The sequence below is a fragment of the Amaranthus tricolor genome, chromosome 9 (genome assembly GCF_026212465.1).
Source record: "Amaranthus tricolor cultivar Red isolate AtriRed21 chromosome 9, ASM2621246v1, whole genome shotgun sequence".
NCBI classification, from domain to species: domain Eukaryota; kingdom Viridiplantae; phylum Streptophyta; class Magnoliopsida; order Caryophyllales; family Amaranthaceae; genus Amaranthus; species Amaranthus tricolor.
Window position 1 is genome coordinate 22777281 of NC_080055.1, and position 144179 is coordinate 22921459.

Below are 144179 nucleotides of genomic sequence, written 5' to 3' on the forward strand. Positions count from 1 at the left end.
ATACTATCACTTTATAAAAACATCACATGATCTTCAACAATTAAAGCACAATTTACTTATTTGCAAAACATCTTGCTAACAAACGCTCTGTGGCGTTCATTAATAATGATTATGCCAACTAACTTAAAAAAAGTTAGCATATATAATTTATGTACTCTATCACGTCTACTTACGCGAGAACACTTTGGTTTGAGTGTGAAAGCAGTACATGCTCTGCACACATATAATGTTAAATAATCTATTTGGCCTGTGACTATACATAACTTCTAAAACTATGTGAAAAAACCAACTCAATCAAAAGTGTGTATATGTATATATATATATATATATATATATATATATATATATATATATATATATATATATATATATATATACACACAAGAAGGATCCAGCTCGCAGGCATGTTATTTTAAACCCAAATCAAGATTCATCAAGGTTAAAAGTTATGAAATAAAAAGGCTATAAGCTATTTTTGTGAGAGATCATCTCCTAGTGAACGTCCTTAAAACAAGAAAATCATATTCTCATAATACAAGTAATTGGGCTGTGTGATTTCTAATGAAATCGCTTCATACAATAATTTATGAATAAATCTTTTTTATTGGTTTTACTAGAACAATTTTAGAATTTCTGTACATATGTGATTATAATTGAAAACGATGATATATTAGAGTTCACACAACGTATTTCACACTCCAATATCACCAAAATTGAGGATATCGGGTTTTGTGATGAAGAAATTATACTTTCAATGAACTAATGTCTGTAAGACGAAATAATGCAATAAAAATAACTCAACCAGAATCTGCTACTATGCTCATTCGAGCTATGTATGTGCTCGTTTGAACATAAGTCTTCAGAGCCTTCTGTTGCCTACTAACTTGGATGCTCGTTCAAGGCAAGACTTGTTCTTTGAGTGCCTTGTTTAAGGCACCTCGTGAAGAATCTTTTCTGGGCTTTTAAAACTCCTCATTAATTATCATTCATCAGGCCTTATTATCATCTATGTTTAAATCTTGCTTCAATACCTTCATTACTTCATGAATTGAACACCATCTTAAAAACCCTAAAAATTTTCCTCTTAATGTGCATACTCAATGCGCACACTTTAACACATATTAATCCTCCCATGAGATTCCATCTCTATGCTCACATAATGCATAAAATTTATGTGATGCACTCAAATCATAATTACACTAACAATAATGGATTTATTAATTGAGTCTTTTGAAAATATGCAAGGAAAGCAATCAAAGAGGAAGATGCAGAAGCCATGACGCAGCCATGGAAAAGGGAAAAGAAGAGAACAAAGAAGAAGAGGAAGGATCCAGAGAAGAGAGAGAAAAGCTCTTTTACTTTCTTTTGTATTATGAAATCGAAAAATACCAAAATTACAAAGCAAGATATATATATATATATATATAATATACAATATTCAACACCCCCCCTCAAGCTGGAGGTGGAATCATTCCCAGCTTGAATAAAAGAGACTTGAAATGTGCTGGAGGCAAAATCTTGGTGAGCACATTAGCCAATTGGTTTTGAGTAGGTAAGTAAGTCAATTGAATAAGCCCTTCCATTAGCTTTTCTCTTGTGAAATGGCAATCGATCTCAATGTGCTTTGTCCGTTCATGATAGACTGGATTTTTGGCTATTTGAATTGCAGATTGATTATCACAGTGAAGGGTAACTGGCTTTAAAGTAGTGACATTGAGTTCTTCAAGCAAGTTGACAAGCCAGGTGATTTCTGATGTAGCCTGCTGCATTGCTCTATATTCTGCTTCAGAAGATGATTTGGATATAGAAGAGTTTTGGGTAGAAGAAGATGGGTAAGAAAAGAAAGTATTGAAATCAGATATAGAAGAAGGAAGAACAGATTGAGTGTTTGAAGAAGAAATATGATGAAAAGGAAAAATATGCTCATGAAAATGAATGTTTCTAGTAAGAAGAACCTTGTTAGAGTGAAGATCGAGAATTTTGTAGCCTTTCTGTGTCGGAGAGAAACCCAAGAAGATGGAAGGATGTGATCTGGGAGCAAATTTATCTTATGTTTCTTTTGCTTGTTGCTACAAAACAGAGACTTCCAAAACATTTTAAGGCATCATAATCGGGTAATTTGTTGTAAAGTAATTCATAAGGTGTTTTGTAATGTAAAACAGATAAGGGAAGTCTGTTAATAAGAAAAGTGGCATGTAAAATGCATTCACCCTAATATTTGAGAGGAATTTTGGATTGAAAAAACAGAGATCTTGCTATTTCCAATAAATGTCTATGTTTTCGTTCAACTCTCCCATTTTGTTGGGGTGTAGCAACAAGGCTGGTCTGATGAATAATGCCCATGTCTTTATAAAATTGAATGGCATTTGCATCACAAAACTCCATGCCATTATCAGATCTAACAATTTGAACAGATGTGTGAAATTGTGTCTGGAGTAATTTTATGTGATTTGCTAAGATTGGAAAAGCATTAGATTTAGTGCTCAAAAGGTAAGTCCAAGTAGCTCTAGAGAAATCATCAACAATGGTAAGAAAATATTTGTGCCCATTATATGTGGGAGTAGCATATGGACCCCATAAGTCTACATGAAGCAATTCAAAAAGTTTATTTGCTCTGCTGTTGCTAAGAGGAAAAGAATTATAGTTTTGTCGAGCTTGGGGACATATATGACAAATGCAATCAACTAAATGAAAAGAATTACAAAAAGGAATTTGAAGATGTTTCATTTGCATAAAAGGAAAATGGCCAAGTCTGCAGTGCCATAGTTGATAGAGAGTGTTGCTGGAATTTGAAGATGTCAAGCATTCTTTTGATGAAGCAGAAGTAGGAGAGGAAAATTGATTGTATGTGAGAAAATTGTTAACATGGTACAGACTGGTGTGAGCATTACCAAGGACCTGAGCATGCTTCATCAAATGGTCCTGAGAAAGAGAGGTAAATGGAATGAGTAAGCAATTTGTTGGTGTGAATAGAACATATTTATGAAACTGAGTGATTAATTTATGGATTGAAATGAGATTGAATTGAAAAACAGGAACATGAAGCACATTATCAAGAATTAAATCTTCTGATATTTGGACAGAGCCTATGTTCATGACTTTGGCTTGTTGACCATTTGGTTGAGTGATGAAATATGGCTTATGAAGAGGTTCATAGTGTAGAAAAAGATCCAAAGAAGGAGAAATGTGGTCAGTAGCACCACTGTCAAGAATCCAAGAAGAATTCTTTGTAGATGATAAAAAACAAAAATTGTTACCTGCTAGAAGAGTGGATTTGGATGGAGGAGAAGTATCAGAGTCTTTATTTGGAGCAAATTGTTGTGCCAGCATGTTGACAAATTGTTGATATATTTCAGGTGTGATAGAAATGTCTGGCTTGATTGTTGAATTGTTATCAAAATCTGGGGATGGAAGCTGTCTTTCAGAGAACATAGTAACTCTTCTTGGCTAGTTCCTCAATTCAGGATGAAGTTTGAAGCATCTATCTATACTGTGACCTTGCATTTTACAATGGTCACAATAATAATTGCTTCGATGTGTCTTGTTAGAAGCAGAACTATTATTGGATGTAGATTGATATGGAATAGACCCAGATCTCCCTTTATTCTGATAATTATTCAGATGTTGAAAGGAATTCCTGTTTCCATTGGAATTGAATTGATATCTATTTACAGCAAAAGCAGAGTGTTCGTTTACAGAAGACAAATTATCAGAAAACTCCCTCTGGGTTTCATCTTGAATTAAGATACTGTAGGCAGTGTTTACATCTGGTAAAGGTTTGATCATGAGAATATTGCCTCTAACATTTTTATATGCTCCATTCAAACCCATTAAGAACTTATATAATCTTTGATTCTTAATCAACTCAACAATCGATCCATTAACGTCACAAGTACAAAAACCACAAGAACATTTGGGGATTTCACAAGACTGTCATATGCATCCCATAAACTCTTTAATTTGGTAAAGTATTCAGCAATAGACAAATTTCCTTGTTCAAAGGAATTTAATTCTTTATCAATTTGTAAAATTTTAGGTCCATTTGATTGAGAGAACCTATTCTTTAATTCATTCCATATATCAGCAGCGGAATTGCAGTAAAGAACACTTGAACTAATGTTTTCTTCACAAGAATGTAGAAGCCAAGAAATTACCATTTTATCGCATCTTTCCCATTGCTTTGCCATTGTAGGATCTGTCGGTTTTCTGCAAGAACCATCAGCAAAGCCCATTTTATTCTTCGCCACTAAAGAGATCTGGACGGAGCGTTCCCATTGTTCAAAGTTCAAATCATTCAAAGGTTTGGTAGAGAGAGAATGGTTGGTATTATCACCATGACCTAGAAATAATTCGTGATTGTAATCTGGGATGAAAGTTGGGGAATATCCAGATTCCATGTTTATCAAGAGAAAAAAAAAAAAATCAGTTATCGATCTTAGAGAAATCGTGGCTCTGATACCATGAAAATATGCAAGGAAAGCAATCAAAGAGGAAGATGCAGAAGCCATGACGCAGCCATGGAAAAGGGAAAAGAAGAGAACAAAGAAGAAGAGGAAGGATCCAGAGAAGAGAGAGAAAAGCTCATTTACTTTCTTTTGTATTATGAAATCGAAAAATACCAAAATTACAAAGCAAGATATATATATATAATATACAATATTCAACATCTTTAATGGTCTAAAATCTCTAAATGCGTACAAATTTGACTAAAATAAGTTTTAAATGGAGTATCGGGTTTAATGTTCGAATAAAGATTGGAATTGATCTGGATTTAGAAACATTGGACCATAACTTAAGACTTATTGGGTTTAAACTTTAAATACAACTCAAATTCATCGAATTTCAAAAAATAAGATTGGGTCTAAAGGTGGAATCAACAAAATCTTATACCCATAACTTCATGCCATTCATATCGTAATAATATTTGAGAATCGAGTATTTTTTTCAATTAAAATATGCATATAACTTTCTCAAGGTAAAGTTTTAGATTTGATTCTCGCTACTTGATATCCTATAATAAAAAAAGTTTTATAATTACAAAAGAAAACAGAATACTCGTAAAAATGAGAAGGAAAAGGCTAAAGTGAAATAATCAATTTTATTAATCTCTTCTTCACTTTATATTACTATTTCAAATTTTAAATATATTGATTAATTTTAACTTTTCCTGATGAACAGCAAAAGAAAACATTCTGTTTAATATGAATTTTATTTTTCTTTTTTGATGTGATGAAAAGGCCAATAGGCCCGGCCTAAGCATATTACATCAATAAGGTTCCTACAACTAATACTCAAGATTGCCATTTTGTTATAGTTGTGTATTACATTTTGTACAACCCTTGTTGTATAATAAGGTTCCTAGAACTAATACACTTGAGTCAAGCCCGGCCCATACCAGGAACACTATGAACAATGATTTAGATTTTTTATGAGCCCAATTTATAGAAAAATAAATTAATGTCACAAATTTTACGTTTTTGCCCAATTTATAGAAAAATAAATTAATGTCACAAATTTTTAGATAATACTCTTAACTATTGCTTATTGACTCAAAACACCCCAATTATTATTTAATCCTGTATACCCTCAAGTAATATTTAATCTTGTATACCCCAACTATTGCTCATTGATTCAAAATGCTCAAAAAATAACTAGTTGAAAATAATGTGCATAGTGTTAAAGTTATGTTTCCAATACTTGACGTATATAAAGTTAACTAATAATTGAGAATATTGTGAGTCAATTAGCAATATTTGAGAATGTTATTTTCAAATTTTCATATCTATATATACAATATACTAAAACAAAACACACCTGACATAAACAACTCAAAAAATTGATGAGTTTCTCATGAGATTTTTTCCCTCCTTTAAGCAATGATGATGTCATTGAATAAGGATAACTATAGGAATTTTAAATGTTAACGATGATTATAAGATGATTAATTTAACCATTATTAAAAATTTTAGTTGTAACTATAACATTTACTATTAAAATTTGAAAAACAATGTAATAAATAGTAGTTTGTAATAAAGATGCACAAATTATTATCTTTGATATTTAATTTACAAAGCACCATTGATCTATATTAATTTAAAAAAAAATCATTCATTTATATTATTTTTAAATGTACTTTAAAAAAAAATCACTAAAATGCAAATTATATTATAGATAAAATTTACAATGGCCCACTGCTTTATCATTATTATAATGATAACTATAAAAAAGTTTTAATTTTATTTTTCATGAATGTAATAAAATGTGTATTAAGAAATAATTTATATTAATGTAATATTATGTTGGACTTATTCAATTTATTTGTTTTTTAGATCAAAATAAAAAAAAACGTGAATCACTTAGGGATTATCTAGTATTAAATTAAATTTACTTCCCAATTCCCGCTAAATTAAATTTACTTCCTTTAAAAACTTAGTACAGTCCATTTATAAGACTACAAAACCCAACCCTATTAAGCGGATGACAAGCTTTTACCCACAAGCATGTCTCGTATGAGACCATTTCATTATGAGATGAGTTTATATAATTAACTTATTTTTTCAATTGATTACTTTAAGATTGTACGACTATAAAAAGTGATCTTTTTAAAACCGTGTAAGTGATCATTTATAGTGATCATTTAATACAATTTTAGGTGTATATTAGGTCAGCTCAATAGTTAGAGATGGTCTGAGACCATCTCATTTGAAAATCTGTGTTTACCCTAACACTCAAAAAGGGAAATAATCACTACTCTTAAATAGATCTATCAAACTTTAACTTCATCCATTTCGAAATTGACTCAAAATTCGATCGATATTGATGATGAGTGAATCATATACTAAAACTTTAGACCAATAACTTGAAAATAACCCGTTTTTGAATTGAAAAAGTACGCCAAATTTGACCCTAACTCAAACCCGAGTTTTCTGACATGTTTTTTCCAATTTTGTAATCTATTTTTCTAATCCACATCATCCTCCATTAGTCGGAATCTACTATATTTATAGTAAATATTTGTATTTTAAATCAATATTTTCTACTTGAAGCTTTAAAATGCAGTGTATAAATCCACTTTTTGTATGGAAATATTTTGAACAAAAAATTGTATTATCTTCTTCAAAAACCATTTATTGATTTCAATTTTCAAGATATCTAATAATTTTTTATATGTTCGGTAATAATTTGAAAATAATCAGATTTAAAAAAAATCGATTGAATACGGCCTAAAATCTACGCAAGAGCAATTATTTTTACAAATCTACTCTTCATGATGAAAGATTTGGATATCAGATCTTATTATAGGTTAATTTAAAAGTTAACAAAACTATCCAATATTTTTATTTTTAACTAAAAAATCAACAATTAACTGCTATTTACCTAACGACCTAAGAGTCATTTTCTATCATATTTTGATATTATGGTCAATGGTTGAGGAAGACTAGAAGATATCCAAATGTTTAAGCCGTATCTAGAAAAAAGAAAGTAATTTGCGTGAGAAAATGAGCATCAAACTGACCGAGTAACGATATAATAACATGGCAGCATGTTATGCCAATAGCGTGGACCGACCCAAAACGATGAGTATCATTCACTGAGAATTAGGCTTGCTGGCAAATATACCAAATATTCACAATTTTAGATTAATTATTTGTTCAACTTGAATCGCCTTATCAAGAGACGAGTATATATTATTTCTCTAAGTGATTAATTTAAAATAATAAATAATTATTTTAGGGTTATAAGTAATAATTTTAAAACTTGTTTCGGTGATGAAACGAGGAGGTGCAAAAGACACTTAAAATACCTGGAGATAGGTGGAAGTGTGACCAAGAGGAGCGATTCGTGGGAGGAAGCGACTTGAATTCCTGCAAAACAACACGTTAGCCTTGTCCGGGGGGTGATCTCCTGGAAAACCCCTCCGGCGCTCTAGTTAGAACGTAGATATGAGAATAAGGAGCAAGTGATTGGAAACTGAAGGCAAGAAGATGTGGTGGTGGATATTATTGGAATTATTGGTAGGCTAAAGAGGTAAGGTATGAGTAAGGATACTTGAGAGAATTATTTTTTTGATGCCCCCTCCTCTCTTGATGGTAGCCCCTATTTATAATGGTGAGGAAAGGAAGTTACATCAGAGAGTGGGAGTTGAAGATCATGGGAGACATGGGCAGTCAATTCCCATGGAGGTAGGATTACCATACAATTAAGGGGAAGTGGGAAGTTACCAAGCAAGGAGAACCATGCATTATGGGAGAGTGGGGAGGTGAGTCAACTTGATGGTCATTCCCTTATGGGAAGTTAGGGTTTTTAAAGATAATTGGCACATGGGCCATTCAAGGAAGATGGGGAATCCAGAAAAAGCCCGTTGACCAAAAGTCAAAGTCAACCCGAAAGGTCAAGGGGTATTTAAGTAATATAACATGAATAATTCAAATAAATAAATAAATAATACCATGAAATTTAGCCCCATGCATGAAGGAGGATGTGAGGAATAGCCCCAGCGATCAGAAACATCTTCCTTTATGCGGAAAAATACGCGTCCGTCGGACTTGGTTTAATGAAGAAACATGATCGTAGAGAATACTCAAAAGCTCATAAGGAGTAATACGGCCACAATCTGGCAGACCTTCTGATGGATTAGGAAAATTTGGCTCGTAAGCTTCGAATCGACAGTTCACATGTCAAATTCCGAGTTATAATGGAGAAGTTATCGACTTTTCAAAATAACCGCAAGAGATGCTTCAAAGTAAAGAAAAATGATTAACACCATCAAAGCCGCGGCTTCCAGCATGCCGCGGAATATCTTTGGCTATCCTTTTTATTCATCCTCGGAGGAATAGATGTGGGAGTCGGACCCCGATATGTGCCCCACTGATGTCGCGGAAGTCTCAGTACTTAAAATATTTTTGAGTAAGGCAACCCCCAAGGGGGGTCCGACTTATCAACCGCACGGATTTCCACGGACCTGGGTATCTTCCTTTTCATCAAGGCTTCGAGCCAGAGAGTAGGAGGAAAACATGATACCGCGGCATAGTTAAGCTGACTCCCTAGTTAAACGAGCCACATGTATGAAAGACACGGCTTGAACATATACTTTGATTTTTATTCTTCACTGAGGTACCTAGGGGGGTCCGACTTATCGATGTGGCGGGGAATTTTTAAAACTTGAAGTCGTTTTGAATTTCCTCGTTCTGACATGCCCCCCTTCTACCTTTAAAGACGTGGAAAGATTTTGTAATTCCATGTCACGGATGACACTAAAGGTACGGAAGCATTTCTCCCATACTTAGAATTTTTACCTTAACTGGGACCATTTGGGGGTCCGACTTGTCGACCATGCGGACACCCCAACACGGAATAATTCGTATTCGTTCTGGAGGGTAACTCAGGGTCCGACTTATCGACCTTTCGGAATATTATCAATACTAAACCACAAAACATATCCATAACTTTTCTATGACGCGGAAGGGGCATTTAGGTCCGTGTCTTCGATCATACGAATAAAGGTAGATTATACCATACTTAGTTTTTTACAACATGACAGTGTTCCAAGGAGTCCGACTTATCAATCATACGGACTCTCTGAAATATTTCACCTCATACATACGACGGTTTAGAGCAAAAGTAATGCGGCATGACATTCGCCGTATCCATAAGTCGGACAGCTGAGTATGTAACATTTCATACTTAAAATAATTTTCGTTCTTGGAGGTGCAGTTTAGGGTCCGACTTGTCGACTTCCCGGACGTACTCAAATGTTGGAAGACTTAGAACAAATTCCCACACTCTCCCTCTCCTTGGGGGTCCGACTTATCGACCCGACGGTTGCCTGAAAGTTGGTTAACTGGATACTTGGAGAAATTTGATGTTCCCCTCACATTGGGGATCCGACTTATCAATCTCCCGGCTATAGTTAAGAACTGACACTTCAAAGATTTTTCAATATTTCCTTTCTATTGAGGGTCCGACTTGTAGATCTTACGGAACGTGTTGAACACTTAGAAAAATTCCCAACGATTCCCCCTCATGGGGAGTTCGACTTATCTTTTTCACGACTCTCGTTTGGGATTCTCCTTTCCATATATTGTACTCAAGTCCCAAAGGCATTTATTGCTGTTATAAATAGGGTGGTTGTAACAGTTCCCTCTCACTTAATTCTCATTACTTCCTTCAAATTTTTACATTGCTGGAAAGAGAAAGTAGAGAGAGACGCTCTGACAATCTTCATCCTTCCTTCAAACTTCTGACAAATTCTTGAAGATCTTCAAGATATCTGACAGATCTTCATCAAGTTTCTGACAAATCTCCAACTTTCTTCAAAGGTATTCAAACTTTTTCCCAGATCTTCGAATTTCTTCAAGTTAATCTTCAAACTGTTCTTAAATTTCTTCGATTAGTTCTTGAATTTCTTCAAATTATTCTTGAATGTTAGCCTAGGACATTGAATTCGTTTTATGAATTTAGTCTCTATTCTTTACAAGTTTCGCCTACTAATTTATGATTCTTGTTAACATGGATGTCGCGGCTACTCAAGAGACCATAGCTAACTCAGACATCAACCCTACTAACTTGCCGGAAACTCCTTTGATAGTACGTAGACGTCTTAATAAAAAGGGGTTATTAATGAAAGATTCGGACGAAAGTAGTTCGGTGAGAATTACCCCACATTACGAACCAGTAAAGGCCGGGGAAGAGTCATCCGTGTCCCCTGTATACCCCCCAGAGATAATGAAAACTGCTCCTTGGGAAGTGAGCATTACTTTCTTCCCTAATTACTTGCCGTGAATAAATCCTGACTTGGAAGGGTTGTTGTATGTAGATATGGAAAACATCGAAGGATCCTCCGAGTCCTCCGGAAGGGAAAGCGCGGCGCCAGTCCCTCCTCCATTCTATATTCCAGACGGCGGGCCCCTAAACTACTTCATTGATTTACAGACCAAGAGAGATTTGGATAATCAACGGGAAGCCATCTCCCGGAAATGGGGTTTGCCGGAGAACATTAATATTATTACACCGGGGAATTACGACACCGTTAGGTTCCCCCCTTATTGTATAGCTGCTTACTTCCCTTCTTTCCAACTAGGACTTAGATTCCCTCTTCACCCATTTTTTAGAGAGGTGTTAGAGTTGTTAAACGTTTCGGTGCCCGAGCTATATCCTAACGCTTGGGGGTGTATGGTGGCCTTTTTGATTTTATGCAAAGTTTTGGCCGTGCCACCAACATTGACTGCCTTTAGATACATTTTTAGAGCCCGCCTATGTAATTCACAATCATACGGCTGCGGCTGGATTACTTTTACGCATCGTCGTGGGCTGAAGATAGTCCAAGACCTCCCCGATAACCAGAAGGGGTATAGGACGAAATTTGCGTATTTATATAACTCAGGGGGATGAAATATCAAGACCTCCTTCGACATTAAACCCAATCTTTCGGGTTTTAATAACGGAATCCCGCAATGTTCTTTTGATGACGCGGTGATTATCGAGTATGCAAAGATGGACGTTCAACTGGGGAGGAAACCCATGAACGTCCAGCTAAATTGGATTCCGGGTCGTTCCGAGTTGGAGAATGAGAATCTCCTCTCGGCATTCGGCATCAGCTTGGCTGTTGATCGGAGTAAGATTGATTGACTTCTCCCTCCCTATCTTACCGGATTTAGTTTGTTTCTTACTCTTTGTTTTTCAGGGATAGCCAAGCAAAACTTAAGGGCGAAAAATCCGGAGCTGATGAAGAAATTCAGCGTTATGCGATTCGCCCAAGGGGCCGCCCAAAGAGCCGCGGAAAAGCCGTTGCCAACTCCCCCTAAGGTAAGGACTTGGTATTTTTTTTTATTTTTTAAACTGATTTGCTTATCGACCTCTTCTTTTTGGTAGGACTAGACGACTGTGGAGAAGGGCCTGGATGACGTGCCCTCGGAACAGGAGGCTCTCCGCCTTCTCGAGGAGAGGAAACAAGTCCACATCCCCGATGAATCTAAGAGGGTGATTCCTCCGCAGACGAGGGGGGTGACAAAAAAGAGTGGGAAGAAGAAGAGTGTAGAAATACTAATGGATGATCGAATGCAACAAGAGGGGGGGTGAATTGTTGTGTAGTAGGTTTAAGATTTTTGCCTCTAATTTTTTTTTTTTTTGCGGAATTATATTAAGTAAAGGACAAAAACTTAAACTTAAAAACGAAAAGAAAAATAATAAAGGAGACAAGGATTTTTACGTGGAAACCTTCTTGGCCTAATAAGAAGGAAAAACCACGACCCCCCGGGATTTCAAAATTCTCACTATGTTTAGGCAATTAGTTACAATTACACAAAACAATGTTTGCTTCACTTGAAGCTTCTCAATTCTCTAAACGCTTTACTCAAAGCTTCTCTACTTAGGCCTACTTCTCTTCTCTTCTCTTCTCTTCTCTTCTCTTCTCTTCTCTTCTCTCCTTCTCTTTCTCTTCTCTCGATTCTATTCTCTATTCCCTTAGACTTCCCATAAGTCTAATTACAACAAAACACTCAATTACCCTTTACAAGGCCAATTCTCATTAAGATCAAAATGAAATTGTTGCTTAAGAAAAATATTATAAATTAATTGGCATTTAAAACTTAGAATATTTTTCTCAATTAATTCTCCCTTAGATGGACTCTCTCAATGCAACATTTATTCATTTATCCATCCATGCATACTGAACCGTAATTTCCCTCTTTTATAAGGAGGAACAGCAGACAGTGCACTCAGCCCATGTTCTCCACGAAATGCACATATCCCACGACTTCCACAAACTTACTTGCTCCCAAAGAAAACGGGAAGTTAGTTGAAGTTTAGAAGTGGAATGTAACTGCTGCTTGCACATGCACGGTTAAGAACATCATGGTTTAAGGAAGATCCTAAATTGTAGGAGACAAATTCAAAGTGTAGAATAAGTCCCTTTGATATCCGAGTTTATAGGAGATAAACAAGGAATTGATCTTCTCCATGTTTTTAGGCGAATTAAAAAATATTTTGCCAATTAATAAATAAATTTAATTAAGCAACTAATTAAATTTTAACCTTTTACATTAACCAAAAACAGAAAATATAATTTTCGTAATCTTCCAGTCAATGTCTTCTTCGGACCTGTATCGTGAGGAACAGCACACTGTCTCCATCTACAACATTCGTCAGAACTTCAACTCTAGGAACAGTAAACTGTCTTCAAGAGCAATTTCCCAACTTCTTGGATATTTGAGACATGTACTTCTTCCACGAATCAAGTCATAGGCTTCATCAACGATTCACATTAAATCGGATATATACCTACAAAACAATCTCTAAAATATGTTTGTTTATTTAAAAGTAAAGTCATCATCAAAACCTTAAGAGGCCAACAAATTCCCCCTTTTTGATGATGGCAAACTTTATAAACAAACTTAAGTGAAATAGAGTAAAACAAAATTCATAGAGCATACTAGAGATTAAAGTAACTCTAATTAACTTAGCAAATCAACTTGTTAGAATATAATTTACCAAGCATTCATAAACGAACAGTTTACTCTAAAATATCAAATATTTTTCAAAAGTTTTCAAAATTAATTAACTTAAAACTTAAATGAAATAAACTAAGTTAAACTAAAATAAATAAAAACTAACATAACATAATAACCTAATATAATAAAACTACATAATTAATTAAACAAAACTAATATAAAACATAAAAAAACATAAAACACACTTTGTTAGATAATTTCAACAGAAAGATCATCTTGAGAAACAAAATATAAGTATAAACACAGCAGCACACAGCACACATAGCATTCATAAGAATCAATATAAAACACAGCAGCACACAGCACACATAGCATTCATAAGAATCAATATAAATCAACAAGATATGTAACTGTGTATTCACTGCCCTTGTTAAGTTTGTGCATAATCTTCCCCCTTTTGTCATCAATCAAAAAGAATTGGGAGTTATCAAATCTCAGCACAAACCATATAGATTTGTTAGTGATGAAAGCAACAAACAACAATAATAAAAGCAAGTGCTATGAACAATAATTAAACCTGCATAGAGTTAATTGTCACAGACCATGAAAAAAAAAAAAACAAAGAAAAGTAGCAATTGTTCAAAGTTACAACAACCATGTACCCCAGATGGTACAAGGCAAAAAAATGAAATTGTTTGTTAAGTCATACAGCCAACAAATCATTAAATTTTTGAGCAGAGGGATCAAGGGTCAGTCTCTTCTTCATCAATGTATTCAGTCTGCACCTCCACTGTGTCCAGCTTGGCACCAAGGCGTTGTTCCATTTGGTTTAGCTGATCCACAATAGAAGCCAGTGAGACACGAATTTCAGCTTGAAAAGCAATGAAATGAGACTGTAGATCAAGGAGCTTGGAGAGTATGGAATGTAAGGAAACTGCAGGAACAGAGTCAAAGTTAGTACAGCCAATATTGGGTGAAGTGTGTGATTGTGGTGGTGGTGTACACGGGATAGGTGATGGTGGTGGTGATGGAATTTGATGTGGTGGTGAATTGGCTGGCTTGGGAGAGGTAGGTTCATCAGGTGTGGGCTCAGGGATGGTGTCAGATGGTGTTTCATCAACCAAAGTAGCCTTGCGTTTCGAAGCCAACCTCCTACTCTTCCTTTGCATTGACTTAGCCTTTTTCCTCATAGCCAACACAATCTCTTCATCGCTGGAATCACTACATAGATTGTGAGGGACATTTTCATCCAAGGCTTCCTTTTTCTTTTCCTTTTCCCCCTTACTTACAGCTCCATCCTGTTCCTCTTTCTCAGATTTTTCAATATTTTCAGAGGGAACAGGATCTTGTTCCTTTTCTTCCTCATTCTCTTTTACCTCCTTTTTCTCCTCTGCCTCCTTTTCTTCTTCAACCTCTTCAGCCCCTTCATCTTCAGATTCAACTTCTACAACCCCCTCATGCATCAATACTCCCTCATCATTCAATTTCAAATGCAAATTTTGTAAACATTTAGCACCAATTTTCATATTGGGACCCATTGGGAACTCCAACCCTTCCAATGGGACCTCAAACTTCCTAAAAATCCATGTTAACAACCCTCCATAACCAATGAAACTTTTCTTTTCAATGCAGTCTGATAAATGAGAGATCATCAACGAAGGAAAATTTATTTTAATATGTTTTTCCATGCAGTAAATCAAAGTGGCATCACGCAAACTCACTTGACTACGTTTTGAGTTTCGTGGTAAGATAAATCTGCGAGCAACATTGTACAACAATTTATGCATAGGGGACAGAACATTGTGACTGATCTTCCCCTTTTGATCAACTCCTAAAAATTTTAAAATTGTGCGTTCATTAATGCCAGAAAATGCAATCTTTGACCCAATATGATATGTATCAAAACCAACATTGGGAACATTAAACCATTCCTCTAATAATGCGCTGTTAAATTCAATTTTAACAGTTTTAACAACACTAGTACACATACCGCCATCATTAGAGAAATTTACAATAAATTCTCTCATTAGGTTTGGAAAAATTGAATTGCAACTGAAATTTGACATTAACAATTCCCATTCTTGATACTGTAAAATCTCATGCAATCTAGGAAAGTTCGTAGAATCATACCAATATTTGTCCAACCCGAACCCTACAGTCATCTCCTTTGAAACTTCTTCTGCGCTATTTGGATCAACATGCTTCGATCGCTTAACTACTCTAGAAGATGAACCACCTGTTGACATTTTTCTTTTGGTACTGGTGGGTTCAGTGGAGTGTTTCTGTGATTCTTGTGTAGTTTCAGTTGGTGTTGGTGGTGCGTCCTGCAGTAATGGAGGTGGAAGTACTACCCTTAGTGGTTTTGGTTGATCGGGCATACAGGATTTTGGAGTTTTCTTGCCTGATTTAGAGGATTTGGGGGTTTTCATTTTTGAATTTTTGAAGGTTTTGAGAAAGAAGGAAGGACGGTTTCTTGAGGGAGAAGGATGGTGTGAGTGATTTGATGTCGTACAGGGATTTTAAAGAAGAATGACGGTTACACACGTCCCTTCTCATCAATGCTTTTCATCATTTCTTTGGATATGGAAGGATTGTGTTGTTTGGTGATCAATAACCGTTTCCCTTTAGTTTTAATTTTAGGTTGGCCGTACTAATTTACAAACAATGTGATGATATCATATGAAATCAAAGTAAAATAAAATAATTTTTCGAGAACAAAATGAATTATTATATTATGAAATATGATGGAGAAAATAAGGAACAAATTGCTTTGGTCTGTTTGAATTAACAACATGCAATCGAAAAAATATTCATAGTACAAGATTTATTACGTGTTTACCTGATCCATGCAATAATTGATTTTCAATCAAGATTTTGAGATTGATTCCTGACCTCTTCATTCTCATGATGCTTCAATGGGAAATATATGCAACTAACTTTAGTGGAGCTTGATCATACCAAGTTCCAATCTCATCTTTTCATATTGTTCCCTAGGAAGTGGTTTGGTCAGAATATCTGCAACTTGTTCATTTGTGTTAACATGCTTCAGTACAATATTTTTGTGTTCTACGTTATCCTTAAGAAAATGATGTCTAATATGTATATGTTTAGCACGTGAATGATGCACTGGATCTTTGGATATACATATGGCACTGGTATTATCACAATAAATAGGAATGCATTCAACTTTAATACCAAAATCTCTAAGTTGCTGTTTTATCCAAAGCATTTGGGAACAGCAGGCTGCTGCTGCTACGTATTCAGCTTCTGCAGTGGATAATGCAACTGTGTTTTGTTTCTTGGAGCTCCATGAAACTAAACATGAGCCAAGATATTGTACCATACCTGATGTACTTTTTCTATTAACAAGATCACCTGCATAATCTGCATCACTAAAACCTTTTAAATCATAAACATCACTTTTAGGATAAAATAGGGACAAGTCGTCTGTTCCCTTCAAATATCTCAAAATTCTCTTTACTGCCGTGAGATGTGATTCTTTAGGACTTGATTGAAATCTAGCACATAAACCAACACTAAAAGAAATATCAGGTCTACTTGCAGTTAGATACAATAAAGAACCTATCATGCCTCTATACATGGTTTGATCTACGTTAGTTCCATTTAGGTCTTCATCTAGTCTAACATTGGTAGCCATAGGTGTATGATTGGTTTTTGCATTATTTAGTCCATATTTCTTAAGAAGTTCTTTAATGTATTTTTGTTGATGAATAAGAATACCATTTTCAGTTTGTTTAATTTGCAAACCAAGAAAGAAATTTAATTCTCCCATCATGCTCATTTCAAATTCTGTGCCCATAAGGTTAGCAAATTCTTTACATAACAGATCATTAGTAGCACCAAAAATAATATCATCAACATAAATTTGAACAACTAAAATATTAGAACCTTTATTCTTAAAGAACAAGGTTTTGTCGATTTTTCCTCTTACAAAGTTATTTTGAATCAAAAACTTTGAAAGTCTTTCGTACCATTGTCTAGGAGCTTGCTTCAAGCCATATAGGGCTTTGTCAAGCTTGTAGACATGATTAGGACAAGAGGTATTCTCAAAACCTGGAGGTTGTTCCACAAAAACTTCTTCATCAAGATAACCATTTAAGAAAGCACATTTCACATCCATTTGATATAGTTTAAAATTCATAAATGCAGCAAAAGAAATTAAGATTCTAATAGCCTCTAACCTTGCAACTGGAGCAAAAGTCTCAGTGTAATCAATACCTTCTTGTTGATTATAACCTTTAACCACGAGTCTTGCTTTATTTCTAACAATTATTCCATGTTCATCAAGCTTGTTCCGAAAAACCCATTTCAAACCAATAACTTTCTTGTTTTTCGGTTTGGGTTCCAAGTGCCACACTTTATTTCTTTCAAACTCATTTAATTCATCTTGCATGGCAACTATCCAATCGGAATCCTTCAAAGCTTCCTCGTGATTTTTAGGTTCAAGTGATGATAGGAACGCAAAGTGTGCACAAAAGTTTCTCAATTGAGATCTAGTTTGTGTTCCCTTATTTATATCACTTACAATTGAGCCAAGAGGATGATATCTTTGATATTTCCAAGGCTTAGGCACAAATTCTCTTGAAGGAACAGTAGCATGTTCTTGTTCAGCAACTTGATTGACATTCTGTTCATCTGCTGGATCATTCTGTTCATCTGTGGGAACAGCTGGATTGGGAACAGTCTGCTGATCCTGTTGTACTGGCAGTTCCTGGATTTGATCAGTTTCTTCTGCCTCTTCTTGTATCGACTGTTCACTTGTTGTTCCATGATCTTGCACTTTAATTCCTTCATCATCATCTTCCAAGTTTGCAAGACCTATTTTAATATTACTTGTTTCCTGTTCACTTGTTGAAAAGTTAGTTTCATCAAAGATTATGTGAACAGACTCCTCTACACACATTGTTCTCTTATTGTAAACTCTGTAAGCTTTGCTTTGTGATGAATAACCTAGAAATATTGCCTCATCACTTCTTTCATCAAATTTACCTATGTTTCGTTTTCCATTCACATGTACAAAACATTTGCATCCAAATATACGAAAATAGGAAATATTTGGTTTAACACCTTTGAGCAATTCATAAGGTGTCTTTGAAGTGATTGGTCTTATAAGAACACGATTCAATATATAGCATGCAGTATTAACGGCTTCTGCCCAAAAATTCCTAGGTAGACCACTAGCAATCAACATGGTCCTTGCCATTTCTTCTAAGGTCCTATTTTTCCTTTCTACCACACCATTTTGTTGTGGTGTTCTAGGTGCGGAAAAATTGTGATTTATGCCATGTTCATTGCAATAATTCATGAAGTTTGAATTTTCAAACTCTTTTCCATGATCAGACCTAATGTGAACGATTTGATTATTAGTAGATTTTTGTGTTTTATTAGCAAAGGAAACAAACTTATCAAAAGCTTCATCTTTGCTTGCCAAAAATAAGGTCCACGTGAATCTACTATAATCATCAACAACAACAAATACATACTTTTTGCCACTACGGCTTTGTGTTCTCATTGGTCCACATAAATCCATATGAATTAATTCTAATGGTCTAGTGGTAGTCACAACGTTTTTAGATTTAAAGGATGACCTCACTTGTTTCCCTTTAGCACAAGGATCACATACCTCTTCTTTAAGAAATTTTATTGATGGTAATCCTCTAACTAGGTCTTTTGATCTTAATGTGTTTATCAATGAAAAGCTAGCATGACCTAATCGCTTGTGCCAAAGTAGTGGGTCTTCTTCAATAACACTTAAACACGTTAGACTGTTTCTGGGAACAGTGTCCAGGTCCACCACATAGGTGTTCCCTTTTCTGATTCCCTTCAGCACAGGGTCTCCTGTACTGTTCCTAGAAATTATGCATTTTTCAGAAGTAAACTTAACAGAGTTACCTTTGTCGCAAAATTGAGAAATACTTAACAAATTGTGTTTTAAATTCTCGACTAAAAATACATTATCAATGGCATGGGAACTAGACCTTCCAACCTTTCCTTTGGCGATTATCTCACCCTTCATGTTGTCACCGAAGGTTACTGTTCCCCCATCATAGGCTTCAAGTGAGAGAAATTTAGATTTATCACCCGTCATATGCTTGGAACACCCACTGTCGAGATACCATGAGTTGTTCCCCCTCACTTGATCCTGCAAAGCAAACTAATGGTTAAGCTTAGGAACCCAGTTAGCCTTGGGTTCCCTGTCGATTACATTTGAATCATGTTTCTCAATCCATATGTTTTCGACATAATTTTTATTTGCTTTGATATGCTGTTCCCTTTTTATACATTGGTGTTTTAGGTGTCCACTTCTACCACAAAAGGAACAGATTTTATTACTAGGGAGATCTACGTATACCTTTTTCTTTTTATCATTCTTAATAAAGCCTAGACCTTCTTTACTCTTGGCTTTAGCATTAAGAATCCATTTGGGAATTTCTTTGATTTTCCCTTTTCCTCTTAAGTTAATTTGATCTTTTAGGAATTTATTTTCCTTATCACTTAATTCTAATTTTAATTTCAATTCTTGGACTTTCGTGCTAAACTCATGAGTGATTTTATCATTTTCAACCGATTTTAATCCTAACAATTTGCTTTGATTTAATTCAATATTAAGAGTGTCAAATTCCTGTTTTAATTTTTCCAACTGTTCTTTTAAAATGATATTCTTATCTAATAAATCAAAAAATCTACTTTGCACATCGATTCTAAAGGAATTAAGATATGAGATATGATCTTTACTTAAGTTAAGATCTTTCTCTAACTGGAGACACTTAGCTGCTTTTTCATCTAGTTTGTCTTGTGTCTCTAACAGTAATTTGATTAATTTATTCTTACTTATGTTGAACTGATATTTAGGGGATGGACCAGAAGACGTTACCTCTTTTTCTTTAGAATCTTCATGAGATGCCATGAGACATAGGTTTGCTGTTTCCTCTTCCATTGTAGCTTCTGTCTCAGCCTCGCTCTCCGTATCTCCCCAAGCTGCTACCATTGCTTTTCTAAAGTTAGTCTTGAAGTTTCCCTTCTTATATTGTCTTCCAACTTCTCTTGCTTTTCCCTTGCCCTTCTCATTTTTCCATTGAGGACAATCCTTGATGAAGTGTTCAGTGCTCCCACACTTGTGGCATTCAAAACTTGTCTTCACGTTTGTAGTTCCCTTTTCTTTGTTATTCCTTTGATTACCATACCTTCTGTTCCTGAAGAACTTTTTGAATTTTCTAGCCAACAAAGCTGCTTCCTCTTCACCAGTTTCTGATTCATCACTTTCATCTGCTGCCAGAGCCAGTCCTTTGTTTCGGGAACTGTCAGCTGTTCCCAAATGCAATTCATGGGTCATTAGGGAACCAGCCAGCTCTTCCAAATTGAACTTGGTGAAATCTTTGGACTCCTGGATGGCTGTAACCTTTGCTCTCCAGCGTTCGTCTTGAGGAAGACTCCTAAGCACTTTTCTTACTTGTTCATCAACGGGAATAATTCTTCCAAGAGAGACTAACTCATTCGTAATATTTGTGAACCTAGTGAACATTTCTTGAATGCTTTCCCTAGGTTCCATGACGAATCTTTCATACTTCGATATAAGCAAGTCAATCTTGGATCTTTTTACTTCACTTGTACCTTCATGGGTAACTTCGAGCAGGTCCCAAATCTGCTTTGCGGTTTTGCAACCCATAATTCGATTGTGCTCATTTGGACCAAGCCCACAGTGAAGTAACTTGATAGCAAGAGCGTTCATCTCCATCTTTTGAAAATCTTCTTTTTCATATTCAGTGATTGGCTTTGGAACAGCTTCATTGTTGGAGTTGATGGTCGTCACCTCAAAGTCTCCAATTTCAATGACTCTCCAAACTTGATAGTTTTCGGCTTTTATGAAGATTTCCATTCTATTTTTCCAGTAAGTATAGAATTTCCCATCGAACATGGGTGGCCTTTGTGTGGAGTACCCCTCTTCCATGCGCTCGTTCATCTTCAACATCTTTCCAGGGAACAGGATACTGCTCTCAGGGTTTCCTGATTAAATGAGGAACATGGCTCTGATACCAATTGTAGAAATACTAATGGATGATCGAATGCAACAAGAGGGGGGGTGAATTGTTGTGTAGTAGGTTTAAGATTTTTGCCTCTAATTTTTTTTTTTTTTGCGGAATTATATTAAGTAAAGGACAAAAACTTAAACTTAAAAACGAAAAGAAAAATAATAAAGGAGACAAGGATTTTTACGTGGAAACCTTCTTGGCCTAATAAGAAGGAAAAACCACGACCCCCCGGGATTTCAAAATTCTCACTATGTTTAGGCAATTAGTTACAATTACACAAAACAATGTTTGCTTCACTTGAAGCTTCTCAATTCTCTAAACGCTTTACTCAAAGCTTCTCTACTTAGACCTACTTCTCTTCTCTTCTCTTCTCTTCTCTTCTCTTCTCTCCTTCTCTTTCTCTTCTCTCGATTCTATTCTCTATTCCCTTAGACTTCCCATAAGTCTAATTACAACAAAACACTCAATTACCCTTTACAAGGCCAATTCTCATTAAGATCAAAATGAAATTGTTGCTTAAGAAAAATATTATAAATTAATTGGCATTTAAAACTTAGAATATTTTTCTCAATTAATTCTCCCTTAGATGGACTCTCTCAATGCAACATTTATTCATTTATCCATCCATGCATACTGAACCGTAATTTCCCTCTTTTATAAGGAGGAACAGCAGACAGTGCACTCAGCCCATGTTCTCCACGAAATGCACATATCCCACGACTTCCACAAACTTACTTGCTCCCAAAGAAAACGGGAAGTTAGTTGAAGTTTAGAAGTGGAATGTAACTGCTGCTTGCACATGCACGGTTAAGAACATCATGGTTTAAGGAAGATCCTAAATTGTAGGAGACAAATTCAAAGTGTAGAATAAGTCCCTTTGATATCCGAGTTTATAGGAGATAAACAAGGAATTGATCTTCTCCATGTTTTTAGGCGAATTAAAAAATATTTTGCCAATTAATAAATAAATTTAATTAAGCAACTAATTAAATTTTAACCTTTTACATTAACCAAAAACAGAAAATATAATTTTCGTAATCTTCCAGTCAATGTCTTCTTCGGACCTGTATCGTGAGGAACAGCACACTGTCTCCATCTACAACATTCGTCAGAACTTCAACTCTAGGAACAGTAAACTGTCTTCAAGAGCAATTTCCCAACTTCTTGGATATTTGAGACATGTACTTCTTCCACGAATCAAGTCATAGGCTTCATCAACGATTCACATTAAATCGGATATATACCTACAAAACAATCTCTAAAATATGTTTGTTTATTTAAAAGTAAAGTCATCATCAAAACCTTAAGAGGCCAACAAAGAGGAAAAGAGATTCTTCTTCCCACCAGGGGAGCTCGGCCAAGAGGGCCTCTGCTGGCACGATCCATACAGCCGTGCCTCTCCAGATGAGGTCGGCTGAAGAGGAAGCGTCGCCCCCCTTGGACGCTCCACTGCCAGTCTCGAGCAAGGGGAAGGACAAGGTGGGGGAGTCTTCCGCGGCTCCCTCGTCGCAGTTCGCTGAGGTTTATCGTCGTCGAGAAGTTTCCCCTTTCCGACACGAGACGCCCTTTCCAGAGTTAGGGCACAAGGGCCTGATTGTTCGCTTTAACAGGGCGACGTCCAACCTAGTCAGCAAGGTGGACGTCGACCTACTGGAGTCCTTGCCCCCCCGTGATAGGGTGCGTCAGGCGCAAGCTTCGGCGGCAGAGGTAATTACTTTACGCCTAGTGATGATTACTTCATGTTTCCAGAGTCTTTAATAGCCGTTCCTTTGCAGGCGTTCATACGGTTGGCTATTGAGCTCGACACCAATCGTCAAAGTGCCGCGGACCAGGAGACCGTGGCCGCCCTTACCTTCCGCTGCGAAGAGCTGAACGATGAATTATCAAAGTTGCGGGAGGACCTGCCGAGCTTAAAGGAGAAACTGGCCAAGTGTTCTGAGCTGAAAGAACGCTTGGTCAGGACCGAACAATGGCAGGAAAGGGCAAGGAAGCAGCTGGACCAGACCGTCGAAAACTTAGATGCTGCTTCCAACAGGTCTGCGACCCTTGGCCATGAAGTCGGCTTGCTGATGGATACCCACGCCAAGCTCGTTCATCAGAACCAGCAACTTATGCAGCAAGTGTCGGCTGATTCTGCCCACTTCAAGATGATTCTATCCGCGGCCAAGGTGTATAAACTGTGCCTAACGAGGAAGGCCCGGATAGCTCGAGACTGGCTACTTTCGGATGAGCCAGAAGCGTCGAAGTTTCTTGGAGATCTGATGGCGGAGATGATGAACGCCGGTTCCCTGATTAGCGACGAAAAGTATCGCTTGGCCGCCGCAGAGTTGGGCATGGATTTTACTTCCCTTCAGCAAACTGCTAATCAGAAGGGGGGTGAAGCCTTGTCCAACCTTGCTTCCGTCTTGGACGGTGAGTCGGCGGTACTGGTCGATGCTGTCTGGGACGCGGAGGAAAAAAGGGCCTGGTCCGAAAGGATGAATGCTGAGGCTGAGAAGGAGGCTTTATGTCTCGACTTGGATCAGTTGGCTCTTTCTTCTCCTCCGGCGTCAGATGTCCCGGAAAACTTGACGCTCTCCAGCCTGGAGAGTTTGTGCCTTGATCTATCCAACCTTATTATTGATGAAGGTAGGAACCTCCAGGGCTTATCCCGAGAGCTGTCCGAGATCGGGGTGGAGCCGTTCAATGTAGAAGATTATGTAAGCTTCACCCCCAGTCTTGAAGAGGGAAGGGTCGGGTCTCCTCTGCCGCCGAATCAAGATGTGGACGCTTTTTTGGAAGATGTATAGTTTTGGAAGATGTAATTTTGTAACTTGATTTTTGCAAACATTCAACTCTTGTTCTTTGAATATTCTGATGTATATATTTCTGAACATGGAGAGTTTATTCGTGGTATCCATGCTTTTGTTTGTTGAGCCGTGGCTTCTCTCGTCTGAGGCCGCGGAATATTGCTTAATTGTTTTAGCCATTTGTCCTTGGAATAGCAGAGGGCACGATTTGCTAATGTCACGTGCGGGCGACATCAAGGAGATTTATACTTAGAATATTTTCAGCGCTTAGACCCCATTCTAGGGGTCCGACTTGTCGATGTCCCGGTTGGGGAACATCTTTGTGAAAAACTTAGAATATTTTGAACTCAGGGACCCTAAACTGGGGGTCCGACTTATCGATGTCCCGGTTGGGAAACATCTGTGAAAAACTTAGGATATTTTGAACTCAGGGACCCCAAACTGGGGGTCCGACTTATCGATGTCCCGGTTGGGAAACATCTTTGTGAAAAACTTAGAATATTTTGAACTCAGGGACCCCAAACTGGGGGTCCGACTTATCGATGCTACGAACAGATGGTGAATGCTTCAAATGATTTTTGGTCTTGGAACCCTATTCTAAGGGTCCGACTTGGAATAATTTGATAATGGTACCCCTCTCAAGGGGTCCGACTTATGGATATTACTGATTTAATAAGATTTGCAATAGATTTTTACCAAATAATTGCGAACATAAGAGCCGGATAATCTGAAAATGAAACTTCTGTTATAAAGGATTGATAAGAATACAAATGACGATGACAAAAGTGATTTCGAATGACAACGCAACTATGTTGCGGAATGAAGGTTGTCGCGGATTGATGCTGATAAGTCTGTCACTGATGAAGCTGCTAACACTGATACTAGTAACTGATTGCCCCTTGCAAATTTTATTAAATGAAGAATTTCTTTAAGTGGTCTCCATTCCATGGACGGGGTAGTTTTTTTCCTTTCATGTCTTCTAGTTCGAAAGTTCCCGGTTTGATAACGCGGGTGACTTTGAAAGGGCCGTCCCAGTTGGCTCCTAACTTTCCTTTTTCCACTATCTTTCCCGTAGCCTCGACTTTGCGGAGTACAAAGTCCCCAATTTGAATACGTCTGGTTTTGACATGACGGTTGAAGCTACGAATCATTCTCTGCTTCTGTGCTATCGATCTCATCAGTGCGTTTCCTCTTGTTTCGGGTAGGAGATCTAAGTTTGTTCTTTTTCCTTCCTCATTCTCGGCGTGCGAGTAGTAGGTGACCCGTGTGGAGTGTACCCCTATTTCCACTGGAAGTACGGCTTCGGATCCGTACGCTAAAGAGAACGGCGTATGCCCCGTGGCCTCTTTGATTGTTGTTCGACTTGCCCATAAGATGCCTGGTAATTCTTCATCCCAATTTCCTTTGACCCCCTCTATCTTCTTTTTGATACCGTTGAGAATTTCCTTGTTTGCGGACTCAACTTGCCCGTTCGTTTGAGGTCGAGATACAGAACTGAACCTGATTTGGATGTTGAACCTGTCGCAATACTCGATGGTGTTCTTGCTAACAAATTGCCTTCCATTGTCTGTTATGATCACACGAGGGATGCCATATCTTGTTATAATATTCCGCCATATAAACTGACAGACTTGCTTGTCTGTGATGGAGCTAAGAGCCTCTGCTTCCACATACTTGGTGAAGTAATCGATAGCCACAATGATGAACTTTCTTTGGCCCTTGGCAGGTGGGAAGGGGCCTAGGAGATCCATGCCCCATTTGTCAAAAGGCAGAACGACTTGCATGGCAGTCAAGTAATTTGATGGCTTCCTCCCAATCTTCGAGTGGTATTGACATTCAGGACATCTTTTGATTAAGGCTTCCGCGTCATTCCTGAGTGAGGGCCAATAATATCCGCTTCTGAGAACCTTTCCTACAACGGTTCGCACTCCTTGATGAATACCACATCCGCCTTCGTGTATTTCGCGAAGGATATAGTTTCCTTCTTCAGGAGAAACACATTTCAGAAGGGGGTGTGTATATGACTTTTTATAGAGCGTTCCTTCGTAGAGTTCGAACCATCTGGCCTTTTTCTGGACCATTCTTACTTGATTTTCATCTTGGGGAAGCGTCTGATTCTGCAAGAACTTGATGTAAGGATCCATCCACATCTCTGACCTATCAATGGTGTTGACCATGAGATTGATACTGGGGTTTGGAAGTACTTCCCAGATGATGTCGCGGGGCGCGGATGTTTCAGCTGAGCTAGCCAGCTTTGCCAAAGAGTCAGCTTGTGCATTTTGGGATCTTGGGATATGGACCAAAGTGAATTTGTCGAATTTCTGAACAAATTCCTTTACTTGCTGTAAGTACATTTTCATGCTTTCATCTTTGGCCTCGAATTCTCCATTTACCTGTCCAACTATTAGTTGGGAATCAGAAAATGCGGACAATATCTTACCCCCTGCTTCGTAGCAGATTTTCAGCCCCATCAATAAAGCTTCATATTCGGCCTCATTGTTGAACGCCGCGAACTCGAATCTTACCGCCCTTTCCATACGGACCCCGGCGGACGATTCAATGAGGAGTCCAGCCCCACTTGCTAATTGTGTCGAGGACCCATCTACATACAACTTCCATTCTTGATTGGGTTCAGGATGAGGGGGAAGAGTACTTTCAGCAATGAAATCGGCCAGGGCCTGGGCTTTGACCGCTGTGCGAGGCTCATACTTGATTCCGAAATCTGCTAGCTGGTTTGCCCAATCGGTAACGCGACTTGACTTATTTTTCCCTTCCAGAATCTTTTTCAAAGGTTGATCAGTCCGAACGATGATCTGGTGGGATTGGAAGTATGGCTTCAATTTTCTGCTTGCCATCACTATTGCAAATATGACCTTTTCCACTTCGCAGTAGTTCCCCTCTGAGCCCCGGAATGCATGACTCACATAGTATATTGGAAGCTGTTTCTTTTCTCTTTCCGCCACTAGTACTCCGGATAGCGAGTACTCGGAGATAGAGACATATAGGACCAGCTTCTCCCCTTTGATGGGTGATACTAATTTCGGCAAGGTAGACAGGTGTTCCTTCAATTCCTGGAATGCTTCTTCTGCTTCTCTCGTCCATTCGAACTTGCTTTTCTTTAGGGTTTTGAAGAAGGGGGAGCATTTGTCCGCGGATTTGGATAGAAATCTCCCTAAGGCTGCTAGGCACCCTGTTAGTTTCTGCACTTCTTTTACGGATCTGGGGGACTTCATATCTTGGATTGCCTTAATTTTGTCAGGGTTTGCCTCTATCCCTCTTTCGTCGACAAGGAAACCAAGGCACTTACCTCCAGTAACTCCAAAGACGCATTTATCTGGATTGAGTCGCATTTGGTGCTTCCGGAGGGTTGTGAATGTTTCTTGGAGGTCTGCAGCATGTTCAGATGCTTGCTTGCTCTTTGCAATCATGTCGTTCACGTATACTTCCAGATTTCGGCCTATCTGAGACTGGAAGACTTTGTTTACCATTCTCTGATACGTGGCTCCGGCGTTTTTTAGACCAAAGGGCATGACTTTGTAGCAGTACACGCCGGCATTCGTGATGAACGCTGTGTGCGGTTGGTCTTCAGGGGCGAACGGGATTTGATGATAACCTGCGTTAGCATCCATGAAGCTCAACAGGGCGTGTCCTGCTGTAGAGTCCACCAAACGATCTATCTTGGGGAGAGGGTAGTCGTCTTTTGGGCATGCCTTGTTTAGATCCGTGAAATCGACGCACATTCTCCACTTCCCGTTGGATTTCTTAACGAGAACAACGTTGGAGAGCCAATATGAATATTTGCATTCTCTGATGAATCCGGCCTTCAATAACTTATCCACCTCCTCCTTGGCGGCCTCTATTCGCTCTCTTCCCTGATGTCGCAGCTTTTGCTTCACGGGTTTATAACCTGGCTTTATATCAAGTTTATGACACGTGATATGGGTAGGGATACCAGGCATCTCTTCCGTGGAGAAAGCGAAGACATCGCGGAACTCGGCGATGGTGGCCAAGAGATCAGTCTTGATTGCGTCTGAGAGGTTTTTTCCAACTTTGATTTGTTTCCCATCAAACATCTCCACCTCCTCATACCGTTCCACTGGGTGAGGCCTTCCGTGGGCGTTGGGGTTGTCTGTATACACGCTCATGACGGCTGAAGAGTCTCCCTTCTTTCTTTTGGAGGGAGTGGAGGAGGTTTCTCGCTTGAGGGTACTCACTAGACATTGACGAGCTGTCACTTGGTCCCCTTTGAGTATACCCACTTGCCCATCATCCCGCTCAAACTGAAGCAAGAGTTGATGAGGGAAGATTGCAGCTTTGATTTTGTTGATGAGCGGAAGCCCCATGATGGCGTTGTAGGGGAATGTGAGATCTACAACCGTGAATCGTATGGGCATCGTTCTACTTTTGTCCTTCTCTCCTACTCGTACGGGTAGTACGATGGTACCTAGTGGAACGACCTGGTTTCCCCCAAACCCGATCAAAGGTTTATCGAGGGGTTGCAAGTGTTTTTCTTCAAACTGCATTTTCCTTAGGCAATCCATTGTTAGAAGATCAGCCGTACTTCCGGTATCTACAAGTACCCTTTTGACTTTCATTTGCCCAATTTTCAAAGTGACCACCAGAGGGTCAGTATGTGGTTGTTGCAGGATTTGGGAGGTCGTGGCATCGAATTTCATGACCGGCCCACTGGATGTGGTCATTGGGGGTCCCTTTGGCAGAGTATGGACGCTATCTCTTGCGGCGCGGATGGTGGGATATTCCTCAGTGTATCCACCGAAAATCAGGTTGATAGTCCCTTGAGTGTTGGAACTTTCGCGCCTGGCCTCATCCCTCCCGGGGGATCTGCGTTTTTGGTGCCACGGCTTTCTTTCGACTTCCTTTGCTACATAGTCTCCCTTGTTGATGAACCTCGATAGTTTCCCTTCATCAGCCAATTGGTGCAGGATACGTTTAAGTTCACGGCATTGGGCCAAAGTGTGGCCGTGTTCTTTGTGGTAGTCACACCACAGATTGAAGTTGCGACGGTTGGAGGGGGTGTTAGTAGGAGGCGTAGTTGGCAATTCATTGCGGATGGCATAGAATATGTCTTTCCTGTTGCGGTTGAACATCGGGTCATTGCCTCCATCGAGTATACTCCGCGTCCTCGTTTCCCCTTCCGCGACGTACACATGTCTGGATCGTGGAGGCCCCATATCTGACGGGGGCTCCGGACGACGTGGAGGGTAGTTTCTTTCCCTCCTCAATGCTTGTTCCTCTCTGTTTCTCGAGGATTGATTGGCAATGGGGTCCTTCTTATCAGACCTCCGTTTTTTAGGATCATGGGCCTGACATATTTCGGAGGCCGTGACATAGCTTTGGCATTGCTTCATGGCCTCCGCGTATGTCTTCACTTGACTTTCGACCAACTGGAATTTCAGCCGTTGGGCCTTCATTCCGTTGATCAGGGCGTTTAATACAACCAATTCTTCCAAATCGGTTACCTCCAGCACCGCCTCATGAAACTTTTTTAGATAGGATGATATGGACTCTCCTTCTAATTGCGTGATGCTGAGTAGATGGAAATTTGATTTCTCCTGCCTTCTGGAAGCTATAAAGTGGCCCAGGAACTTCTCTTCCAGTTGGGCAAAGTTGTGTATACTTCCTCTTGGAAGGGAGGTATACCATGTCAGTGCTACTCCCGTAAGAGTAGTCGGGAAGAACTTGCACCACAACAACGGGTCATTGGTATACAGCAACATCAAGTTTTTGTAGGCCATCAGATGTTCCTCCGGGCAGGACGTTCCATCGAAGGCCGCCATGTTTGGAATCTTTATCTTCCCATTACTGGGGGTATTTAGTATCACCGGGGCCAATGGAGAGATTATGGGTACAAGTTTTCCAGAAAGACTACTTTTGCCGGCCTCATTCCGCGGCATGGTGATGCGGCGGCTAGACTCCGCGGCTTGGGCTTGCTTTCTTTCTTCCCTCCTTTTATCCACCAATGATTGGACGCTTTCAGATGTCTTTTGTTTCTTACTTTCTAGGAAGGTGCGGACATCTCGAGAGGCGGTTTTAGATTCGCCATCCCGCAGATTTGTTTTGCTGAGGCTCGGGTAGGTTCTAGATCTCTCCCGCCTCTTCTTATTGCGTCTACTGGAGTGGGACGTCCTCGAGTTCCCATCCTGAGATTCATGAGACTACGGTATCTCCTGATGGGGTTCGATTCGTGTCCGCAAGCTTTTTATTTGATCCGCCATGTCTTCTAATACTCGTTGTTGAGTAGGAGCATTATTCATGATGGCGCGGAGTTGTTCAGAGAAAGCAGCCGTGAGGTTCTGTGCTAGCATGTCCAGATCACGGCGAGTCACGGCTTGATTATTAGCGTGACCTGCAGAAGTATCTGTATCTGTGCTATGCATGGTGGCTGTTTGAGTCGGATTTCTCTTAGGAGCCATGACTTTTTGTTCAATCGCTTTCCCCACAGACGGCGCCAAACTGTTTCGGTGATGAAACGAGGAGGTGCAAAAGACACTTAAAATACCTGGAGATAGGTGGAAGTGTGACCAAGAGGAGCGACTCGTGGTAGGAAGCGACTTGAATTCCTGCAAAACAACACGTTAGCCTTGTCCGGGGGGTGATCTCCCGGAAAACCCCTCCGACGCTCTAGTTAGAACGTAGATATGAGAATAAGGAGCAAGTGATTGGAAACTGAAGGCAAGAAGATGCGGTGGTGGATATTATTGGAATTATTGGTAGGCTAAAGAGGTAAGGTATGAGTAAGGATACTTGAGAGAATTATTTTTTTGATGCCCCTTCCTCTCTTGATGGTAGCCCCTATTTATAATGGTGAGGAAGGGAAGTTACATCAGAGAGTGGGAGTTGAAGATCATGGGAGACATGGGCAGTCAATTCCCATGGAGGTAGGATTACCATACAATTAAGGGGAAGTGGGAAGTTACCAAGCAAGGAGAACCATGCATTATGGGAGAGTGGGGAGGTGAGTCAACTTGATGGTCATTCCCTTATGGGAAGTTAGGGTTTTTAAAGATAATTGGCCCATGGGCCATTCAAGGAAGATGGGGAATCCAGAAAAAGCCCGTTGACCGAAAGTCAAAGTCAACCCGAAAGGTCAAGGGGTATTTAAGTAATATAACATGAATAATTCAAATAAATAAATAAATAAATAAATAATACCATGACAAAACTAAAAAAAAAAATTAGTTTAAAATAAGTGATTTTTTTAAGTTTATATTGGATCAGCCCAATATATATTATGTACCAATCAGTCTTTTGTGTTATTTGTTCAGAGTAATATATATACCTTTGTGAGATCGTCCATTATGGACTATATCATATACTTCTCTTCCTAATCATTATCTACAAATCATAATTGTCAAATGTTTATTCTTTTATATGTGGGGCTGAGAAAATATATAAAATAATTTTAGAAAAATTAATATTAATAATTTAATTTTTTACCTATTTACTGTGAATAATTAATATATTTTTGTTTTATTTTCTATAAACTAGCTTTTATCATATATTTGCCCACAACATAGCATATTACTAATAATAGGTGATAATAAGGTATGTTGCCAAAAACTTAAGACAAAGTAGAATTATTCATAACGAACTATGGTAAATATTGAATTATTAAATTATAATCTAAAGGTGGAATTATTAACAGCGGATGAGTGAAAGATTGGATTATTAATTTGAGTTTTTTCTAATAATTTTTAGGCGTTAAAAAATTTACATTTTATAAAAACTGAAGCCTAAATCTTAGTAATAATCAAACTAAAGAAAAAGTAATACTCTTTTTGTCCGTTTGAGTTAATTTCCATTATTAATTTGAATTGTTTTCTAATAATCTAACTTTTGATATACATTTTCCCACAACATACCACATTACTAATAACATGTAATAATAGAATATACTGCCAGCAAATTAAAACAAAAGTTGAATTATTCACAACAACCTAAGGACAAATATTGAACTATTAGAAAATAATTAAAGGCGGAATTATTCACAACGGATGAGTTAATAATTGGATAATTAAGTGACAATTTTTCCAATAATTTTTAGGCCTTATCAAATTTACATTCTATAAAAACTAAAGCTTAAAACTTAGTAATAATCAAACTAGAGCCAAAGTAATATACTCTCTTGGTTTATTTTAGTTAATTTGCATTTTATAACAAATAAAACTCTCATATATTTGAATCACATGATTCAAATTCAAAGACTTAGAAAAAAGATAAATTATAAATTGATGTATCCTTTATTTAGGAAGTTTCAGCATACTTGGACAAATTAATGTATCAAATATGTTTCAAATTCAAATTAAATCCCTTAATTCAACACAAAAAACTCTTACAAAACACCCCTAACACTAGTGTAGTATAATGTTGGATGCTTTTCTTAATAATTTTTTGATAATAAGTTATTTTTAAACTTGTCTATCCTATGTGAACATAGAGTATATTTTAGTTTGCATAAGTCATGTTCAAATTTTATAAGTATGTGAAGTTGACATTGATTTTTAGTCATTTTCCAAAATTGGTAAATATTTTGTAGACTTAGTTTACACTAAAATTGAGTATACTTTTCCATTTAAAAGATCGAAGCAAATGAATTAAGCAAAAAGAAATAAGAAAAAAATATTAAGATTGCTACAGACTCAGTTGTCATACGCTCGCAGGGCCATCTCGTTTATATTTAGGCCTCAGAGCAAAAGATAAAAAGAGCCTTTTGAGCTTGAGGCATAACGAATAATATAATATACCTTTTATTTTTTATCGTTGATATTTAAACTACTTTATAAAAAAAAAACTAAGAACTCATATTACTTAGCAAAAAATGTAAGTTATATCTAAAATTTAATTCAAATTAATATCACTTACTTCCTCAAAAATATCACTGATACACATAAAAATAAGTTTTTTGGGCCCTAAAAATTTAAGGCCATAAATTGTAGTCAGTTTTACCCTTGTTAATCAACGGCCATGCATACATGACTTACTCCCAAATAGGAATCGCCCTGGGTCTAATACCCTAATTTCAAGGTCTAAGTTGACCTAATGGATTTGACTTTGAATCCAACTTTATTTAGAACAAATAAATGGATGTAGGTCCTAGTGTTGAGTCTTTAAATCCAGACTTGTCCCAACCCCATCCCAAACTCGTTAGTTCTATCCAAGACCAGTTATAGTCCTTACTCATTAAATAGTTAAAAATCAATTTTAAAGTTGTTCTAAATCTATTTTATATTTATTTTGATTCAATTAAGACGTAATATGCATCCTATAAATCCATTTTAATACAATTGAAACATTAAATATGTAAAAGCTCCAATTATTTTCACTCTCTAAATCCAGGTAAATAATATGACAATAAAAAGAGGGAGGGTCACAAGTTTCTTTTAATTCCAAAAAGCAAAAATTGGTACGACTAAACATGCTAAAAAACGCAAAGGTACACAAACAATAGCAGCAAAACAACACAATTATGGGGTGTTTGGTATGACAAATTAAAATGTAATGGAAAGGAAATATATGAATAGAGGTAAGGATAATAGTAAGTGTTATTGTTATTACTTTTTTTGATATGAAGACAAAAAAGGAAATGAGGTAAGAGAATTTGTTACAACACTATTACGAGCGGTAACAAATTAGAGGATTTCATTTCTTAGAAGTAACATAAACAATTACTTTTGAGTCGAAACAAACAATATGTAACGGATTGAGTTATGTGTTTCCGTTAGTGATCTTCAAACTATGGATACCAAACACGCCCTTAGGGATGAAAAAAATAAAATTTAAATGTGTCCACGTTTCGTCTATATATTGAGAATCATATATCAGTTTATTAATTGAGTGCATTTCTTTTCACTCTTATAATATGAGTTTAATTTTCCTATTTATAGAATCGAAGAATTCCTATTCCTTTTAATCTGTACGAATTCTCCTAACATAACCTCAAATTAAATAAATAAATAGTTCAAAACGAAACAACTTAAAAGATAAATAAAGGAAATTTCCAAGAATTTGGTTTGAATTAAAAGCGTGGAAACCACATTTTGCTTACAACTCACAAAAGCGATACTATTAGCGACATTAAATAGTGTATACGCAACGTGTAAATTAACATACAAACCAAGCATCAGATATTCTGACAACACTACATATTTTATATTCCTATAATATAAAATAGTATTATACTTTTTAAATCTGATTTCTTAAACAATCTAATACATTATTTTAATTAATTATATATTAAATTATATATAATTAAAAATTATAAAAAGCTAATATAATGAAAAAATGCAATTAAACGATTCAAACAAGATTTTACCTAAATATATTTTTTCTTATACATTAGTCGCAACCTATAAAAAAAGTGAACGATGAATAACATTAATAACCGTAATATAACACGTATTTCATTATTCATAATAGCGAAAGTGAGAGATATATATGGATGAAAATTAAATAAAAAGATATGTGTTATAACCAAAATAAAAATAAAACAAATTTAATATATAAGACGATTATTTAAAAAGTGGGGCGAATTTGGTGGAATGAGATGGAGTACTTATACAAACACTATATATATTGAGTTGTTTACTTAGTTATTTGGTATCTTTATTAACTCATATATTCTTAGCTTTAATTCGAAATTGTTGGATTCCTTTTTATTAATAAAACAAAGTTGCCACCTTCTTTAACGTTCTTCCTTCTTTACCTTCTTTTATGTAGCAGAGAAATCAAAGATCTGATTACTTGCACAAGATGGAAAAAACAACTCCAACATCTAGTCATATCAATGAAAATCAAGGTAATTTAATCTACATCTTATTATATATATTTTTTTAATTTTTTAATTATAGGGTAGACCAGAAGGCCTTGCCCGCCATCGCCGGATATAGCGTTCAAATAGCGAGGCTATATGCCATCGTCTTTTTTCCTTTTAAACAGAGGGGTCTTGTGCGAAGTGATCGATCGCTCCCATATATGAAAAAATTAATAAAAAAATATATATATATTAAAGTTTATAAATAAAGTAGTTTGCACAAAGTTAATAAAAAAATATATATATTAAAGTTTATTAATAAAGTAGTTTGCGCAGAGCCTCAAATTTTTTAAGATGGCTCTGCATTTTAATAAGTTCTTGCCTTAAAGCTTTTAATTGAAACAAGATATGATTATCTTTTTTCTTTTATTTATTTTAATCATTATTATTAGTAATTAAAGATTAATGATTTTTTGTGGGATTGAAGGAATTAATGAAAATTTGTGTGTTGTGGGATTATGCAGTTGAAGGAGGAGAAAACGTGCTTGCTAAGCATGTTGCTTTCTTTGATAGAAATCAAGATGGTGTTGTTTATCCATGGGAGACTTTTAAAGGTGCAAATTGCTAAATCCAAACAGTCCTTAATTAATTTTATTTTAACATTTTTTATTTTTGGGTTTTATGTGTTAAAAACCATCCCCATTCTTCAAGTATAAGCTCAATTAAGCAAGCTAATTATTGAATTTTAATAATCATCTTAAATATTTTATTTAGTTTCTTAGTTGATTAGCTACAATCAGAAATGATTGTATAAGAATTAATGTAAAAGATTTGGACCTTGTTTTGGAGTATGTATCGTCTTTTTCAACTAAGGTCATGTTATCAAATTTTATGTAGTATATTTATTACCTTCACTCATTTTACCTTATAATTCCAAAAAGTTAATAAGGTTTTTTGGATTAATATAATAAATTTTATGAAAATTTAAATTAAAATCATAAAGGTTATGAAAATTAAAATTAAAATCATTCGTATTACTAGATGTGTTTTTAATCCAACAAGTTAAGGATCAGGTCACTTTTTTATAGGTTATTATTGCCCTTTAATGTAAGGGGTCAGACTGGGTTATTATTAGAATTGATTTTCATAAAATTATTCTCATATTTTTAAAATTTTTTTATATCACATTATATATATATATATATATATATATATATATATATATATATATATATATATATATATATATATATATATATGGTCCATCCAATATAACGAGATACAAAATCAAACTAAACAATCCTTGAATTAACGTATTTTAAATTTTAACGGTTCAATTCTAAACAAATGTTAACCTGTCTCGACTTGTTTAAAATTTTATCTCAGCCTGCCTTTACTAGATCAGTCAAATTTTGCCCGATCTAACCCGGCCGGATTAACAACTCTACTGTTACCAATGTTTATAATTAATATTAATAATTAATGTAAGAATTAATATGAAAATATTGTGTTGTAATAGGATTCCGTGCCATAGGTTGCGGTATGATATTGTCCACCGTTGCCGGCTTTGTCATCAACATTGGCCTAAGTCATAAGACTCGTCCGGTATCTTTATCCTTCTATCTCGCTTAAATTTAGCGTTATTTATTGCATGTTACGATAAATATTGTATCTTTATTGCATGTTAGGGTTACAATTGTAATATGTATGTTTTCATTGTTGAATATATAATAATAAGAATAAGAAGTTTAATACACAATTATTGGTTGAATATTTCTATTTTTAGTAAGATTTTGATTCTCAAGATCAATTACACTCCTCCTTTGGTCAATATAGGATTCTCCAACATGACCCTAAAACTGAAAAAAGAAAACACCTTAATAAGAGTTGGTTTGTGTTAATAGAAAGTATATTTCACACATTTTTTTATTACATAATGACGTTAATAATTATAAAACATTTTAATAAGGTTATGCTAGGCATGAGTTTTGATCGCATTCTTCTTTATGGGTATGAATTGAATTCTTCAATTCCTCTGTAGAGCGTGAATATAATTTCTATGAGAAGAATACAATAGATATGATGATGCTGATGAGACTAGGCATGAGTTTGATTAGGATTAGATAGTAGAAACTCTTTGGCCTTTATTTTCTTTTATTACGAGAACTCTTTTTTTGACTAATGTAATAGTAAGGACATTAGTAATTAGAAAAAGTTGTGTACATTTCCACATATAAGGAGATATAATTATTACACTCAAACTTGACAAGGTTTCTAAAATAAAAAATATAAATAATTATTCTGCTCACTTAATATTGACTAGAAAAACTACAATATATAGTTATAAGATCAAGAAATTACTATAATAAAAAACATACAAGTTACTAAAATTAGAAAAACACAAAAGAAAAAGATGTGAACCAGATGTTTACTTAACAGTTCCTTTGCAAAACCATGTGATAGGAGTAGGAGAAGGTATGACCCACCAACCTAGTATGGTAGTCAACAAACTCAACATCGTCTCACTAAATCACTTATTGATATGGAATTAGGGCTCTAAAAATCTAACTTTGATATCATGTTAAAGAATTAACTATGCTATTTTTAGGAATGTTGATTTCATTTGAAAATTTGAAATCGGTTTAAATTTATAATTCGGCAAATTAAAAATTTTTAAATTTGAATTTGAATCAAATTCCTCTATTGTTTTTAAAGTAGTTAAAGTTGAAAATTTGAGAATGACTACCTAAACCTTGTCATTTTCAAATTCTTCATTTATAATTTCATAATTAAAATTCATAATTTGAAATGAAATACTTGTTCCCAAACACTATATTACTAAAATCTTAACCAAATAATTGAAGTCATCAAATATGTTAAAACTATTTGAAAGCCTTTTTGATGCCTTCAATTTTTTTAGTAGAATTTGAATTATCTTGCGTGCTTTAACATAAATTAAAGTTTATGATAGCCTTACTGAGATCTTAAATTGACATTTCTAGGTACAATTTCCCTTTTTAGAGGGAATAATTTTGAATAATCAATTGCTTTTGACAAAATTTGCTTTAGTCGGAGAAAATATAAGGATTTGTAGTAGCAAATAATAATGAATTGGTGGGTCGACTTAGAAGTGGTTCTTTTATGTTCAATACTCAGTTATGTAGTTTCTTTTCAAAAGGTGCAGTTTTAATGGGCTATTTTTTGTATCACAACGTCTTTTTCTGTGTTAAAGGTAGACTGTGAGTTAAGGGTAGACCGAGAGATGAAAAAAACTAGTAAAAATTAAAATTAAGGACTTTATTGGAAATTAATTGGTACTGTATTTACTTTTCAATTTAATTAAAATTCGAATCTTAACTCTATTTAAATATAGGTTACAAATAATTAAAAAAAAGTATTTGAAGAGGTTCAAATGTTTGTGACAAATGCGAGTTGCAAATTTGTGATTGGCTCGTATCGTTAGGAAGATATTAAATGGAAAAAACATACATACAATTTCTCATGGATGAAAGAAAAAAATTTAAATACATATAACACTTGTGGGCTATTTTACCTATATATTTTTTCTTATTAAGAGATATAAGATGATAAAAAGTTCATTTAAGCTTCATGAGTAGGGCCAAAAGTAAGGCTGTTGGGTAATGTGCTCATGTCTATGAAGTGACATTAATTAATTTTGAGTACAACTAAGACTTAACACATGTATAATAAGGATAAGATTGCATATACATTTAGTAAAATTTATTTTAAGAGGAAGTCATTAATGACATTGAAATTTGATTGGAGACATGGTTATGTGAGAACATGTCTAGAATAATTCGTGGTTGTGAGTTGTATCAAGCAGATTTACTTTAAAAACTCTCACATAAAAGGTGAAATGCGGCTATTATTAAATAATAGAGGTATGTAGTATGTTTTAAAGATTTAATAGGATTTAATAATTCCTATTAACTATCAACCTATTTAAATTATTATGAAGGCCATTTACATATAAAATTGTGTAATAATTATAGTTGTAGTTTGTAGTTTAAATTGTACTATTTCAATATATATTAAACGGACTAAAATAAAATAACTTATTAAATAATGTGTATTTTTTATTTATGTGAAATTGCATGTTGTTTACAACTAAATGTCAATTGGAAACAACTTTTTTGTTAGTTTTATCACTAACAAGTGTAAGGTTGTCTACATTCAATCTCCATGAACTGCACCTATGTGCGAGCCACTTAATGACATTAGGGTTATGAAATGTTTTTTTTTATTTAAGAGATCATATAGAACTTTTTTTAAAATATTTTTTGAAAATTATTGTTGGTGTTGATATAGGGGAAGTTTCCATCCTTGCTTTTTCCTATTGAGATAAAGAACATCGCCAAAGCCAAACATGGGAGTGATTCGGGTGTCTATGACACACAAGGAAGGTATTCATGTTTATGTCTTGTGTACTTGTTAATTATCAAGTGCTAAATTCTAAGTAGACCCAAATCTAATTGAAATTTTCTGTTTATATACTCCTATGTCCTATCATGGAGTAACTACTGACCATTGTCACATGATTCACTAATATCCTTGCGAATTGCAAATCGAAAAGGCGAATTATGGTCAGTTTTAGGCTATTTAGGGTCATTTTGAGTGAATCGCGAATTAAAAAGTGAATTAACTGGTGAATTATACTACATTGCTATTGATCATACAATACTTTTGTAATCAATTTGTAGGTTTGTACCATCAAAGTTTGAAGCAATATTTAGCAAACATGCGCGAACAAACGGGTATGCACTCACTGCTAACGAACTCGACGAAATGCTGAAAGCAAATAGAGAACCAAAGGACTATGGAGGATGGTTAGCACTTGATCTTCTTTTGTTTTATCCCTACGATTTTTATCGAGTCTTGACAGAGCCGACCCTATAAGGGGGCAAGAGGGAAATCATTTCTATTAGGCTGATCCAATCTACAATTATTGTCTTAAAAGTGATAACTTATAACATTAAAATGATCATTGACAATCTTAAAGTGATCAATAAGAGAAATAAGCTAATTACATTGGTTTGTCATAGTCTCATACAAGACTTGTTATAATACTTAATTTTAAGAAGCCCATACTTAATATTTGCCCCGGGCCTCTCAAATCTCGGAGTTGGCCTCGAGCCCTTGACATTTGTTTAACTGCGTAACTTGTTTGTATCCTAAAAGGTTTGCCGGTTACATAGAATGGAAGATATTCTTTAATCTCTGCAAAGACAAGAATGGATTGTTGCAAAGAGATACAATTAGAGCAGTATATGATGGAAGTTTATTCGAAAAGCTCGAAAGCCAAAGACAATCTGCTAAGAAACATAAGCAAGGGTAAATATCAACAAGATAACTGGAGGATACAATTAAATGTGATTATTTTCTTGAGATTTGTTCTAATTTTTTTCTTCTTTTCTTTTCTTAAAGTCTTCATGGTGAAGCTAAATAAGCATTGATGTCGATTATCACCGGGTGGACACCGATTCTTTAAGTGTGGTGTGTTGTTCGAGTTCTTGTAAGTTATGTAATGTATGAATTTATACATGTATATTACAAGGATATATGTTGTGAAGGGAGATGTTGTACTATTTGTTGACACAAGGGATCGCGATTATAGTCCAAGACATCCCATGTTTATCGAATGTTGGAATTGGTAGTTTCTTTGGCATCGGGCATTTTCGGGTGGATGTTCATTCTATGGATAGTGTTTTGATTTGTGTTTTTACTTAGTTCAAGCTAAATTGGACAATTGGAAACTTATCAACGTGTTCATTGATTGAATTGCATATATTTGGGAGTTCATTTTAATGGGCGTAAGCTCACTGACTAAGATGACAATGGTTGATGAGAGTATTTTGGTAGATGATTTCATCTTTAATTCGTCCACCATATTACTCAAATCAGCTAGATGTCATATTTATCCTTCTTCTATCTTTTCATTTCTCTAAGGCAATCTTTAAAATGAGAATACTTCTTGAATCGATGATGATGATGATGATGATGATTATCGATCCCACCCAAGTGTTCTTTTGCCTTTGTGTTTATCGAAATGTAGTATTGCAATTTATTTTGTTGAATTGATTTACCAATGAAACTTAATTACTCCTTTTCGGGATGATAATCAAATTAAATCAAATTAAATAAGTTCTCTCAATCTCAACTTTCGTATTTCGATTGATTAACATAGCAAGATTAACTAATCACTAAATCATAACTTTTGTATTTCGATTAAGAGAAAACATTAACTTGCATTTTTATTCAAGACTAATAATATTCTCATCCCTCAACTTACGTGATTTTGGTTTTTAGAGAAATTAAAAAACTTTAACTTGAATAACCATTTTTAACAATTTAATCTAACCAATTCAACATTATAACAAGCAAATCTCATCTAATCATATACATATTAGGGTTCATATCCAATGTCCTAGCATTCAACACTACTCACTAATGAAAATCATGATTGTAAATAGATAAAACATATTCAATGGCATAAACATATTCAAATTGAGATAAAGAGAAAGAACTTACCAAGTACTTGTGTAGAATAACAATGAGAAAGAAATCCAAAGCTTGAAATATTAATAAACCCAAAAACCTGAACATAAACAAAGACAAAACACTGAAGATAAAAATCCAGAAATTTGGATTACAAAATTTAAAAGGAAACTTGAAGAAAAGAAACCTAAATTCTAAAAAAAACTTAAAGTAAGATGAAGAATGGCGAGATCCCTTTTCAATGTAAATCCAATAAATATATAATCTCCCTCTAAAGAATTCCAATGACTTTTCTTTAAACTCTTCTTAATGCTTCATAATTTCTGAGACAACTTTACAAATTATTCACCGTAGCAGTTTTAGACGAAATTTTGCAGTCTCAACCCGGTCTTGATCTCGTCTCGACCTAGTCTCGATTGAAATCAGACAACTTCGACCGAAGTTTAAACTTAAGTTTGGCAGTGACTTTTTTCATTACAATCAGTCTCGACCGCGATTGATTAGTCTCGACAGTGGATACAATAGCTAATTTCGACAAAGACTAAGATCAATCTTGACAGAGACTATCATCAACTAATATCAGAGGCTTCAAATAGTATTTAAGATATTTCCAAACTCAATACATGAACCATAAGCCTTCAAACGTTGTCCCAATTATGCACATTTATTCTCTTGATATTCGGAGGACTTCAACGAGAAACAGAGTGATCAAAAGTAGCTTGAATATATCCAAAAATATCCATAAAGAAACCAAATGGAACAAAATAGCATATGTAACTATTCTAGCTTATTTTCATCGCTTTGTCCTCAAAACTCAGTAATTAATACTCTAAATACACCCCATAGAAGACCAATAAGTGTAAAATCATACACTTATCACTCGAGGCTAGATAAAAGTCTAATTTAAAAAGATTGATAGAACTGTCGCAGCTGGAGACAAAAACCAGAATGATTGCTGAAAATGTTCTGATGAACATGAACTGAAAGCACAAATTGCATATTATTATTGTTAAGATGTCTTCCATAAAGCAATAAAAGAAATACAAAATTGCAAAAAGAAAGGAGAGCTCCCCTCCTTCAACTCTATCTTTTTCTTCTCTACTTGTAAATTAAATGATCCTTGTCAACAAAATATTCCACAAATGACGCTAATAATGCAGACAACTAAATCCAAACAGAGGTAGTATCAATTAGCACAAAAATGGCCTGGTTTGTGGCACCATTGTATGATTGAACCTTCGTCGCACGCATGCTCATGAACTTGATAAACTTGGTATATACACTAATTCAAGTATTCTTTGCATAACCAAGTCAGATCTGAACCGAAAGCAAACTGCTTTGTCAAATTATGCTTCAATTGATTCACTGTTGGCCTGCTGCTGCACATTAGGGGACCTGATGGCGGAATTTCTAACGGTAATCGACAAAACTATCTCATTTAACTAGCAACCTCAACAAATTCAACTTCGTTGTCGCTATAGTCTCCCCAACATTTACTCGGTCTTTCCTGAATTATCGTATGATCATCACTTTCTACGGCAACAACATCAGATAATACTGGTGTTTCAGCAACAGGAGGCTCCCATATCTCATGATCGCCTTTCACATCTTTGGGTTTTTCTCCTCCTGATTTATTTGAATCCATTACGGTGTCCCATGATGAGTTCTCTAAATTTTCTTCTAACAAAACCTGATCACTTTTTTCAGCAGCAGTTTCAACATGTGCAACCTCAGAGGACTCTGAAGAACCATTAGGAGATTCTGGTAACCCATTTTGTGCCTCTGGAATCCCATTCAAGGAGGGTTGGTAAGCATTAGTTGGAGATACACCAGTTGGAGTTATAGTCGCATAACCATTTGGAGACACCGGCATCCCATGTGCTGAACCCAAATAGCCATTCGGAGATAAAGGGTAACCATTCGGTTTCCATGGTTGGCTAGGAACAAACTCTGCTGCATGTGGGTTCATGATTAAAGGAGGATTAAAGTGGTTTACATCCCCAATATGCTCTCCATTGAGAATTCCAGGTTTTATACGGTTCCCTCGGTTCCCAGACCTGTTATAACCTCCAGATAATCGTGGGCCATAAGGAACCCGAGCAGTAGCTGATTGATGGGGTGATCGACGAATAGGACTAACTGCCATCATTGGTGTTATATTTACAGGTGGGGGTAGCATTCCACTATGGTCTTTGAATCCTTGAGCTGGAACAGTCCCAAAAACCGGTATTAATGTTGGATTATAAGGAGGTGCTGATGCAGAAAGTTTCTTGGTTGTTTCCGTACCACTTTCTATTCCGTCTTGCTTCTCCCCTTCTGTTTGTGAAGGAATCCCATCGCAATCTATACTCGGTACATCCAGCGATTTTCCATCATTTACTACCGATAATTCAGTGAGTGATCCACCAGAAAGAGGCTGAGAGTCTAATGATTCAGGCACAAGGTTGTTTTCTATTTCCCCATTTCCCCCAACTTCATCCACTTTCAAAGAAATTTTCAGATTTTTATATTCATCAGTTTCGACTTCTTTTTTTGTATCATTGGTTGTGTTGGTTATAATTTCATTTGATACTACCTTTTGTGAGTCATCTTCGAGTTTTTTTTCTTCTACTTTCTCATCCTTAGACTTTTGAGCAGATTCATCCTCCACTTCCTCGCCTGCGGCTTTTTGCTCAGCTTGGGTAGATTCTAAACTATTGATCTCTTCCTTTGTTGATTGCTCTATGACTGCCTTCACAATTGTTCCTGGTGGTGCAAGAGCAACCTCTTTATACGAGAAAAGTTTCCCAGCCGTCTGAATATTAATTGAGCTTGCGAGAGGAGTTGGCTTGAGAACTTTCTCAGACAAAGACGAACTTGATGGTACAGATTTCAAGTTTGCCGACTTCTCGGTTGCAACATCTAAGGTTGTAGAAGTACCCTGCTTTGGATTAAAGCTTGTCCCCTTAGTAAACTTCTTCGAGACTGATGGACTAGTAATAGTAGACTCATTTAAAGGAGGCCTTGGGGATGTAAAACTCGATGTCTTGCCTCGAAAGCGTGATTGTTGTTGATTCACAAAGTTTGTATTGAGTTTTGCTAAGCTAGGTCGTCGTGAAGCAGAAGGCTTACGGCTTGTTATAGATCGTCCTTTAGGAACAGCTTCTTGCCATCCTTCATCTGATGTGTCATCTTGTGTCAGATCACCATTTAGGACGGTGACTGCTTCAGCACTGGCATTGGCATCTTTCTCCTGTACAGGCTCGACTACAGGTTCAGACTTGTTTTCTTTGTCACTGCTACTCTCAGCTGGATAGCTTGGTGACAAGTTTTCATCCTTGGGTGATTCATCTTCTACCATTTCCCAAGTTTGCTCAGCTTTGCTCTTTACCTATAAGACATAACAATTTACATCTTAATATCTCTTTAAGTCCAAAGCTCCAATTCAAATTCATTTACTAAGAGAAAGTAAAGTTGTAGTATTATGTTGTCGTCACCTTTGCACGAGCTTGTTTTCTTTGAGCTTCTCTTGCTCTAAGTTCTGCCTCGGGGGTAATATAGTCGAGGAGATCCGATACACTGTTTGGAAGGTCAAGAATCAAATTCAATTTGCAAAGGTGGTTCTAGGAATGTGTAAGGTGCTCGACTGCACATGGCCCCTTCAATTAAAGGGCCTAAAATATTTGTTATTTGCTAGAAAACCAAACATTAACTAAGAAGTTATCGTGTATTTTTTCTCTGCCCCTGAATATTTGTTGTAAAGCCACATGTGTGGAGCATTTTTTGTTCATGCGTGTTTTATATAAGTAGCATATATAAAAAACGAAAAAAATGGTATGCATAGTTACGCACCTCAAATGTCCTTTGCTGGAGATGGAGGCATCTGGTTTCGGGGTGCCATTACGAGCAGCTTCCTGCTGTTCTAGAGCCTTGGATTCAAAATATTCAAGCCAGGCAGCCGCATCCTGCATAATATTAGAAATTCATAAATAAGTTCAATGGCTTGAGTGATAGTGATGTTCTAATGTCGAAGATTTCAAATATATCAACCTGAGTTCGCAGATCTTCTGATCCAAGCTTTGCCTGCAATATTTGCAGAGTGGTCTGCTCATGCTGAACACTTAAGGAGTAAGCTTCCATCAAAGATAAAGCAATCGCAATGGCATGATAGCTCGCAGCAGTCTGCATGAAAAAGTGGGACAAATTAAGTTATCCATGGTTGGTTACAATGACTTACGATTGGAGGAATTACAAAAATGACCTGTATATGATCAGCCCCGAGCAATCTTTGGTTGCACTTTAGCGCTTCGTGAAGATATCTTAATGCAACATGAACATTCCCCAAACCTTCTTCCATCATTGCCACATTTATATATGTGGCGGCAGTATTCGGATGAGAAGGGCCACAGGTGAGATGTAAGAGATATAATGCGCGATTTACATACCTGGATTAGTAACAAACATATAATCTAACATCATTCTTTCAGCAATTTAAAAGTAAAATATTGTCTATTAATTTCAGTATACTGCGGCCTGTTAAATTAGACTAGACTTATTGTGAATGCTAGCAATTATCGAGGAAAACACGAGGTGCACACACTTTACAAGCAAAGGAGTATATACCATCCCAAAACCATATGACAATGGGAAGAATGTCTCCAATAGCTTATAAAGCGTGCACACTATCTTTAATTTGTCGATATGGGATAAACCATCCCAACACGGCCAATGTACAAGTACCTTCAACAACAAGTATAATTATCAAATTCAAAACATAAATGCTCACTTCAGGGCCAATTCTGTATGCTGGAGACGATAGTAGAAAACAGCCAAATCTCCGTAACTTTTCATTGTGTCAGGATGATCAAGACCAAGCTCTCTTTCGTTGATGTCAAGTGCTTTCTGCTGATATATCGTTGCCTAAAATAGATCGAGTTTAGCAATTTAGGCAATCATCTAATAGCGCCTATATGGTTTATCCCATATCGAAAATTTAAAGATGGTGTGCACGCTTTATAAGCTATTGGAGACCTTCTTCCCATTGCCATATGGTTTTGGGATGGTATATTCTCCTTTGCTTGTGAAGTGTGTGCATTTCGTGTTTTCCCGATAATTACAGACATGAGACATTCACAATAAATTCAGTCTAATTTAGCACAAACAATACATATATAAACTATATAAGCTCAAAATCATATCTTCCTTATTCAATGAATATGTAAAATAAGACTCAGTCAAGATACCGAATAACCGCAAACTGATAAGTATAAAAACTAAATGGTTTACATAAAATTTTTAAGTTGAAAATCACATACCTGATTGAAATCTCCGGTATGATAAAGTACCACGGCTAAAAGACTATATGCTCCGGCTGTCATGCGATGATAAGGACCACAGACCGAAACAAGCTTGGAAAGTGCCTTCAATTTAGAAATAGGCATTAACTTTTAGTTGTTGATTTGTTTTAATAAATACTTTTATGCAAGAGAATGAAAAAGATTAAAACCTTGGTTCCATAATTGACAGCATCTTCCAATTTGCCTTTGTCCAAGGACGTTTTTGATGACTCTAAAAGTGTACGTCCGTCAGCAGAAGAACAAGCAGCATGCTGGAAAAACAAATTGAGATATAAAAACTTGATAAATATATCTAAAATATTCTTGATTTCTTTCTATACCCCTCAAATTCTTATTGTACCTTATATACTGGTATCATGCTTATAATGTCCGACTTCTTAAATGGACATTTCGTATCTACCTCGTAGTCTCTTGGAACAAGTTCAAGTCCAACCTGCCAAAGACGAATCCATAAAAGCTACCCGAATAAATACCTCTAACTATGAGATTGTTAGGACAATGTGACAAATATTTGTGTACAAAAAAAGGTATCTGACATGGTTAAGACTTGAGAAGTAGGACCTTATGGCAAAGCCCGCGAAGAATGGCAAACTTTCTAAGATCTTGGCAGGTTTCTTGTTTCCATTGCCAACCAAACCTCTTCAAGAGAAATATTTTGACCCATTTTTGTTTCAAGTTATCATCACTAATAGTTTCTTCATCTGCATCATCGGAGCTTAGTGATCCCAATAATATGTTTAAGCATGCTGCTATAGCACTAACCAACTCAGAAGCATCATCAACTGCCGCAATTACAGCTTGCAATACATGCTTGTAGGCTCTAACGATCATTTCATGCACACACAATGATTGTACGTGTGGGAGTTTATCAGAAAGTTCAACCTGCAAAGAGGAAGCAAAAATAATAAGTTATGATCTTGATACAAATATATAGCAATACTGCTCAACCATATAGTATTACACAACTAGATCAAAAATAGAAGAATTACCACTCGTCCTAAAGAGCACATTTGCAATCCCCTTGTATGCATAAAATCAGTTAGTGTCCTTCCATCAACTGGAGAAAGTTCCAAAGACGCAAAATCTGCCACCTAAACTAGTTGGAAGTCAAAATTTAATTCACAAACTTAGATACATCCATAGTAGATGATTGATCGAGATAGAATAACCAACCAACTTCGGAAGGGCTGTGTCAGCATAATACTTATGTGCCATTTCAATAAGATCATCAGGCGCCTACAGTGTAAACAACATAACATCAGAATAGATTATTGACTTACTAGATGTACAAATTTATCAACACCGAGTCAATCAAAACCGTATAGGTTAATAAAGGAATGACCTTCAAATGAAGACCAGTCTCTGACTCTTTCAAACGTGAATAAGCTGCCTCGGATATCAACTTCTTCCACAGACTTTCCGTCACTGCAGCAAGTTTCTCAAGTTCTTTTGGATCAACGACATCTGATTTCTTGCTCGAGTCTAGTCTGTTATCAGCAGCTTCTTTATTGTGCTTTACATCAATTCCTTTTTTGATTTCCTTTAATAGTCCTCCTTGCTTTCCAAGACCCTTCACAACAGGCTCAAGCTTAACCTCCTCGGATTTCTTGGACTCTACTTTCACTGAAGTCGGATTTTGCAAGTGTTGCACCCAACAAGCACCAAGCTCCCATCTTATAGACTTAACAGTTTTAGTACTTTCTGCCTCTAACTTTGATATACTCTCTGCCATTACTTTTCTCACCAATGACCTGCCAGAGTTCAAATCTTCGACATCTGCACATTGTGATCGTTGAGCAGAAGCTGACGACGGAGATAATGACTTGTGCAGCAACAATCTCAAACTGTTAAATCAACCAAGTAGCTCATGATGTATTCTTAGATGAAGAAATGCACTTTTCCATTTTCTTCTATTACCCAATGGTAGTAAGTAGCTCCCGCCTAGAGTGAGGGTTTTAAGGGGTACAGATGTACGCAATCTTACCGTTGTTAGTGATAACAAAGAGGTTTTTCTGATTAACCCTAGGTAGGAAACATCTCATATGCAACTTTACATAAATAGTCGTTTTACATAGTTCATCATACTCTAAAACCAATAAATATTTGGCCCCATCAAAATAACTAAAGATACTGACCTGTTTACATTTAAAGCATTAGCACCTCCTTCAGGTTGTTCTTCAATCTCAATGTCTTGGGGAATTGGTTCTCCCTCCCAATTTACCTCCGAAGAAACTTTCACAACAGCTGTGTAGCCACAATGACTAACAACTACTACAGCTAGTGTAGGAGTATCCTGACATGATAAAGACATAGCGCCATCAGTTAAGCACATATACGATGAGTGTGATACAAAATAATCCTTTACTAAGGCGATATCATGGTCTCATGCCATAACTAATGTATTTTAATTTAAATATGATGATATTAATAGGTGATCTCATGAGACTCGGACGTGTAGAAGTCTCATATGACACTTACTAAACAATCCAAGCACTAAAAAGACAGGTAGCTACTTACACAAACTGTAGCACTCTCATCAGCCGTTATACCCTTGATTAAATTTCTACGGGCAAGCTCCTCTGGGAGCAATCCAAGAACACGACTTCCATCATACTTGCTGTCCAACTTTGTACTAGCATCAGGTTCATCTTTTGTTATTGTAATTTGTAAATCTCCAACTTGTTCCAAAAGTACATCAGTAGAAGGAGAATTTGGATTGCTTTGGATGATATTCTTTATAGCAGCTACAGCTTTAAAAACTGAAACATCGACAAATAAACTGTGGAGAAGAAAAGCTTTCTTGTCTCGTACTTGCCTCTCCTCAGCGGTTTTGCAAGGCATAGCTGCCAAGATTGCAAACTCTTTTGCCCATTGTCGGTTATCATGCTTTCCATCTCTTCCTTGACCACCTCCATTTCCTCCCCAGTTCTCATCTTCCACAGGAAGAGGTGGGAAAGCAGAAGGGTTATCAGCCACCACTGGAGGGACAACCCATGTGTTTGCACGAAAACCATAAGGTAGATTTCCAAACTGCAAGAGCAGACATATATAATACATTAATCTCCTTTTAAATGTGTAATCTGGCAATGATAAAGTATATAACATATCTTGGGGTTTCAACCATCGGCTCAAGCTTTTTGGTTGACTTGGTTTCTTAACATGGTATCAGAAGCCCATGTCAAAGAATCAAATTTATCCATCCCTCATTGCAAGTGGATTATTTAGTGTTACTTAAGAAGACTAGAAGAGAGCATGTGTTGCATCCACAATTCTACCCTAAAGATCTCACTTGTGAGGGTGCATGATAGAGTATAATATATTTTAGGCTTCAACCATCAGCTTAAACTTTTGGCTGAGTTGGCTCCTTGATAAACAACAATAGAATGCATTTTTGATTACCTTGTTATGCTCCGTAAAAGCTTTCATAAGGGCCTTATATGCCTACATGAAAACAACAAATGAGCGAAGAAACTCAAGAATGTAACTAAACCATACTAGCAGGTATGCAAGTTCACATTACCGCATCAAACACACGACTTATTTGCTGCAGTAGGCCAACCAATGAGTGGCAACGAAGCTGTCGTCGCCCTGAAGGATAAAATCCTTCTCGTGAAGCAACAACTGTCATAGGCTTTCCACCACAGACGCGAACCTTGAGGTAATATCGGACATAAAATCACCTAAATTAGCTAAGAAGAAACTCTAAATGAAAGAAAGAATCATACATACTAATAAAAATGTTGAAAAATAATAAATGTCATCATCAATGAGCCTTGACAAATAGAATTATTTTAGTGGATGATAGTTGATTACATGACAATATTCACCTAATTTAATTATTTTTAAATTGGAGCTAATTTGTGTAAAGTATTTTTATATTTTATTATAATAATTTTATATACCTAACGTAGAATTTAATATATTTAATTGAATGAAATAGTGATGGTATATTCGATAAATAATAAATTTAATCACGATATTATATACTTGCATTATTCAGTTAATATTTTCATATACTATAAACTAAGAGGAGGTGCAAATCAAAACACAAAGGACTAACGAATAATGCTTACATCAATTTGAAAAAAATCATCTTCTGTCTTGTCCTCAAGGAAAGGGCGGTTAGATCTCCTAATATCTACAAGAGATCCAATATATAATAGAGTTTAATATCAAGAATCACATATTTGGACAATTTCATCACAAAAATAAACAAAACACTATATGGTCAAAATTACAACAACAATAATGTCAAACCAGATTGAGGTTGACTACGTACAAACAAATCAGTCTTAATAGTAAGCTCTGACATTACTTTAGAAGAGTCCATATGATAAATTAGAGTTTAATGAGCTTATGGTTTTAAACGGTTCTAAATGGGTTTTAATTTAATTATTCATACTAAATTTTTCAGTTATAAGACTGTCTCACAGTGAGACGACCTCAAAACAAAAAGTCTATAAGCTAAAAGTTTCTATTATTGGGCTATTTAACCCAAGTACGAGACATGTTTCACGGTAGGATTGTCTCGTACAATAATTTTTGTAAACTTTTTTACATTTTAAAGGTTTTAATTGTACTAAAATGGATATATAGGTTGTATATAGTCTAAATTGAATCCAAAAAATATAGGTATAGGTTTTTAATGAACTAAAAATTACTTTTAGATTGTTTAATAGGTCGGGTCAAGAGCAGGTATGACGGGTCTAGGATGGATCTAATGGGTTTGAATCTTAAATGGTTCCAGAGAAAGGGTATAGGTCGAGTCTGGGTCTAAAGACCCTAGACCCAGACCCATACCCATTGATTTCCTTTGGACTTAGAATTTTACTTGAATCCGATTGTTATTAAAAGCTTAAATCTAGAATAGATCCTAAAAGTCGGGATAATCTGAGTCGGGCCTAAAGTGGGTTTAATAGGATCTTAAACACAGGATCATCTCTAATCTGAATTGACACACTTTGTTTTGTTATGTTATCAATTTTTTGTTATACAAGTTTGATAAGCAAAACATTGCACCAAATAATAATAAAAGAGAAATTGAGAGAAGAAAACTAACATTGAATAGGAGGAGTGAGATGTGAGAAAGAGAAGAAGTCGTAAAACTGGGCCAACCTTGGTGGTGGACTCATATCTATCTCCCCTTTATCTTCCTTCTTTCCATTTTCCACTTCACCTTCTTTTGGGCCTGTTTCTTTCCGGCCCACTTTTGGCCCAAATGTTGTGGTGCATGCTACTATGTCTAGCAGCCGCCTCACGTGTGTGATTGCGTCCTTTTCAGTGTAGTCATCTGCAAAATTAATTGTAAGCATAAGTACAATAATTAAGTAGGATCTACGGCAATTTCATCCTATGTTCCAATTAAATTGTTGTTGCTTTAGTCCGGATGTGTTTATTCGGGTCATGGGATTAATTTTGAGTCGGTTCAAAATCGAGTCTTGTATTTACAATTTTTTACATTACTTTAGATTCATTTTTCATTTTGAAGTCGAATCAAGTCGAATTCGATTCCATAATCAGATAAATATCGAATTATTAAATCTGTTTTGAACACTTATACTTCTATCCTTTTGAATATACAATAATGCCCAACATTTGCACAAGAATTAAGAAAAATTTTTATGAAAACAATTAAAATAAGAAAAATTTTTATGAAAACAATTAAAATGTGTGCAGCAGAGTTCATAAGTTAGAAGGAGTTATACTGTCAAAGTCATCATTTAAACAAAAATATTTTACTTTTAACCACTAAGCGACAACTTTTCTCATTGTAATGATTATCGAACAAATTTGATTTTATATAATGACCAAAACATTTGAATGGGTCGAGCCCCTTTCAACCTTAATTAAGGTATGCTCTTGATTACTTGGATAACATCAAAAAATTAGAAAATCTATGTTGATAAGAAATAAAAAAAAAATGATAAGGATATTACCAAAAATAAAATTGTCGCAAAGTAAAAAGGGCTTACCATAATAGAAAGTCGGTAAACACATAGAGACAAAAAGTAGTACATTTTTTTAATGAACTTTTTTTAATTCTTGAGAAATATATTATTTTCTATAATATTTAATAATTGTTAAACCTTCTAATTCATGTTGTTTAATGCAATATTTCAATTATTAATATTTTAATTTTTTTAGAGAATCTATATTTTAAGTATAATAAATAAAAAACATTTTAAAACAGTTAATATAAAAAAATATGCATAAAATAAATTGAGCAATATCCTATTTTGTTATAATTTTTTTATATAAATTAAAAAAGAAAGATAATATTATTTGACAAATGATAAATAATTCTCCTATATAAGTTTAACAACTATTAGAAGCGATATTTACTATTCCCTTCGCTTTATTTTGTATTGTTAATCCAAGTGCCAAAACACTTAATAATGATGATAAATTTGATCAGTTAATCGAATATGCCTTAGCTTGTACTTTGGAGAGGAAAAATGAGGATGTGTCGTATGTGAGTGAATTAAGGTTTGGAACGATTGATGAGGTACTTAATTTGAGGCGAATGAGGCTTCACTAAAGAGTGGAACCATGCCTTGAACAAGGTAAGGCATGGTATAAAGGTTGCTCGAACAAGGTAACATGAAAACTAAGTCAAAAGTGGACTATAGAGGTGTGCTCGTTCAAGGCACATTATGCAGGTAGGTTCTGAACTAAGTGCTCGTTCGAGCACTGTGCCTTGGATTCTTTTTTGGTCAGATTGGCCACTTGAAAGGTATTTAAAGGTTGTGTAACTCCTTGTTTAATGCTTATTTATTGTGATGTTTATTGTCATACTTAATTGGTTTGTTAATTGTGTAATGTAATTGTGCTTTGATGAGGCATTAAGTGTGGTTCTATGAAAGATGCTTTCCTTCATCTATAAAAGTGAGCATCATTCATAAGAACAAGGCACCACAAACACATATTGAGAGAGAGCTTTACTTTGATTGAAACTTGAGAGTGTTCATCATTGTTTAAGCATTTTGTGATCTTGAGAGGATTGTTCTTTAGATAAGGGGAAGTTTATTATACTTGTAATTGTTGAATTCAATATAATAACCTACATTTGAGGGGGAGATATCCAAGATACCTCATAAACACTTGTGTTCATCTTTGCATCATATTTTTCATTTGTTTTTCATTGTTAAACCTCTTTGAGGCTTTTATTTCATGTATGTCACACTTTGACCAAAATTACTAGAGATTTATGGTAAAACATAACAAATAAATAAATTGAATCCAAGAGAGTAAAACATAAACACTAACAAATTATTTTATGAGACGATCGTCTCACTATGAAACGTACTCTATTTATAGGTTAAGTAGCCAACAAATATAAACCATCAGAATATAAATTCTTTTATTTTAATATTATCTCAATAAAAAACTATCTGTCATGAGTGACTTAAACATAAGAGAAAATAGCGTACCTTGAATAATGGTAAGATGGAATGGCTTAAGAGAGACAATTTCGAGTGAATCTTTGAGGTTTGGTCCCCGCACCTGTTACGCATTTCAAAAGTAAGATTTACGATGACAACTAGCAAGGATCATGTCATATATAAAGTCAATTATATTTCCAAAATATTAACAAAGTATAATTAATAAATATATTTTTCCAAAATCAAAAATATATCTAAAAAATTATACATTTAACTTTTTAAAATTTTCTTCAATTCATCTCATAAACGATAGTATTACATATCAAAAGAACCGAAAAATATATATTGATGGTATTAAATGAGATTTTCAAATAAATTTACTAAGATATGTTTGAAATTTTTTATGATATATAAATTGGCTATTTACAATCAAAATTTTAATAATAACTACTCTTTTCGCTTTGGAATTTGCTACATGGTAACCAATAATCTGTCACTTAAAATTTCATAATATGGCAAAATTAAAGGCATATGGGAGTTATATATATTATATACGTGCATGATTAGTGTAAGAAATACTACTGTATGAATTAAAGGTAGTTTTTCACTCATTTGGTTTACCCATTTTTGATTTATCCAAAAATTTCGAGATGAAACTTCTGTTGTTTAGTAAATTATATATTTTTTATCATATTGAAGACATAATAGATAAAAATAGAAAATTAATTAAAAGAGTATAGCATATTTGGGACAAGAGTTTAAGACAAAAAGTTTAAATCTCATGCACCCTTCCTTACATGTAAATATTTAACATCAAGTATATGAATAAAATAAAATAAAAATAAAAAAACATATATTGCATCCATGTATTTATTATCTGAGAATGCGTATTATTTATTATATAACATGTTTTGAAAACTCAATTATCAATTTTAGTTCTTTTTTGAGTTCCAATATAAATGCCTTATTTTTATTTTTGCACTATCTATCAATTACTTTTAATTTACACATTAAATTTTAAATTATAAGTTAAAATATAGTCAAATAAAATCTTATTTGATTCATGTTCATGTAAAATTTATTAATATTACCTTTTATTATTTTAAAATATGCAAATTAAAGGTATTAAATATTAAATTAGTGTACTAACTTATATACATAGAACCAAATAAGACATATATTATATTTAAATAATAAAGGAATGCATGCTTGCGATTATATTTTTATGTCGCTATATGCCCGTTAAACTTAATAGACGAATTTTACCTTTTAGAATTTTGATTAAATGGGGTAACTTTTAACAAACAAAGTATTTTACCTTTTTTTTTTTCATTCTGCATTTTTTATTTTCAAGGATAATTTTCGTTGATTACTTCTAGAGCATTATCTTTTTTGTTTGTTAGTTTTTGATTGTATTGATATATAGGACAGCAGGAGTATTCTATCTTTTCTGAATACTTTTATACAATCAAATTTCTTGATGTATTTAATACTAATATTAAACTAATAAGAAGTTTTTATATATATATATATATATATATATATATATATATATATATATATATATAAATATATATATATAAATATATATATATATATATATATATATATATATATATATACATATATATATATATATATATATATATACATATACATATATATATATATATATATATATATATATATATATACATATATATATATATATATATATATATACATATATATATATATATACATATATATATATATATATATATATATATATATATATATACATATATATATATATATATACATATATATATATATATATATATATATATATATATATATATATATATATATATATATATATATATATATATATATATATCGAATGAAAAGAATGTAATTAGAAGAAAGTAAGAAAACTGACCTCATGAGATAGAGAATAATTGGTCAAATGACATGTCTCAACATGCACAGCCAACAGCTTTCTCACATCCAAAATCTTATCAGTTGAAATCCCCTATTATCCAAACCCACCCACACATTACTAACCAAATATGAAATATTTATCTCATGCCTACTCAGTTTTTTTTTTTTATTTTTTTTATTGCAATTTATCAATATACAAAAATGATTTTTATTTATATATATATAGACGTACCTTTAGAATAACTCGACTATCATTAAGCGTATCGACTGTTACTTCAATGACTGTCGGTAAAACTGTTACAAATAAAAAATACACTTATTTATAAAAATCAGATAAACAAAAAACGAATAACATCAATTCATTAATTCATACATATATATACATACCTTTTTCCTCCTTCTTCTTCTTTTCCCCTTTAGCCTTACTTTGCTTAGCCTTACTTGCCTTTGGAGCCATATATATCTTGTTTCACTTGTTTAAAATGAACAATATCAATTAATTACTTGGAGATAAATAAAATAAAATTATGAAGAAAAAGCATGCATGAAGAATACTTATTTGTGTATGAAAAATGTATATCTACAATAATATTTAATTTAGTAAGAGATACATGAATGTAAATAAAGAAAGTAATAGTGAGAAAGAGTAGGAAGAGATGTATGTGATAGTAATAAAGGATGAAGAAGGGAAGGATGGATAGATAAAGGATAAGATGAGGCAAAAGAGGGTAACAAGGTGGAAGATTTAGTGTTTGAGGTTATGTTTTTAGAATTTAGAACAAGACAATAAGAGTTAAACAAATAGAATAGTGAAAGCCAATTGATTATAGACCATTCATTTTCTTTTTCTTCTCTTATATGAATAACAAACTTATAGACAACATTCACATTCTATCTTTTTGCTTGCCTTTCTCTTTCACTATTCTTGATAGGTCACAACTTTTTTTAATTAAGTTTTGTCCATTTTTTTTTAGTACTTTGGGAGTTGTGGCTTATCAAAAAGGATTATCCCTTCTATCCCTAATAGGCAAACAACCCATTTGATAGTTCTTATTAAATGGTGAAAATGGTAATTAAATGTTGGAGTAGTTTTAGTAGGAATATCTTTTGACAAATTTAGTGATCGTGTTTGTTCTCTCTTAACAATCTGATTTCTTTCACAAAATTCATTCCAATGCATTACCATTTAACAATATGACGTTTGATAGTAAATGAAAAATTATGAAAAAAAAAGACTTTTATTATTGACTAATATTATATTAATTTAGACTACAAATTGTTATTATAGAAATGATCAAAATTTCATTACCATGGAAATGACATGATACATAATATGAAAATTTAGACTTCAAATCATTTATCATATCACTATTTGATACCAATAACCAAATGAGTCGTAACAGTGTAAGTGTGTGCGTTATGTGGATTTGTAATGAAGTTATTTTGTTATTGATGGCTCTAATTAATTTTATTAAACACTAGTATTTCCACCGGTGCATATTATTGCTGGTTATGTTCGTAATATTTTATATACGAAAAGAAGAATTTCAAATATAATTTATAATGAATACAAGTTAATAAAATATATTTATGTGTGTAGAGTATTACGTTTTGTGTTTTCAATATGAGTTTTGATAACTTTAGTTACAAACTAGCTAGAACTTTCTGTTTTTCAATAGTTTGACTTGCAATTAAAAATTATTTTTTCATTTAACTTAATAATGCGAGGTAATAAGTTTTGTGAGTTTTGCACATCATTTGCTCTGGTTAGCGCCAGTATGAGTATAATGTTAAATTTTATAAAAAATTTGTTGAGTTTTATTTGTAAGATGAACAAAATAAAAATTTTTATTACTTCAAATTAACCTGTTCAAGTAAAATACTATGATAATAATTTTATATCACTGTTACTATAAAATAAAAAAGGAGATAAATGTCATCCACACAACATCTACAAAGTTACAAGTTACGAGTTATAAGAGATCAAAGTTTGACATAGTAAAATACTTCGTGTGTTCTGAAATACTCGTCACATTATAGTTATTGACACTATTCTTTGTTCAAACTAATTTTATATATTACGATTTGTATGTAAGGCAAGTGATCGAGATCTTGTTTGAATCGTCTAATCGCATACTTTCATAAAATTAACTTTTTATACTTTTTAGATGTGTACATTTCAATATATGATATAAATGATTAAAATATCATATTAAATTGTGCAAAAAATCAAATATAGCAATAGTGAAAGGGAAAAAGTACAAAGTAAAAAAATAAAGGACAAAATTTTTAAATAGTTTATTTATATAATTGTTACCCGATTTGAATGAGCAAAATATTTATTGAATTTGCCATAAGTTTCAAAAACTAAATATCTTTAAGGAAATACAGAAGGGGAGGTAGCATGAGCGTGAAGTGTAAACTTTAATCATAGACGTTTCACCATAATCAGCGGTGCCAAGCTGAAACTAATAACCTCGGAATTCCTGTAATAACCAAAAACTTATCTCATTCGTATCTCCTTCTTATATTTCAAAACTATATAATTATAAAATTAATACCTTTGCCCGCTAAGGGTGTAAACGGAATATGCTGCAGTTTTTCTTAATAGTGATGAGGCACTAACTGCTATTTGTGTATAATTAGTATAACTCACTGTTGGCTAAGAAAATAAAAAATATGGATTCAAATAATACAAAATTTTTTAAAATAGTTTAATTTTTTAAATAATTAAATTTATCTTGTTCATGGAAATATAGTTATTAAGAACATAAATAAAAATGGTAGATAAATTAAGGAAGAGAAAGTATAGCGAGGTTAGTGATGGCCACGGTTTGGGTTGGGCCGGTTCCATCTGGTTCTAGTTCCTTGGCGGCTCAGGAGGCTGTTCTAGCGTTTCCAACTCCGGGGTTGGGCGGGTCGGATCATTAGTTCCATTCTTTTTTTTTTTTGCTTTAATATAATATAAAAATATTATAATAATGCGAAAGTATCTTTGTTGCTTACTTGATTATTATCAAAATTTAATTCTTATCAGTTATTAAAATATTTACTAAAAAGATGGAAAAAAAAGTTAATAGAAAACGATAAAGATGATTAATAAAAAAAGAGGGAGAAAATAGACTTGAACCTAGTACCCCGAAGGAATACTAAGCTGCCTACGTACCCCAAAAGAATCAAAGCCTACTTAGTTTTTTGTCATATCTTTTATTTGTAGTTGTTGAATGTTGATTGATGGTTGTCCAATATTCATGATCCTATTCGGCATCTTCATCATCATCTTGTTGGTTCGATGCCTCCGCTACATCTCTTCCCGATGATGCAAATGTATCCACTATCATCCATTGATCATCATAGACTTGGTCATCATCATTCTTGAGTCCTTGTGTACGGACATCCGCTTGATCCCAATCTCAAACACATATTTGAATCATATGTGGAGCAAGAAGTGATCTCTTTTCATCAAGAACTCTTTTACCTCACTAAAAGCAGACTTCAACGCAGTAGTAGAAGCCAAAATTACAAGGATATCCTTTGCAAATCTCGATAATATGAGAAATTTTATTGATTTTTTTCCATCATTCTAAAATATAAAAACTATCGTGTTCAATTTCAAAGTGATGTTTAAAATAATTATCTAGTTCTAAATATAAAGAGGAGGGTGCAAAAGAAAAAGGTCCTACAAAACTATCATCTGGGCTAATTATGTTAGCTATTATGGGTTTAAACTTAATGGGACGCACCAAGATCTAATCACCCCAATAGGGGTCGTTGGTTCCTTTTCTTCTTCTTCTTCTTCTTCTTCTTCTTCTTCTTCAATTTCTAGTTCTTTTTCTACTTTTTCTTTATAATTGTCTAATTCTTGATCGTACCTTTTTGATAATTTGGATCATAATTACTAACCGAAGGTGTTGTTGATACCGTCGGAGTTGAAGTGACCTTTCTTTTAGAGCTAGAATCTCCCAATGACTTTGCCACTTTAGTAACCTTTTTAGAGGCCTTTTTCAAAAATAAAGACAAGATATATTAAAATAATAATATAATTAAGAAATAATTATAAATAATTAAAAGACTAATTATGTAATTAAAAGAATAATTGTGTAATTAAGTAATTAAGTGGAAAGAGTAAGTATAGAGAGTAGTAAATGAGAATGAATTTTGAATGAAAATTATTGAAAATGTGGAGTATTTATTGAATAAATCCCAACGGTTAGTTAACGGCTAGTTTTGGACCGGTTCCAAAGGACCGTTGGCTCGTGGAATCGTACGGTTTCGGTCCGGTTCCTTGGAACCGTTGGGCTGGGAGAATTGGTCTGGTTCCCGATTCCGAGGCGGTTCCTTGGACTCGATGGGCCGGGTGAATAGATCCACAGTTCCTTGGACTATTTTCAGCGATTTCACGATTCCAACAACTTTTATCCGGCGGCTTCACGGTTCCGCATTTTGGGCCGATTTAGAACCTGTCGCGAGCGATTTTGATTTCAGGACATTATCAAGCGGTTTAGGACCAGTTTGGCTTTGGGTAACTCGCTTAGTGGCCATAACTAAGCGAGGTAGAGAAAAAGTAAGAGAGAGAGAGATGATGGACTTTTAAAAGAGGTAATTATTAGTAAGATTAGGTTGTAAAATAAACTTTTATGAAAGAGAAAAATTGTGAAAGTGGAATGACTTTTTTTGTCATGAGTAAGTATGCTCTAAGTGAGGTTGTAGATCATTGATATCATGGCTAATATTTAGATTTTATTTTATGGAAAAAATTATTGATTATTTCTAAATAATCCTACCTCTTTGTCACATTTTAATCGGTTGTTGTAGGTACTTATTATCCTGAATAATCTCACCTATTGTCCATTTTCCGTGAATAATCTCAGCTATTGATTATTTCCAAACAATCTTACCCATGTATTCTTTTTACTGACAGCACCCTTTGTCACATTTTAATTGGCTATTCTAGGTACCTACCATCAAAGAGAAGTAGGGTTAGTCCAACGAAGAAGCATAAAAAGGAAAAATAAGTGAGTGTATTAACGGCTAGTAGATACTTATAGTAAAAGGTGAAAAATGTTGCTGTTAATAAAAAAAAATGCAAAGGCTTCTTATTTAAAAATGATCAATAGTATGAATTATTTACTGCAAATAGACAATAGGTGGGATTATTCAAAGACAATTTTTCTTATTTTATATATAGAAACTTTTGTGTATTTGGAATGTTAATGTTTTTCTTTTCCATGTTCTTAATATTGAGACGTTTAAGTATTTTCTTTTTAGAGTATAATCTTTTTTAGAGTATAATCTTTCTCACTTGGCGATAAAGGTTAAATTATTTAAAAAATCAATAGACGATTATTTAAAAAACCAATCTTACACGGACAACATGCTGTGAATATGTAACACCCTGAGATTTTTTGACGTCATTAATTAATATTTTAATAATTTTTGGGTATTTTATAATTATATTAAATTAATTTTTAAGTAGTTTTAATAAATTCTTTTCATATACGAATTTAAATATTAACATGTATTTATATTAAAAATACAATTACGATTCTATATAAAGGAGTTCGAATCAAAATAATTATTTTATTTAAAATGTGGGAGCGTACAAAGGTGAGTTTCTTAGTTGGGCCTCGCAAAAAAATGAACCTAGGTAAATAAATAAGTAAATAAGTGTATAAATAATATAAAAGGAAGGGTTAGGGTCGTGGGTACTCCTTCCCTCACTCACAAAGAATCACGCCATTCTTCATGCTTCCATTCCTTCTTCCCTCTCTTCTCTTCTCCCCTCTCCCTCGCTGCTGAGCCGCCACTACCACCAAGGGCAGTAGACGGTAGCCGTGACTCACCCCAAGCAGCAGACGGCAGCCGTGACTCACCCTAAGCAGCAGACAACAACCGTGAGCCATCCCAAGAGCAAATGCTGTTGCATTTTTCCACCGCCAGCAGTGGTGGCTGCCCCACACGACCACCAATTGTGGTCCACCACTACACTTACCACTCCTCTCTTCACCCCTTTTCTCTTGTTCACCTAAGTAAGCCATATCCTCTTCCCTAATTGATTTTCTCTTGTCTTTAATTGAAATTGTTATCAAGTTTATGAGTTTAGTATTGATTTTTGTATTTTCATTGAATCTTTTTGTGGGTAAGAGTTTAATTGGTGAATTGAACATGTTTATGACTTAGGGTTTGAAGGGTGATTTGAAATTATGGGTTGTGTGTTGATTTTGTATTAGTTTTTTTGAATCTTAGTATGGGTAGTAATTAAATATGTTATCTTTGAACACGAAACGATTAGGGTTTGGATTTAGAGATGAAATTACTAATATTGTGTGTGTTTTATACTATATTTTGGTGATGATTGATTAAATAACTTTAAAAGTTGTTTTAAGATTTGATCGATTGGTTATTATTGTGAATAATTAGTAATGGTAATGATGTTAATTGACTATGAAAGTGATTTTGATTGATTAAATTGAGAATAATAGCTACTAATTGTTGTGGTTTGATTGTTGTGAATTACAAATACCCTTATTAGGTTGTTATTGAAGTTATAGATACATGATATTAGTAAGCCAAGAGCATAATGTCAACTTATCGTCGATGGTTGCTAAAGTTAATTTGTCGTGTTGTTTTGACTATAGTTCTTAATAGCTTTGGAGAATGTAACAAATTATATCTCGATACGATAAATCTAAGATTTGCCTTATCATTATATTAATGTTATATTAAAATTGTAAGATTTAGTTGTGATTAGTTATTTTTGGGTAACGCGAGCCGATATGCTCAAAATTAGTTAATGTAAAGAAACGATTCACACATACTTCTACTTTAAATTGAAGGAAAGACTTATGTTGTGTAATACCCTAGATTTAGCTTGAAAAAGGATTGATAGACTACTCATACCAATAAGATGCATCTTCTTTTCTAGGGAGCCCATTTGCTAAGAACTCCACAGTTAAGTGTGCTTGGTGGGGAGCAATCTTAGGATGGGTGACCTCCTAGGAAGTGTTCCCGGGTGCACGCGAGTAAGGCCAAAGTGCGCTGGAAAGACTTGTGTTGGTTTGTGGGGCCAGTCTACAGTCTCAATGAGTAGTCACCAGCGGTCCGAGGAGCCGGGGTGTTACATGTTGTGTTGAGTTAATTATTTTGACTTGTATTGAATGAGTTGTGTGCGTGCTAGAGTAATCGGAAATTCATGTTGAATGGGTGATAGCGGTTACTTTGGTATCTAGTTTGGTATGGCAAGGTAGTTAAGGGAACTTATTAGTTCTACTCACAACTTATATAGGTGCCCATTTTGTAAGAGGAAAGTAGAGCCTTAGTCGGGTGATTTTGTAACTTTTGATCGTGCAGTGACGCTTACAGGTACGTACACGTAGTAATAACCTTTATATGCAATTTTCTTTAAGACATTATTGTTTATTTTGATAGTATGCATTGTATCGAACTATGAAGTACTAGTGAGTACACTTTATATGAAGAGCTATCGACTATGAAATCTTTGCGCTTATAATAGTTTAGAGAATGAGAGTGTTAATAGAAGGTGGGAACCACCCCCTTATTTATTTAAGAATTAGACTATGCCTTAATTGGAGTTAGAATGACTCCGTTATAAGTGAATTTCATATTCTATTGAGTGGCTCAGTGGGTTTTGGCGCGCTGCTATCCCAGGGCGCTCATTAAAAGTTGAGAGTGGAAGTTATTCCCATCTGATAAGGTACTAGATTATGATTAGCTGGTGTGACTCAACTGGATTATGCCCGGTTGTTTTAGTAGTCCCCTAGGTGAGGTTCGACGGGACCATCGTAAGGGGGGTATGAGCATTCTTGGGTCATTGGGCGCCGGGTGGCCGATAACGCCCCTTGACCGAGGTGTTACCATGCGGGCCTTGCAAACCCCAATATGGTGGCCTCTTCACTGGTTTAGTACCCCAGTGTGTTAGTTTTTCTCGAAGGTAGGACCCGAGAGGGTCAGCTGGAAGGGGCATGAGCTCATACTTTGCCATGGGCGTCGGGTGGCCGATAACGCCCTTGGCTGTGTCACTATGCCAGGAAGTAGAGAAAAGATCCACTGATAGAAAACTATTCAGTGATTGAAAGTTTATTCTTTGATCGAAAGTTATTTCATGATAGAAGGTTCATTCTTTGGTAGAAAGCTTACGCGTTGATAGAACGTTTACTCTTTGATAGAATATTCACTCATTGATAGAACATCTACTTATTTATAGTTTATGCTAGTGAGAAGTGTGCCTAAGTTAAGTTACCTCAAGGGTATTACAGACTATGATCACACTTACCTTAAGATAGACAAGCTCTATAAGGTCATGTGTTAGGTATTCTGTTAATGCCTTGGTCTAGTTAAACTATGCGTGTTTTGCAAGAGTTTATGTTTAAAAAGAGAAGCGTGAAGACCTGCATTCTACCCAAGAGCACATGGTTCGGGTTGGAAAGCACGTAATGAAATTAAGAAGTATAAGTGGCCGATAAACGGTTACTATCTATGCTTGCGTTTTATGAAATCATCTTATGTTGTTTTATGATATAATGCTATCTAGTAGTTGTCCTTATTATAATTGATGCTAGTAACTGACGTGTACGTGTTTGTGTTTATGTTTGTTTGTTGATGACTTTCTATGATTGTCCTGCTATGACACATTGGCCTTTGGTCTAATGTCGAGCAGCAGGAGGATCATAGACAGGCGTAGCAGGTACTGGAGCTTCTTTTGCATTGCATTGCATTTAGGGAGAGTGATGAGGGCGAAGCATAACCTGTGTCATACCGCTGTCTTTCGATTTTGTAGCTCTTGTTATCTTTTGTAAACTTTGGTTGTATATGTTTTGTTATGAGGCCTTGTGTCCTCCCTCGTATCTTTGTATTTCCATTGCGTAGTTTATAACTCTGTATGGTTTTAAGGAGTTAAGTCTTTTTAAAACGCAAACGTCGACACTGGAACCGCGATCCATGCTTGGCATGTTCATTTGAGAAGCCGGCGACGAATCATTCCGCCGTGACATAGTTTTGATAGGTCGTTGGTGCCTTTACTTTATTAGCTTCTAAATAACTTTTATTTTTCTACAAAGGCGCACAATTTTAAGGCAGATGCTGCCGAAATTTTCACTCACCTTTTTAAAGTTAATATTTAACGTTTATCTAAATTCTTTTCCTTTTCTTTTATGTAACACCCAAATTTCCTCCCGTCCTTTACGGTTTTGGTTTCGTTTAGGGGTCGAAAATTCTGGGGTGTTACAGAATAAATTTTGTGTTGACCGTAATTCATAGAATTTTATAACATTGAATTAATTTTTTGTACTTCATATAGATTGAATTTTTGTATAATAATACTTCCTACTATTGCTATTAATTAGCTCATTTGGAAAGAAATTGAATTTTTATAAATCACGTTTCTAAATAGAAAGAGATTTTTTTGTTATGATGGACTTAAGAAAAAGAGAAAGAGTTTTGCAATTCTTTGATCAATTCCTTGATCAATGTATATTTCTAAAAGGATCAAATAGTAGAGACTACGAGTAGGGACGGTAATGGTATTAGATCTAATTCGAATCCGTACCCGTTTTCACGGGTCTGGATCTTAAAATATTGGACCCGTTGGATCTGGGTCCACATGCATTCCACAGGTCCGAATCCAAATCTCTAAAGAATACCCCAATCTGGACCCGTGGATCCGAAGACCCGTTTTCATTTTAATTAATCCTAAAAATTAGTGTGCTAATATACCCAATTCCCAAAAGCCAAAGCCGTTATGTTGCAATGCTGTCCCAACCCTACTTTTTTACCTTAATTCCTTGCCTATTATTATTATTATTATTATTATTATTATTATTATTATTATTATTGTTATTTTAATTCCCTTTTTCCCAATATTAAGTTGTGTATTTCCAAGACAATATTAAATTATACTCCCTCCGAACCAATTTAGTTGTCCTATTTCCTTATTTGGCAAAAGTCTTTTTAGTTGTCCCATTTCTATTTTTGTCAAAATTTTTTTACCTACTTAGTTCACACAAGTAATTACGAATATACCCTCATATACCTTACTTACCCAACTACCCTTCACTACTTACCCTTTACTACTTACCCTTTTTAATGGACCCCACACCATCCTTAATAACCATGCCCAAGCAAATGGGACATCTAAATTGGTTCGGAGTATAATATTATTTTGGACCATCGATTGTGAAATTATATGTATTATTATCATAAGTCATTAAATATAGCTTTATCGCAATCTCAAAACGATTCAAAATCACCAAAAATGAAAAAAATCAGCTAGACCCGTTTTGGATTTGAATCCGATAGTGGATTTGCAGTATCCACAGATCCAGGTATGGGTCTTAAAAATGTAGAACCGCAGATCCGGGTCTGGATTTGGGTCTTGCCCAAGAAAATGGATCTGGATCCGAGTCCTCTTGGACCCAGTCCAGATCCAATCCTTTGCCATCCATGACTACGAGTAAGTAATCCTTCGATTCTCATTTAATATTTCCACTAAGAATATTCTATTTTAAGATGGAGAAAGTTATGCAAAATTTTTCCTTTGATATGTACTAGTTAAATTTATCCACGTAACATCTTGTTCGATCGATACTCCCTCCTATTCACCCTAATAGTATCATTTGTCAATGCAATAATTATATTATTAATATCTTTTGTGTATAATTAAAAATTGTAAAAAGTTAATATTAATAATCTTTGCATTGAAACAAAATCAATTGAGAACTCACTTGATTATGTTGTAACTTATAAATTAAAAATAAAATAAAGGTTAAGAAAAATAAATAAATAGTGTTAAAAGTCAAATGAGACTATTAGAATAAATAGAAGGGAGAAGTAAAAATTCAACATCTAAATTTTGTCCTTCTCCAACAACCTGCCTCGGCTTTTGGCCGGACCGTTTACAGAACTTTCTTAACGTTTCGCTAAAACCTCCAAAACCCTAACAATGGCGTTTTTGCAATCTCAAAACCAACACCATCAGAACCTCCAAATTCACCACATCCCACAATCCAAATACATAGATGCATTACGTTGGCTTCCTCCATTATCAGCCTTCGACAAATTCATCATTCTCTCCCTTTTCGATTCAAATTCATCTTCATCCAACATTGAAATCCATTCTCTCGACTATAACAACTCTCCAATTCTTTCTCCTCTCTCTACTTCCTCTTCTTCTCTTTCTCGAACATCCTCTCTCAAAACCTCTCAATCCCTAATTGCTTTCTCCACTTTCTCAGGCTCACTTAACGTTATCTCTCCTTATTACTCTTCTTCCGGTGAGGTTTCTCTTAATTCGTCGTTTTCTTTGCAAGATAAAGGGTTTCACGTTGGACCCATTTCTTGTATTGATGTTTTGGACAGGGATTGTGTCAGTGTTGGGGAAGATGGGAGGGTCAATTTGGTTAGTTTTGATGCTGGGAAGGCTGATTTTCGACGGGTTTTTGATGGGGATGGGCTTGTTTCGTATACTGCAGTGAAATGGGCGTCACCAACAGAGTTTGCTACTGGTGGTTTGGGGTGTAGTCTTCAATGGTGGGATCAGAGGAGGAAGCCAGGTGAACCTGCATTGCTATTTAAGGGCAAATGGTGAGCGAAATTAATCCATGCTTTCCAATTTAGACGTTTGGATCTTGCTTTTCAAAATTTTTTTTGCATTATTTTAGACTTTAGTTAGTATTATTGGTATTTTGATACCTATGGATTAAGGTGTTCTCCAGTAGTGATACGTGCTGAACCTATTAATGTTGAACTTGTTAGAATTGAACCTTTTAATCCTTAGCGGAATTGAACCTATAGTAGTGACTATGTATGAGAAGTACTGTATTGAACCTAGTAGTTCTGAATTGAACTTATGTATATTTATGTTGAAGTGAATAAGCCCTTTATTTCGCATTGTGCGTGCTCCTTCGAGGATAAGGATATAGTGTTATTTCACTGACACTGTGTTTGGACTTTGGATAGCTTATTAGGAGGGAAAGAGAACATAGGGGGAGGGGAGGGGAAAAAAATTACTAGATTCTCCATTGGGTAACAATGCATTTGAGGGGAGGGGAAAAAGAGTGATCCTTGCAAACTTATAGAAATGATGTTTCTGGGCACTGGGCAGGCATATGCTTGAGAGTGAGGATGAAATTTTTGTGTGAGAACTTCATAAAAGTGGCCTAACGACATAAAATTTCAAGTTTTCATCCTTATTTCTTTTTGGATAATACTATGTCTTCATGCCAAATGTCTTAGAATCAGTTTTGAAATTTGCCTTTTCTTCCAAATTCACACTCTTGGAAGGATTTTTATCTTTAAAGGAGTTTAAAGAAGTCCCTCCATTTTCCTTCTTCCTAATTGGCGTATTATGTCACTCCTACTTTGTTATCTAAATGTGGAAGCTGTATGCGATTTAATTAAGGCTACTTATGAAATAGTTAAGATATGGTTTGTCATCAAGTTTTACAGGAAAGTTTGTGTGAATAGGAATGCACTTGTTCAGGAATAATGGACAAGTTTAAGCCATTATTGTTATGAAATTTTGTTGGTGCTTGACTTATCTAGTTTCAAGACTTCTTGTTGTTGAATCAAGAGGGAATTTTAGAATAATTTAGTGCTTTGGAAAGATCCATTTGAAGGTGACTAAATCACAGTATGTTTAGTGTGCTTGAAAATGGTCAATACTAAGGATTTTACTTTTTTTTTATAAAAATGGTGATGCTTTAGGAAATGCAAATCTGGAAGATTTAATAATTTTGCATGCACATCATCTGTAAGCATACACCGACGATTGTTTGGGTGAGTTGACGAGTTATCTAGGTAGAAGCAGCGTGTTCTGTTAAAAATAAGTACTACTCCCTCTTGCCCCACGGGCATTTGGTGGGGAAACCGAAAAAAAGGAGACAAAAAATATTGTGGGGTTGTGGGAGAAATGTGTGAATGAGATAAAAAAAGTAAGTTAAATGTGTGGATGAGAATTAAAGAAAGAATTTGAGTGATGGCCAAAAAATAGAAATGAGGCAAATTTAGTGGGATGGACTAAAGAGAAAAGTGGGGTAGATTTCGTGGGACGAAGGGAGTATTGGTTACTTGGGATCAGATGTCCCAGTAGATGAGACGGGGATTGAGTCAAGGCTCATATCACTTCTTGTTAACTACTAATGGTATGATAAATTTAAAAGCTTGCTACCTTTAGTGGTAATTGGCACATAATTTATGTGATGATTACGGTGTCAATTGTGCATGCTCATGTCTTCCAAATCTTGGTTTATATTGGAGCCGATGAAGTGGAAATACAGTGGGTATTAATTTGTTTTTGTGATGAACAAAGAGAATAAAACTCATTTCATTAATAGTTAACTATATGGATCTTGGAAAGCTTTTTCTGACATTTTATAACATTTTAGGTCTCAGAAAACTGCTGCTGGAGTTGTGCATTCGATTGATATCCATCCTTCGAGGAAGCACACCTGTATGGTAAGTTGGTCTTTCTAATGTTGCTGGCATGCAAAATCTTCTGGTTGCCATCACCTGCACTTACTATAACCCATTATACGCGACCATACCATCATGCTGACATCCTATGACTTGTATTGGGATGTTTTCTATTTTAAGTCTGAATGGAGACTCAGGAGACGGTAACATTTATGCAACCTTGTCCTTGTTTTATTCTGTTAACAATCTTATTAGTATCTGGCTCAGTTAGACCTTGAAAAGCATAGACAACAAAATACTTCTACATAAGAAAAATAACCTTTGAGCTCTTAGCCTCTTACAAATTTGGAAAGTGTGCATATATTTAAGAACATTACAGGCAGTTTGGTATAGGTTATTTGTGATAAATTTTATTGTAATAATGTAAGGAATGGTTGGTCATTGACATGGACATGTTTTTACAAAATAACTCAATTTTATAGTAACAATCATTTTGTTACCATGCAGAAGTACCAAACAGTAATCTCTGATATGGTATTTTTGTATTAAGGCTATTGTTAATGAAAGTTTAATCCATTTTTGAACATCTGGCTTCCTCAAATAGTAGCCTGTTGGTAGTATATAACAAAGTATTTTAACACCTTTTAGATTTATTTAAATACTCTTGATTTTTTCAACGAGTTACCTTTGTAGTAGAATTTTCATCTTTGACAACAAACCATGTAAATGTACATTGTTTGTGGTTAAAGTTTTTTCAAAACAGACCCAATGACCCAAAATTTACACGACCTTTTAACCGAATCCGATTTGATTTCAACTTTGAAAATGATTTACAATTATGCAAAAAAAATATGGACACAAAACCTGATTTCAAACCGACCTGAAACACCTAACCTGAAATCAACCAAATGACCCGAGTGAACACCTCTAATTGTGGTTGTTGCCGCTTGCCTCCTTCAAGTGGAGAAGCTGTACAACTTTATTCTACTTCTGTACCTTTTCTTTGAAGCTTTTACCCCAATATCCAGCTGCTTGTTGCGAATCTAGCTGTCATTTAGTAAATATCGAAACCTTTATTTGTCAATCTTGCCCTTCAATTTGTCAATTCACTTCTAAAGTTCTGAGTTCTAACTTCTGACTAATAGATTGTTTATAGCATTGCAATATTGAATTTTGTGGTAAAGCTACATTGATCTCTTGTAACAATGTTCAAAGGCAGGAGGGTCCTCCGGTACTGTATTTGCTTGGGACCTCAGGTGGCCACAACAGCCAATTATTCTCTCTGGAGTCGGGATTGGTGAGAGACCGTCTCAACCAATTTCCGAAAGTGAAGTATGGGAGGTGCAGTTTGACTGTCACTTACAATCATCAAATATAACCAGTATGTCCTCGTCGATGTTACCTGTAATGATGTGCTCTGAAGAAGGCATTCTCACTGTCTTTGAGCCAGGTACATGAACATTGCAATTGAAGTATTTTGCAAATTTTTCTTCTTGTAGTTTACTTGTGCAATTCACATTTTCACTTTCATGCTGTGAGATAATTGTTGCACTTTGCCAATGTCGGTTTCCTTGATAGTGTGAGGAGAAACTGTTATAACGTAAACTGAGATCTGTTTTTCTGGCTGCATGTGTTATAGGCGCGGAACCTATTGAACTCTTGGAAGAACCATGTGCCATCAACGCCTTTGACATTGACAAACAGAACTACTCTGTAAGCAAGATCTGCTAGTGATTGTATGAATATAACTTCCTCCATCCCATGTTACTCTCAGAGCTCTATAAAATTGACCTGATTAGCCAGAACCAAGTATTACCCGAATCGACCTGAAATAATCCGCATATATAATCAAATTAGATTGTCAATATATTTACATGCACACAAGACACAAAATTAACCTGACCCAAAATAACCCGCATGTAAAAATCAAATACATTGTCAAGATATTTACATACACCCAAGAAGCGAAATTAACCCGATCCGAGATATCATACCCGAAACTTGTCACCTCTAGTTAACTATACATATTTTCTCGTGCGGATGACTCATCATAATCTACATCCCCTTTTAAACTTTTCACCTGAAAGCTGGACTCTAGACGAGTCTATGCAGCAATACACCTACTTTACCATTTTTAATCTGCAAGCTCTGCAAATTCCCAACAAACAGCAAGATTGATATGGGATGGAAGGAAAAGGTTTATATATTGAAAGTACTTAAAACGGCTATTTTAAGTAATTTAGTCTAACGATCTTTACGTTACCTGTAGGATATTATATGCAGTTTGGAATGGGAATCACTTGCTATACTCTCAAGGTCATAATTTATGGAAGAAGCCTATAAAGCACCATGGCCACTATGCTTGAAATGTTGTTACACATACATGTTTGTGGATTCAAGTATCTGCGTGATTCGTAATTCAAATTTTTGTATTATACGAGCTAGGCTCGTGTTTACTGCTTCTGTTGTCTGTATAGTTGATTACAAGTTCGCTTAGAATAGGGAATGTTGAGAAGCATTGATTCGTCTAGCTTTCAAGATTCGTCTATGTGCCCATATGAGTAGCGGAGGAGTGATCGCCTTATAAATAGGCGGTCTAATACTATGGATAAGTATACTTGGTAGAAAAAAATCGTCCTCCAACATTGTCTAGGTTTCCTATTTTTTCATCCTTTCCTTGTGTGTTGTGAGAGTTGGGACATGGTTGGCTACTTGGTTTGCCTAATATCCTTCTTTTGATATCCTCCCAACTTTTTTGTGTGGTTGATATAGCTTGTAGAGTATACGTTAACTTAGTTTTTTTTGGTTTACAACTCAGTTCCTTGATCTTTCACATGATAAATGAACCTTGTACTTGGAAAATGTTTGCTCAAAGTCCCCACAAGGCTCAAAATGACATTAATAATAGAATTCGCACAATTTAACATGGTTCATTAACAATGTGTTAGCTACATCTATCGGAACACGGGAATAGATATTATTAATATGAGGGAGAAAAACAAATACACAATAATGAGGATTGATGGGTTATAAATAATACCGAGAAATAATGGAAGTTCCTAATGACCTTGCCTCCAAACAACTGTAAAGCAAGAATAAGAAGATTTAGCTCTTCTTATCACACCTACTACTATAAATGTTAGTTCATTATTCCTCATTATGTTCTTATTTTTATGGATATTGAATAGTTGGAAATATTTTACATGTGAGGAAGATTTTGTATAATTAAAATAATAGGTTGTGGACTTGCATATAATACTCGTGGGTAATCCTCCTAATACCATATGATTTTGGGAAAGAGTAAACTTCATCAAATGTGTATACAAGTCAACGGTCATTACTTGTGGGTTCGTGGGCTCGAACCCATTGGTGCCCCGTAAATGTGTCCATACAAGTGGGCCCATGATATGATTATGTGATGAATTGTTACGGCGTACTAATTATCTCACTAAAATCTCAATCTTGAATCTTGATTTTCGTTTACTGAATTGGTGGAAGCAGTTATTTATTTCAATCCATAAGTTCACAGTAAAAATAGTAAAATTGAGTTTACACAAAAACTTGGACAAGACGGTCTGATTATGAGACAGTCAATTTGGGCCGACCCAATTCGCACGTGTAACCTCACACGTTTTTTCTCGTTTTTTCCATTTTCTGGACATTTATCAATTTTGACCTTAAAGATATCAATTTCAACGTAAAGTAAAACTTAATTAGATCAATTAAAATAAAAAATTTCAATTTGGACCTGTAAGTGATCAATTTTGACGTTAAACTGATCAATTTCTACCTAAATATGGTTATATTTTCACAATTTCAGAACGAAGTTTAATAAAATGGTATTATTCTATCATTCTATAGATGAATATCAAACAACAAATAAATGGTAAATAAAACTATCAATAGTAGTGTTAAAACATTGCACAATACAAGTACTCTTATTCAATGCATACATGATGGTTTTAATGGAACATAAGAGTACATGTACTCTTTAATCATCGATCAATAATAGTGATATTGTTCTTTCCTCAACAATTTCTGTTCATAATGGACTTGGAAATACAGTTGTAGGTGTAATGTTTGCTTACCCTGGATGTGAAGATGGATGAAGTTTTGATTTCGAATTGTATTTGCCAATTGATTCAATGAATGCTTTTAGAAATGATCAAGAGTTCAAGTCTTCTTTGTTATAAAAAATTTCAATTTTGATCTATGAATAATCAATTCAGACCTTAAAGTGATTAATTATGATCAGTTATAACTTATAAAAAAATTCAATTTAATTTTAACCTTAAATGTATCAATTGCACCTTAAATTTATCAAGTATTGAGCACATATTGAAAAAATTACAATTGGGCTGATTGGGCTATCCATCTCATATTGAGACGGTCTCATCCAAGACCAGCTATTGAGTTTGATGTATAAATTGGTTTAATTGGGTTCTAAATCCATACCATTTCTTCTCCTTGATTGCATAGGTTCAGTGTCACATAATTTGCAAATCTTCTCACGAATTGCGAATCGAAAAAAGCGAATTACAGTTAATTTTAGACAATTCTTTAAAAATTTTATGTAAATCATAAATTTAAAAAGTAAATTAACTAGCAAATTGTGTCAAACTGCACAGGTTCAAGTCCATAGGAGATGGGAGTGACACTACGACGTACCTCAAAGTAAACAGGAAGGTATATGGAAGTGTCATTTTCCATGTATGTAGTACATGATTAGGGACATTTACTGTTGTTAAGTTTAATTATTTGCATTCAAGAGATTGTATTCTATAACTGAATGATAATTACTAAGGCATATCCTTGTGGATTGTGGCATATTGCAACTTGCTAGAGGATAATGCTTCTACTGTAAGTTGTAACCAAATGAATCTATGTACACCAACAGACAACACTAGTTGTTTTGGTAATTCAAAATCATGTGCAAAATAAAAATTACATTTTTTTTACAGAAATAATTTGTTATTGGAGTTTTAGTGTGACTTTAAGTGCACCAATGGAGTTTGATGAGTTCAATGGTGTGTAGATGTGTGTATGTGTGTGTATGATGATGAGGGAGGTGTTTGATGAGCTGCTCGACCAAAACCAGTTGTTGTTCATCGAATCAAGTAGCTCGACCAAGTCAGTAGCCTTCTGAACCCTTGCTCGACCAAAGATCAAGCTCGCTCGACCACCCCCTGTTCCGCTCGATAACTGTTCCGAGCGAGAGGCTGTCAGGTCACTGTTTCATTCGCGATAAGTTTTGCGGCTAATCGTTAGGGCTGGGCTCTTTCCTTATTTACTCCCATATGTACACATGTATAAATAGAAGTCCCTACACTCATTCCCATGAAGATTCTAACCCTAAGCCAAACACAAACCCTTTCTCTTTCTCTATTCTTCTTCTCCAAGTGTAATTTTCCATTGTATGAGTTCTTGAGAACTCCATTGATTATTCACATAATACAAGCAAGCAAACCACCACCGAGGACGTAGCCCACATTAAGTGAACCTCGTAAATCTTGTGTCTTTGTTTATTGCATTGTTTCTTATTGCTTTTCATTACTAGTTTATTGAAGTGTTTGTTTCATTGTATAGAACACCCCTACTACAGTTTTTGAATGTTGTTAGGGATAAAGTTTGAACCTTTAGACCCTCATGTGCTTAGTTTCTCAATGGCAATGTATGTACTTGTAACTTTTACATACCTTTGAAAATTGAGTAGTATTACAATTGGAGAGTAAGTTTCATTTTTCTATGTGATATCTTGGATTAGTTTATTTATTTATTTATTTATTTATTTTTAGTTGAAAAGTAAAGAAAAATAAAAAGTAACATGTTAAAAAGGTTTTAGTTCATTTGAACCTTTATAATAAAATCGAGGGTACATATCGGAATTTTCGAAAAGTGAATTAATTCAAGGCGGTATGAACATTATGTTAAGCAATATTTATTTGCTCTTAAGCGTCTCTACTTAAAATACTGACATAAAACTCAGTCAATAAACAAAGTTATAATGCAATTTGAAAAAAGAAGTTTAATTTGGAAAGACAGTTAGTCTATCAATAAAAAGAATGTGTTTAATGTCGACATAAATTAAGATTTGAGTCTCTCACCCCTCTTTATATAAAGAGATTGACTTAAATCTATTTTTTAATCGTCCTATCTTTAGTAAAAGACATATATCTAGCAAGCTTTCTAAAATATTGGCGAAAATGATAGCCAAATTTGCATAATTTACTTCCATAGTTCTATCCTTATGCACTTAAACTAAATCAACTATATATTATCTGACTAAATGGTTAAATGTAGAGTTTTTTAAAATTAAAGTGATTAATCGTAATCAAGTATAACTTGAATTGACTCGATGCTAACTCATATAATCAAATCAGATTGTCATAATATTTATACATATTCAAGAACATAAATTAACTCAATTTAAAATATTATATCCTAAATCTACCCGCACAATCTACCTCTAGTTAAATGCCAACTCATCCAAGTTAGTATCCAACCCAAATAGATTCCTTCAACTTTTAAAATAAAATTTATACTAAACCAAATAAGCTTAAAGAAAATTCCATATCCACTTTGTTTCCATTTATCCAACCATGACAACTAAATGACTGTTTTGTCATTTGTCACATAAATATTTCCTCTCAAATCTCAAAACAATTCAGGTCCCACACGTTATCCATTTACTGATTTTCTATTTCATCATATTTAATAGATTTGATTTTTACGCAATTTAATGTTTTGAAAGTATTTTGATGATCTATATATTAAATTATATATATCTATAATTATAAAATATTTATATATTATAAATTATGTAATTAGACAATTTAAACAAAATCTCACTTTAATTATATTTCAAAACATAAAATAAACATAAATAATAAATAATGTTAATAATCGTAACATAACAAATATATTAGAACGAAAGAACTAAAAAATTCATCTTAGGACCAATTTTCACACGTGCCAATCACCACCGATAAATATTTCTTGGAATGCCAATTATACCCCTACCCACCTGACTTTCCGTGATGGACAACGCCACCTTTATTCATGTATAAAAATTTTCTAGGGTTTCCAGATTGTCTTCACCTAATTTTTCAATCTTGACAAAATATATTTCTTCGAAATTTCGAATTTGTGATTTGGATTTTTGAGTTTTCCGGCTATAATTCTGCTTAAATACTTTTAAATGATGGATTTCTCGAATTCCAAGGATTGTCAACGGTCGTCGATTGTTGAAGAAAATAGTACGGTGAAGTTGGAGATCGAGGACTCTTTAGATGATGAACATGGGCCTTTCAATAAGAAGCAGAAGAAATCTTCGTCTCTTAATCAGGTTAATCCTTTTTTTTTTTTTATAATTGTTATGTTTTGTTGATTTGAAGGATGTTTGTTTTTAGTAGTTAGGGTAGATTGTGAAGCTTATTTGTGGATTTTTGATTTAGTAAACTGTAAGCTGAACGTTTTAGGTCGAGTGTTATAGTTATATGAATATTCTTGTTTGCTATTTTTATTGGATATGATTGTTGAATAATGCTTAGATTTGGATTTACTTTGGTCTTTGAGGGTAATTAAGTTAATTTACGAGCTTTGTGATTGTTGATATATTACATGTTAGCTTGTGTTTTTGGATTTCTGGGTTTAAAAATGGAGAAAGAAATTCATATAAAGGTTGATTGATCTTTTGTGTTGTAAACTTGATGTATAAAAATTAAAATATACATTTGCTATACAATGCGACCTATATATCGGTCGTGTTAAACTTGAAAACTTTTATAATACAGTCACGATACGGTGGTGCGCTCTTGTTTTTGCACCATGCTTTGAGCCAAACTTTTATTCATCATGGGCTGCCCCTGCACACAACCCAGTCACACTCACAGGGTCACTAATAATACCTTATTTCAAGAGTATCTTATGTAGTTAATCTTTCATGAACCATTAACCCATAATGAAACAATGTCTTGGAGAAACTTGCTTGTTGTAAGCTGAAAATCTCCTCTCTAGACTCTTTTAGTCAAACGGCATAGATTCATTTTGTAAGCCTTACTAGAGAACCTGCTTCCTGTAAGCACTAAATACCACCCAACCCATCCCTCAATATGCCTTTTTTGATCTAGAACATTCGCAGATGAAATGTTTGAGGATAGCTTCTCTTTTCTACAAGTAATAGGTATGCACCCATTTTACAAACTTGACCTTTTTTCATTACAATGGCCCAAAAATGTTTGAGGATAGCTTTACTAATCAATATATAGCTTTTCACCCATTTCACAAACATCAAATCCAAATCTAATCAATTAACTAAATACTAATCAATATATGTTACTCTCTTTATATTATGTTGAATAGTATTTCTGGTTCATCATAGGGTAAAGTAAGAAACAACATTATCCTTGGGTTGGCCGATGCCCTAGTTTTGTATTAATGGTTATTCTTACTTATTGCTGGTATTAATTGGTTGAAGGTTTTCATTGGTCGACATGAGTAAGCGTTCTTATTTTGTTAGAGACCGGCTTGCTATATGTACTAATATAAATGATAGTGTTTATTTTATGATTAAGATCCTTAAATAGAATAAAACTAGTTAGCGAAAAGTTCTGCGATCATGTTTCTACTAATTGGATGTTGAAAGAGGATGGACATGGTTCACATTTTGTTTGTGTTAGGTTTAGTTAGACCTAGGTGCATACCCTTTTTTTGGAATAGATAAATTCAAATTCGAAGCCATAGGGTCAAGAAAATTCAAATTCAAATTCAAAATCAGACACCATATTTTCAAAATAACATCTCTCTATTAAAAAAAATTAATCCTACAAACAATGGATAGAAGTGATTGTGGAAGATGGCGATAGTAACACGTGCGCACCCATACCCACACCCATATATATATATATATATATATATATATATATATATATATATATGAAGAAGTTCAAGTGAGAACCATCCTTATATGAGAACCGTCAGAACCAATCTACCTAATGAAAAATTGTTACTTTTTACTAAAAAGGTGTTATTTTTAGGCAAAAAAGTGTTTTTTTTGAGAACAAAGATGATACTTTTAGGCAAAAAAGTGTTACTTTAAGAAAACAAAACTTCTGAAAAAAACTCACAATAAGGTGTTACTTTAAACATAAAAGGTGTTACTTTTTGAAAAAAATGTGTTACTTTGTATTTAAGTTTTTTTTGAAAGTAACACTTTTTTGCTGAAAAAGTACCAAATTTTTTTAAAAACAAAAGTAACATTTTTTTGTCCAAAAGTAACACATTTTCTGTGAAAAAGTAACACATTTTTATCGGAGATTGGTTCTCACGGTTCTCATATAAGCTTGGTTCTCACTGGAACTTAACCCTATATATATATATATATATATATATATATATATATATATATATATATGAAAAATTAATTTTCAAACATGCTTGTGTCTATGTATTGAAACTTAGGAAAGTTTAATAATGGAATTTAGACAAGGATAAGAGTTAACTAATGCCGCAAAATATTTTCTTCAAATATAGCCACTTATGTCTATCTTAAGTTAATCACCATGTTGGTTTATTGTTCGCTTTGTTGGACTCTGGTAGAAACTAGAAATAATTCTCATTTGTAAGTATTAGACATGGGTATTCTTCATGGGCTTGTTTTTTTTTTTTTTTTAATTTGTTGACATGAATTTAAGCTCTAGTGCTTTGAATATTGAATAGGGATAGCATATTTGAGTATTTTATGGAAAACATTGTAGTGGATGTGGTAATGGTTTATTTTTTCTGGTGTTCATGTATTGTTGTCGATTCATGATTGGCTTTTGAATTGAAACTACTAGTTACGCAAGACATGGGTTCCTTGGTCTTTAAAACACCTGGGTGAGGCGTTTTCTGTGAATTGCACCTAATGTATTGAAAAATGTGGCGCTATTTTGTATTTGAAGCATGATTTATCCATAGCATTTTTTATTTTTAAGATTGCGCCAAACTGATGATTGGTGCACTTTGAGCCTTCATAAACATGTGTTGGATCCATGGATTTTTTGTTCGTAGATCAATAACATATATTATTTCGAATTTAAAGTGAAAGGGAATGAACTTGTTGTAGTTATTGCGTTTGGAAATATCTTGATTTATAGATTATGGTCAAACTAGTGTTACATGATTCGCCAGTTATTTTTTTTGGATTCGCGATTCGCTCAAAATAACCATAAAATAGCCTAAAGCTTACCATGATTCACTTTTTTTGATTCGCGATTTGCAAGGAGATTAGTGAATCATGTGACAGTAGGTCAAACTATGGCCATGATGACGATCACACTAACATCAAGTATTAGCTACTCAAATGTGTCAACTGTAAAATTACTACTCCAATGGGTCTACATTAAAATATTTGTATTGTGGAATTGTGTTGAAAGTGAGGTTATAGTATGGGTTTTGCTGAATTCAATGCCAATCAACGTTTCAATTACTCCTAAGTTTAAGTCAATTTATGTAGATATGCTTTTTGAAACTACCATTTGAACATCTAGTATAGAATGCAAAATTAATTTATAAGGATAGGATAAAAGGAAGACAACAAACTGTCCCATCATTTTTCTCATATCAAGGTAATGACAATGCCAAAGCGTTGATCCGAAAGGCATGGTTATATTTTTACTTAACTGTAGTTCACTAACAAAAGTCAAACCAAGATTTATGAATAGAGTAGAAAACAAAGATAGTATATAAGCAAGGGAGAACAGGAATCGGGAATGCATAGAAAGCATGTTGAGAATTATTTATGTTAACACACCATGGAGCCTTAAACAACTGAGAATCATTCATGTTTATACATTATGATACCATTGATTTTTCCGACTTGGTGGCCTCGGTTGATAAAAATCTTCATATCAGTCACTGAAGAACATTCAGTCAGTTCACTCCTTTGGTCATTGAGCAGTTTCGTGATATGCCTAAATATCTTGCATAAATGTTTGCTTTTAGAGTGCTTTTATTTTGGATTTCTGTCTGAAATCTAACTGTTGTATCTTATTTTCACTGTCTTTAATCGCCTGCAGTTCTCTTCGGGAAATAATCAATCTCCAGTCCCCCTTTCACATTACAATCCCCTTGAGGAGCCTAGTCCATTGGGTTTGCGCCTGAGAAAAAGCCCGTCACTCCTTGAGCTAATCGAAATGAGACTCTCCCAAGGGAAGTCTTCTACTTTGGGATCCGCACCCAGTGATGATTCCAAATCACGGGAAAAAAGTAACCTTAAAAGCAGTGCTCCTACTGCTACAGATAAGCTTAAGGCTTCAAATTTTCCTGCTTCCATATTAAAGATTGGCTCTTGGGAGGTAAATGAATTTGCTTTTTCTCTATGAGTATACGGGTTCTCTTAATGTAAGTTGGAAGTAGCTGAAAATTATTTTTTCTGGCAGTATACTTCTCGCTATGAAGGGGATCTAGTTGCAAAATGTTACTTTGCCAAGCATAAGCTTGTTTGGGAAATTCTTGAGGGAGGCCTAAAGAGCAAAATTGAAATCCAGTGGTCTGATATCATGGGATTGAAAGCAGACTTTCCGGATGATGCTCCTGCAAACTTGGTTGTAGTGGTATGCTATCGTGCTCCATGAATTTGCCTATTTATTTTAGATAGTAGTATTCTTATTTGTGAATTCTAGGTAGCTGTCAGCCTTACTCAACCTCTTTTTTGTTTATAGATTTTTTTAAATTCTAAAAGAAGGGTTTGTTTTCACTCTTATGCAGCTGGCACGTCAACCTCTGTTCTTCAGAGAGACAAATCCTCAGCCAAGAAAGCATACACTCTGGCAGGCTACAGCAGATTTTACTAACGGACAGGCTAGCTTACATAGGTTAGTCTATATGTGGCCTCAATTTGCATTTTAGGTCCATTTATTTGATAAATCTGTTTGGAGGATCATGATTCAGCTTCTCAAATTTCAATACTGTTATACAATAGTACTAGTTATTCTAGTTGTAGAAATAAACATTTTGCGATGGATCTTTTGCTACAGAATTAGATGCTTAGTTAAGCTTTTCTTTCATTGCCTGTTAAGCATTACTGGAGGTGACTCTTTATTAACTTGAGGTAGTTGTTGAGTTGGTTTATTTATGTTGAAAATCTGAATCAAAAGAGGCAAAAGGTAAAATAGACTTCAAGGAAAATGAAACAAAATAAGTTGTTTGGTGATGCAAGATAACTAGTGTTGGGTATTGAATACTCAAATTTGGATTTGGGCTCTTCTGGCAACATAAATCTTGTTGTGCTTGTGCTTATGCTTATGCCATTTTGGTTTAGGCATCATGAAGACAGTAATACCATTCTTAGAGGTTCTGGCCTCACTATGGTATGCTGTTTTGTGATGGCTAGTATGAGAGAGCATTTAATCAGTAAGACTTACTGAAGTTATTAGAGTTCATACTGAGTTGAATAGATAACGTTATAATCGTGAATTGATTATCTTCATGGGGACCAACCTAGTAGACCAGTATGGTTCTTAAGTAGTATATGCAGAAATTCAACTATTCAAGCCAAATCTTTATGTTTTACTGTGCTACAAAATTTTGATTCGACCATTCAGCATTTTGCTTTTGTGCGTCTTATGAATAGTAACACTATTAAGTAACACTTTCGCTAGTGAATTAATTTCTGATATTCTGGTTGCTCAGTGTGACAAGTCCCTACAGGCAATCTGACTAACCAGCTTATTCTGATTTTAGTTTTTTTTTTGTTTTGTTATTTTTTTCTAAAATGAACTGCAGTTTCGGTTTTACACTATACTCCTTATTTTTGTGTTGCTCTATTTATGTGATGCATTTATTTGGTTTTCATCTCCCAGCTAGTGAAGCTCCTAAAAAAATTTTATTATCACTGTAACATTGCAGGAAACATTTCTTGCAAGTGCCAAATGGTCTATTAAACAAGCATTTTGAGAAATTAATTCAGTGTGATATGCGTCTTAATTTCCTGAGCCGACAACCAGAAATAATTTTAAATTCTCCCTACTTTGAATCCCACTCTTCTGCTTTTGATGCCTCAAATGAATCCAAAAATCATGGCTTAGATCAAAGAGAAACCAGCAGGGGGCCTAGCATCTCAATTTTTGAGGATGTTGGAACACCTTCTGTATCCCCATCATCTTCTATCTCAATCAAACAAGATGATACACTTCATGGACCGTCTGAAAATTTGTCTCGTGAAGCTACTTCCCCTAGCTCAGGTATCTACTTATGTTGCTTTTCTTTGCGATGTTTGTATATAATTTTATGGCACCATTGCTTAAGACTCGTGTTTTTTTTATATTGGTGATCCAACAAAATTGATTGGTGTTATTGTAGATTGCTTGAGATAGCAAAAGGTCGATTGGATTTTGCTTTTAGAATCTTTACACAAATTTTCAAACCTATACTATGAGAACTCTGATCAAACTAATGATTTTGGAAAATCAGCAGCATATTTTAATGAGCTACTTTGGTATACTTTTTAATTCACTGTGATGCATTTGTGGCAGCATAATTAGGTCACCTTTTCCCTTATGTATCATAAATTTATTCTATAAAAATGATGTACTTCTGATTGGATTTTTCTTACTCCTGCTCTGTTTTGACTGTCCTAGACGTGGATTAAGCTTATGAAACTCATTATGTGCTCTGTCGTTAAACTTGCTAATCAACATTTTTTTTAATTTCAGTGATGGATATGCCTGTAATGGAAGTTAGTACAAGCAGCCAATCAAGTAAACTGAAGGGGTCGAAAAGCGTTGAACAGCTAATAATGCAAGGAATACGCCCATCCATGTCAATGACCGACCTTGTGAATCATATTGGTAACTGCATTTCAGAACAAATGGGTTCCGAGAATCCAGAGTTCACAGAAAACTGTTCTGAATCCCGTAAAATGCTTGAAGATATTGCGCAACACCTACTAGGTGACTTCCAATTTACAACATGCTCTGACGAGAAATCCTTAATGTCGAGGGTCAACTCTTTGTGTTCCCTTCTTCAGAAAGATGGCACCCCTGTTCAGACTTTTGAAATGACGGAAGAGGAAAAGAATGTAACTGATAAACATGAACTTGAGTTACTGGATCACAGTACAAATAAAGGTGACACAATTGCCCCCGAAGATTCTGTTAGAGATGGGTACAAGCAAGCACCGAGCATGCCGAGAATCGATTCTTTTGGGGATTTGCTCCTTCATCTTCCTCGGATTGCTTCACTACCAAAGTTCTTGTTTGACATTTCTGAAGACGGGGATAATCAAGCACGATAGACAGGAGGAGAAGACGTTAATGATACTTGACGACATGATTTCTCTTCGTGGTTTGACACAATTGCTGTTTTGGAAATAGAATTTCAGATTGTTGTATTGTATATGTACCTTGTAAAATTATTGAGATTCAGAAATTTGGTTTAATGATGAATCTCAATCCAAAACTGTACAGAGAGGAACCATACAAGGGATAATTTATAGCTTTTTTCTCAAGTTTATGATCTGCAAATTTAAAGTGTAGCTTTTCTCTCTGTATCCATTGTTGGGTTTCCCGGTGTAAAAAGGTCTGAATTTTTCTTGTATTTTTTCCTTTGTGACTGCTGGATATGAAAGTTTGTACATCTTTATATGATAACTCTTCAATTAATTTCTTTAGTATCTTTACCGTTGCAAAAATACACTATAAATTTTAAGCATATACTATCTTCTATTCACCCCAAGTGTCTCATTTTTTTATTTGGTCAAGTCACCTTAAATGTTTCATTTCTATTTTGAGTGTTAACTTTACCAATTTACTCTTACTATACCTACCCTTTTCACACCTTTACTCCTACTAACTCCACTTTACCCTTATTAAAATTTAAAAATACTCTACTTTTTTCTTTCAAATATGGTCCCATTTGACCATCTAAAAAATGATAAAAAGTCAAATGAGACAAATTAGGCAAATAGGAGAGAGTATTTTTTTGGGTCTAAAAATAAATAATTTTACTAATGAAAATGCAATGTATGCTAATGTCAACTAATAATCGAGGCTCCTAAATTTAGAGAGCATTGTGCAATCGAACATTATGCGAACAAACGCCTTACTCATGCTCAAAATCAGCTCTGATCTTCATCTAAATGTATCAATGCTTAGAGCATTTTAAAATACAATTTTTGGAATAATTGTTAGTAGTGTGATTGACGGGTAAGTCTAGTGGTTAGCATTACAATCTTCTAATTTTTTCTTTAAAGATTACAATATTTAATTTTAATAATTGGTCATTACAATAACTAATAAATAAAATATTTAAAAAATTTATAAATACCAAATGATCTGAAAAATTTATAAAATTTCACAAATTGTTGTGAGAGACAGTATCTCAGAAAGACACATTAGATATATGGGCTAAATAGCCTATTTATTACAAATTAAAGAGAAAAAAAGAATATAGACTTCTTGTTTTGAGATCTCTCACAAGAGTAGCCGATAAAATTTTCATATAAAAATTAAAAATATTTTTGTGCAAAAAACAATAATCTCAAATTTGATTATAAAATTTAATAAATTTAATTTTCATGAAATTTACTTGAGTGGTTGGCTTTAATCACCTATAGTGACACTTAACAGCATTACAACTTTTCACGAACGAAATCATTCAGCTGTACAGGAGGCTCCAAATAAGAAGGATTTGAATGTTTAAAGTTTCATATACTTCATAGTTCTATATAGGAAAATTTAATTTTAAAAATCTCACTTTTTGTTCGTTATCTTTTAAAATCTCACATTTTGATTATTTTCTAAAAATTCAACCTTTGTACTGCGTTTTCTTTTAAAGTACTGACCTCATTAAGTTACTTGCAAAATTCAGAAGTAAATAAATTTAAGAATCAAAAGGTCGGATTTTTAAAATAAAACAAAGTATAAAGGTCGATTTTTTGAAAAATAATCAAAAGGTGGGATTTTTAAAAGACAACGAGCAAAAGGTGCGATTTTTAAAATTAAATTTTCCTTCTATATAATATATAATTTACAATTTTCTCTTTCTTTTTCACTTTTTCTTTTTATTTTTAAATTTCTATGATTGATGCCAAAGATCAGGAAGACAGCGACGAATGAATGGTTGTATCAGGTAGCATAGCAACAGTTATGACGAAGTATTCACATCCCACAGGAAGACAACTCGCTAAGATATCGTATGATGATGTCGAGCAATTGGTTTGATCCCCTCCAGTGTTACGCTCAGGTCTCTGCGCATCAGGTAGGAGTTTCACAACATGTCGTTCAATGTGGACAATCTGTCCGATGATATAGGCTGGGCGAGTAGGAAGATGATCGGTGAACAAGGCCACAGATTCTGGCGAGAGGAAATAGTTGGGGCAGTTCCGGCTTATGGCCTCATAATGCCCGGATGAATTCAAGACGAAGGCTGCAATCTCATGGACTTCAAAACAACAAAAAGAAATTTTTTCCTTGTTTGCCTGTTGGAAAATAGAATAGTTAATCATACGGAAACAGGAGATATCAGTAATTAACTCTCCGTCACAAGATTTAAACTGGTTATTTTAATTTAAGCAAGTTTAATTTTTATAATTTGAAAATTACGAACGTTGGAGCAACTCCAACATGGACAAATCCAACATTCTATAAACGAGAACTTCGCATATCAATCATTTTCTACGCCATTGCATAACAATTCGAGAAAGCTTAAAGTTCTTGATTGCATACCATGACCATTAGAAATTAGCATATAAAAACCAAGAAATAAAAGAAATTTGTATTATTGTTCTCCATTAATAAGCCCACGAAAGAACTCATCTTCAACTCAGCTTACATGTCAAACAAGTCAAATAGGATTCGAATGGGAGGATGGAGCTACTTCAAACCGTGGTTTCATGTATAGGGCGGAAGAGCACTGGTGGTTCAAGAGGTGACATCATCGGGAACATTCATTATTTAGCAGATTAGTTAACAGAGACTTAATCAGACGAACTGGTGAGTTAGCTGCAAAATTGGATCGGCCAAGTGGGTCTATCGGTGAGTCTCATGGGGATGACAAGAATTCGCTGGGGTCGAGGTCGAGTATGGAGGGGGGCATTTGATATAGTTGTTGGCTATGTTACTTGGACTCGGATACTGATGTTGGATACTGGTACGTGTCCGAGTGTCGGATACGTCTAAATATTCAATTTTATGCCTAAAATGAAATGTCTAAGTGCCATACCAATGTCCGAGCATCAAGGATCGGACACGGGTACGTTAAATAAATTGAAGAGTCTGAGTAACATGGGTTGTTGGTTACAAGAGCTGAGAGGAGAAAGCGATAAAAGGAAACAGTTGATGTTTCCTCTGTAAATTGAGTGGTAACATTTAGATGTGGATTGGGTTCACCATCAGGAAAAGAAGTCAGTTATCGACATGGAAAACCAAACAGGTCAGAATGGACTGGGTTAAATCATCCCGTTTCAAGGCCCAAACCATCATACCCAACAAGCCCTTAAACCATTTTTACAAAATATGGCTTTGTATACCAGATCTCTCATCCCACAGAAACTGTACCACATAAATAGTAAAAAAAATTTCCTTTTGTTTTTAATTGGATATATTTTGGGCAGCAATTAAGCAATTACTAATCATTATCATTAGATTATAAAAGAATGTATCTAACAGTCTAATATAGTCCTTGTTTTTATGCGTGAATAATAAGCATTCTCTATGAATAAAGGTCAGATTTTGAACAAACCAAACATAACTTAATGTAAGAAAGATTTTAGCGCAAGACGGAGTGAATCAATGATAAAGGTTGTTGTGATAGAACAAACAAGATCAGAAGAATACCTGTTTCTCAAGTTGATGCTTTGTGTATAATGTTTTGACTAATTCTTTTCTCTCTTCCGAATCCGTTAAGAGCTGCTTAGTTGCAGCTTCAGCCTTTGCACTCCTATCAAGCAGCTCAGCACGATGCCTCAACAAAATAGCAACTCTATCAGCAAGGACTCTAATACATGCACGGAACTCAGCAGTGCCATCATCTTCACCGTCACTTGCGGAACTGGATAATGCAATGAGATATAAGATTCTACGGCCCATTTTGTTAGTGATACTAAATGGTGGTAATGCGAATGATTTATAGCGTAAAATTTCATCAAAAGTTCCATGTCATTACCATGGCGATGAAACTTTGATCACAAAAAAAAAAAAAAATTTGTTAGCAAATTTTCATTACCACCTAATACCACCTCTCACAATGTTAATGCATTGGAATGAATTTTATGAAGAAAATGAAATGATTGAAGTTAGACAAGCATGGTCATCAAGGTAGCCAAGAGATATTTCAACCAAGATTACAGTGTTTTCATTCCCATTACTACCATTTAATACCCACCTACCAAATGGACTGTTAGGGTAATATTCCAGCAAGCAAATTCAAATCGAATAACTCTTTTAAAATGTAGTGATCATCAACTGACGACACCGTCGTATTGATTTGGCACCACAAGCAAAAACTAAAATAGAAAAAAGCAGACTCATTCTATCCTAACCTGGAAAGCGATTGAGCCAAGGAACACAGAGCATCAGAGAAACCAGTAAATCCTCCAGTAGCATTGACGCAGGACTTAAGTCTTCCTAATAGCCCACACATTTTCACACAAGATGCACGTAGTTTGTTATATTCTGAAGCTCTCCTGTCAGCAGCACAAAGGTGGGTTTGGGCTTCTAGCTTTGTTTCCTGCAGACAGTTCTTTAAGTGAGCACAATTCATCTATGAACAAAAAAAAGAAAAAAGGGGGAGAAATGATTAAAGCAAATTGAATTCAGGCAGATTGGAATCTTGAAGAGTAGCCCAATAAGAAGTATTGATAAAAAGTTGGGGAGAAACAGTAATCAAGCTGGCTTCAAAAAACAGCCAAATACGAACCTGTGATTCATCCAGAAGCTTCCTGTTATTCTCCAACTCTAAGCCAAGCTTTGATATATCCTCCAATGCAGATTTAAGCCTACTTTCAGTTTCAGTCAGTTGGTTTGCCTTATCTTCAAGTGCAGTTTGCAGTTCCAGCACAAGGTCAGCATTGGCCTTCGCTGTAGTCTCACTTGGGTCGGCAGAATTGAACCATATTGGGATGGTTCAAGGATAACTAGTACAATAAGCAAGGATGCAAAGCAAGGCTATGATTCATATTCAAGCAATGAAGCAGATCCAAGAATAGAAGAGGAAGAAACAGAACTCAAAGCTACAGCACAGCAGAGCACAGCAACAACTGACGAATAGCAGACCTTGGGCTTCGTGTCAGGAACGTATCTTGACTCCTTGGAGGATTCTAAGGATAGAAATGGAATCTTTACACTTGGATCTATCTACCATGATTCAAGGATACTAATACCAGCCATTGGAAGAACCCAAGAAGAGTGGATGAAGGTAGCTCAGTCAGCAGCTGTTTCAAAACAAAACAGAACTGATCTCACGACCAGCTGACCTTGTGAGTCTTGTTCTGAACGTACCTCCTGACCTATGGGGCCACCAAGGGTAGAAATGGAATCTCTACACTAGGATCTTGCTACCAGCACTCTTAATGACCATTATCAACCTTTGGAAGAACACAAGAAAGTGAGTGGAAGGTCACCCAGTCAGCAGCCTTCTGTCAGGATTATACTTAGCTTGTTTTTATGTTTTTAATGTGCACATGTTTTGCACGTGGCTTTAAATGACCGTTATGATTAGTTATCTGAGTCATTAGCATCCTTATGGTATTTTCCCCACCCCTCACGTCTATATATAGATGTCCCTAGCCTTGTAAAAAGTTTAAGTTTGATTAATAAAAATTCAGAATTCACTAAGTGTTTTCCTTGCAATTGCCTAGCAATTGGGTTACTTAGGGCCAGTTTGCCCTTCATTGATGAACGTGATCTTGAGTGTTCTTCAAGATCATACATCACCCTATCCATAGATGCTGTTAACTCCCTTGCAGATCAAAGGAGGAAGCGTAGAGTTGAGTGATTAAGGAGTCCGGCAGTCCGGTTCTTACACCTATTCTTCGTGTCAGTTTCTTGGAATATCCCCTTGTGTTTGTATATTAAATCCCATTCGTGCGTAATTTCTTCAACCACCACGTGTACTTGGATCAAGAATCCTCAGAAGGCAAGACAATTGAAGAATTGCCTGTGGCAACATCATAAGGAGACATAGCACCAAGCTGCCCAAGAATCTTGTTTCGATCTTTATCTTCCTTATCACATTGTGGATCCATCATCGATGAGTCTAATTGAGGATTCTGTATTACAGAAGAGTCAGTCATGTTCTCATCTACTTCTTGGGTTTTTCCCATCATCCTAAGCAAAAGCTCATCCTTCGAATTTGCTGGGTTAGATGTACACGAAATCTCATCCATGAGTTCACTCGGTCTAGAAGCCAAATCTCTTTCCACTTGATCCAGAATTTCAGACCCGCAATCATCTGGCTTCGAGTAAGTTGCCTCATTGATAGCCAAACACTTCTGTGTCTGCATATATAGGTTAGACAATTGCTGAGCCAACTCTTCAATGCGCTTTTCGTAGGATTGACACTGCTGTTGTCCGGTCTTCAACATTGATTCAAGATGCTTTATGTACTCATCCTTCTGTTGCAATGCTTCAGCTGTTTTCTCAGCAGTATCCTTTAGCAAGCTACCTACCGTACTCTCATCAAGAGATTCAAGATCCACATCAAGAAAGAATGAAGACATTCGGGCAATTGCAGAAGCAAGGTCAGCTCTCTTTGCGTTTTCAACCTCAATTTTATTTGTTCCAGCAACATCTATCAAGTCACAAATATCAAGCTCCTGAGATGCATACTTTGCAGGGGTAACAATAGCATTCCCTTCAGCATCCAACGAATAAGAACTGTTACTAGACGTAGAAACTGAGGTCCTTGAAGTTCCTGATTTCTCGCTTTTGAATGGCGGTTCAATCAAGGACTCAAGAGCATAAAAGTCAATATCTCGAATGTCGATGTCAAGCAAGCTAGTGTCAACTGGAACTATATTGACATCACATTGGTTAGGAGTATCAAACAATCCCATGACAGCTAATATATCCCGTGGTATATATGGGCTTTGAGACTACAAAAATTCCTCCCATCTCCTCACCTCATCTTCTCTCTTCGTAGCAAGTTTTTCCGCTGATTGTCCTGCCATTCCCATGTAAAGCTTCATTGAAGCCTTTCTTCTCACGATTTCCGCAAGACATGCTCTAAAAGCTGGGCCAATGCCACGAATCACCTTTAAGCTCTCAAATACAACTTCCCGTCGCTTTATTGCCTCTGAGAAAGCATTGAATTGCAACTGAACATCCTTAATGGTACGTTGAATATATGCAATCTTTTGCATGTAATTGTGAACAAAATTGTTCATTTTGTTCTTTATATCTTTGCAATAATCAAGAAAATCAGAAATTGAAATTTGACATGCTGTCATCTTCGGAAGATGATTTCTTTCATGGACATCATACATAGGACCCAGGGCAGAAACTGCATCATGAGGACGCAGAGAAAAGGATAATTGGCTTGATAGACAATCATCTACCAGTTTCTTAACAGTCCTAACATCCTTACTGCAAAGGAAAAGGCAACTATTATCACAACTGTCCACCAGAGACAACATTGTATACATGAACTAAAAACAAAACATCAAAATGGATATGTAACCCAGGCACTCACAACAACTACAAAGACTCATTCTTTAAAACTACCAAGACAATAGGAAGAGAATTCAGAAAACTTGTTTAAAAGAAACAAAATCAATTAAGATTGTGTTTGAAAACAAGTATTTCATCTCAAATTATAGATTTCAATTATGAAATCATAAATAAAGAATCTAAGAATGACAAGGTTTGGAAAAGTCATTCCCAAACTCTTGACTTTTACTATTTTTAACAACCATGGAATTGGCTCAAATCCAAATTTGAATTTTTTTTATTTGCCAAACACTTAATTTGAGTCATTTCTAAATTCTCAAATGAAATCACCATTCCAAACATAGTATAAAAGAGTTGCATGAGATCAAATGCTGATAGATCAAAATTAACCCCTTTACATGACGGTGTTCGAGTTATTCATGCATCATTGAACTTAAAATTGCATATTTGGACAAACATTCTTCATGTTAGAGTATATATCATATCCCGGGGCATCAACCATCAACTTAAACTTTTGGTTAAGATAGCTCCTTGACATGGCATAAGAAGTCAGCGTGACAAGAGGTCACGAGTTCAAATCTGCATCCACACTTCTAGCCCAAAGGCTCTTATTAGGGGCAATGTTAGAGTATATAACATATCATGGGACATTAACCATCAACTTAAACTTTTGGTTGAGTTGATTCCTTGACACTTCAAGCTTAAAATCATTCATCAAAGAAAATCATCAAGACATCTATTAAAGAGGAGATCCCAATAAAAAACAAATCACAAGAACATAATGCAGCAAAAAGAAACCACAACACATGTATAAAAGCCATTGCCATCATCAACTCAAGAACTACTTAACTTACTCAACCAAAAACTTACCTCAAAGACTGCATTATACTCTTCTGTTCATTAACATGGCGATACTGTTCCTCGATCATCAACTCTAAATCCCTGATTGAAAATGAAGATTTCTTGAAAACAGATCTTCAACATCATTCCTCAGCTTTCAAAACACGTTTTAATTGCAAAACCTTGTTCTCAAATTGCTTATGGAAATAGCTACAATTCTCAACCCATTTCCTCAAATTTTCATCTTTTACTAAATCCAATAAACAATTTCGATTCGATGTTTGTAGACCCGGCATAAGCATACAAGACCTTAACTTTTCAACATCCCGATCAAAATTCAGCAACAAATCAGAATGAACACGGTGCTGCTGCGAATAACACTTCAGGAAATCCATGTAATTTTGGTTTAATATTCTAAAAAATCGATCCAAATTACACCTAGAAATCTCTATTGATCTTTCCTGCACCTTTTGTTCTCTCAAAAGCCTCCCACAGATTTCAATTTTCCCAATAGTCCTAGCGTAAATGCCATGCCCAAATTGGTAATGACATCGAAATTCCGGTTCGTATGATAGTAATGCCTTGAGTGCAGGATCGACAGCATTGTCCAATGGGAGAGGATCATGGTTCGAAGACGGTGAAGTTGGTTCTGGAACGACACGGATGTAGTTTTGTTCAGACGGAGGAGGTTCTGCATTGGGCTGCAATCTTGATTTATTGTAACAAAACGTTTCTTGTTCATCAGAAGGTAGCTTATATGCCCCAAGAACCTCATTAGACTCAAGCTTCATGTCTCCACATAAAAGAAGCTGATCATTGAATTGAATTCCTGCCATTGATTCAAAAGACCTTTGAACTGTCTTAATAACAGTGGAATTGTCGCAATCCAGCTCATATGAATGTTAATTTTCAGCAATGTGAATCAAAAGCTTTCCCCCATAAATGTTCCCATCAGTTACATTCGAGCTCATCTCAAGAAGTTATCAGATACCCAATGAAGCAGAGAAGATACAGAAGAAACCTTAAGCAGCAAATACTAAAATTAGTTTTGAATTCTATCCTTAACTATGAACTTCAATGGCAGATTAGAAAAGAACACTGTGAATAACCCAATCATCGGAAATTCACAAGCAAAAAACTGCTAAACTAACCTAAATTAGTATTAAAAAGCAGAATTCGGAGTAGTAGAGAAAACCCCACCATAAAATTGTCCAAAGTTCTCAACATTTACCAAATAAATTAAGGAAAAAACAGACCCATTATAGATTTAATCAATTAAACCCTAATAATTAAAGACTAACCAAACCTAGAATATAAAACACCCATAAATAGATTTGTCAATTTAATACCGATTCCATAGTCAAATAATCTTTATATGATGAAAATACTGCCAACAGATAACGAAATTCAGGAAATAGGGAGAAGAAGACGGAAAGATGTAAATCAAAAGATAAATTAAATAGAATAAATAATAACAAATCCCACACTTTGCGGAGAATGGAGATAGTGAAACTTCGGCTACAAGTAGAGTAAAAAATCAATATGACACCCAAAAGCTCGTTGCCTTTCAGTTGCGTTTCTCACCACGACACAAAATCATACGATTAGTCCAATAAGTATTTAATAATAAAAAAATCAACTCCTTTTACATGAGATTGTCTTACGGTAGGACGATCTTAAACAAGAAATTCAAAAGATAAATATTTTTATTATTAGGCTATTTAACCCAAGTATAAGATATGTCTCATGATAATACCGTTTCAATAAAAAAAAATTTGTCTAAAAAAATAAAAGAGAAATAAAAGAAATAACTAACCATATTCTCCTAAAAAAAATTAAAGAAAATTAGTCCTGCATTATATAGGTAGTTGCTAACTAATTTTTTTGCAATAATTAAATCAAAAACAAGTCATCTTGTGTGAGATTATTTCGCCGTGAGACAAGTCTATACAAAAGGTCTATTAGTCTAAAACATTAAAAAAAACAATTAAAACTAAATTTCCACATGTACAGAAAGTGATTTTTTAAATAGTTTGGGCTGACGTAATTTAAGTCGTCTCACAGTGATATAGCCTCAATAGCTTAACGTCCACCAAGCGTGCAGTACTTACAATATCGTAAATGCCTACTTATAATATTCTTAATGTTTACCGAGTAATTTATTCTATATTTTTCTTTATAGGCCGGCTCAAGAATTTGAAAAAAAAAAAATCGTCATTATTGTTGTTTGGTAGGCTGAAGAAAGAAGCCCAATGCGCTAGATAGTTCCCAATTAAAGATATGGGTTTATTTATTAAGCATTAAAAGGCTGGTTTGTTCTCGTTATTGGTTGATTGGGCTGATTAGGCGCAAGAAAACAAAAAAAAGTCGTATTATATTTAACCTGTTTTGTACGAGATTGTTTCATAATGAGATATGTTTATATAATCAGCCTATTTTCTCAGTGATCACTTTAAGTTTATAAGTAATCGTTATTTAAGACTATAAAAAAGGATCAATTATAATTGGTCACTTTAAAATTATAAATGATGACTTTAAGTTTGTGAATGATCACTTTAAGTTTAGAAATGATCAATTTAAGACCGAAAGTGTACACTGAACCAACCCAATAAAAATAATTTTACCATGCCCGTCTCATTTGAGCTTTTGTGTTATAATTAATATCCAATACAAGAAGATCAAATTTAATAAAATGAGAGTTTTAATATTATAGTGTCAATTTTAACATTCAAGTGACATGTAGATTATGAAATAATTATAAATGAGTATTTTAAGTACGAAAGCAAATATTTTTATTATTTTTTAAAATATTTAGAATTTAAACATTGTCTCACCGTCTCAAATCAGAATTTGTAGAAAAACTCAAATTTAGTTTAATTAAGTATTTAATTAAATAATCTTATATTCAGAGAAAAACTAATCGTAAAATTTTTTATTTTTTTCAACAATTCTATTTTTATCTAATTCTTATCGACACACTTAGCTTACATTTTTATCTCACTCACGCATTTCTCCCACATTTCTATAAAATGTACCTTTTTATCACTTTATTTATTTTTATTAATTTTCATCCTATTATATATTTGAAGGTATTTCTAAGGGGTAATAATAGTACTACTAACACTATTTCATAAATTAGAATATTAATTTTGATACAAAAATTACTTCACTTTTATATAAACAACTCATTTAGCTACAAATTTTATTAAGATATTATATGCAACAAATTTGATCAAAAAGAACCCTAAAAGTACGATGTAGGGGCCACAACAATAGGACTCCTAACTCTATGATGTCCATTATGTTCCATCCACACAAGTGAACCAAATGTTTCCCTCAAATCATGATCAAACTTATACTTTAAAGTCAAATTAAAGCTTTGTTTGTCATTTTGTCCCTTGAACACCAATGTTTTTGGATGCACTTTTACACGAAAGCCCTTAGGAGGACGCACTACAGCTTTATAGCTCGTCGTATGATCACCTCCAACATTTGTTAGCGTCCTATGATAAGTCATAGTACCCGTTTCTTTTTTATCGACATCATAGTAAGCAATAAAAGACGGGTAGTTGAGATCGTTTGATGGGGTCGAGCAATCTTGGTGTTTCAACCTTACAATGCTCCAAATTTGGTTTTTAGTCATATTCATCGAGCACATTAAGTTGACATAGTCAACTGGTGCTAAATCATAGACTAACCCAGGATCAAGTGCACGGTTAGGATCCATCTGACCCGAACCCATGACTAATGGAGAAGCAATCAAATTGACGAAACCATTGTCCATAATAACACTACCCGTGTTATCAAATGGGTTTGATGTAGTCATTAATGCGGATTTAATAGCAGAAGGGCTCCAATTAGGATGAGCCGCCCTTAAAAGGGCGGCTACTCCTGATGCGTGTGGGCACGCCATTGATGTTCCGGACAATAAAGCATATTCACTAGATAGTGATATAGTTGTGCCAATATAAGCAATTTGAATGTTGGGAACATAAGCAGCTAGTACTTGTGTTCCGGGGGCCATTAAATCTGGCTTTAGCACGGTGTGAAAGTAGCTAGATGGACCCCTAGAAGTGTAAGATGCAGCAATTGGTGCACGATTTGATCCAACTAATGTTTGTTGAAATTGCATACTTACCCAAGGATTGTTATGTGTTTTTGCATATTCTATAATGTTTTGGCCATCCTTCAAATCAACAAGGATACCGGGCCATGTTACATCTCCGGCCTCATAGAATAATTGGTTGTCGGAGATGAATATGGCACCGGCTACCTGGGAACTCGAGACTTGAGACATTTGATAAGTTATGATTTGGGGATCAGTAGCATTATGATCACATATGACTATGTTTTTTGAAGCTAATTTTGTTAGGTAGTCAGAAGAGTTACATGTTGCTAGATTTTTGTCGTATATTAATGGGACTTTTTGGATGATTGCATTGGCTGGAAATAAGGTCCAACCCTTCATTTTTAGGCCATTTCCGAGGAGTAAAGTGCCGGCAAATTGTCGATCAATGGTGCTTGCTGCCACTGTCAAGGACCATGGGATGTCATTATGGATCGAACCATAACGTGGGCCATTATTCCCTGCCGAGGAGGACACTAGAATTCCCTGTTCCATAGCTGCGAATGAGCCTATAGCCACAGGATTTTGGTACAATGGTAAGTTGTTGAACCCTAGAGAAATTGAAATGACATCAACGCCGTCTACTAATGCTTGGTCCATGGCAGCGAGTACATCGGCTGTCTGGGAAGACCCGTCCTCCCACACAGCCTTATAGATAGCCACCCTAGCTCGTGGGGCTACCCCTCGAGCTGTACCTTTTGCGTATCCAAAAAAAGACACATCATCAACGTAGCTTCCTACTGTTGTTGATGACGTGTGGGTCCCATGCCCATCAGTGTCTCGAGCAGAGTTGAGTTTTGACTTAAGTTCAGGATGCGAGGCTAAAATACCTTTGTTAAAGTATCTTGCCCCTATCAACTTCTTGTTACACAATGAAGTGTTAAAATCTAGTCCTCCGTTACATGCACCTTTCCACCGGGATGGCACTGGTGCCATCCCGGCGTCATTGAAGCTCTGACTCTCGGGCCATACTCCAGTGTCAATAACACCAACAATAACATCTTCACCATACTTCGAGGCGGGCCAAAGGCCCGTCAACGAATTAAGAGAAAGAAATTCAATAGTCCTAGTGGTGTCAAGAGTAGCCTTAGCTTCTTTATAGGCTATTATAAAAGCAGGGTGTTTTTCAAGCATTTTAAGCTCATTTTGGGATAGTAGTGCACTAAACCCATGTAAGGCATTATCATAACTATAAAGGATACTTGGTGAAGAAAAAGAAGTGGATGATTTTGAGCCGTCCGATGGGGCGGCGACGAGGGATTCAACGGTGGAGGTGTACCAATGATGATGGCTATTGTAAACATTAGGCATAAGTGATTTATCCATGTGGATGATATAGGTTGATCTTTGGATAGTTTCTTCATTTAGTGAATGAACCAATGGACTCATAAGAATCCATATTATTTGTAAAGTAATCATGCAAAGAGAAGACATTAATCTTTTAAAAGTGTTTTTGCTTTTGATTGTTTTTGTATCTAACCATGTGGGGAAGAAGGGATATGAGACGATGCAAATGAATCGGTAATGAGCTTTTTATAGATTGATGGTGGTCTAGTGACCACTTATAGTTGTTCCAAATAGACCCACTAACAAATATGACTCGATTTGAAATAATCTGCATATAAAAATGAAATCAATTATGACTCTGATTTGAAATAACCAGCATGTAAAATCAAGTCAAATTGTCAAAATATATAAATATGCAAAATATCCGAAGCTAGGTATCAGATTCAAACTCGACTCAGACACCTCTATTAACAGCATGTAATTTGTCAAACATTGTGTAATTATATTATTTTAAAGAAATGGGTGAAGATTTTGGAAACTTGATGTAAGAAACAATAAGTGTGATTTATTGGCATGTAAGTTTTCCACATACACCAAAGTGGATACTTTGGTCATCCAACAAAATAATAATTATAATAAGTGGACATTTTGAAGAGTTAATTATTGCCTTTTAAAATTGCTAATAAAGGCGATTTTTTATTTCATTTGGTTACAATATAATAATAATAATAATAATAATAATAATAATAATAATAATAATAATAATAATAAGGAAAATGATATATATACAGTTTTAAGGGCTGTTTTTAAGAAAGAATTTTGTATTTAATTTATATATTTCAATATTATTTTTACTTTGGAAACATAGATATTTAATTATAATAAATTATTTTAACATTTATTCTTTCTTGGGAAATTAAAACTATTATATAAAATATTAATTATTTTTGTATTTCTAAATTAGCTTTTCTTGAATTTAAAACTTATAATAAATAAAAAAAATTTATTAATTTTTATTTAGGACCCTAAGGGTTGTAAAGTATCATTACCCTAATAATAACAATAATAATAATTTCAAGATGATTGTAATGACATGTTATGGAAAGTGCTATACTATTACATATTGGCATATGCCATATTGCAATGTTAAAGTTTTGATCAGGACTTGGCATATAAAAAGTCAAACATTAATTTATTTATCTTCTATAAAACAACTATATAAATAAAATCATTTGACGCCCGGTGTCACATTAATGCAATTTAATAATTTTATATTTTCTTTGAAAAATGGCTAGAATCTATAATATAATTAATCACATAAAAATATGTAAATATGATATAACTTAGAATGATTACAAAATCAATCACAAAAAATATGCAAACATTTGATTTTGTACATCATTCCAAATTGATAATCAAGTATGCATATATTAATATATTAATGATTAATGCAGATATGATTATCAATTTATTTATTTTTTAGATTGTTTCTTAATGAAATGATTTTAAAACAAGAAGTTGATTTCCTTATTATTTGTATTAGTTAGAACTTAGGCGAATAAGTCTTGGGTGGACATAGTCCACGCTATAATAGTATGCACTACTTTAACTACTTTAAATATTATTTTTTATTTAATACTTAATTATTTGATTCTACTCTTTTAATGAAAAATTTACAATATTTTAATGTGGATTAAGTTCATATAAGACTTTTAATAGTTGGACTGTTCATAACTTATATATATCAAATGTGTCTTATAGCGATATCGCCTCATATAAGAATTTTTGTTATCATTTGAAATGATGTACAAAATCAATCACACAAATATCTAAATATATGATTTTCAATTTAGAATGATATACAAAATCAACCACATAAAAAATCTAAATACATGTTTTATTCTTAATAATTACTATATTAATAAGATAGAGTTGTTGAATTCATAATTAATAGGAGTATTTAATTTTTGCCTAATTATATGTTTCAAACTAATAGTGGCTTACCTAAGATATATTTCGAGTAATCATTTATTTCTATAAAACCAAATTAAAATATTTTACTGAATCAAATATATCAATCACACAAAAACATCTTTGATTATTATCAATCATAAAATTGCAAAGTATTCCTTGATTTATTATTAAATGAAATATACTTCATATCAAGATGCGGTATCCGTAGACATTGCATTTTGACAAATTAATAATAAAAATACACTAGTGGAAAAAAATGTATCTGCTGCGTGTCATTTGTTGCGGTTTTTTATATACGCAGCAATAAATAGGAAAAAGAATTTTGAAAAAAAAAAACCAATCAACTGCTGCGGTTTTACTTGTGCCCGCAGCAAATAATCACTTGGCCACGTAAATGCTGCGGTTTTACATTTGCCCACAGCAAATAATTCATAACTGCTTCATTCAAATGCTGCGGTTTTTGTCTAAGCCCGCAGCAAATAAACTGTTTCATTTCACAAATACTCGACTACGTACTGTTGTATTCTCTCAAACCCACCATTTTCGCAATAAACTGCTTCATTCTTCATCTTCATCTTCTTATAAAACCCATAAATTCTTCATCATCTGCTGCTTTCTTCGCAAACTGATTCATAAACCCATTGAAAAACACTCGAAAAACACTGTAACAGTTTCTTCAAACCCTGTTCTTCATCTTCTTGGTTCATAAACCCACGGCATATTTGTTACTTCTTTTCACTCGAAAAACACTCGAAAAACTCATTGAAACCCATTGAAACCCACGACATTTTCTTGTTCACTGCTACTTCTTATTCATAAACCCTCGACTGTAACTTTTCATAAACTCGAAATTTGATACTTTGGTCTTGTTCATCTTCAAAACCCACGAAATTAAGGTATTTTTTCTCTTTTTAATTTGATAAGCATTTAAGTTTTGCAAGATATTCATGAAAACACTCGAAAATTAGGGCAACTGTTTGTATACTAATTTTATTTCTTTGTTTTTCGTTGTAGATAACATAACCCACGAAATCAAGGTAATTATATTTATTTTACTAATTTGCAAGTTCATATCTTTATTGTTTAACATGTAATTTAGTTTTTTAGTGCTAAAGATATCAATTATTTGTGAATTTTACATTATTCAAGTTTATGTTATTAGTTTGTTAAATATTTGTGTAATTTGTTAAAAATGTGGTTTGTTGTTATAGTTATGTCTTTAACTATTAGAATTAGAATATGATTTTATTTACAATGTAGTGCTTAGTATTGAAGTATAAAGTATAGAATTAGAATATGAAGTATGTATATTTAGGGTTAAATAGATTTGATATAAATAAGTACATATTTTTAGGGTTAAATATGTTTGTTATAAATAAGTATATATGTTAAAAAGTTGTTATTAATTTTGTTTTGAATTATTTAATCATACTAATTAGGATGACAAAAGATCGTTCTTGGATGTATGGAAGCATTGAATCGTTAGAATTTATTGATGGCGTATTAGAATTTTGTAGTATTGCGGTTGAACATCAAGTTAGAACGGGGGAGTTGGTTTTTATTGCCCATGTGTCACTTGTGGCAATATATCAAAGGTAGATAGTGTTGATATCCTTAGGGAGCACATACTTCGACGTGGGTTTAGGCCTCAATATCATGTTTGGGTTTGACATGGGGAGGAGGGAGTTTACAAAGAGAAAAGTGTTGTTGAGGACGTCAATAATGTGGCTGATGTCAATGAGGATGTAGTAGATCATGTTGATGAGTATGAGACTGATGAAGAGAATGTCGATGAGGATGTGGATCGTGTTGATGAGATGATGGAGGGAGTCGAGGATGAGTTAGGAAAGCGTCCTCGTGTTTTTGACTTATTGACAGAGGCTTCTCAAAAGCCTTTGTACCCTGGATGTACAAAGTTCACCAAACTAACAGCAGTGTTGACAATTTTCAACCTTAAGTCAAAGTTCAATTGGAATGACGCTAGTTTCACAATGTTATTAGAAGCGTTAGGTGAGATGCTTCATGAGGGAAATGAACTTCCGAAGTCGACATATTATGCCAAAAAGCTTATGTGTCCTTTCGGCTTAGAGTACCAGAAGATTCATGCGTGTCCGAATGATTGTGTGTTGTATCACGAGAACTTAAAAGAATGTCCTAAGTGTGGGTTATCGCGCTACAAGCGTAAAGGGGCTCGGGATGCTAAAGGGCCCCCGGCTAAGGTATTGTGGTATCTTCCAATAATACCTAGATTCAAGCGCTTGTTTTCTATAAAGAAAGATGCGTTAAATTTAAGGTGGCATGCAGATAGGGTGAAGAAAGGTCACTTGCTCACACATCCATCTGATTCTCCGGAGTGGAAGAGTATTGATAGGTTGCATAAGACTTTTGGGGATGAGGTTCGTAATTTAAGACTCGGACTGTGTACGGATGGAATGAACCCATTCAGTAATCTTAGTTCTCAACATAGTACTTGGCCGGTACTGTTAGTGATCTATAATTTGCCACCTTAGTTGTGTATGAAGGTAAGTACATTATGTTTTCGCTTCTTATCTCGGGTCCTAGACAACCTGGCAATGACATAGATGTATATCTTGCACGTCTCGTTGAGGATTTGAGAAAGATGTGGGATGAAGACATTTCCGTGTTTGATGCATATGCTAATGAGGAGTTCACCTTGCGTGCAATGCTTTTATGCACCGTCAATGATTTTTCGGCATATGGCAACTTATCGGGGTACAAGAACAAAGGGAATAAAGCATGCCCAATATGTATCGATGACATGGAATCCATGTGGATTCCTGAGTGAAAACATGTATTCATGCACCATTGAAAGTTCCTCCCACGAGATCACCAATATCGTAAGAAGAAGAAGATGTTCAACGGGGAGGTTGAGGACCGTGTAGCTCATCGACCGTTGACCGGTTATGAGGTTTATGAACGAGTTAAGGGAGTTGAGATTGTATTTGGTAAAACAGGGCAAGTGCAAGGGGGTGAAGACCGATTATCGAAAAAAGAATCAATCTTTTGGAAGCTTCCATATTAGAGAGATCTACAGGTTAGGCATTGTCTTGACGTTATGCATATAGAGAAAAATGTATGTGATGCCATACTCAGGACTCTCATGAATATTCCGGGTAAGACAAAGGATGTTAGGGCCGTGCGAGATTGGTTTGAATGTAAGGGTCTTCGTCTGGAGTTGTGGGCACATGTTAAGGTGAGTAAGAAAAGAAATAGAGCTGATGAAGTTGGTGGCAGTAACAAAGGAAAGGGCGGTAAGAAGAAGATGAGTAATGACTAAGTTTATTTGCCTCCAGCTTGCTACACATTGTCTAAAGCAGAGAAGCAGACATTTTGTGAGTCTTTGTATGGCACTAAGGTTCCGTCTAGGTACTCATCCAACATGAAGAGATTTGTGAGCCTATATGGTGAGCTGAAGTTGGGAAGCATGAAATCTCACGATTGCCATGTAATGATGCTAGTGTTCTTACCAATTGCAATCCGTGGAATACTGCTAAAACATATGAGATATGCTATTACCGAGCTATGTTCGTTCTTAAACACAATTTGTAGTAAAGTTCTTGATCCCTTTAAACTTGATGCTCTTCAAGTTGACGTGATTGTAACTTTATGCAAGTTTGAGATGTATTTTCCACCTTCTTTCTTTGACATAATGGTTCATCTTATTGTCCATCTCGTTCGTGAGATCAAGCTTGGGTCTAGTTTTTTTAAGGTGGTGTTATCCTTTTGAAAAACACATGGGTGTTTTACAAAACAAGGTGAGGAATCCAGCACAACCTGAGGGGAGTATGATTCAAGGCACTGTGAGCGATGAGATTAGTAACTTTATAGCCGAGTATTTAGCCATGACAAAGCCTATTTGACTTCCCACCTCTCGACATCAAGGAAGGCTTGAGGGAAAAAGGAACAATTGGCTCCGAATCGATCACACCTCCTCGAGACAGTCTTCTACGAGCACACTTGTATGTGTTGCATCATATTCCTGAAGTCAATCCTTTTTTGAGTGAGCATTTAGATATATTGCGCACAAAATATCCTTGTAAAGGGGATAGGGGATTAATGCAGTTGCATAACAAGATGCTTATTGATTGGTTTCATAATCGAGTTATAAGTGAAGAACTCAAGTGTGTATCAGAAATTGTTAAGTGATTAGCTTTTGGTCCTCGTGATGATTTTAACAAATATGAGGGTTACGATGTCAATGGCTTCACATTTTGGACTGAGGGTCAAGATAAGAAGTCATCTTATCTACAGAATAGTGGGGTTTCTATTTTGGCGTGATCTACATTTTACGCGAGTGCCAAGGATCAAGCGCCGATTGATGCTAAATTGGTATACTACGGGCGGGTACATGAAATATGGGAGCTTCACTACTCTACTTTCACTATTGGTCTTTTCAAATGTAAGTGAGTAGATAATAATCGACGATGCATAAAAAATGACAACCCTTGTGGATTCGCTCTTGTAGACTTAGCTCGTTTGCGTGATAGTGAGGAGTCATTCATACTAGCCACACAAGCCAAGCAAGTATTCTACATTTTAGACCCGTCTGATAAAAAATGGTCTATTATTGTACCGGAAAAAAGAAGCATTCTTGGTATAGGTGATGTTGAGGATGAGGAAGAATATGAAGCTTTTGAAGACTCCCCGCCCTTTATCAATCCAAAATCAGTGGATCAAGATGATGTAGATGTTGGTTATATGCGTGTAGCTCACACGGAAGGAATACATTTGAATTAAGTGATTCACAAGGTATGAATTTTAAGGTTTTAAAAGTTTTTTTGGCACTTACGCGCATAAAGTAGCTCAAACTTGGTTTGTTTTGCATGAAACTTTGCACACAACACTATTTGGTATATATTATTGTGTGGAACGTATTAGAATTGTAAATCATAGTCATATTCTTAATATTACTTGGTAAGTTGCGATTTTATGGTTTTTTAAAGCTTTTTTGGCACTTTCGGGCATAAAGTAGCTCAAACTTGGTTTGTTTTGCATGAAACTTTGCACACAACACTATTTGGTATATATATTATTGTGTTGAACGTATTAGAATTGTAAATCATGGTCATATTCTTAATATTACTTAGCTTGTGTTCTAATATATTTCTATTCATACACTTTCAGGTACTGATATACAATGCATCTTTTCAGAGACGAAATTGTCCCCGAGATTGAGACCTCGGATAATGAGCCACATAGTCATGACACTGAAGAGAACCAAATTGTGAGATACGAGCGTATGGCTGAAGACGCTCCACCACTTAACAATGATTATGAGATTGAAGACGCCCCACCAATGGATGCTCCCACTACCAGTAAGAAAAGAAAAAGGCAAGGTCCTACGAAAAACCTCAAAGTCACAGAACCCATGCATTTGGAATACAATGCATTGGGTCAACCCTGTGGAAAATGGTGTAGGCAATATGGAAAACAAGTGGGCCTATGTATCCGCAAGATTTCCATATTGTACGCAACGAGGTTCCAGAGGGTTTGAAGAACTCTCTATGGAATGATAATGTGGTAAGCAACTTTACTATTTTTATTCATTTAGTTTCATTTTAAAATTAATTTAATTGACACTAATAAATATATATTTTTTTTGTAGAATCTTTTTCACATCGAGAGCGATGAGGAGAAGAAGAATGTGTTTCTTTCAGCTGTTGTTGAAAATTCAGAGATTTCAAATCCAAGCTAGTAACTGGCTGGATCAGGAAGAAGCGTGCCCGTACGACCAAAAAGGTCAAAACGGAAAACGAAGGTGAAGAGCAAGCACCTTCGAAGATGCCCTACGAAATATGGGGTCACATATCAAAGAAGGAATGGTAGGCTTTTGTTGCCAAAAGAATAACTCCCATTGAAGTTGTAAGTATTTCATATTATATTATAGCTTTTGATTTGAATTTACTTCTTTTGATTCAATCATTAAACTAATATATGACATTCGATTTCGATTGATTAATTAGGAAAAGCGTGGTAAAGCTTCTGAATCAGCAAGCAAAAGGAAGTTTTACCATCGCTTGGGCCAAAAAACGTACGATGAGGTCCGAAAAGAGTGGGTGGATGCGGGTTTATACCCCAATCAAAGTCCAGTCACGCCCTCATCTACGACTACCTCCGTATCTGTGAATACTCCTGCTGGAAATCGGGTGCGAGATTGGTATTGCGGACTTCATTTTCGAGATGCAAGTGGTAAATTTACAATCACTGATCCGGGAACGAAGAAGGTTGTTGATGCTGTGGTGAGTTTTGAAATTATTAAGTATATTCTTGATTTGTTTTGTATTTTTTGGCTTTGATTTACTTATACTAATTGCTATATATATCACTTTTTATTGAACAGATGGGCTGGAAGGAAAAAGAAGCTACGGGAGAGTTCACCTCAAGAGGCAATGTTGACGCATTGTATATGGTCTTAGGGAAAGACCATAAAGGGCGAGTAGTTGGAAAAGGAGGCGTCTGCGTTGGGTTAAAGAAGGCATTCGACAAAGAGTTTTTTGCTACTCAATCCCGAACGATGCCACCTGATGAAGTAGCAACCCTCCGAGCAGAAATTACGAAGGACGTTCTCGCCAAGGTGGCACTCGTGTTGTAGAAGATGGGAGCACCTAGTGTTGACTTGGCAAACCTGATTGTCGAGGATCAGCAATTAGTTGGTAAGTTGCGATTTTATGGGTTTTTAAGCGTTTTTGGCACTTTCGCACATAAAGTAGCTCAAACTTGGTTTGTTTTGCACGAAACTTGGCACACAACACTATTTGGCATATATTATTGTATTGAAGTGGTTAGAATTTAAAATCATAGTCATATGCTAGAAATTAGTTGGTAAGTTGCGATTTTATGGTTTTTAAGCGTTTTTGGCACTTTCGCGCATAAAGTAGCTCAAACTTGGTTTGTTTTGCACGAAACTTGGCACACAATACTATTTGGTATATATTATTGTGTTAAGCGTATTAGAATTGTAAATCATAGTCATATGCTAGAAATTACGTGTTAAGTTGAGATTTTATGTGTTTTTAAGCTTTTTTGGCACTAACATCTATTTTCTCTTAGTGCTTTCAACAACCTTCTAATTCCGTTGATTGCGGCTACTACACTCTGAAATACATGGACGATATTATAAAATCCGTGAAGGAGGTTGGAGTCGAAAACATAGATGCCGTAAGTATTTATTACGTTCTTAAATTATAATATACAATATATTTACGATATATATTATTTTGTAAAATCAAATGTTTATATTAATCTTTTGATTTTATATTATATTATAGGTTTTATACGACATTTCAAGGGAAACACGCCCTTTGAGAAATGGAGAAATGTGCAAATTAAAAGACAAGATTGCCGCGTATCTTGCTAATTTTTGTTCTTGGTAAATTGTAATTAGTTTAGATTTTTAGGACTTTAATGTATATATGTACGTACATATTATTATATTATATATACGATCGAGGTTTATTATTACAAAGAGATTATTGGTGATTATTGGTGATTATTTGTGATTATCATTGGATTATTAGATTAATCATTCTTTATTACATTATACATTATTATTGGATTATTATTAGTATTAAACAAAAAAAGAAAAAAATGTAATTTGTTGCAGTTTTTATTTGGTGCACTTTTTTGCTGCGATTTAAAACCGCAGCATTTAAAATATGTCATCTGCTGCTATCACTATTGCTTAGGGCAAAACCGCAGCATATTATGGCCAAAAAATCGCAGCAAATGAGGTTTTTTCCACTAGTGATACTATTAATTTTCTAACTAAATCAAAATAGATTTAGTTATAGAAATCATTAAATAAAAGTCACATTTTAATAGTACTTCTATATCATTAATAATTATAACTTTATAATTAATAGTATATCTTTTTATTTAATCAAATACATATTTTTTATTGATAGCATACAAATAGTTTAAATTGATTAGTGGAATTAATTTGTTTTAAGTCAGAGTTATTTTCGATCAATACTATTATTATCCGTCATTTATTGAATAGTCAAATATCAAATATCTAATATTTGACATTATTACGAATAATCAATTATATTATGGAATATTTAATATCCAAATATTATAAGTATATTCGAATATTCGAGTGCATATTTAAGATTAGATATCAAACTTTGTTCATCTCTAGCCAGCTCCTCACTCGTTAGAGCAGCTTATCTCTTGGTCTTAATTTTAGTATGCCCTAATTTTCTTAGAGATGTGAAAATTTAACCTACTTTATCGGATTGTACACTACGTCGTTTATACAATAGCAATAAAAGGTAAGAAATTGCTCTTAAAGGTATAAAAGAGCATAAACTAGAGCTTAAAAGAATATGAAATTTATATTTTGCTTGAACGTATTTATGGTTTTTAAAATATATATATCGTGAAATATAATGTAGAAAATTTATTATTAATGAAAAAACACTTTATGTAGTTAACAAGTACTCCATGTATTTAAAAAAACTTTAAAGAAACTCACATAAGCATGGAAGTATATATATCTTTAATATAATAATTATTTGTGTAATATTATATTATTATATTTATTAAAAATATCTTCAAATATACATAAATGAAAACCATCAAAAACTAAAACTAAAATATTTTCTTTTAAGGTACCAAATCATAATAACAGAAAACTATAGTGGTAGTATTTAAATAACATCAAATGTCGACTATTATTTTTATGAAAGCTAACTACTTCCTCCGTTCTTTTTTGATCTTCCACATTACTATAACGGATAGTTTCAAAAGTTCTTCCACTTTAGAATACTTTTTATTTTTAGAAAGTTTTTATCCCACTTTTACCCCTTAAAACCCCCTTTTCTTTTAATGTACCCCTTTTCTTTTATTTATAATTATTTTCTCTCTCAAACTTTCAATACAATCATTACTTCACACTACTATTTAATTAAAATAATACCCACTACAACCTCATACTTCCGATACAATCATTATTTTATACTACTATTTAATTAAAATAATACCCACTACAACCCAAAGATTCTATCTTCCTTAATATGTGTGAAAAACCCAAAGTGGAAGATCAAAAAAGAACGGAGGGAGTATTGTTTTTAAACAACTAATTAATATTCTCAGTTTTATGGTAATTACGAGTACATCTCTTTATAAAACTTTTAGATGTATGGCGTTGTTATATTAAAAACATTATAATGAAGAAAATTGTACTAGTTTTTCGCATTATTACATATAAATTTAAATATTTGATTATTTTCAATCAATAAAAATTATTTTTTGCATATATTTATAAAACTGTATCTAGTAATTGAATTTTTTTTTAAATTTAAAATTAATAAATCGTGCATGTCACAAATATCTATCTAGTGTTATCATAATATGTTTAATTTATTTATAATTACTTTTTAAGACAATCAGAAGATCTTAAATTAATTGTTTTTAATGTGTAAATAATAAATATGGATTGTTAGAATTCTATAGCACATATATGAATATTTTTAGGTAAGTGGAATTTATGATTTACTGCTAGTAAAAATTGAACCAATACGAAATCTTTTAATAGTGAAGTTTACTAGATTTTATTGGTAAAATTTTGAAGCTAAATGGCTACGCATTTGAGCCGTCAATTGTGTCAACTGTCAAGAATTAGCAATGTTGCAATTTGAGCCCCGTTGACAATGGAACACAAAGTCAAACAACAAAATGAGCAGCACAAGGAAGAAGTGTATACACTTGTTGCCATCTTTTATATACTCTCCCGTTTAGTTAGTGGTATTAAATAGTGGTAATGTGAATGATTTATTGTGTAAAATTTCATCAAAAGTTTCTTCTTATTCCATGGTAATGAAACTTTATCAAAAAAAAGTTTTTTTTGTGTAAAAATTTTCCTTACCACCTAATATTATATTTCTCAATGGTAATGCATTGGAATGAATTTTATGAAGAAAATGAGATGATTGTAGTTGGACAAGCATGACTACCAAGGTAGCCAAGAGATTTTTCAACCAAAATTACACTAATTTTTTATTTTCATTACCATCGTTTATAACCACCTACCAAAGAGGCATTAAAATGGGTTAGTAAAATTAAAATAAAATAAAAAATGGAAGGGACATTTCTATAAAAGAAAGTTGTGTTAAAGTAAAATTATCAGACTAAAAAAGAAAGTGTGATAATCTCTTAAAAACAGATGAATAGTCGTAATAAAAAAGTTACTCCTATTAAGAGTAGCTTTTTCATTGACTTTCAACATTTTTTCTATTTTTCTCTTATAAATAAATAATCATTACTTTAAACTCACTAATGAATCAATACTTCTAATTAATCAAATCAGTTAATAACATCAACCAAACAAAAACTAAGTCTTTATTAGCCTTATTATACATATTGAAACTTGAATGTGTTGATGCATTACTTGGTAGTGCTCCATAAATTTGATTTAAATGATGTTTGATATGTAATGTGGGCTAGCTCTTACTTCCAAGTTCAAATTTCTAAGTGCTTTTAAGTTATGATTATTTTTATTTTTATTTGATGAGTGCTTAGTATAAAGTTAAAAGGAACCACGGTAGAAAATGCAAGACGAATAAATGGAAGTTATTTTCAGGTTGAAAAACAAATACAAATATTCATTTAAATTAACCAATAATATACTTTTTTATAATACCATCCAACCACAATACAAAGCCACCTATCACTAAATAGAATTCGACACCCCATGAGAAGTACAAGTCATGATTATTACCCCTTCTATTTTAATCAAATATTTCATTTATTTTGCACGATATTTTATTTTAATCTCAAGTAACTCTAATAATATTTGGTTAAAAATTATAAAAATTATTATTGATAAAACTTACATTGAGACATATCAATTGCCAAAAAAACAAATGGCACATTTGATCAGAATAGGAGGAATACTGACAAAAAACCAACTCAACCAAAATTTTAAGCTGATGATTAAAGCCCTAGGTTATGTTATATACTCTAACACGTCCCCTCACAGATGCAAGACATGCCCTCCTCATACCGAGTGTGACATACTCTCACTTGAATTTGAGGTGTATTTGAGATTCAAACTCATGACCTTTTTATTACATTGACTATACTGATATCATGTCAAAAAACTAACTTAACCAAAAACTTAAATTGAATGTTAAAGTGTTAGCATATGTTATATACGGTGATTAATAATATATATTGTAGCTACTTCCATGCTTAATTTAATTATAATTTTTTTGTTATTATTAGTGGTTAGGAGTCAAATATTCTTTCGGATCATGAGGAGGTACGATCAAAGTTAATAATGCACGTGAAATAAAGTTCATACCACAATTTTATTGTTAATGATCTCTTATGCCAATTTATATTATTTTTATCTTTTAATTCAATTTCTTTAATAGTTTGATTTGTCTAGTTTATTTCTACTATATCCATCATGTACTCTCGTTTACACCATCCAATAAAATAAAACCAGTTTAAATTTAACTATTTATATAATCATTATTTTTATTTTACGTACTTCTTATATATGGTTCCATGTGATCTATCCCTTTTTCTAAAGGATCTTGCTAATGAACGTCCCAGTAACATTCATTAATTAGAATATAAATCTATTTTATGTATTAAAGTAGAAAATATTTTAAACTTTGAATGATATAAACAATAATTATTTACCTAATAACATAAAATAGGAAATACTCCTATATTACTAAATCAGACGTGAAAGTATAAAGTATGTTATTTTTAACTTTTATTTTTTAATTACATCTTTAAATTTATTGTTCTTCTAAATAAACAATTCTGATGCGTTCATTAGCGTTTATTAGCTTTTTTTTTCTTAAAATTGATTTCAAGTGAAATGAATATTAAAACAATCATGTAATTCACCGCATGAAGCGCACTCTTGAGTCTTGAAAAGAAGAAATATGGCAAGAGTTCTAATTTGACTTACTGTTAGTGTCATTATATAATTAAGGAAAAGATGAGGTGCACACACCTTATAATAGGAGAAGGAACTCACTGACTTATAAAGTGTTCACAATATTTTTAATGTATTGATGTGAGATAAATTATTCCAACACTCCCTCATGTGCAACCCTCGTTAAGTTCGCATGTGAGAGTAATTAATTAGGTAGGAAAGTCATTCCTTTTGGACCTACTATTTGAATTATTTAATCGAACCATTGGCTCTGATATCATGTTAAGTTCAGCTGGACTTATTGTCAATGACAAACTTATTGTTAATACCAACATATAATCAGTGAAAGACAAAGTGCACACACACTCTATAAACCAAAAAGATATCATCCCAAAACCATATGACAATGGAAAGCATAGATCTAATGATTATAAAGTGTGTACATCATCTTTAAATTCATCGATGTGGGATAAATTATCCCAACAGAGATCACTATCGTGTCAAACAAGCCTAGAGTTTGGTTGCACTTCGAATATTGATTTATTTGAATTTACAACTAAAAGTGATATAGTGATATATTACTATTACAAAGAAAAAAAGTTCAGAAGGAGAGTGTGAGTAATTTTGATATTCATTCAAAAAAAACAAAAAGCTATATATAATAAAATATGAGATTCATTAACATTATGTTAACTTTGTTTAGAGTTTTTAAAATTGACTCTATTAATTGAAATTGAGTACGAATCAATCTGATAAAAAAAACGTATATATAAAAATTAAAATTATATTTTCAAGATATTAACATATAATCAATAATCGAAATTAACTCGACTTGAGATATTACATAAAAATTCGTCCGAAAACCCGAATAAACACCTGTGACTATAATCATATTTAATAAGTTTTTCTAATTTATCTCTATGTTGTGAATATTGATATCCTTTATTTTCTATATTTGGCATATGATATAAAAGTGTCATTTTCCAACAATATTCATCTAATAAAAGTGTGTAGGAGTCCTTAAAAACAAAAGAAATAGTTAAATAAATAAGTGGAAACGAGCTAGCAACCATTTGTTGATCTCAGTTAAAAAATTATTTGAATAATACATCCACTTAAGTGGTTAAAATGATGTTGAGATATGAGTGCAATATGCAACCATCGTGGGAAACAATAGTAGAATAGGTAAGGCACTCTAAAAAGCAACACAAAACATGCTAATGGCTAATGCCTAATGCTTATACCATCACTAATACAAATTAAAAGACCCTACATTTCAATACTTTCCACTTCTTTTTTGTTGCCTCTTTCATCACCTAATCTCTTTGATCTATTGCCACCCTTTTAAAGTCAACAAGCTTCCTTAGTGGACTTCTACATCTCTCCCACTAAATTTGCTTCATAGATATTTAATAGAATACAAAAAAAAATGTCAGAAAACTCAACTAAAGTTTAAGCTGATAGTTTAGGCCTCATGGTATGTTATATACTCTAATACGCCTCCTCACACGAGAGTCATTTGGACTAGAAGTGTAGATGCAACACAGACTCTCCTCATAGTTGGTGCTATAATATTTCACTTTAAATGAAGGGTGGTTGAGATTTGAACCCATGGCTTCTGATACCATGTTAAAGAACCAATCCAACCAAAAGTTTAAGCTAAAGATTGAAGTCTCAGAATATATTATATTATATACTCTAATAAAAATAAATGAAAAAATACGTGAATGAGATGAAAATATAAGTTAAATGTGTGAATGCGAAGTAAAGAAAAAATATGAGTTATGATCAAAAATAAAAGTAAGGCAAAAAAACGAATTAAAAAGAAAAATCAAACAAATTTTATGTTCCCAAACCTATAAAGTTTCCTCTTCTTATTCATCTTGATACTAATCTTGCAATGAGTAAGGGCGAACCTTAGGTAGGAGGAGTCAGCCCCTCCCATGAACTTTGAAGTGGAACAAGTTTTTAAATTGTTCACAAGACTCTCCATAGATAAAGATGAGTCTGAAATGTGTCTAGATGTATAATTTAAAATAATGAAGAATCTTTTACAAGTCTATTAAGTCTAAATAATAAAAAGAAAGGAGGATGAAAATTAGTGAAAAAAATGATATAGCCGAGTCTAAAAATTTAAAACTATGTCCCAGAAACACAAGTACGTATAAGGCTAGTATATGGTTGCCCTTATTATTGAAGTATATAAAGAGGATAACAAAGTGATGTAGACTAAAGAATCAGATTTTGTCTTAATTGGAGATTTTTGTTAAAGAACCAACTCAATCAAAAGCTTAATTTTATAGTTGAGGCCCTAGGATATATTATATATTCTAACACGCTTCCTCACAAGAAAGTCCTTTAGGCTAGAAGTGTTGATACAGCACAGGTCCTCCTCAAACATGACATTAAATATTCCACTTTAAATGAGGGGTGGTTGAAATTTAAATCCATGACCTCATGTCACACTGGCTCTGTTACCATATCAAGAAACCAACTCAATTAAAAGTTTAAGCTTATGATCGAGGCCCTAGAATATATTATATATTCTAACAACACTTTTTAAGAAATGTTAATGCCATGTTTGAAAACAATAATTTCATTTGAAAATTTAGAATTGACTCAAATTTATTGTTTGGCAATCAAAAATTTTCAAATTTAAATTTGGATCAAATTCCACTATGGTTTTTAAAGTAGTTAAAGTTGAGAATTTGAGAATGACTATCCAAACCTTGTCATTCTCAAATCTTTCATTTATAATTTCATAATTAAAATTCATAATTTAAAATGAAATACTTGTTTCCAAACACTATGTAAATTTAATTGTCACGTGATTTTCTAATTTTCTCATCCTACCAAGTTAGAAAAAAAAACAATGTAGACGAAATTTTGATTTTAGATTACGAGTATCAATTTCATGTCTTTACTATTTAAATTAGTTGATAGCATTTGATAAATTTTAGCATTAAATAGTTGAAAATGAATTTGTACAATTCAATGCGTTTAATAGAATTGTGTGGAGTAATATAAATTTGTAATTTTTCATTTGCTTTACATCATCACAAGAAAAAGTAGTGGCTTCGAATTAAAAGGTTAGTAAGTTAGAATTCTACTAGTAATCAACTATAACAGTACACAACACTACTTGACTTTTAATACAAAAATCTCACTGATCGTTGGATGTTAGCTGTTGAATGTTAGCTGTTGAATGTTGAATATTAAATATTAACTTTTGAGTGTTGGTTATATAATTGATATGTTTGACTTTTAAAGTAACTAAATAAGTCAACTTTTTAGAAAATATTTGATAAAATTAAATATTACTTTTTAGCAATTTATTAAAAAAAAAGTGGACAAATAATAAATAACCAAAATAAATATGAATCAAAAGTCATTTTACAAAGAGCGTTGTTTTGATGAAGAGTCAAGTAGTCATTTGGGTGGGATTAGCAGAATTTGATTTGTTTGATTGTCAATTATTTGCAATGATGAGATATTTAATTCATTTTTGGGTTAGTTTAGAAGTTAAGAGTTTTCATTTTCACTTTTATAATAGCCTAATAGATATTTAATTCTCATTATTTATAAAATATAATTCCTAAATTCTTTAGTCTAACTATAAATCAAAAGAAACAAAAATATATGATAAAATTTGAAATTCATATCACATAGAAATTATAATAATTAAATTAATGAGTAATATACTCATATTTGTTTTCATATCAATTATGACTCTAGTTTTAGTTTACATTAAAACATACTTACTCCATTCCTTTTACTTATACATCTACTATATTTTATTAGACAATTAGATAAATTCCTGTATAAAATATGGACGCTATAAATATTTACTAATATAAATAATGATATTATTTTATAAAATTAATTTACTTTATTACGACATAAACTTAATTACTAAATCTTTATATTTGTTATGATATTTATCATTATCTAAGTGAATAAATAATTTATTATACAATAATATTAAAAGATATACTTATACTAATTATTAATAATTTAGACAAATAAAATTTAAAAGTCTTCAACTATGATAGATAGGGCGAAGGATTTAGTTGAAAAATAGCCAAATTAGTTAGTTTTATTCATTATGTGACAATGATTTATTATCTAAGTTAAAACAAAAAATTTAATGTATATTTTTTTTTAGTTTATATAATGAAATATAGTATCTTAATAGATCATCACATAAAGGTAAAGTCAATCAACAAATATTACATGTTTTAATGATTTAATTATTTCCTTAAATATCAAGTCAAATATATAAAGTTTTAAGGTGGAAAAAATTTTTAATAACAGTGTGACACGTATTTCAAGTCGTTTCTTTATTAGTATATTTTATTGATGATTATTGATTTTATATTAGTTGCACATTTTCCTTTTTTATAAAATGGTTCTTTTGTTACGTTCTTTACTTTATTTTTGTGAGCACCTTTGAACTCTTAAACAAGGGTAAAGAGTTTTCTTTTATCCCAAATAAAATGATACTTTACACCTATTAAAGTGTTAATTTATACTTATCTTTTTCAATTTCCCACAATTTGGTCTTAGTGTCAACTGTCATTATAAGCAAGTAGGGATGGCAATTTAGTCCGAATTCGATCCTAGTTCGATTCGATCCGATCCGAGGAAAATAATCCGATTCGAGTCCGAAGAAAAGGTTATCCGACTCCAACTCCGACTTCACGATCCGAATCCGAGCTAGAGGCGGACCGAAATTGGACCTTATTAAAAATCCGACACTCCGACCCTGAAGGAAATCCGACTTTGAATTTGACTTTTAACCCAATATTTTGTTTCCTTTAAAACTCTGGACGTAACTAATTCAAGCTCTCTCTCATATTAATTGTAATTTTCGATTTTGAAAAACTACTTGGTATTTTTATTTAGATCAATCAATCAAAATACGACAAATCAGATCAAGAGAATTAAAATACGCCAAATCAAAATGCGAGAAAATTTTGTTAGATTGTAGTATTATGAATATTTCTCATGTTAAACTTGAATTCAAAGTACATATTTTTTTGTTAAATTGTATTTGAAAAATATATTTTGTTGACTTCGTATGCTTTAAATCATTAGTACAATATCACAATGATAATATTTGATAATAATCCGACCCCGTATGCGACTTCGTTGGAGGTCCGAGTCGGGGCAAACTTGAAGTATGCATAATCCGAATCCGAGTGGAGGTGGACTGAAAAAAAAAGTTCGACTAAAATCCGGAGCAAAGTCGGAGTATGTATAATCCGAGTCGAGTCCGACCCATTGCCATCCCTATAAGCAAGGATGAAATTATTTTTTTTTCATTTATAATAATTTGTGTACTCATAATTAAACTATGGACCAATTTTCCAAACTTGGTTATATACTATCCGGTTTGCCGATTAATAATGCTATGTGATAGATTGATGTTGCTTTGGCCCATTTTATTTTTCTTAATTATGAGAATGCTTTTCTAGAACCTATTTTTGTGCATAATGGTTTATATGTCATGATTTGGCTGAATTAGAGCCTTTTTACTTGTTTAATCTCATTAAAGTTGAATTTAAGCAGTTTGTTGAATACTCTATGCTTTGTGCTTTGAGATTTCCTTTTCTAGAATTTCTTAGAGATAAATTCTACTCACTTACTTCAAACAAATAACTCTTGTTAAAAAATCAATGAGACCAAAAAAAATTTTATTATTAACCTGATCGTAAAACTCATTATTCTTTCACTAATTGTTATATGAAGTATTTTCATCGTAAGATGCACCTCGTTTAATAATTAAATAACTCAACTAATACAAAAAAAATTATTTTAAAAAGTAGTTGCCATTACTCTCTTCGATCTCCACTTTGTTCTCCCACATATAGTTTTATCACTTCAAAATTCTCTATTATTCTCTCTACCTTTCTCTCCCCTCTTTCTACTCTCGATCATTACGTTTTCCCTCCATCTATATCATCATGTAAACGCCATAAATGAATTTTAATGAGTTATGTTTATTTTTCATCTTAATTTGTTGTCACCATGGATAAATTTGAATGAGTTTTTTTTCGAAATTGGAATATAGAAATTCATTAGAATCATTGAATATTTGAACTTTTTGCAAAGATGAGGTTATTACAAAAATGCCCATGTTGGGTATTTCTGCATTAAAGTAGGCTAAGGGAAGGGAGACTAAGTGAGAATCCAACCTAAGACATTGCCTATAAAATTTGGTACTTATTTCAACTAAGATAATATCAGATTCTCTACATAGGTATTTTAAATTATGAAGTAAACATTTTTAAGTTACAAACTAGCTGTTTTAATATCTAAAGTAGGTATTATAAAATCCAAAGTACCTAGTATAAGGTACAAAGTGGGTTCTTTAAGTTGCAAATTTGATATTTAGAGATTCAAAGTTAATGCTTCAAGAGCCTAAAAAAGTGTTCTAAGATCTAGAGTAGGTACCGTAACTTCTTAAATAGGAGTTGTGACTTGTGAGACCCAAAACTAAAATTAAAGTGTTTCAAAATTGATCCAATTATGCGTGGTGAATGAAGGATTCCACGCATGAATCAGATTTCACTCAAAAACGAGGGATATTCCAAGACTGATGCGTAGAACGCTTTGATATGAACTGCACTGCCAGGCTTCAAATCAACGCAATCCTAGGCTTCCTCCTTCGACCTATGATGGAGTTTTCAGTATTCTTGGATAGGGAGGAGTGGTGTCTTGATGAACACACAAGAACACGCACAACCTTGAAGGGTAGACTGACCCTTGGTAACCCAATTGCACAGCAATTGAAATGAAAATCACTTAGTGAAATTTCAGAAATTATTATTCATGACTAAGTTTTTACAATGATCACATCATCTATTTATAAGCCTAAGATACATGAGTAAAACAAGATATTATACACGTAGGGCAACTACCAATAACGGTCATAATGCCCACGTGCCATACATGTGCATATTAAAATTAAAACAGAAAACAGAATACACTGTCACACTATCAGTGTACCAACCGTTTTTTTTTAATAATAATAATAATAATAAATAAATTTCAGAAAATAAAAAAAAATAAAAAATAAAAATAAATAAAAAAGAAAACATAACTCCCCATTAACAATAACTTCCCACTCCTCCCTCTAAACCTTATAACCAACCTCACTTATCTATTATAAATTAAACCAATTACCCTTAATTTCATTCACATTATTACTCACACTCCCTTTTTCTCCTACAAACTCTTCCTCCATCTCCCATTTGCTTAAAAAATTCAAGTCAAGAAAACGCAAGATTTCGATATTAACGACAGTGAATTCTTAGACCGAGATTATTAGGAGCGTACGTTATCTAGGATCGCATGACAAGGTAATTCTTAATGTCCATCTAATTAAGACTATCCCGATAATATTATGTGCTAAGTGATAATTAAGGTGTTTAGATAGGATGCATGATTTTATATGACATTATTTTATATGATGTTATGTTTTATATATTCTCAAATTATATTTACTATTATTTTCTTTGGTCAAACTTGAATTTATAATTTTTTTTATTTATTTCGATAAAATTTATATTATTATTTTGATAACGAAATTAGATACGATTTAAATTGGAAGAGAAATATTTATGATATTAATTCCTATTGCCACCAATTGATGTTAGAATGGTAATTTGAAAAATGAGATTTCAGTTGGATATTCCTGAAATATATATTTATTGGGAAAAATTTATGATCATAAAATAAAATGTATAATGTATGTTTGATTATAAGTTTGTGTGCTCGCAACTAATTATTAAAATATATTAAATCACGTAAAGTGTAACACGAGGGAAATGAAGCTCTTATATTTGTTGTGATCCAAGTATAAGGGTGATGAACAGGTTGCCCTGTTTGGTTAGTATAGCTGCCGACAGGTATTATTATTTCTGATACTTGATACGATGTTTGGTCATCCTTCTATTTGTTGTGATCCAAGTAGAAGGGGTGTGCACACTAGGGTTCCCTGAGACTACTCTGCTGGCCTTGAATTATTTGGGGTGACGACCTCTTGATGAAGTAGGTATAGGGGTAAAGCCTCGGCCTACTGGCGTTCTCGTTCCCTCAAATTAAAAATTGATTATGTGTTTGTCATTATTAATTATCAAATTAATAAATTGGTTTATGTTATATTATACATATTGTTTTCTGAAATTGTTTTTCTTTTAAACTCAGCTATATATTATTTTCTAAAATTATTTTCAATTTGATTATATTTTATTTTCTTAAATCATTTTCAAACTTAATCGTTTTACGGGATGGAGTTGGAATTACTCAATTTCCTGATTTTGGGAGTTTTTCCCTTGTTTTTCTTGCATTCTTATGTTGCAGGTTATTGATTGCGTGGGAATCGTGGAGTGAGGATCACCTAGAAACATAGCTTTTGTTAGAGTCGTATTTCAGTTTAAATTTTACCTTAAGTTGTTTAAATTTTATATGGGCATAGATTGCGTTTCAGTGTTCTCCTATGTTGTAAACCCTCTTTTGGATTTAAAGTTATTAAGTTATTTTTTAGTCGTTAAGCCTTACATCTATTTTATTAGAAATAGATGTGGCGGTAACACGCCCATGAGTAGGTTTTGGTTCATGTTTTCATTAAAGGTGTTTTCAAAAGTTCGACCTATTCTGAGGGTGTTACAAAGTGGTATCAGTAGCTCAGGTTTGTTTTGGTCAAATCTTAGGGTCGTTTAAGATTTAAAGTTTGTAAAGGCTTAAATTAAAAATAGGCTAAATGATACAAGTAAAATTATTTTAAATAATTTAAGTAAGTTACAAAAAAAAAAAAAAATAAATTATGAGAGTGGGGACCAATGTGTTTATTGTTTTGAAGTACTTTTAAGTACTTAGTAGTAGTGGTTATTTCTTTTAATTATATTTTCGTTGTCTTTCGTTTTTTTGTTAGTTGCCTCGATTTCGTTTTTGGGGATGGATTGGTTACAGAAGTATCAGGCTAAAATCCATTGGGCTAAACAGAGAATTACCTTTAGAGGCCCTAAGGGAAATAAACTAACCTACCAAGAAACTACTTTCGAGCCACCAAAGACCAAACTTATCTCCGCCTTGAATCTCCAGACCCATCTTAGGAAAGGCTACCCCGTATATTTGTGCCATATAAAGGACAGGAGCATGAAAGAGGACGAGTTAGGATAGATACCTGTAGTTAAGGAGTTTGTTGATGTGTTCCCAGATGAGATTACAGAGATGCCACTTGTGAGAGAGTTAGGCTTCAAGATTGACTTAGTTCCGGGAACAGGACCCATCTCAAAGGCACCTTATAGGATGGCACCTGCCGAGTTGCAAGAGTTGAAGGTACAACTTGAGGACTTGTTGGATAAAGAATATATAAGACCAAGTGTAATATCCTTTCTTTAAAAAAAAAAAAAAGAATAATAATAATAATAATGAATAAATTTCAGAAAAAAAAAATAAATAAAAACATAACCCACCATTAACAATAACCTCCCACACCATTAACAATAACTTCCCACACCACTAACAATAACTTCCCACTCTTCCCACCACTCTTCTTCCCACTCTTCCCACTAAACCTCATAACTAACCTCACTTACCTCTTATAAATCAAATCAATTATCCTTAATTTCATTCACATTATTACTCACAATCCCTTCTTCTCCTACAAATTACTTCCTTTATCTCCCATTTGCTAAAAATTCAGTCAAGAAAACTCAAGATTTTGATATTAAAGGTATGAAATTTCATCTCTTTATAATATTGTTCTACCAATTTCAATTCAAATTACACATTTTGCATTTGAAAAAAAAAAAAAAAAATTCCTAACCTTAGTTTTCCGGCGATACGGCAGTCACCGGGATACCACCGGCGTGAGACGGCGGCCACCGAAGCTACTGCCGGCCGGCACCTTCTCCTTCTTCTTTCTCCCTTCCTCCTTCTCTCTCCTCCTTCCCTTTCTTTTTCTGTTTCGTGAGTTACTGGAACTCACCTTCTTTTTTTTATATATATAATAATTATGAGTATTATTATTATTATTATTATTATCCTTAACCCTTATAAATTTCTAAATCTTATAATAAAATGAGTTAGCTATGTTATTTTAACATACTACTCTTACAATTTTAAATTACATGTTTAAATTTATTTATTTTTTTTAAAAAAAAATATAAAGTATATAAAATAAAAAGAAGTCTTTTAAATTATTTTTTTTGAATGGGTTGATCGGGGTATTAAATTGAGATATATTATTTTCACGTGTAGACAGCGGATTCGTAGACAGAGATTATTAGAAGCGTACGTTGTCTAGGATCGCGTAACAAGGTAATTCTCAATGTCCATCTAATTAGGACTATCCCGTTAGTATTATGTGCTAAGTGATAATTAATGTGTTTAAATGGGTGCATGATTTGATATGACATTATTTTATATGATGTTATGCTTAATATATTCTCAAATTATATTTACTATTATTTTTGTCAAACTTGAATTTATAATTTTTATTTCGATAAAATTTATATTATTACTTTGATAACGAAATTGGATACGATTTAAATTGGAAGAGAAATATTTATGATATTAATTCCTATTGCCACCAATTGATGTTAGAATGGTGATTTGGAAAATGAGATTTCAGTTGGATATTCCTGAGATATATATTTATTGGGAAAAATTTATGATCATAAAATATAATGTATAATGCATGTTTGATTTTAAGTTGGTGTGCTCGCAACTAATTACTAAAATATGTTAAATCACGTAAAGTGTAACACGAGGGAAATGAAGCTCTTATATTTGTTGTGATCCAAGTATAAGGGTGATGAACAGGTTGCCCTGTTTGGTTAGTATAGCTGCCGACAGGTATTATTATTCCTGATACTTGATATGATGTTTGGTCTTCCTTCTATTTGTTGTGATCCAAGTAGAAGGGGTGTGCACACTAGGGTTCCATGAGACTACTCTGCTGGCCTTAAATTATTTGGGGTGACGACTTCTTGTTGAAGTAGGTATAGGGGTAAAGCCTTGGCCTACTGGCGTTCTCGTTCCCTCAAATTTAAAATTGATTATGTGTTTGTCATTATTAATTATCAAATTAATAAATTGGTTTATATGATATTATATATATTATTTTCTCAAATTGTTTTCCATTAAACTCAGCTATATGTTATTTTCTAAAATTATTTCCAATTTGATTATATTGTATTTTCTTAAATCATTTTCAAACTTAATCGTCTTACGGGATGGAGTTGGAATTACTCAATTTTTCTGATTTTGGGAGTTTTTCCCTTGTTTTTCTTGCATTCTTGTGTTACAGGTTATTGATTGCATGGGAATCGCGGAGTGAGGATCACTTAGAAATATAGCTTTTACTAGAGTCGTATTTCAGTTTTAATTTTACCTTAGGTTGTTTAAATTTTATTTGGACACAAATTACGTTTCAGTCTTTTCTTATGTTGTAAGATCCTTTGTTGGATTTAAAATTATTAAGTTATTTCTTAGTTGTTAAGCCTTACATTTATTTTATTAGAAATAGATGTGGCGGTAACACTCCCATGAGTAGGTTTTGGCTCATGTTTTTCATTAAAGGTGTTTTTTAAAGTTCGACCTATTCTGAGGGTGTTACACCAAGTGTATTACCTTGGGGAGCCCCAGTATTATTTGTTAGGAAGAAAGATGGAACATTGAGACTATGTATTGATTATAGGGATTTAAATAGTGTGACGGTGAAGAATAAGTATCCACTTCCTAGAATTGAGGATCTATTCGATCAACTTAGGGGTGCAGGAGTATTTTCAAAGATTGACTTGAGATCAGGTTACCATCAATTACGAATTGCAGAAGAGGATATAGCCAAAAACAGCTTTTCGAACGAGGTATGGCCATTATGAGTTCACAGTCATGCCCTTTAGACTCACTAATGCGCCTGCTGTCTTTATGGACCTTATGAATAGGACTTTTCAGCCTTATTTGGATAAGTTTGTAGTTGTTTTTATTGATGATATTTTAGTATACTCTATGAATCGAGAAGAGCATGAGGATCATTTGAGGAAAGTTTTAAAGATTTCAAAAGAGAATAAGTTGTATGCCAAGTTTTCAAAATATGAATTCTGGTTAGAAAAAGTAGCATTTTGGGGGCATGTAATTACAAAGGATGGAGTAATGGTAGATCCCTCGAAGGTTCAAGCAGTAATGAACTGGCCTACACCCACTAATGTGACAGAAGTGAGAAGTTTCTTAAGACTAGCCAGATACTATAGGAGATTTGTGAAAAATTTCTCGAGAATCGCTCAACCTATCACTAATTTGATGAAGAAGACCACTAAGTTTCAATGGCATGAGAAGTGTGAAGCGGCATTCCAAGAGTTGAAATCAAGGCTTACCTCTGCACCTGTGCTGACCTTACCGAATGAAAGTGGAGAATATGAGGTTTATACAGACGCATCTAAGAATGGACTAGGTTGTGTGTTGATGCAAGATGGAAAAGTAGTAGCATATGCTTCACGACAACTTAAGCCGCATGAGAAGAATTACCCCACACATGACTTAGAATTGGGAGCTGTAGTCTTTGCATTGAAAATTTGGAGACATTATTTATTTGGAGTAAAGTGCAAGGTTTATACTGATCACAAGAGTTTGAGGTTCTTGTACACTCAAAAGGAGTTGAATATGAGACAAAGACGATGGTTAGAACTCATTAAGGATTATGATCTGGATTTGAAGTATTGTGAAGGAAAGGCAAACAAAGTAGGTGATGCTCTGAGTAGGAAGTCAAGTCATACAATGAATGCATTAATTTTAGCAGATGAGTTGTGTGAAGAGATTCGTTGGATGAACTTAGAAGTGGTAAAATATGGATATGTGGGTACTCAATTGAATGGAATGACGATTGAATCCGATATTTTTGAGGAAATTAGAGTGAAGCAAGTTACGGATAACTGGTTAACTAAATTGAAGAAGTTGAAGGAGGATGGTCAAGCACCTGAGTTCGAAAGTGATGAAAATGGCGTAATGAAGTATAAGGGAAGATGGTGCATACCGCATGACGAGGAACTTAAGACTAAGATTATGACTGAAGCCCATAATTCGCCATACTCAATACATCCTGGTAGTGATAAGATGTACAAGGATCTTAAGAAGTACTTTTGGTGGCCCAACATGAAGCGTGAAGTTGCAGGCTTTGTGGCGAAGTGTCTAACATGTCAGAAGGTGAAAATTCAACATTTGAAGCCAGGGGGAAAATTGCAACCATTAGAAGTACCTGGATGGAAATGGGAGTCGATTTCAATGGACTTTGTAGTAGGATTGCCAAAGTCAAAAACAGGGAAGAATGTCATATGGGTGATAGTGGATCGATTAACAAAAACAGCAAGGTTTATAGCTATGAAGAATACTTGGCAATGCAACAAATGGCAGACGCGTATTTTCAAGAGGTAGTGAGATTGCATGGTGTGCCTAAGGACATTGTATCGGATAGAGATTCGAGATTTCTGTCCAAATTTTGGAAGATGCTACAAGCAGCAGTGGGCACGATACTAAAGTTCAGTACTGCATTTCATCCAGCAACAGATGGTCAAACAGAGAGAACGATTCAGACTCTTGAGGATTTGTTAAGAGTATGTGTTATGGATTTTGGTGGATCTTGGGAGGATAATTTAATGTATGTAAAGTTTTCTTACAATAATAGTTTTCATTCTAGCATAGGAATGGCTCCTTACGAAGCCCTATATGGGAGAAAGTGTAGGAGTCCTATATGTTGGAATGATGTTAATGAGTCGATGGGATTAGGACCGGATATGATTGAGGAGACTACAAAGAAGGTAAGGATGATCCAAGAACGTATGAGGGGCGCGCAAGATCGTCAGAAGTCGTATGCAGACAAGAGGAGGAGAGCATTAGAGTTTGAAGTAGGTGAAAAAAATTTTGCTTAAAGTGTCACCAACCAAGAGTATCATGAGATTTGGTAGGAAGGGTAAATTGAGTCCTCGTTTTATAGGTCCTTATGAAGTATTGGAACGAATTGGGGAAGTAGCCTATAGATTAGCCTTACCTATGAGCCTAGCTAAAGTCCACAATGTCTTCCATGTATCCCAACTCCCAAAATATGTCCATGACCCTTCCCATATCATACAACTTGAAACCATTGAACTTGATGAAACCCTTACCTTTGAAGAAAAACCAATAAAAATCCTTGATACCAAAACAAGATGTACCCGGAACAAGGAAATTAAGTTGGTCAAGATATTATGGACGAACCAAGAAACCGAAGAAGCCACATGGGAAACCGAAGTTGACATGAGAAAGCGATAGCCCGAACTGTTCGAACAGGTACGTTGAGTTTCGAGGACGAAACTTTTTAAAATAGGGGGGTGATGCGAGTCAATCAAAACCGTCCAATCTTGTTATTCTTTTAAAACTTCAGTAGTTAACTTTAAGTTCGAGGACGAACTTTTGTTTTAAGGGGGAGTGTATGTAACAACCGTTTTTTTTTTAATAATAATAATAATAATAAATAAATAAATTTCAGAAAAAAAAATAATAAATAAAAATAAATAAAAAAGAAAACATAACTCCCCATTAACAATAACTTCCCACTCTTTCCTCTAAACCTTATAACCAACCTCACTTACCTATTATAAATTAAACCAATTACCCTTAATTTCATTCACATTATTACTCACACTTCCTTTTTCTCCTACAAACTCTTCCTCCATCTCCCATTTGCTTAAAAAATTCAAGTCAAGAAAACGCAAGATTTCGATATTAACGACAGTGAATTCTTAGACCGAGATTATTAGGAGCGTACGTTGTCTAGGATCGCGTGACAAGGTAATTCTTAATGTCCATCTAATTAAGACTATCCCGCTAATATTATGTGCTAAGTGATAATTAAGGTGTTTAGATAGGATGCATGATTTTATATGACATTATTTTATATGATGTTATATTTTATATATTCTCAAATTATATTTACTATTATTTTCTTTGGTCAAACTTGAATTTATAATTTTTTTTATTTATTTCGATAAAATTTATATTATTATTTTGATAACGAAATTAGATACGATTTAAATTGGAAGAGAAATATTTATGATATTAATTCATATTGCCACCAATTGATGTTAGAATGGTGATTTGGAAAATGAGATTTCAGTTGGATATTCCTGAGATATATATTTATTGGGAAAAATTTATGATCATAAAATAAAATGTATAATGTATGTTTGATTATAAGTTTGTGTGCTTGCAACTAATTATTAAAATATATTAAATCACGTAAAGTGTAACACGAGGGAAATGAAGCTCTTATATTTGTTGTGATCCAAGTATAAGGGTGATGAACAGGTTGCCCTGTTTGGTTAGTATAGCTGCCGACAGGTATTATTATTTCTGATACTTGATACGATGTTTGGTCTTCCTTCTATTTGTTGTGATCTAAGTAGAAGGGGTGTGCACACTAGGGTTCCCTGAGACTACTCTGCTGGCCTTGAATTATTTGGGGTGACGACCTCTTGATGAAGTAGGTATAGGGGTAAAGCCTCGGCCTACTGGCGTTCTCGTTCCCTTAAACTAAAAATTGATTATGTGTTTGTCATTATTAATTATCAAATTAATAAATTGGTTTATGTTATATTATACATATTGTTTTCTGAAATTGTTTTTCTTTTAAACTCAGCTATATATTATTTTCTAAAATTATTTTCAATTTGATTATATTTTATTTTCTTAAATAATTTTCAAACTTAATCGTTTTACGGGATGGAGTTGGAATTACTCAATTTCCTGATTTTGGGAGTTTTTCCCTTGTTTTTCTTGCATTCTTATGTTGTAGGTTATTGATTGCGTGGGAATCGTGGAGTGAGGATCACCTAGAAACATAGCTTTTGTTAGAGTCGTATTTCAGTTTAAATTTTACCTTAAGTTGTTTAAATTTTATATGGGCATAGATTGCGTTTCAGTGTTCTCTTATGTTGTAAACCCTCTTTTGGATTTAAAGTTATTAAGTTATTTCTTAGTCGTTAAGCCTTACATCTATTTTATTAGAAATAGATGTGGCGGTAACACTCCCATGAGTAGGTTTTGGTTCATGTTTTCATTAAAGGTGTTTTCAAAAGTTCGACCTATTCTGAGGGTGTTACAATCAGCGTTAAGTTGCTGACTGCACGACCTTCACCCATGTTTCTTGTGCACTTCCGAGGACTGTGAGGAGGATTCTTGGGCCATGGTAGAAAGGTCCATGTATAGAGATTTCAATTCTACCCTTAGTGTCCCCTAATATACTCGGGTCTGATCTATCCAAGCCCTGCAAGATCCCCTGGTCAGTGGGTTGGATCAGCAGCTGATGGTTCTGATCTGCGACTGGGTTCCATTATGCTTCTGTTCTAGGTGATTGTGTGCACTTTCAGCATGGTTCTTGGACCTTTATGGCTAGGCCCATGTATAGAGATGACGTCCCCATGATTGGTTAGGTCCAGATCTCCATGGTTAAGGCTTGGGTCATGCTGCAAGGTGGGCTGGTCAGCGGATTTTCTTATGTACTGGGTTTCGAATATTAATGTATTCTGATCTGCATCAGGGTTGGTAGTTGGGCCTGCTGGACTGGTATCTGTGTGATCATGCTTGTGAGCTGAGTTGTGTTGATGATCTTGGGCTAGATCATATGCTGGATCATGTTCTTGGGTCTCATGTGCTGAACCATGTAAGTGAGCTTGGGCTGGGTCATGGATTGAGATGACATACATGGTTCGGCTACCAAGATCTGAACCAATATGGTTCAAAAATCCAAACTAGGTGTTATAAGTTTTAAAAGTAAATGTTTTAAGATTTAATATAGGCGTTTTAAGATTCAAAGTAGGTCTTGTAATTCCTTTATTTTGTTATAGTTATATATCATAGTGACATTTTTTTATCACAAAGTTGTAAGTATAATAAAATAAAGGAGATATATCTTTAGGGCTTTATTTACATTTTACCCAGACCTTTAACTTCTCAGGGCCGATCTTATGTATTAATGTGAAAATATTTCAAGATAATAGATTGAAGATATTGAAAATGCACGACATTGAAGGTTTTAGATATGGCGTTCCATAAATTGTTATACACTATTTCATTTTATGACGACTTTATATATGAGTAAATAACCCGATGAATACAAATTATGAGAATGTAATGTTTTTCTAATAGTAGATCTATGTATGTTGCCATTTTTAACCAAAAACTATGCTATGAATAATAGAACATTTAAACTTTATAGTCAAACTTTAATTACTATTTCCATCAATCTGTATAAAAAACATATTTATGTGAAATTTTGATAAATTCGTCTTATATTCATAACGGTATTTAATTCGAGGATAGCAGGACGCTTGCCCGAGCCCACAAAGAAAGAACCCCAATACTGTATTATTTCCCAAATAAAAGAAAAGCATAACGACTCAAAACGTTTATATGCTTCACAAATTCTTGTATGAGACGGTTTGACTGTGAGACGTGCCCCATACTTGAATTAAATAGCCCAATATTAGAAAGTTATAGCTTATGAGCTTTTTGTTTTGAGGTTGTCTTACCATGAGACAGCCTCTCACAAGAATAGTTATAAATGACTTATAAGTTTGTATTGAAATTTACAAATAAATACTAAATGAGAAGAACAAAGGGACAAGAGGAAGTTACAATGTTGTTAACATAGCGATTCGATTTATAAAATCGTATGATTTTTTTAATTCAAATACACCCCCACAATGAAATCGCATGTAAAATCGAAATCAACTTGAATCGCTCTTAAAATCACAAGAATCAAACCTCTGAATCGTTTGAATCATACAATTGAAATCGCATGTTAACCCATGAAATGTAACTGCTGGCCAATTTCCGCTCAAAACAGCTTAGCCCACACAAAGTAAAAACAAGTCAAGTCTTGTACGAAATCGTTTGACCATAATACACGTCCATGATAAATTAGTAAAAAAAAATCTAAATTTTTTAAATAGTTTAAAATGGCCCAATTAAAGACGTCAAACCCTTCAAACCGCACGGACTCAAATCCCCCTTCGTCACCTCTGTTCTTTCACCCAAATCGACTCTTCAAAACACCTTAGCCCATACTGCCGGTGCTTCTTTTATTCGTCCACCAGAAGGCCGCCGTATTCTGTCCACAGACTACCAGAAGCTTTGGCGAATCGTTCGTTAGGTGTTCTCTTTGCCGTATTCAGGTTTAAGTTCTTGTCCTTTTGCTTTTAAATTTTTTAATTTTGTGCTAGAATATATGGTTAATCGGTTCGTCAGGTGTTCTTTTCAACTTTATGCAAGAATGTATGGCTAAATTAATTTGGGTGTTGTGTGAGTCGAAGTTGTTTTGTATTTGGTAATTGAAGTTTGGTTTGCTTTGATCAACTTGTGTTGGGTAGATGATTTTGATAAATTCATTAAATTGTGTTGGGTAAAATGGGATGAAATTTTTTGTTTGAAACTATTCTTAGGTCATCTCTTATTGTTTCTCATTTCTTGGTGAAAATTGTTTCATATAGCAAATACTTAGTTTTGTTTATTGAGTTTTGAGAAATAGGCATATTAACTAGGAGTAAAAAGAAAATGAAAGTATGGATGATATTTGGTGCGTTATTTGGAGCATCGGCAATGGTAGAGTGGATTATATGCTTTTTACAATGGGGATGAAATTGTTATTTGCTTATTTCTTTGTTTTTTTACCTCCTTAATTTTGTGTTTTGAGTGTTAAATAATGCCTCTTCTGAGAAAATGATTTCTGTTTTGGTGAAGGCTGATCGAATTTCATCAATAACAACACTTCATTCTTCATCATCTTACCAAGGTATCAATTTTTCTCTCCAACTCCCTTCTTCCTTCAAGAAAAATTCATATAATTTAGATCTTTATGAGAATGCATTTTGTTAACACTGGTCTTTGAATTGTTAGAATTATGGGTAATTTGTTAGTAATGAAATGGGAAATTAAATCTTTTGGAAATCTTTCATCATATATAATTTCAATTTACTAAATGGTTGACATCTCTTGTTTTTTAGATCCGCCACTATCCTCATCGGTCCTCCCCTTCTTTATCAATTACCCCCAAAAAGAACTCTCTGCTCTCGCGAACATGGCGGTGGCAACTCCAGGACAACTAAATCTTCACGAATCCCCTATGTGGGGTTCTAGGAGCGTTGATTGTTTCAATAAATTGGAACAAATCGGTGAAGGAACTTATGGGTAACTTTCTTTTAGCTCTTATCCTTTTCGATTCTGATTAAAATTCAAATTTGTAGTTTCCTGATTGTGTTCATCATGTATTACTCCCTCCAATTTAATTTAATTGTCCCATTTAGTTTGGGCACAAATATTAAGAAAATGAGGGGACCACCTAAAATATTAGACTCATGTGCATTATTGGGTATTTTTAATATTAAGAATTGGAGGGGACCACCTAAAATAGTAGACTCATATGCAATATTGTGTGTTTTTAATATTAAGAAAATGAGGGGACCACCTATAAATGTTGGTGTTAAAATAGAAATGGAACAATAGATGTGGATTGCCCAAATAAGGAAATGGGACAACTAAAAAGAATCGGAGGGAGTATTATGGATTTTAATTGTGGGACTGAACTTTTTTATGGGAATAATTTACTCTTGTACTTCTCCGTTCTTTCTTAATTGCATTTAAACGCTTAATTCAATGTACTTCTCCGTTCTTTCTTAATTGCATTTAAACGCTTAATTCAATGCATTTTCCGGGTTTTTTATATCTTGAATTATAATAATTAAGAATTGTAAATGTTGATATCATGAAAATATGCAATGAGATGAATAAAGTAAGATCCCATGTGAATATGTTTTTTATGTATTGTATTATTGTATTACAACCATAATATCTTAACTACCATCGAATGATGAACAATGTAAAAGTTGGTTTGGATGCAAGTAATAGAGAACGTAGGGAGTATTTGATTGACTTAAATTTGAATTATATTAAACAAAATTGGGAACATCAGATTATGTTGACATCAATCTAGTTTTTGATGAAAAAGTACTTCGCGGGTTGCTCACTTGCATGGAGATATTTAAGGTCTGGTTTTTCTAGGGTTCATCTCTTGATGTTCGAAATTGTAATAGCAAAGCTTTGGAAATTTTTGGTTTTTTGCGAGTATGAGGTGAAATAGAAGAAGAATCATATGGTATTTTACATAGATCAATGAATTGAATGTGAATATCTTATACTAACAGTTAACCCTTGAAATTTTTTGTTATCCCAAATAGTTTATTGATTGGTTTTGTTAACTTGGATAGAACTTCCTAGTAAGGTGATTAGTAAGATTAACGGAGAGCTAGCTTAAGTTGAAGGGTAAGAATAATTTACGTTTAAAGATTTATGAGTTGACCGAGGAGGGTTGAGAAATTATAATACAATTTTCTTTTTACATATTTAGCATCTTCCAGCCTCCCTTTCTCTAATGTCTGAATGTCTGATTTGTATTTCTGTGGGTCACTCACTGAAGCATCTCTTCGTTTGTCATCAAAGACACATAATCAAAAGATTAGTCCATCTTCCTTTTGATGCTGAGGGGCTGTTGATTTCCTTCAGTATTCTCTTGCTATCAGATTACAAAATGCTTGATTGCTGAAAGCAAGGCTCTGATCTCAGCGATTGAATGAAATAAATTTTAATTTTGTGTCATGCCCCAGTAAACACCACAAATTTATGGTCTGTTTCATGAATTGCTTTATTGACTTTATGTATTTAAACATTTTTATGATATACTAAATGATGGAATGATCTGATCTAACTTGGTCTTGACTTCGGTAAACAGGCAAGTTTTCATGGCTAGAGAAATTGAAACTGGAGAAATTGTTGCTTTGAAGAAAATAAGAATGGACAATGAAAAAGAAGGGGTACGCCTTCTCCATCATGCTTTAAATGTTTATTTTTAAAATTATTAAATTTTATTGTGAAATTGTGTTCTAAACTTTCTGCAAAATATGTGTAATGAGTTTTGCTTTTGCTTCAGTTTCCAATCACTGCCATTCGTGAAATCAAGATTCTAAAGAAGCTTCATCATGAAAATGTGATTAAACTTAAGGAGATTGTCACTTCCCCTGGTAACATATAGTGAATTTTAGCTGCCACCAACTGTGCTGTCTTTTTTAACACTTTCTTGTTAAGATGTATGCATTTGTGGCATGGCATACTGATGCATTTACTGCTTGTACTATTCTAGGTCCCGAGAAAGACGAACATGGGAGGCCAGGTATTTAGCATGGTTTTCATGCCGTTACTACACTGTTATACATACCATTTTTGCTGGTTCAGACTATGTGACCTTTGAATGCTGGCTGCAGATGGTAATAAATATAAAGGGGGGATCTACATGGTCTTTGATTATATGGATCACGATTTAACTGGTCTTGCTGATCGTCCTGGGATGAGGTTCACTGTTCCCCAGATCAAGGTAATGTTTGAAGTGCACTGGTTCCTCTGATTCATTAATTGAATGGAGTGCTAACTTAACCATTTTATGGTTGCAGTGCTACATGAGACAGCTGTTGACAGGTCTTCATTATTGTCATGTAAATCAAGTACTACATCGTGATATTAAAGGTCTTATTCCAAAAGGTCTTAATCTTGGTTACTTCAATTCGGAATTGGGCCTAACAATGTCTTGGTTTTCTTTTGGTCAGGTTCAAATCTTCTCATAGACAATCAAGGGATGCTAAAACTTGCAGATTTTGGTCTTGCTCGCTCCTTTTCAAATGATCATAATGGGAATCTCACCAATCGTGTCATTACCTTGTGGTATAGGTCTGTGGTTGATTTGATGAACTAGAAAGAAAGTTTTAACTTTCCTTCGATTGTTTTTGGTCAAGTTTGACTTGTTATTATTGAAATAGACCTCCAGAATTGTTGCTTGGTAGCACAAAGTATGGTCCTGTTGTTGACATGTGGTCAGTTGGATGCATCTTTGCAGAGCTTCTCCATGGGAAACCAGTATTTCCTGGCAAAGATGAGGTAAGAAAAGAAAGGAGGGAGAGATTCATGTTATGCTTCCTTTTCTATGATCTGTAATTTTTTTGGGAAAGAATGAGGGGGGTGAGTGGTGGCTTGGTCGAAATTTCTTAAGAGGACTTATTTTAGTAAAAGTCATCTCAAACATGTTTTTGTACATGCTTATTTAGCTAATATAGAAGCCCTATTTGTTACAAATGCCAGAGGCTAGCACTAGCTTTTAGTGTAGATGGTTGAACTAAGTTAATAATAGGAAAAAATTGGGGATGTCATTGCGAATGGGTTAACGGTTGTGATGTTGCGGGCACAACACCTTGCGGCGTGATGACTTGAGAGTTGAGATTGCTTGACAATTTTTGATGAATTGTACCTTTAACTGTTAGTAAAGTTGTGAGCATTGTAAATGTGCAAAAGAAATCATGTATTGGGTTGTATTAAGGTACAATTCATGCTTTCAAGCGATATTTAGGCGTTACCGCATATTTGCACTATGATAGTTATTGCTAAAGTAGTGTTTTACCGGAATGATAGTGGATTTTTTCAAGCCTTTTGCTATTATAATATGAATGCCAGTTTTTTTAGTAATTATGTATTCTTTAAAATGGATTTTAAGTTTTTTAGTGAAAAAGTGCACTTCCCCTACAAATAGCTTGCGCCTTGCGCTTTGCCCTAGTCTTTGAGGGCCTTTTGCACCTCGGTGTTCCTCTCCGTTTCTAAAACTAAACTTGTTTATTATGGGCCTTCCAACCCCTATAATGCATGGGTTGATCTATTTGTGTATTGCTATTTTGTAGCCAGAGCAAATAAATAAGATCTTTGAGCTTTGTGGAGCTCCAGATGAGGCCAATTGGCCAGGGGTTACGAAACTTCCTTGGTATGCCAATTTGAAGCCGAACAGGCCAATGAAAAGACGATTACGAGAGTACTTTAGACAGTAAGTTTGTTATTTCACATTTTTTTATGCCACACAAGCCATGAATTCTTTTAGATTGTGTTTGGAAAAATATTCATTTCAATTTATAAATTTCAATTATAAAATCTTAAATGATGAATTTGAATGATATGGTTTGGATAGTCATTTTCAAATTCTCAACTTTAACTACTAAAATACAAGGGTGGAATCGACCTCAAATTCAAATTTGAATTTTTTTGGATTTGCCAAACGCTAAATGGAGCCAATTTTAGATTTACTAATGAAATCATGGTTCCCGAACACACTAGAAATTACTCTCTTTGTCTCGTCTTGTATTCTTAATCAATTTTGTAATTTTTTTTGTGTGGCAGCTTTGATCGTCATGCTTTAGAATTGCTGGAGAGGATGCTGACTCTTGATCCCGCACAGGTATGAAGGAAGATTTAGCTCATTGATAGTTTATTTGAACCTATGGAGCTTTGTATTATCTACTTCACTTCAATGAATTTTAGAGCCTACCGTTAGGACATTCCCACTCATAATTATTCCATGTTGGTACAGAGGATCTCCGCAAAGGATGCGCTTGATGCGGAGTATTTTTGGACTGATCCTTTGCCATGTGATCCTAAGAGGTTTTTCATTTTCTATGTTGATTTTACATCTTAAAAATGTATAGCTGTTCTCAAGCTAATCTGAGTTCTAAGCAAAACTTGTTTCTTGGCGAAACCAGTTTGCCAACATACGAAGCATCACATGAGTACCAAACAAAGAAGAAACGCCAGCAGCAAAGGCAGCTGCATGAAGAAGCCGCAAAACGTCAAAAGGTTCAGCATCCAGCAGCACATGCTCGTCTTCCACCTATTCAGCACTCCGGTCAATCACATGGCCAGATGCGGCCTGGACCAAACCAACCCATGCATGGCTCGCAATCTTCCGTTCCTGCAGGTCCCGGCCATCATTATGGCAAGTCTCGAGGACCCTCCTCTGGAAATCCCAACAGATATTCCCAGAGTGGAAATCCCAGTGGGGGATATAATCACCCCAACCGTGCAAATCAAGGTGGCGGAGGAGGCTACGGCAATGCCCCATACCCGCAAGGTCGTGGCTATGGTTCGAGTGGCTCACGTGGTGGTGGGTCCAGTGGTTATGGTGGAGGTGCACCAAATTATCAGCAAGGTGGACCATATGGTGGTTCAGGTACTGGTCGCGGATCCAATATGAATCGTAATCAGCAGTACGGTTGGCAGCAATGACACTTCTACATCTATAACCCTGTTTATATGGTGGTAGTATCTTTCTACTGCTTTTACATATGATGTGATCTTCGAGATAATGTGTCGCTACGTTACGTATCATGCTGAACTTAGTAACTTCCCCTCCTGCTCCCAGTTCATTTGGAGGGTTATAGTTCTTGTAAGATTTCCAATTTTCATGTATAATTTTCTAATTCAACATTTATTTACTAGCGAAAATGGTGTTGTACGGTTGCATGGCATATTTTAGTCAAGTTTACAAGTTTCATTTTCCATTTTTGTAACTTTTTTTGATGTATTCTTGATTTTGATTATCCTTCAATTGAGAAAACTAAGACTTGGGCCTTATGTAGTTATGTTCTTAACAAATGATTTGATTCACAAGTCAAAATTAGGTTGGTTGAAGAACGAGTTAGTTTTCTCAAAATTAGTTATTTAATAAAATACATTTATTTCAGGTCAATTAATAATTGAATCGGTTTAACTCGCTTTCTTAATTGGTTTCACTCAATTTTATAGTCGATTCGACTCTGATAATCAATAAATTCTTAAGCTTTCGATTGGTTCAAGTCCAATTCAATTAGATTAACTTCTAGTACGATTCAAATTTAGGTATGATTTGAGTCCATGTGACATCTGTCTTGAAAACACCTAATATCACTCAATTTAGATATTCGTCTTGTCTGGTTTCTAATTTAATAAAAATATATTTTTTTCTGGTGTAAAAAGAAAATAACCAATCCTTATTACAACAATAAATTAAACAAAATATACTTTCAACAAGCATATATCATACAAATTAAACATTCAACATATACACATTATATTTCTCTAAAAAAATAAAAAATGAAGTCAGCAAATGGAATATTAAACAAACTCATAAAACCATAAAAATTATACTAAATTATTTTTAAATTGTCTCATAGTGAGACGACGGTTTGTATTAAGTTTGTCCAAATTTAATTGTCTTAGAAAAACAAAAACAAAGAACAAAGAAAGATTTAAAAACAATTTTAGAAAATGAATGTAAAATAGTAAACAAATTTTTATTTTTTAAATGGGCTATTTTTTAGCGCGTCTCGATGGTCTCATACAACACTGAGTTGATTAATTAAGAGGTAAAATCATTATCATAAGGGTAACCAATACCATGCCTAGTACTAGGAAACATAGCAAAAACCCCACTACAAAGACCACCAACAACCGGTGGCAACACCATAAGCATAGTTTTCCGACTACTCTCCCATGCCGGAGCGTAACAATCCACCGTATTCGTATCCAACACCGCCACCACACCAAACACCAACAATGACATAAAAGCATGCACAAAATCACCTATTCTTAGCCTATACTTAGACAAATCAGTCTTACTTGAACCCTTCTTATTATCAGGCCATAATCCCTTATTTGTAGCAATCCCATAATGGGTATTTCCATCTTCATCCACATAACTATCAGTAAATGTAGCAAAACAACAATTAAACCCACATATAACAAGAAGAACACTCATTAAGTATTTGTTACTTGTGTGACATTGCCCATTGTTGCTTAAAATTGGGCTTAAAAATTGGAATAAAAATACTGTTCCTGTTGGTAGTAGTTTTATTAGGCTTCCTAGACTATTAAATGCTTGTTGTTTTACTGATATTTTCCCCATTTTTTTTGGTTTTTGGTGGGTTTTTTTTTTTTTTTTTTTTTTGTATTTTTGATGATTGTGGAATGGAGTATGAGTGTTGTTGTTTATATAGATTGAGGTTTGTAGTAAGGAAAGGAGAGGAGTTGCTTCCAAGAAATAAAAGTAGTGAATGATGCATAAGTGAAAACTTGAAGCAATGTTATGTGCACTTGAATTATGGGGAAAAAGATAGGTGATGGTTATACCATTACATCATCTTAATTCTATGCTTGTACTCTTCAACATTTTGATATAAGAGGTTCCGCGTACGGTTTAAGTAGTTGTTGGTGTAATGACGCTAAAACACTATTTTTTATAAATTTTGTTTCAGCATTATTATCTTATTTGATTTTTTGACACTATTTACAGTTCATTTTAATTTATATTGTATTCTTAATTTATAAGTTAAAACATAGTCAAGTGGAATCTTGTTTGATTCGTCTCAACGCAAGGATTATTAATATCAACTTTTTTTATAATTTTAGTTTTGCAATTAAAAATATTAAAGTTTCAATAATTATCTTGGCAAATGTGCCCAGATCAAATGAGACAAAGATGGTGAAACAGAGGGAGTATTGTACATTAAAGTAGTTATTGATGAAGCATTTTGTAACGGAGGTAGTTGTTTTCAGAACGATACAACTTGTACTGTTTTAAAATCAAAATACAAAAGTATTAGCTTAGGATTTTCTATATATTTTTTAGAAAAAATTATAACGCAACAGCTACTATAACCTCTACTTTTGACAAACATTTAAAATTTACACGCCTAATCAGACATCTAAATATCTAACAACTACAATTGTTTAAATACATTACCTATAGCTACATTATAGCTATTTAGATCGTTAACAGCTACCTATACAGCTATGTTGCGCCAAATAGGCCTATTATTCTTTATGTATAAACTTTTATAAATAGATTTTGTACTTATTTTTTCTTGGGTCAATTGACGATTTATTTATAGATTTTTAATTTTTCGTAAATCAATAAAATCAGCCAACAAGCTATTCGTAAAGGCCCTCAATGTGTTTTTGTACATATGACGAGCTTGACAAAAATCGTTGATAGTTGTAGTTTGTAGCACGAAAAGGAAAGAAGTTAGAAAAAGATCGAGATTATTGATAAATTCTATGGCAAAACAACATGTGAGTGTATGTTGATGTTTTATGTGGGAACTAAACTAAAATCTTGTGCAAATCAAAGCAACTCTTACTTTATTATTATAATACTAATATAGGAAAGTCTTCATTTTTATAGGAATGACTCAAAATAGTCTAGAAACTAATAAGTTCTTAAAATAGACCTAATTAGCTCATAGATTTGAATATATTGCCAAATTAGGGCCTTTAAGTCATATTAAAAATCAATTCTATTTTAAGACATTAAATATATATTGAAACAACTCAATAAAAATTATCTCACTTTTAGACAGTCTTATTTGAAAATTTATGAATAAAGAATTATTCTCAAATTACTATTGTGAAACTAATTCATGTTATGAAATCTTGTTCTTGATTCAAAATGTACTTTGAGTAGCTATACATGAAAGATGCAACTAGAAAAAGTTAAGCCATGACAAACATCAGAAATATAAGTCATGAATAACCATGATTAACTACTTACTCTTTTGTTGTACTCATTTTGCATCATTTCAAATTAAAATGTAAAACTTTTTCTTCTAAATGCTGCAAAATGAGTGGAACAGAAAAGTATATTCTAACAGTATGTAAGAATCTTGTGAGGAGAAAGTAGTAAAGTACATAAAATAAACATTTAGGCTATTTCAAAACTACAACTACAAAACTACTCAACTGGGTTCATAGTTCATTTTAATAAAAAGGAAAATAGGCTTTGCATGAGTTAGGTTCAAAGAACTCAAATCCAAAGGCTTCCAAAAGCTTCCTCAAGTGCCCTCTTCTTTATGAATTCCGGATTCCATCCTCCACAACGACCATTGTTTTCAGCTCGTAACCTCATCATTTTTTCTTCATCAAGATTCATATCGATACCAAGGGGTTGTGGTTGTGGGCCCATTGGTCTTGGTTGCATAAGTGATCCTCCGGTAACAGCAGGGGCATACTGCCCTTGGGTTGTGGTAGACATTCCTATCTGTTCTGTATCCTGTGTTCACAGAAGCAAGAAATTCGGCTTTGTAAGACTTTAGTACAGGTAAAGGCTGCTCAATTAGAAAATTTTCCTTGTCCTCCGTCCACCCCAAAATTTGAAATAAACAAATCGAAGGCACAAGGAGTGTATATAAGCGAATGGTCGTCCGTGCAAAGGCAGTTGTGAGTTGTGACACGAAAAAACCGCAGTTATCAAGCTCCTAAGCCCAAATCCAGACTGTTCACAGCAATGTGATGCTGGTGAGTAAACAAGGTCAGAATGGATAGTTACAAACATTATTGGAACAGAATGCAATACCAACGTCAGAAAGCCAATGCCTAGCCCAAACAAAGCACAAAAATGCATCACAAAGATCCATCTAAAGGGGCATGTGGCATGCCCCTCAAACCAACAACGCAACTAAATAATAGAAACATGAAGAAAGTAAAGCTCTTATTCCTTGTTTGATTGATTTAATGCTAATAAAGAACGAAACACAACAATGTTAAAGTCTTAATCCAAACAATATAGATTCAACTAGATTAACTAAAAGGTCTAAAACAAAACAACATGAGAGATTGTCGTTAACAAAGATTACTTATTCGGCCCTATCTAATAATTAAGAAAATCAATTTCAGTGGATCCATACACATTCTCTTTCACCATTAGTTCCTATTTAATATCATATGATCTAGCAAATCTTGATTTTTCAAGTCATTCTTCACTTTGTTATGTAGTCTATCTTTGGTCTACTTCTTCCTTTTCTAAGTTTCTCAAAGTTTTATTGACTTTTCTACCTGGTTAATAATTTTGTCTTCTTTGTATGACCCAACCAACATCTCCAACTTTCTCTCATTATCTTCAATATATGACATTATAACTCATAACACGTACTGTGTCTTCAATTTAAATTAGGAAAATTATCAATAGTACACTAGTGTTTTTATCATCTTATCAAAGGTACTCCTAAGTTTTTTGGATTCTCAATGGTACCCCCGTATTGTTCAGCTTTTTTCAACCGTGACTCTATTCTCTTTCTCTTCTTTGTCTTGACATCTCTCATTTCTTTTCCTCATTTTTGTCTTCAGTTACTTCTTTAATCTCTATCTTCAAGTTTCCCTTTGATTTTTTAGGTCGACCATATAACCGATCCAAATCGTGAACCCCATCGATCCAGATCCTCAATGATCTACGAATCAGGTCGAACAACCCAGATCGCTGCTCCACACCTACTTGAGTGATCTTGATAACACTGGTCTAGTATAATTTTTCATACATCCTTACTGGCACACACTCACCTCAGTCACATCATATTTCAGACCAAGCTCTCCATTTTAGCCACCCGCTCATAATCCCACACATAACATCCTGGTTAATGAATTCGTTCTTATGAAAAAGTGAGTAAAGATACTTGAAGCACTCACTTGGAGGAACTCATTCGTATTTAATTTTACAACATATTTGCTTTGATCCTCCTTGTCCAAACAATATCCCATGTACCTTACCACATACCTAAAATTTCCCACCAAATCTCATTTTGAAAACTTCATCACCAAAACTAGATTAGTGCTCTAGAAACTTCGTTCCCCAAATTCCGAATTAATGTTCTAATTAAAAAATGTTTCAATCTACAGCTAATCAAACATTATATAAAAAGGATCTCATCATACAAACCCTTCGTTCCCGAAACTCTAAAGTGACGTTCATATTTTTGCTTTCATTTCTCATACTGTTTCGTGGGTTCTTTCTGATAATATTGATCTTACAACGTAGATTAAACCATTTTTATTTTAACGTTTGCCTCCACATCTCAAGCTTAAAATTGACCAATTAAACAACATGCACCAAAAACTTCTGCTCTGAACAATATTTGTAATCACTGCAAGGAAAGGACTCAAATTTACCAAGTCCTTTTTTGAGAAGGAAAGTGCCCTACATAATAAGCTTTACGATGATAAGAAAAATTACAAAACAGAATTGGATTTAACAAGTATACCAATAAATCATTTGACTACATAAAAAGAATTTTGTAAGACACTTTTTCTAGAATCAGGAACTTGACATTGACAACAATCAAAATGGCAGCAGCACATCAATAAACTCTGAACCTCTATTGCTCACACTCTAAATTTTACCTCAGTGCCCATGTTGGATAGTTGGCACTTGGATCATTTTGGGCCAAAATCATGGATGTTTCACAAATTAAACAGGTTACGGACTTGAAATGTACCAGTGTCCCATAAAGTTCAAGAGTCTGAGTGAAGTTGCTTAGAAATCCCTCAAAAGTAGGAAAAACCTAAAACCGCATAACTCCATCACTTCAAATCAAAAGTTATACATCTAAAATCAAAGTTCAGTAGCTCATGGTAAACCTATTTACTCTCATCATCAAACAATGATTCAGTACATTAATGATATTTTTTGAGTTTTTGTGCATCACAATTATTACTGCATTCAAAAAATAACATCAAATCAAAGTATTAAAAACTAACTGCAAAATTCTCTTGCACACCAATACAAAATTTATAACAGCAGACGACTTCTTTTCATTATTGCGCATTGAGACACCACACCAGCTAAGATCAACATTGAATAACAAATGATCTTGAACAACAGTATTCCAATCAAATATGACAAGTATTCTAACAATTTAAGCTAAGGTCAACATATTAGAGAGTAATCTTTAAAGATCATATGAGATATGACTTCTTATTAAAAACCACAAAAGACTATGTGTATCAATAGTTTGTATAACCCCATTATCCTACAAAAGCTTAATTATCCCTTCTATGAAAATAAAAGATCTAGATATGTTTTCTAAAAGACTAGTATCACATGTGTCTCCTGCATATTTCCTAACAAGGTAAATTTTTCTTAATTTTCATTATTAGGGCAAGGCAATGTTTATTCTAGTGGTTTCAAAGATTTATCGTTCTTTGGTCATGGATTATCATAGACTAGAATAAAATTAAGCAGATCAGTAAATCATGTAGAATTCTTTAGTTAAGTGAAGTTGCACACATTGTTTAGCGATCAAGGGTCAATCGAAAATAACCTCCTAGTTTCACAAAGGTAGGGTTGTGTACAACTGACTCCCTTACCCAGTCCGGATAGGCCAAAGCCACATTAACAGCATTAAGATAGTATTGTCGCTGTAGAAGTCGGGCATGGCCCAGTTCAGCTCTGAGTTGTATTAGCACTTTGGGCATTGATAAAATCTTTAAATTTACTACAAGCGTAGAAAATAACTGAATCAGCATACCACTTCGGTTTCATCCTGAACTTGTGAAGGTCCCTTGCTGGCTGCCATAGCAGCTGCTAGCTCCTCTGCCTGTAAATGCATACATGTTTAGAAACTTCCCATTCTTATTGATACATCAAAATGTTCATAAATCATTTATAAGAACAGTAAAACAGAAAGTTTCATCTTACATCTTGAATGAAAAATAAACGAAAAAAGTAATACGCTGGTCAAAACAGAATCCTCAAGTATACAACACGTAAAAACTGTTATATGCAATGGCTTACATACCTTGCGAGCTCGAGCATTCATAATCTGCTCTGCATTTTCTAACTCGTATTTGGCAATTTTAGCTTCAATGGCAGAAACATCTATTCCTTCAATTAAGTTGCACGCTGTAGCAAAGAAAGTCTTTAACTATTTGCTCCTCATAAACTTTCGTATATATAGAGATACAGACACCAAACTATAATGGAAGAAAACTTACTCATATCCTCCACTTCCTCTAAGTAATCATTGTACTCTCTAAGGGATGGGAAATCTTCTTCTCTCTTATTAAATCTACAATCCACAACATTAAGATAAAATCAAAATATATTACGCTCAAGCAAGAAGTGGCATCAGCATCACAAATTACAAGTTATGTGATGCAAAATAATCCATTACTAGTCTACTGCTAAGTAGGGGTGAAATTTTGGTTTTTGGTTTGGATTCTATACAAATCTAAATCAAACCAAATAAAATTATGTTTTGATATTTTCAATCCAAATCCAAATCATAATATTTATAATCCAAATTGAATCGAACCGAATTTTTAAATACCAATCCAAATTGAACAGAATAGACCGAATTGCACCGACTTGTATATTTTGCACCGAAAATCAAATTTGCATGTATTGTTTCAAAATTATTCTTTTAAAGCTCGTAAATAGATATTAATAATTTTAGGGTTTTTAATTTGAACCAGTAAAAAAATTTTAACAAAAATCTAAAAATAAGGGCAAAAATTCAAACAAATCAAATGAAAGATATAACATGCCTTTAACATTTTGGTTTTTTCAGTTTTTTGGTTTTGTTGGACCCTAGACCGAATCTAAACTTAACACCGAATTATAATGTAAATTCAGTCCAAACCAAACCAAACCAAATTTAAAAATATAGTCAAACCAAATTACTTATTCGATTTGATTTGGTTTGGTGTTCGGTTTTTCAGCAAATATAGTCTACTTAATAGCACTCTTTGTCATCCATTTTTTCCCTCAGGTGTCTTGCTTGTTTTCGAGAAGAAACTATTTGTCCATTCCTCATAATTGGCCCCTTTTCGACTTTGGTTCTTCTAGGCCCCCTAATGTTGACCTCCATTGCCGTCAAATAGCAAGTGCAAAGCGGGCTACCATCCAGGGCCCGAATTTTTTAGGGCCTAGAAAACTTTTTTTTATGTATAAGTGATATTAGTTTTAATTAAATTTAGATATAACTTACACTTTTTCCTAAGTAATATGATTTCTTAGTGCTTTTTTAATAAAGTAATTTAAA

General features: G+C 34.0%; 8 protein-coding genes, 1 long non-coding RNA gene and 1 pseudogene across 9 annotated transcripts in view; 5 read left to right on the forward strand and 5 right to left on the reverse strand.

Moving 5' to 3' along the window:
- The first annotated feature begins 34910 nt into the window (after positions 1-34910).
- Positions 34911-40879, forward strand: LOC130824323 (probable peroxygenase 4). The gene is made up of 7 exons (XM_057689262.1): positions 34911-35104; positions 35584-35673; positions 36579-36664; positions 39389-39483; positions 39781-39906; positions 40259-40411; positions 40505-40879. The coding sequence occupies exons 1-7, from the start codon at positions 35059-35061 to the stop codon at positions 40524-40526; spliced, it is 618 nt and encodes a 205-aa protein (XP_057545245.1). The 5' UTR covers positions 34911-35058; the 3' UTR covers positions 40527-40879.
- A 1666-nt stretch (positions 40880-42545) lies between these two features.
- On the reverse strand, positions 42546-57039 carry LOC130824322 (protein REDUCED CHLOROPLAST COVERAGE 2). The gene is made up of 23 exons (XM_057689261.1): positions 56604-57039; positions 56449-56510; positions 56215-56307; positions 54342-54414; positions 51971-52201; positions 50985-51049; positions 50432-50563; positions 50311-50352; positions 49429-49941; positions 49047-49204; positions 48254-48755; positions 48085-48147; positions 47901-48002; positions 47473-47793; positions 47252-47344; positions 47061-47162; positions 46870-46974; positions 46341-46474; positions 45816-45999; positions 45605-45736; positions 45407-45519; positions 45052-45133; positions 42546-44945 (listed from the first exon to the last, which is right to left on the reverse strand). Exons 1-23 carry the CDS (start codon positions 56671-56673, stop codon positions 43014-43016), a joined length of 5304 nt encoding a protein of 1767 aa, XP_057545244.1. The 5' UTR covers positions 56674-57039; the 3' UTR covers positions 42546-43013.
- A 4893-nt stretch (positions 57040-61932) lies between these two features.
- Positions 61933-65253, forward strand: LOC130823923 (uncharacterized). The gene is made up of 3 exons (XR_009046655.1): positions 61933-62245; positions 63502-63578; positions 64894-65253. It is a non-coding gene; the product is annotated as an uncharacterized LOC130823923 (long non-coding RNA).
- A 1840-nt stretch (positions 65254-67093) lies between these two features.
- Positions 67094-72394, forward strand: LOC130824216 (nuclear pore complex protein NUP43). Its single transcript, XM_057689125.1, has 5 exons — positions 67094-67814; positions 69617-69686; positions 70860-71094; positions 71284-71357; positions 71914-72394. The coding sequence occupies exons 1-5, from the start codon at positions 67174-67176 to the stop codon at positions 71965-71967; spliced, it is 1074 nt and encodes a 357-aa protein (XP_057545108.1). The 5' UTR covers positions 67094-67173; the 3' UTR covers positions 71968-72394.
- A 4287-nt stretch (positions 72395-76681) lies between these two features.
- On the forward strand, positions 76682-84315 carry LOC130823968 (uncharacterized). Its single transcript, XM_057688816.1, has 6 exons — positions 76682-76989; positions 80702-80980; positions 81065-81238; positions 81393-81499; positions 82533-82867; positions 83339-84315. Exons 1-6 carry the CDS (start codon positions 76843-76845, stop codon positions 83917-83919), a joined length of 1623 nt encoding a protein of 540 aa, XP_057544799.1. The 5' UTR covers positions 76682-76842; the 3' UTR covers positions 83920-84315.
- Positions 84316-85200: 885 nt separating this feature from the next.
- On the reverse strand, positions 85201-93707 carry LOC130824071 (autophagy-related protein 11-like; annotated as a pseudogene).
- A 1452-nt stretch (positions 93708-95159) lies between these two features.
- Positions 95160-97746, reverse strand: LOC130824316 (subtilisin-like protease SBT3). Its single transcript, XM_057689253.1, has one exon. It carries the CDS (start codon positions 97689-97691, stop codon positions 95376-95378), a length of 2316 nt encoding a protein of 771 aa, XP_057545236.1. The 5' UTR covers positions 97692-97746; the 3' UTR covers positions 95160-95375.
- Positions 97747-129440: 31694 nt separating this feature from the next.
- On the forward strand, positions 129441-135966 carry LOC130823997 (cyclin-dependent kinase C-2-like). Its single transcript, XM_057688860.1, has 14 exons — positions 129441-129650; positions 130216-130267; positions 130479-130662; positions 132260-132341; positions 132458-132548; positions 132668-132697; positions 132789-132898; positions 132975-133047; positions 133128-133248; positions 133338-133455; positions 134247-134386; positions 134737-134794; positions 134927-134997; positions 135096-135966. Exons 3-14 carry the CDS (start codon positions 130553-130555, stop codon positions 135616-135618), a joined length of 1527 nt encoding a protein of 508 aa, XP_057544843.1. The 5' UTR covers positions 129441-129650; positions 130216-130267; positions 130479-130552; the 3' UTR covers positions 135619-135966.
- Positions 135967-136343: 377 nt separating this feature from the next.
- LOC130823998 (protein DMP2) lies at positions 136344-137328 on the reverse strand. Its single transcript, XM_057688861.1, has one exon. It carries the CDS (start codon positions 137273-137275, stop codon positions 136730-136732), a length of 546 nt encoding a protein of 181 aa, XP_057544844.1. The 5' UTR covers positions 137276-137328; the 3' UTR covers positions 136344-136729.
- A 1418-nt stretch (positions 137329-138746) lies between these two features.
- LOC130824169 (uncharacterized) overlaps positions 138747-144179 on the reverse strand; it is a 6518-nt gene continuing 1085 nt past the window's right edge. The window contains exons 2-5 of the mRNA XM_057689062.1: positions 143131-143204; positions 142935-143038; positions 142665-142733; positions 138747-139417 (exon numbers count right to left, since the gene is read on the reverse strand). Coding sequence (XP_057545045.1) covers positions 139172-139417; positions 142665-142733; positions 142935-143038; positions 143131-143204 — 493 coding nt within the window. The 3' untranslated portion in view covers positions 138747-139171. The remainder of the gene's footprint in view (positions 139418-142664; positions 142734-142934; positions 143039-143130; positions 143205-144179) is intronic.

Coding starts and splice junctions, on each gene's coding strand:
- LOC130823968 (XM_057688816.1), top strand. CDS start 76,843: ATGATGGATTTCTCGAATTCCAAGGATTGTCAACGGTCGTCGATTGTT. Junction 81,500..82,532: donor GGACAGGCTAGCTTACATAG/GTTAGTCTATAT, acceptor GTAACATTGCAG/GAAACATTTCTTGCAAGTGC. Junction 82,868..83,338: donor AGCTACTTCCCCTAGCTCAG/GTATCTACTTAT, acceptor TTTTAATTTCAG/TGATGGATATGCCTGTAATG.
- LOC130824316 (XM_057689253.1), bottom strand. CDS start 97,691: ATGTCTTCTCTTTGCATGATTACTTTACAAATAATATGGATTCTTATG.
- LOC130824323 (XM_057689262.1), top strand. CDS start 35,059: ATGGAAAAAACAACTCCAACATCTAGTCATATCAATGAAAATCAAG. Junction 36,665..39,388: donor TAAGTCATAAGACTCGTCCG/GTATCTTTATCC, acceptor GTGTTGATATAG/GGGAAGTTTCCATCCTTGCT. Junction 39,907..40,258: donor CCAAAGGACTATGGAGGATG/GTTAGCACTTGA, acceptor GTATCCTAAAAG/GTTTGCCGGTTACATAGAAT.
- LOC130824322 (XM_057689261.1), bottom strand. CDS start 56,673: ATGGCTCCAAAGGCAAGTAAGGCTAAGCAAAGTAAGGCTAAAGGGGAA. Junction 47,345..47,472: donor TTCGCGGGCTTTGCCATAAG/GTCCTACTTCTC, acceptor CGTCTTTGGCAG/GTTGGACTTGAACTTGTTCC. Junction 46,975..47,060: donor CTGTCAATTATGGAACCAAG/GTTTTAATCTTT, acceptor TCTAAATTGAAG/GCACTTTCCAAGCTTGTTTC.
- LOC130824216 (XM_057689125.1), top strand. CDS start 67,174: ATGGCGTTTTTGCAATCTCAAAACCAACACCATCAGAACCTCCAAATT. Junction 69,687..70,859: donor CGAGGAAGCACACCTGTATG/GTAAGTTGGTCT, acceptor CAATGTTCAAAG/GCAGGAGGGTCCTCCGGTAC. Junction 71,095..71,283: donor TCTCACTGTCTTTGAGCCAG/GTACATGAACAT, acceptor CATGTGTTATAG/GCGCGGAACCTATTGAACTC.
- LOC130823997 (XM_057688860.1), top strand. CDS start 130,553: ATGGCGGTGGCAACTCCAGGACAACTAAATCTTCACGAATCCCCTATG. Junction 132,342..132,457: donor TGGACAATGAAAAAGAAGGG/GTACGCCTTCTC, acceptor CTTTTGCTTCAG/TTTCCAATCACTGCCATTCG. Junction 134,795..134,926: donor TGACTCTTGATCCCGCACAG/GTATGAAGGAAG, acceptor ATGTTGGTACAG/AGGATCTCCGCAAAGGATGC.
- LOC130823998 (XM_057688861.1), bottom strand. CDS start 137,275: ATGGGGAAAATATCAGTAAAACAACAAGCATTTAATAGTCTAGGAAGC.